Source organism: Vipera berus (genome assembly GCF_964194415.1).
Source record: "Vipera berus genome assembly, chromosome: 9".
Classification (NCBI taxonomy): Eukaryota; Metazoa; Chordata; class Lepidosauria; order Squamata; family Viperidae; genus Vipera; species Vipera berus.
This window is the reverse complement of record NC_138212.1, coordinates 14519978-14664156: the sequence shown is the minus strand read 5'-3', so window position 1 is coordinate 14664156 and position 144179 is coordinate 14519978. Positions and strand designations below refer to the sequence as shown.

General features: G+C 42.1%; 4 protein-coding genes and 1 pseudogene across 22 annotated transcripts; 3 read left to right on the top strand and 2 right to left on the bottom strand.

The window, feature by feature from the left end:
* Positions 1-979: 979 nt before the first annotated feature.
* On the top strand, positions 980-24415 carry SELENON (selenoprotein N). The gene is made up of 12 exons (XM_081334644.1): positions 980-1490; positions 7541-7658; positions 11940-12070; positions 12733-12945; positions 13927-14051; positions 16508-16645; positions 17441-17522; positions 17823-18005; positions 20096-20201; positions 21198-21310; positions 22994-23092; positions 24182-24415. The coding sequence occupies exons 1-12, from the start codon at positions 1287-1289 to the stop codon at positions 24344-24346; spliced, it is 1677 nt and encodes a 558-aa protein (XP_081190770.1). The 5' UTR covers positions 980-1286; the 3' UTR covers positions 24347-24415.
* A 10591-nt stretch (positions 24416-35006) lies between these two features.
* MTFR1L (mitochondrial fission regulator 1 like) lies at positions 35007-62410 on the top strand. Of its 8 annotated transcripts, XM_081334998.1 has the most exons (10): positions 35029-35205; positions 36250-36335; positions 37958-38072; positions 38679-38779; positions 42165-42269; positions 45652-45761; positions 46661-46872; positions 55114-55426; positions 57511-57595; positions 61145-62409. In XM_081334998.1, exons 4-10 carry the CDS (start codon positions 38765-38767, stop codon positions 61181-61183), a joined length of 879 nt encoding a protein of 292 aa, XP_081191124.1. In that variant the 5' UTR covers positions 35029-35205; positions 36250-36335; positions 37958-38072; positions 38679-38764; the 3' UTR covers positions 61184-62409. The 8 variants fall into 8 exon arrangements, with proteins under 8 accessions (XP_081191130.1, XP_081191123.1, XP_081191129.1 ...); XM_081335004.1 differs by lacking the exon at positions 36250-36335 and having other exon boundaries at positions 35007-35205; positions 45713-45761; XM_081334997.1 differs by lacking the exon at positions 36250-36335 and having other exon boundaries at positions 35007-35205.
* LOC308672245 (membrane progestin receptor alpha-like) lies at positions 57992-103557 on the bottom strand. 8 transcript variants are annotated; one of them, XM_081334982.1, is made up of 4 exons: positions 103194-103359; positions 71103-71221; positions 65667-65790; positions 57992-60613 (listed from the first exon to the last, which is right to left on the bottom strand). In XM_081334982.1, exons 2-4 carry the CDS (start codon positions 71187-71189, stop codon positions 59676-59678), a joined length of 1149 nt encoding a protein of 382 aa, XP_081191108.1. In that variant the 5' UTR covers positions 71190-71221; positions 103194-103359; the 3' UTR covers positions 57992-59675. The 8 variants fall into 8 exon arrangements, with proteins under 8 accessions (XP_081191108.1, XP_081191107.1, XP_081191114.1 ...); XM_081334981.1 differs by lacking the exon at positions 103194-103359 and adding an exon at positions 71760-72682; XM_081334988.1 differs by lacking the exons at positions 57992-60613; positions 65667-65790; positions 71103-71221 and adding an exon at positions 85396-89670 and having other exon boundaries at positions 103194-103557.
* A 6399-nt stretch (positions 103558-109956) lies between these two features.
* STMN1 (stathmin 1) lies at positions 109957-119008 on the bottom strand. 4 transcript variants are annotated; one of them, XM_081335487.1, is made up of 5 exons: positions 118857-119008; positions 116191-116259; positions 115403-115575; positions 114791-114982; positions 109957-111474 (listed from the first exon to the last, which is right to left on the bottom strand). In XM_081335487.1, the coding sequence occupies exons 2-5, from the start codon at positions 116201-116203 to the stop codon at positions 111403-111405; spliced, it is 450 nt and encodes a 149-aa protein (XP_081191613.1). In that variant the 5' UTR covers positions 116204-116259; positions 118857-119008; the 3' UTR covers positions 109957-111402. The 4 variants fall into 4 exon arrangements, with proteins under 4 accessions (XP_081191613.1, XP_081191611.1, XP_081191610.1 ...); XM_081335485.1 differs by lacking the exon at positions 118857-119008 and adding an exon at positions 118601-118773; XM_081335484.1 differs by lacking the exon at positions 118857-119008 and adding an exon at positions 118569-118641.
* Positions 119009-123674: 4666 nt separating this feature from the next.
* Positions 123675-133457, top strand: LOC308672502 (hamartin-like; annotated as a pseudogene). Its single transcript has one exon. The product of its transcript is annotated as a hamartin-like (transcript).
* Positions 133458-144179: the final 10722 nt, after the last annotated feature.

The following is a 144179-nucleotide window of genomic DNA, read 5'->3' as shown; positions in this document are numbered from 1 at the left end:
TAAGGTAAAAAATAACTCTGTAGATATAGATGATATAGACGGTTAGAAAACTAATTATTGCAGGTAATTAGATAATAAGTAACGAATAAAGGACTGAAATGTCCTAAGCTGGAAATTAGAATAATGAGATCCTCTGAGGGTTTGTTTTTTTTTTTTGCTGTTTGGTTCTTTAGATTTTGTTTCTGGTTATTTTGTTTTCTTATTTCTGAATGTCATTTCATTTATTTATTTTTAATGTTATCGTTACACAATTATACATTGCCTCTCCATTGATACTTGATCTTGATACATCGTATTGTTTGGTACACTGTACTGTTGCAAAACTGTATTGTTTATATCTTCTTTTTTTCATAAACCTCTAAGCCCAGTCATAAAGCATAAAAAGGAAAGATAAAACAAAATGTTACAGGAACAAGACAATTCTTTGTGGCAGCCCTTTCAATGCCCATTTCTTTTCTCTAGAGTTGCCCAGACTCCCTTTCAGCCACCAAAGCGTCCAAGGTGACTTTAGGCTGGTCTCCACTTTGACCCAACCTACACCACAGGGTTGTTGTTGGGAAAGTTATGGCAGCAGATCTGGAGCTAATTAATTACAGGTAGTCCTCAACTTACAACAGTTTGTTTAGTGACAGCTTGAACTCACAACAAAACAGGGCCATTTTCACACAACCACTGGAGCATCCCCATGGCCAGGTGATCAAAATTCAGACGCTTGACAAGCGATTCATATTGATGATGGTTGCAGTGTCCCGGGGGTCGTCTTTTGCGACCTTCTGACAAGCAAAGTCAATGGGAAAGCCAGAGTCACTTAACATCCACGTAACTTAACAATTACAATGATTCACTGAACAACTGGCAAGAAAGGTCGCAAAATGGGGCTAAGCCCAACAAACGTTTCAGTGCATAACAGAAATTTGGGGCTCAGTTGGTGGTCGAGGGTTATTTGTACCTCAGAAAAAGGAGCGAAGAGGAGAGGACAGGAAGTCCCTGGCCAACTCCGAGCCGGCCTAGCGGGCCTCGAGGGGCGGACGTGGGGAGAGGAGGAGGGAGGAAGACCACGCAGGCCGCCCGGACCAGCGCACGAGAGGCGCCGCGCCGCGCCGCCCAAGGGTCCGCCAGGCCGAAGCGGAGCCGCCTGCCGACTGAGGCGGCCCCGAGACGCCGCCGCCGCCGCTGCCACTTCACAGATCCGCGAAAGAAGCGCGAGGCCGCCGCCGCCGCCTCTCTGCACCCGGAGCGAGGCGGGACCGAGAGCCGGCGCCTCGTCAGCCCGGCCAGCGGCGGCCATGGCCCGCGGCGGTGAAGAAGAGGGCCGCCCGCCCGAACAGGCCGCCTCGCCTCCGGAGGCCTCCCAGGGCGGCGGTTCTGGGCGCCCGCCGCCACCGTCGCCTCCTCCTGCTCGGGTGCCGCGGCTGGGCCTGGGCCTGGCCTTGCTGGCGGCGCTGCTGGCGGTCAAATACTACCGGGACGCGGAGGCCGCCCGGCGGCAGGTAATGGGGGGCGGGGGGGGGGCGGAGGGGGGGTGTCAAAGGATGGGGGAGGCAGTTGTGGGGTCTCGGGGCTTTGAAGGGGATTTAGACTGATAATAGTCATCCTCATAATGATGATTTAAGTACCATGATATGATATGTTTTATATCACATTTCATACTATATTTCACATTATATTATATTGAATGCAATACGATATTCAGTATAATTCTATGTATGTATGTATGTATGTAGTTAATTATGACTTTAACCTGGCTTCAGTAATGTGTAACCAACGTTTTGGGTGCGCAAAAGGCAACCCTGAGCCGTCATGAAATGGCAAAAGGGCCTCAGTCTCTCTCGCACAACCTCCTGTAAGGTTAAAAAATGTCACATGTAAAGTGCATCTGCTAGTTGTTTACCTGATGGTTGAGCATCTTGTATGGATGCATCACTTAGGTAGGGTTATGTGTACCTGTGTCCTGTTGCATTGGAGAAAATCTATTTTGTATTTATGTACATACAATATATATATATATATATATATATATATATATATATATATATATATATATATATATATATATATATATATATATATATATATATATATATATATATATATATATATATATATATATATATATATACACATACACACACACACACATTCTCCCTTTCCCCCCCCCCTCTCTCTCACACACACAAGGCAGTGATTATACCTCATATTTCTGCCTCCTATTTTCCCCACAACCACAGCTCTGTGTGATGGGTTGGGCTGAACCAGAGAGAAAGTCATCCACCCAGGTTTCATACCTAAAGTGGGACTAGAACTCTGTGGTTGTTTGGACTGGATACCCCACTTGATGGCACATATCAATCAATCTCCTCAGGAGTTTGAAAGGTTTTGGGGGGAAAGGGCCCCCCCCCGCCATAAAATTCAGAAGTGTTTTTATTACGGTAGAAATAATTGTACATAATCATGTGGTGTGAATGTTGGTGTTTGGAAGAGTGTTTGTTCTTGGGGTGCTGGAAGTTTTTGAAGGCTTGTTCACGTTTTTATTAAAGGTAAAGGTTCCCCCGCACATGCGTGCTAGTCGTTTCCAACTCTAGGGGCCGGTGCTCATCTCCGTTTCAAAGCCGAAGAGCCAGCGCTTGTCCGAGGACGTCTCCGTGGTCATGTGGCCGGCATGACTAGACGCCAAAGGCGCACGGAACGCTGTTACCTTCCCACCGGAGTGGTCCCTATTTTTCTACTTGCATTTTTACGTGCTTTCGAACTGCTAGGTGGGCAGAAGCTGGGACGAGTAACAGGCGCTCACTCTGCTACGCGGCACTCGGGATTCGACCCGCCAAACTTCCGACCTTCCGATCGACAAGCTCAGCGTCCTAACTCACTGAGCCACCGCGTCCCTATCACGTTTTTATTACTAGGGTAATAAAAGCTGATCTGCCCAGGGTTATGTACATAAGATAGGCAGCCATATAAGGCGATACATTTTGTGTAGAAATGGTTATTACGGGCTCAGCAGCATTAATAGAGTTCTTTTCATTACGTATCTCTGTTCCTGGTGCCATAAAACTGAAGGGGGGTGGGCATTTGAGGACAGACAAAAGAACACATTTCTTCATGCATGCAAGTGATGAAATTCTGTGCAGACCTCAATTACTTTAAAGGAGGTTTCTGAAGAGAGGGGCAGAGGATAAATAACTTTTCAGCACCCCCACTAAACTAATTCCTAAATACAGGTACTCCTCAATTTACGACCACTTTTGGAACTGGAACTTCCAGTGCTGAGCAAGGCAGTTGTTAAGCGAGTCATGAACAATTTTATGACCATTTTTGCCATTGTCATTAAAAGAATCCATGTAGTTAAGAGAATCACGTGGTCTTTAAGCAAATCTAGCTTCCCTCATTGACTTGCTTGTCAAAAGCCAGCTGGGAAGGTCACAGGTGGGAATCACATGACCCCCCCCCAGGATGCCGCAACCATTGTAAATACATGCCGGTTGTTGCCAAGTGTCCGAATTTTGATCATGTGACTGCAAGGATGCTGCATAATGCCAGGACCAGTTGCACGTCACTTTTTTTCAGTGCCATTTTAATTTTGAACGGTTGCTAAACAAATGGTTGTAAATCGAGGATTACCTTTAGATGCAGACAGATGCAGATTGTTAGGACTGGTTAGAAATAATCTTTTGATGTTTTTTTTCCCCCCCAAGTCTGCTTATTGTGCCTGCAGATTCCAGGTTTTGATATCTTGCCAGTTTGCAGGTAGTGAGAATACCCTGGGGAAAAGAAACGTATTTGGGAAATCAGCATCCTGACCTGCAGAACATTATTATACTTGTATGCATTTTAATGGCATTGCTCAGTCAAACGGATAACTGGTTGTACCTCACTGCATTTCAAATAGCCTTGGGCTAGTGCCACTAAAATAATGTCCTGGCCTTAAGTGCTTAGTGATGTCAGAGTTTTGTAACTCCTGAGATTTCATCTCTTCTGATGGGATCCATCCCCAACCTATTTCTACTTTTGAATCAGCCCTGCAAGGCACTTAAGTGCTTTCCTGACCATAATTGACAACAGCAGCAGCTTTCAGGCAGCGTTAGCATCCTTTTAGGCTGGCAGATAGCAGATGGAAAATAAATGCTTTTCAGAGCTGTGGGAACTTTAATGGGGTGGCAAGCAGCATGGAAGCCTGCAGAGAGAAGAAACCACATTGCTCTTGGGAGGTGGGGGTGTTCTGCCTGCACTCCATAACAGATGACAGAGTAAATTTTAAACTCACCCCCCTCCAACCTTACTTGAGATTACTCGTTCATAGACCAATGTTTCTCAACCTTATGGGCTTCAATTCCCAGATTTCCCCAGGATAATTCTGGGAATTGAAGTCCATATGTTTTAAAGGGATGGATTCCAACACCCATGACCTTCCACTAAAGTCCCAAAAACTGTAGAGTTTTTTTACTTCTAATCTAACAGCTTACTCATGTTTCCCATACTCTCTTATATCTCCAAAACACTGCCTGAATTTAGCAGGCTTCTTTTTTTTCCAACCTGGCAGTAATGAGCTGAGTTAGAAGGAATGTGAGCTGTGGATTCAGTCCATTGGGAGCATTTGCCTTAAGTGACTCACAGAAATTAATGCGAACTAGTGGGATAATATGGCTGGGATTTTTTTATATAACAGCTGCTACAACTCAGCCATGAGCCAGAGTATGTTTGGGGGCCAAACATCTTGCTGTATACTATATAGCTTCCTATACTGTATAGAGCAGGCATGTCAAACTCATGACGTCGTATGATGTTTTGTGATTTTTTCCCCCCATTGCCAGCAATGGAGTGGGTGCGGTTTCAGTATGATGCATCCAGCAGTTTGACATGCCTGGTACAGAGGGTTTGCAATTATTTGGGGAGACCAATTATGGGTCAGTGGTTAGAGTACAAGGTTTGCATATAAGTTGTAGGTTTGATTTCAGCCTTACTAAAACAGGCTGGGAAAATCCAGAGAGAGGCGATCTTTTTCATGCTAGGTCTCCGGTCCCTCAAAAGAAATCTATTGGAAGGTATTGTATGGAGATATCTATAGGTACTCCTTGACTTACAATCATTTATTTAGTGACCATCCAAAGTTACAAGGGCACTGGAAAAATGTGCCTTGTGACTGAACATCCCAGCATCCCCACAGTCATTTGATCAAAATTTGGGTGTTTTGGCAACTGGAGTGTATTTACCAGGGCAGCAGCATCCCAGGATTGTGTGATCACCATTTGAGACCTATCTAGTCGGCTTCTGACAGAGTCAATGAGGGAAGCCAGATTCACTTAAGAGCCCCTTGATTGACTTAGCTGCAGGGATTCGCTTAACATCTCTGGCAAAAAGGTTGTAAAATTGAGTGTGACTCACTTAACAACACCTTGTTTAGCATCAGAAATAATGGTCCCAATTGTGGTGATAAGTCAAGGACTACCCATATTCTCATTCTCTTTGCAGTTAATTGCGGAGATTAAAAATTCAAATTGTTTATTTTTATTTATTTGTAAAATAATTTTTAAAATAAAAAATCTTCTCAAAACAGATTATGAAGGAAAATGTGATAGGATCTCTCTCTCTCTGAATATATATCTGTGCATCCATAAAATATGTACGGTATATAGTATAATATATATATTATGGGAGTGTGCATGCCAAAAATGATGCTGCCAAAAATCATTGTTTTACTGCTGAATTTTGGCAGCATGATCTTGCATATTCCACAGAGATGCAGAAATGGCTGAGGCGGGGATCTTTGTGACTCATGGAATTTAAGTTGTCTAGTAGTAAAAGTTTATTGAAGGGGCAATATTGGGATGAGTTAACTGAGTTTTGTTTCTTTTTACAGTACATTTTAAAAATGTTTACTGCTCTTCCATTCTTACATCTATGGCTTCAGTTATATTCCATTGCTGGACAGGGATAATCACTTTCTGAGTTGTTAAAATTACTATTAAAATTAGGCAACTTCAGAGCTCCAGAGCCACTGCTGCTTCTGCACTTGCAGGAAGAGCATTGCTTTAATTTAGAAATATCTTCTGCCATATTTTAGAACCCTGTTCATAATAATTTTTCTGGCCATGTACTTGGTTGATTACATAATCCATGCTACCGGAGCGTGAATGGTTCACTAACCATAATCTCAGGACTTGGAGCTACCTAAAAAACTCAAATTCCTTGTGAACAGCAAACCTTTTGACAAAACAGCGGCTGGGAAAGTTAATGCCTTGTTCGCTTTTCAGTTCAATTCTGAATGCAGTTATGACACAAAGTTCTCTTCAGTTAAGTGCATTTGCTAGGCAAATTTGATAACAACCTAAGCTTTTTATGCTTGCATTTCTAGCAAATAGCAGGCAGGTAATTATCTTTTGATTCCATCATGTAAAGTTGGCTTACCTTCTAAAAAACATCAGCCTATTTCTAATTTGCCTTTGCTCAAGATTAAAACAGGTGCCATGCAATCACAAATCTCCACTTTGGAGAATATGTTCTGAAAAGTTAGTACCAGTATTGCCTTAGAAGAGTGAAAATGAAAGAGGAAATTGGTTCTTCCTTCTTTTCACCTTTTCCTAACATAATTCACTCCTGTGATGTTAGTCTTGCTGGGTGAAGATTTTGTTCTCTGTGCCTGAAGGGAAAAGAATCGCTCTGTAAGGGGGATGGGCGGATTCTAAATTTGATAAATAAAAAATAAAAGGAAGATGATGCATGCATTTTTCACAAGCATAGCTAATACCTTCCTCAAATTGGTGTTCCTTGGGTGTATCAGACCAACACACATAATACTCAAAGATCAAGTCTAACACAACTGGAGGGTTCTTGGTACTATAGAGGAAGGCTGGCGTACAAATAAGGGTATTTAAGTAGATGTCAAATTTAGTTGTGTTGCATCAATGCAATTTTCTTGACAGTATTACAGAAGTGGTTTGGAAGTTCTTTTTCAGTCTAGCTCAGAGGTCCTCAGCCTTGGCAACTTTAAGACTTGTGGACTTCAATTCCCAGAATTCTTCAGCCAGCAAAGGAGTTGAAGTCTACAAGTCTTCAAGTTGCCAAGGTTGAAAACCCCTGGTCAAGCTTACAACTGCAATATGAAGAAGCATACAGGTAGTCCCCAATCTACAAATGGTCCATTAACGACCATTTGAGGTTTTGATGGCCCTGCCTGAGTATTTATGACCCAGTTCTGAAGGTTTGACGGTCACCCAACTTGCAGACAATCTGACTGAACTTTGGTGCTCAGCAACTGAGCTGCTACTCCTGTGTCCCATCATGTGACCATGATTTATGATGATTTTGGGAATTTCTTCAACATTACAATGCCAAATTGGAAAATCTGTTTCCAGCTTTTCTGCATTACATCTATTTTGATGAAATGATCTCTCTGCTCATTTCGTTTGTCTGAAAGAAGAGTTCCTTCAGCTTCTTATCTCTCCAGGTGCATATGTAACTAGCTTGGGTGATGAGACAAATGGCTAATTTGAATTTCTTTATTTTGTGAATGTATGTCTTAAAGGATCCCTTTCCTTCCACTTAGGAAACAGCCCTGAAATCTCTGGGAAATGAGGGTCTTTTTCTCTTCTCTTCCCTGGATACTAACAATGATTTGTACATCAGTCCTGAGGAATTCAAACCCATTGCAGAGAAACTGACTGGTAAGTGTCTTAAGAATTTGAGAGCACAAAACATTTACTAAATATTGGTGCCGTGCAATTACTAAATATTGGTCCTGTGCAAAAATATTTCTACCCTTTTTTCCCTCAGGGCTTAAATGTGTGTCTTGTGTTTCTTTAATTATGTAGTGGCTAAGCAGCCTGTGTGTACGTGGAAATGACTTGTCTTTCATTGTGAAATGATCTTATGTTTTATAATAACTTCCCTGATTTCCTGCGCAGTACTTCCATCAATTCACAAGGAGTGACCCCAGGGTGGAATTTCTTCCACAGATTTTGTTTGTTTAGCACTGGTGCCATTGTCACGAGTAAGGAGAGAACCCTCCCTTAAAAATTCAGATTTTTGGGAAGATGGGGTGAGTGCCTTCTCAAAATGGCTTCCATGAGGGAATTGCCATAATAATCCCCAAATCCATATTAGTCCAAGTATGCTTTTTGCTACTTTTTTTTTCTTTTCATTTCATTTCTTAGCAATTAGCTACACCAAAATGGGAAGATTTTGTTTTGTTCTTCCTTGATTACAAGCTTTGGAATGAAGTGTTCTCAGGTGTGTGGATGCTGTTTATAGGTATTTAGGTGGTGTAAGCAGCCTAATGCAAGGGATTGATGGCTACATGAAACCTCCTTTAATAGCTATGCTGTAACACTTCTCTTTTCTTCTGCAACAGCCACAACAGTACAGTTGGATTAGATATCAGGAGCTGCAAGGGGGACCATAAAAAGTTCATGATTTTTTTCCCCAGGGACTGTAGAAAAATGCATCCTAAATTTTGGATATATGAATGGTCTGCCTTTTGGTGGCTTTGATGGAAGACACCTCTTGTAAATCCATCATGCATACATGCCAGTCCTTTTGTAATACCAGTTTATACAGTGAGTGTGTGTGTGGGGGGGTGCGTGAGAGAGGTGCCCGCAGCTTTTTTCGCAGCTCAGTTTGATTTTCAAAGGGTTAGGGCGATGAGCTCTGTATCTTTGAAAGGGATATGTGTCAGATGCTGTTCTCGTTAAGGACAATTTTTTTTTGTAAAGGTGCTGTTCCCATTGTTGAACTTACAAAGTTGTACGTGCTGGTTTTTGGCTAGGGCTTAAAAAAGATTAAAAGGCAGGAAATGTGGCTCTGCTGTCATGTGGCCAGTGAGCGGTCCCTGGTGAGGTGTCAATGGGCTACTTTGAACTCAAAAATCTCTGCATGCAGCAAGATAATGTCAAGATTTCTGTCTACTGGTTACTTGGGATTGTCTTGATGACATGTTTACCTGGAAAATGGATCTGTTTGCTTTTACAGTTATTCCTCAGCTTACAACCACAATTGAGAGCAGAATTTCAGTTGCTAAACAAGGCAGTTGTTAAGTGAGTCGCACCCAGTTTTATCACCTATTTGCTGGTTAAATGAACCAATGCAGTCGTTAAGCGAGTCACATAGTTGTTAAGCCAATCCGGCTTCCCATTGCCTTTACTTTTGGGAAACCAGCGCGGGAAATCACAAAGGATCACATGGCCATTTGCCAAGTGCCTGAATTTTGATCTCGTGACCACGGGGACACTGTGGCAGTTGTAAGTGTAAGGACCAAGTCGTAAGTCACTTTTTCAGTGCAGTTGTAACTTCAAACTGTCGCTTAATGGATGGTTGTAAATCGAGGACTACCTGTGCAGGAAGGAAGAATTAATCTGGCCCACGCTTGTCCTTTGCATATCTGTAAGGAGATCAAGCTAATTGGGAAACTAAAAAGGTTCTGTCAACTTTTCAGCTATTTTCTTCTTAGAAACTTTGTACTGTTGAACCACAGCAAGGATAAAAGCCTCGGTGACTCTCCTGGCATAGTGGTCACCAGCTTCTCTGCCTTGAGGGTCAAAACCTTTCCAGTTCTTCCTGGTCATTGAATACCCTCCTTCTCATTTTAGCTGGATTCAGACACCATGCTCAGCGATGACTTGTTTTTAATCATAACTTGCTGAGCAAACTACAGTGGCTTGTTTTACATATATTGTAAGCCATACATCAGGAATGTCCTGCCGAAGACCTTACCTTCCTCCTTCTCCCAAACCTTTGGGTGTGACCTCCAGAAGTTTCTATAGAGATTGCCTAAGAAAGCTAATTTACTGGTACTTCATTAATTGATTTCATTTTAATTTTACATTCAGACAATTTAATTGGAGGGCTAATTTTTGTGCCCGCCTTGCCTTCTTTGCATAGTTTGGGGAGAAGGGTCTCCACTGAACCACTCAGGGACCACGTAGAGGTCTCTGTCCAAAAATGCTTGTGCAACCTTGCAGGTAAATCTGATTCCTTCCATCACAACTGTGGCACTAAGCCAAACCCAGACAAATTACCTTATGGTTTCTGAATCTGATCCGTGTTGTATTTTTTCCCCAACCCAAAGTATATTTGGCAGCAGGCTGCTATCTTCTCTCATCCCAAAGTAATTAACCATCTTCCAGCTTGATGTGTAATAAAGGTTGAAGGAGCTCACTTAAGCAGGAATCGGAGAAGAGACAGGAGGAAATCCACAGGCCTTTTGCATAAGCTTATTTGTGGGAACAGTAATAATTTTGCAAGCCCTATTAAGCCCCCCCCCGCGTCAATTATTGATGGTCTGTTGCTGCCACCTGGTGCATGGAGGTAGAACTGTTGAGCTCTGGCTCTTTTTTGGTACCCAATTCGAGAGTTCGTTGTAGTTGTCCAGTGCACAATTTCCCACCTGCACAACTGTATGTTGCATTGTCTGCTTCTGGTTGGTCTGTCATGGCCAGGTAAATATAGTTGATTTAGATTGCAAATTGAGAAAGAGCAGTCATAGTAATTTGGAGCAAGCTTTTTTTTTGCTGGTGGTCTCCATTCTTTGCAATCCACACCTGCCAAATTGAGATTAAGGTTTTGTTGGCTTTTTGAGTACCTGCTTACCTGCTTATTTTCCTTGTTTTTATTTCAGTAGTTGATGTTAATACCTGTAGCTTTTATTTTAGCTTTATATTTTTATTGCAATCCGTCATGGGAATTTTGGTAGTGACTAGTAGAACAAGCTAAATGAGTCAGTATGTTCATGAGGACAGTTAGTGCAATTTTTAAATGCTGGGCAACTTAAAAAACATGGAACAAAGTTTCTCAGTATTGGCACCAGCTACTTGGTAAAGCCTACAAAGAGCAGATAGAGGGAATCGAATCAATGATCACATAATCTTTTGCACGCAACCCATCAGATGCTATCTGATTTTTATATAAATTTCAGCCATTCTAATTTGGACAATAACTGCTATTCCTGATTCTCTGTGACAGTTGCACTGTAGTCTAGCAGTAGCTATTGTACATAATAATAATAATAATAATAATAATAATAATAATAATAATAATAATAATAATAATAATAATAATAATAATAATAATAATATAAAGTTGGAAGGGACCTTGGAGGTCATCTAGTCCAACCCCCTGCTCAGGCAGGAAACCCTATACCATTTCAGGCAAATGGCTCTCCAGTCTCTTCTTAAAAACCTCCAGTGTTGGAGCATTCACCACCTCTGGAGGCAGGTTGTTCCACTGGTTAATTGTTCTAACTGTCAGGAAGTTTCTCCTTAGTTCTAGGTTGCTTCTCTCCTTGACTAGTTTCCATCCGTTGCTTCTTGTCCTGCTTTCAGGTGCTTTGGAGAATAGCTTGACTCCCTCTTCTTTGTGGCAGCCCCTGAGATATTGGAACACTGCTATCATGTCACCCCTCACCCTTCTCTTCATTAAACTACACATACCCAATTCCAGCAACCGTTCCCTATATGTTTTAGCCTCCAGCCCCCTAATCATCTTAGTTGAACATGATACGTTTATTTTACTAAAGTAATAACTCAATAGGAGAGGAGGAATGAGAATAAGGGCGCAAATCTTTTAGGACTGTAGTATTTTGGGGTGACATTTTAGGAATGAAATTGCTGAAAACCTAAATGATGTGATGGCAAAATTTCAGACATATTAAAACTACTATGTGGTTTTGTTTGGTGGCGTTCAATTTCTTAAAAAAGCAATTATTTTTCTACTGATAAATGTTACTTAACCACTTAGATCAGACTATAGAAGACACCATTGGGTCTGTAAAGGATATAATATATCTCATAGTGAAACATGACATCAATATTATCTTCATTCCTACTGAGACATGTTTTCTTCTCTGCATCACCTTTCGTGCCAACTTCTTCTGATTGATAGGCTTTCTTGTGTTCTCAGTTTCATATTTTTTGCCTATTAAAATGAGTTTTTGTTACTACCCTTCCATTCAGGGATGGTTCCTGTGTCTGGGACTGAGGAGGAAGAAGTGATGGATCCCAATGGGGAGACACTCTCTATCCTTGCAAAATTCCAGCCTCTGTTGATGGAAACCATGACAAAGAGCAAAGATGGCTTCCTTGGTGTAAGTAGCACATTTTTAAAAAAATATTGCAGTTGGGGGGCCAGTTTCAGTCAGCAGTTCTGTGAATCCAGTCATTCGATCAATTGGTCTTTATTCTGGTCCAGGGCAGTTATTAAAAAAGAAGCGTAAACATAAAAAGATGTATAACAGGTATAAAAAAGTGGAAGTTTAAAAGTACACAGGGGATATACAATATTTGTAAATTTAAAACTAAGAATACATAAGCAACATAGAGGTGGGCCTCAACTTATGACCGTTCATTTAATGACTGTTCAAAGTTACAAGGGTGTTGAAAAAAGTGACATGAGCGGTTCTTGCGTTTACGAAAATCATAGCATCCTCTCAATCACAGGATCAAAATTTGGGCCCTGGAGTCACTGGCATGGATTTACAATGGTTGCAATGTCCTAGAGTCGGGAGATTGCCATTTGCAACTTCCCCAGCTGGCTTCTGGCAAGCAAAGTCATTTCACTTAAAAACAGCAACAATCTCTTTAACAACCCTGGGGTGGGGGGAAGGGTCCTAGAACCAGGCACAATTCACTTAACAGCTGTGTGGGTTAACAATGAAAATTCTGGTCCCAATTATGGTTGTAGGTTGAGGAGTTCTTGCAGTCTCTAAAAACCAGGTTTGCTTATTAATAGGCCTGCTTGTTTCTTCAGATTTCCCATGTGGCCTTTACTGGGCTCCGCAACTGGACAGCTCCTGCTTCACCCCTCAATATGATGTTTGCTCAACAATTCAAGGCCTTTCTTCCCCCAAAGAATAAGTTGGAACTTGGTGACCCGTGGTGGATCATTCCCAGCGAACTAAACATCTTTACCGGATATCTTCCCAATAATCGTTTCTACCCTCCGGCTCCCAAGGGCAAGGAGGCGAGTGTAGTGCTTCCTAATGAGGAAGAGAAAATAATCTTTGCGCTTATTGAGTGGGGCTATCTTGAATTTGATACAGTGGTGAGGTTGTTGGTTCTTATGAAAAGGGGAATTCTACACCTTTAATTTTGTTTATTGGGAAGTGGAGTTAAATGCCTATAGTTTCTGAACTCTGTGTATATATTGGCATAATCTCAGCCTTAGAAGTTCAGGTCCTTTGGATTTCAACTCCCAGAATTCCCCAGCCAGCATGCTGGGCAATAGAAAATAGAAAGAAAGCATGCTGGCTGGCTGGCTGGCTAATTCTGGGATTTTGAAGTACGCAGGCCTTAAAGTTGCAGCGATTGAAAAACACTGGGGTATAAGATGATTCATTAAGTCCAGTCCCTGCAAAACTGACTTTTGAGAGGAAGGCTTTGGAAAGAGGGGGGAGGGGGGGAAGAGAAAGCAATGATATTTTAGTGCAGTACTTTCTGAATCACAGAAAGAAATATTGTGGATCGATAGAGCACAAAGTAGAAATGCAGTGCAAATGGGCAGATCAATTTCCATTCCTTGGCAGCTGCCCATTGGAATATTGGATCAGGTGTATTAAAGACCAAAAACGCTGTGATTACTATAACAAATATTCAGTAATAACAGGAGCTATAAATTATTGAACGGAGTAAAGAAACGGGAGGGAGAGCAAGGAACGAAGACACCTATTGTTGAGCAGTATTTCAGAAAGACATTTTTTCCCTCCGGTGAGCAGAGGCACCTGGGCGTGTTTCCTGTCATAGAGAGACAATGTGAGGGGAGATTTAATAGCTCTTTTCAAGAACCTGACAGGCAACCTACACCAAGGATTTCACGATGGTTATTTCAGAATGCCGACAGACAGTAGAGGTGCTTTCCAGTCCTGAGATTCTGTAATTCTTGGTTTATCCTTTCAGGGGCTATTATTCATTTTCAGGTCATTCCGCCCTGTATCTTTTCCTTTAGGTCATCATTCACAAGCTCTTGAGCATGTTCCACCCACGGCCATTTGTGAAAACTCGTTTTGCTCCTCAGGGAGCAGTGGCCTGCATTCAAGCTGTAGCAGAGTTCTACTACAGAATAGCCTTCAGGTAAAGTAAAGGTAAAAGTAAAGATTTCCCCTGTCTAGTCATGTCCGACTTTAGGGGGTGGGGCTCATCTCCGTTTCTTAGCTGAAGGTGCCAGCGTTGTCCGAAGAGAGTTCCGTGGTCATGCAGCCAGCATGACTACACACCAAGGTGCACAGAACTCTGTTACCTTCCCACCAAAGTGGTACCTATTAATCTACTCACATTTGCATGCTTTTGAAGTGCTAGGTGGGCAGAGCTGGAGCAAGGAACGGGAGCTCACCCCATCCCACGGCACTTGGGTCTTGAACCTGGGCTGTCAGCTTTCCAGCTGATAAGCTTAGCCTTTTTAACTGTTGAGCCACCGCACCCACCTTCCTCTGATACAGTCCCCCAAGAGGTTGCATTCAGTGTGGGGTGTAGGAGGATAGGTGTGCAATTATGTATGGGTAGTTCTGAGCAAGAAGCATGTTGGGAGCAACCGCAGGTGGGATTATTTCATCTTGTTGCTTAGAAGTATCTGAAGGAGAGACTGAGGGATGCACATTATGTACGTGACTCCATGGCCTTGATTCATGAACTGGCCCCTTTACAAAGTTGTGGCCAAGCTGAATTGTTGGCCATCCACGTTCTCTAGAATGCTTTTCCTGTCAAGCTGAGAATTGATGACCTTGCGGGGATTTAAAAGGGCCTTACAACATATTTCAATTGTTTTTCATTATATGTATGTTTTTAAAAGTTTGTGATCTGATGTTTATGTTTTATATAAATTACTGTGAGGCTTCAGTATTGAAAGAGTTAATTATAAATAATTAATTAGAAAGAAAGAAAGAAAGGCCCGGTTGATTAACTTTTAATTCAAAGTTAAATTTAGCTTTCTTTGTCCTGGAACAGATTGAATTGTTGGGATGTGATATTCCTCCCCCGGTGCCATTTAAAGACCATGAATTTAAAGGCCTTCTGTTTGCTGGGTTGTCAGATTGAGAATAATTGTCCTTGCTCACCGGTTCCTCAAAAACTCTATAAACTCCACGTAGGAATAGTCATGCACTCGCTTTGCTTGATTGGACTGTTGTGTTACTTATTGGTGCAGACAAGCAGTTCCCATGTGGTAGGGAAGGAATATTTCATGTCCCAGTGAAATTGATCACCTGATGATTACCTTCTCAGCTGAGCATCTAGCTAGCCAACCTGCTTTGCATGTAAATTGACTCTGATTCATTCCTTGGCATCTCCAAAAGGTCTGTCAAAAATTCCAGCCAGATACTCAGGAGAGTGCCAGTCATTGTACAGCCAACAGTACTGAATTAACCAACCAATCAGTCTCCCACTTCCTAGAAAACGAGAACCATCATTCCTTCTTTGAGATCTTCCTGACAGTTACTTCCTGACAGTTAGAACAATTAACCAGTGGAACAACCTGCCTCCAGAGGCTGTGAATACTCCAACACTAGAAGTGTTTTTAAGAAGAGACTGGACAGCCATTTGTCTGAAATGGTATAGGGTTTCCTGCCTGAGCAGGCGTTGGACTAGATGACCTCCAAGGTCCCTTCCAACATCATCATTATTATCTAGTATAGCTAAGCAAGAGGAGCTTGAAATGTATAACTCTGTCATTTTTGCAAATGTGCGTATGTGACTGGCTGTGTTACACATTCCTCAGGAAGTTCTGTGATCTGAATGGATTTGCACTTACAAATCTTTTTCCACAGTGGATCAAGCTAAGTGACTGATGAGAAAAAGACAGTACAGTTTATTAACTCAGAATGTGCCCAATGGAGGGCTAATGTTTCCTCAGTGAAAACAGAGAACTCTGCAAAATAGTTAATACACTGTTAAAAACAGAAAGAAAACTCAGAGTAACAATTCTGTGCTTTATATGAAAAATTTTTCATTCAATTTTGGGTCCCCCCAGATGCTAGCAACTCGTGCATATTAAAATAATAAAACACAATTGTTTTTAAATACACATAGAGTAGGAGCTTTAAAAATACCCACTAACAGGCAAAATCTTGTTTTATGTTTTGAAGGCGAGAAGAGCCATCAATATTGTATGTATAAGAGGCAGAATATTGCACCTTCTCAATTATTCATCGTTAATGACAGTGCTGGGAATTTACCATAGAGGCAAACTGGAAGTTTGCGCAGCTGTCTAAGCCCAAATGTGGCACAGTCCATACAGCATAAACAGCTAGTTTGGGATCACTGGAAAAATCTGTCTGATCTATGTAGAACTCAACCATAGCTTCTCATTCAGGCCAACATAGATACACATCTCAATAAATGCATCCTGTAAAGAACTTCCACTGTTCAGCCATTTCATTCTTGCTCATTTACAACAATCCAGAATTCTTCTGGCCTGCTATGTTGTGTGAATGCAGTCATCTTAATTTGGTGGGGATGAGGGAGGATAAATTTTGTGAAAATAAACTGCTTGCCTTCATTAGCACACAGTGGCTGATTGCTCCTTTTGATTCCAGAATCCATGCAGAGTTCCAACTGAATGAGCCTCCAGATTTCCCATTCTGGTTTTCTCCTGCCCAATTCACGGGCTACATCGTCCTCTCAAAGGATTCTTCCCATGTTCGAGAGTTCAAACTGCTTGTCCCTAATAACAGGTAAGCTTCTCCAGTTTCTAGTACTACAAGCAAGTGTGAAATTTAAAGCAGGCACACTCAATGCATCACATTCACATTTCACATTCTTCTACCTGAAGACAGTTTGCAATAAACGTTTGGGTGTAATTCATTTTCAGATGGAGAAACAGGTCTGCTTTAATTTTAGTTCTTAGCAAGCTTAAAGGCAAAAGATGATCATTTACCAACTGAATCAGGAGGCTCTGATCTTCTTTGGATAGAGTTCATTGCCTTGACCAACATATAGTTTATGTCATACTGGTTTCTTTAAAAAGACACAGTGACTGAACGTATATCATGTGCTAAGCCAAAATCAGATAAACCAGATGGTAGCTTGTGGCATGATTTCAGCTACTCAGTCAGGCAACGGAGTGGTCTTATCAGGTTTTAGAGCAGAGTTTCTTGACAATTTTAAGATGTGTGGACTTCAACTCCCAGAATTCCCATGCTGACCAGGGAATTCTGGGAGATAAGTTCATCTTAAAATTGCTGAGGTAGAGCATGTGCTTTGGTACTGACATTTTACCAAACGAAGATGAAGCTTGGAGAGGGATATGATTCTGGAATGTCCACGTGGCCTTTCAAGCAAATTGCAATGATTTATTTAACAAGAACTTGTCTTTCTGTCAACGTATTCCATATACTTATAAATACTGTGTTTGGTCATTGCCCTCTTCTCTTTCTCATGGGTGCCCTGCTTCATATGAATGAAAGTTTCTGGCCTTGTTGACTACAGCTTTCCCACTTCTAACGATGGTGATTTTTTCCCCCCATCAGGTCTCTTAATGTAGATATGGAATGGTTATACGGTGCCTTAGAGAGCAGCAACATGGAGGTGGATATAGGATACTTACCTCAGGTCTGTAGCAAGTGTCGACTAATCCTCTGTGTACACGCATAGAGTTCCTTGTTCTTTTTTCAATTAACAGTGAGAACATTCAGTCTTTTCCAATCTAGTCTTGACCATCTTTCCAGAAAATGCTGGTAAGAAATTGGAGAGTCCTTCTCCAGCTATTCCATAGCGATTGCATTTACTGTTACGTTCAGCGTAGCTATTAAAACAACCCCTGTTCTGGGCGTGTGAAATAGATTACATCATCAGGCAATCAAATAACATTTTGGTATCCCCAAAAGGTCTCATGTCCCTGTTGTTTCACAGATGGAGCTGGAGTCTCTGGGGCCATCTACTCCTTCAGTGATTCATGATGAAAATGGGAATGTGATTGATAGCAGAGAAGGAGAACCAATTCAGTTTATTTTTGAAGAGATTTCCTGGCAGAGAGAAATAAGCTGGGAAGAAGCGTCTGGGAAATTGGAAGTGGTCATGTATCCATTTAAGAAAGTATGTAAAGAACCTGACACCCTCTCAAATGTGGTTAAATAATTATGCCCGTGCTCCAGGGAATTGAATTAGCCGAAACTCAGATACGTGAAATAAATACACAGTACATTTCTGATACATGCTTGGAAGTACTGGTTGAGGTCACAGTGGAATCTGGATCTCTTAGTACAACTGGTGTTTTAATGGCTATATCTTCTCTCCCTTCCCTTATCCTTGAGGCCATTGTGAAAGAGGCAAATGATAGGAATGTTTGTAGGAGGTTCTTATCAGCAGAGAACACAAAGGCTGTGTGTAACTCATGAACTTGAAATAAAGAGTGAATTTATAACTCAAAGTATGAAAAGTTACACAGTACTTGTCACAGAGCTCTCCCTCCATTGAGGTAGGAAAAAAAATCCAGGGGAAAATGAAATTAAAATAAAAGCTGGGGGAACTTGAACAACCGAGTCATTTTAAGACATTTGTGCATGGTTGACTCTTTAAGTAACACAAGTACTTTCGGCTCAAGGGTTGCATCAGGCTTTGTGCCCTATTGATGGAGCAGTTCAAAAGTGGGTAGGGCAGGATTTGATTTTGGGGTGTGATTGGGATTTATAGGGGGTGAAAGGGCACTGTAAGTCTCTGTGAGGCTGAGGTACCTATAACCCACACCCCAACCCCCAAACACCCAAAAAAGGCTGCCAGTTTTGGCCTCACCCACTCAAAAGGACTCCTGAGGTTTGCAAAGAAAACAGCCCACAGGTCACGGGTTTTGGGTTGTTGTTGTTTTTTTGCATGTTTGTCTTAAGAAGACCAGATTACTTTTAAGAAGGCTTACATAGCAGGATTGGCCAACTTACAGGCTTGTGCGTAAGTAATGCCAGTTCTCTGATTAACTTGAAATATGTGACTTCTTGTTGAATGAATTGCGAGAATATTGCATATGAGCAGTTACGTAAATAGCAGCTTACCCTGCCTTATCTGCATTAGTTATTTCCTGAACAGGAAACCACCTGAAAATATCATAGTTGTAAATTAAGACGGGAAGTTGGAAAAGAGCCCAGAAAAGGACATTGAGAAAAACCACTGATGTGCTGCTGCTGAGAAAACACCGTGAATATTGCTAGAAAATGGGTGCGATTCAGAGGCATTCTTACCTTTAAATAACAGAGCAAGTGAAACCTGCACAGCCTGGGGGGGGGGCTTTCTCTTGTCTTTGGCTTTGGGAGGGGGCCTCCTCCCTGAAGATGCTGTTTTCATTGTTCAAAGGAAGCTCCCTCTGAAATGCAAATGAAGCTTCAAAGCAACAAGCTTTGAAGAAGTGGTTTTACTCTTGGCTCTGGAAGAGGAGGAAGACTTCACAAAAACGTTGAGCCTTAGAACGCTTGCTCCGAAACTGTTCATATGACTGAGCTGATTTGACTTACCTAATATACTGCTCAAAAAAATAAAGGGAACACTTAAACAACACAATGTACTGTATTTAATAGTAGGATGTCTTATCTTGTGTTCCCTTTATTTTTGTGAGCAGTATATATTCAGTAGTCTGGGAGCACCTACTGCAGTATGTGAGGAAACCTCTTTTTCTCCACTGTTGTGCATTTTTGACAGTTGCCGTGTCCTGGACTCACATGATTGCCATTTGCGATTTTCCCAGATGGCTTCTGACAAGCATAGTCAATGGAGAAAGGCAGATTCTCTTGACATCTGCAGCGATTCGCTTAACATCATAGCAAAAAATGCTTGTCAAATCAGGCATGACTCACAACAACCACTTGGCTTAGCAATGGAGATGGTGGTCCCAATTATGGTCATAAGTCAAGGACTACCTGCACAGTATAGACCAGGGGTCTTCAAACGTGGCCCTTTTATGACTTGTGGACTTCAACTCCCAGAATTCCTGGGAGTTGTAGTCCACAAGTCATAAAAGGGCCAAGTTTGAAGACCCCTGGTATATAGGGCACTGTGGCCAATCAGGAACATTTTATGTGTCTCCATTTTGAATATACTATTCTATACTATGCTATTTTAGCATTTTAGCCTTCGTAACAATAAATACATGAGCCAGACATCCCAAATGAAGGGTACATTCAGCTCATTTTGTTTTTCAGGTTTCCTACTTTCCCTTTACCCAGGCTTTTGAGAAAGCCAAGTCTGAGGGTAAACTTGTTCATTCCATACTCTTGTGGGGAGCCTTAGATGATCAGTCATGCTGAGGTAAGGGCTGAATTTGACATTGGGGTGTTTTTTAGAAGGAGTTTGTCAGGAAGTCTTAAGTTGTTTTTTTTTCTAAGCAGAAGATAAAAATGCTAGGGTGATTATTGAGAATATTATTAATAGTATTTGAGGTAAACATAACATACTTGTTGTTTTGATACCCTGATTTTTAACTCAATAGCTCATGAAACCCTAATTTGGCAAAGCCTCTATGAAGGTGCTTCATTAGTTAAGGATCTTGTGCTAGGTTGATTTTATATAAAAATCCCAATAAGGTATGTATGAGTACAGGCCAGTGTTTCTTGGCCCTGGCAGCTTGATGATGTGTGGCCGCCAGAATTCTTGGGAGTTGAAATCCGCACATCTCCAAGCTACCAAAATTGAGAAATAATGATCTAGGCTTTAGTCTAGAGCAAAAGGAAGCCATGCTCTGAAGAACTTAAAAAGAAAATTGAGAGCAGGCAGGAACATAAAAGTTGCAAACAGAGATAGGAAGAGGAAACGCAAGGATAGAAGGGCACACATTCAAGCAATTATAAAACAAATGACGGTACAGTACAGTAGGATGTTTTAATTCAGTTTGCATATTAATCTCTCATTGTTTCTAATGCCTCCTTTCTGCTTCTCCTGGAAGTCACTGGCATAACTGCACGCCAAGCCCTGCAGAAAGACTTTACTCCAAACTGCCCTACTAAGCCAATTCAGAGTGACTTGCATTAAGGCAAACTGAGCTCCATCTCCCTACCGGGCATATCAAGAACCTGGGCTAGGGGACCCTTCTGATGGTGCCCACCCACTCCTATATTCTTAAGACTCTTCAATGCCCAACTCAGTGTTTGCAGCAGAACCAACATAACAGATATTCAAGGCGATGAAAGTCATGATCGAGATATGAATATTACCACTTTACCTAAAGATTCAGAAATCTGCTCCTAAGTGATGATATGTTTCATCCAAAGATTTCCCTAACCTTGCTTGTTCCTCCTCTCTGAGCAGGTTCAGGGCGAACTCTTCGGGAAACAGTCCTGGAAAGTTCGCCCATCCTTGCATTCCTGAATGAGAGCTTCATCAGTACCTGGTCATTGGTGAAGGAATTGGAAGATTTACAGGTAAGCTGCTGCTGAAATTCAAGAGGAGGACAAGGTGGAATGGGTAGCTTGAGAAGACAGGGAAGAGATGAACTTTGTTCTGTTGGTAGTAGTAGTAGTTTATTGATTGGTCTTGCAACCTTGCCAATCCTCGCTCTGTTAGATCATGTTCTGTTTACGCCTCTATTATGGTAGCCAGTTCTTCTTTGGATGGATCTGGGAAGTTTGCGAGCAAGATGTAAAAGCAGAAGTACCATCCTTCTTTGTTTCTCAGCACATTGCCTCTAGTCCTTAAGGATTTCATAACCCTTATGACTAGTAAGCTGACCTTCCATTGCAGCAAACCTGGAATGGGATCCCTAAGCCCCAGGATTTTTGTCCTCTTTGCTTAGTGAACTTGTAACTGCTATAATCTATTAAGCTCCTGATGCCTGTTAACATGAATATATGTTAAGTTAAAGCATCCTTGCTGAATAAAAACAACGAAACATCAATGATAAAGATATAATTCATGAATAGTAATTAAATTACTGATTAAAAGTGAAAGATAAATAACTATAATCAGCAATCCAGAATCAAACATATATATTCCCGTCTCAGTTCATCAAGTGTCCTCCAGAAGGACTCAGCTTTCCACTTCCTAAATGAGATCAGAGAAGTATAATATCCATGGGAAGGTTGTTCACAAAAATGACTACTAATATTGAGAAGTGCCTCTGAGCCTCAGCCCCCCTCACTTTACAGAAGTGTATTATTACCGATGGCTTCTCTCAAGACAAGTTGGCTGGGTCAATAAGTGCCAACTCATAGAGGGTTTTATATATCAAAAATTGCACCTTGAGTTGCATCCATACTTATCAGAAGCCAATGGAGGACCCATATAGTGTATTCCTGATGCCATACGCCACTGCATTCTGCACTAATTGAAACTTCCAGATGGACTGCACATTATAGTCATCCAATCAAGTGGTGAAAAGCATGACTTATACTGGCACAGTTCTCCTCCTTCAGGTATGGCCACAACTAGCACACCAGTTAAAGCTAGCCATAGCCTCCATCTTCTTCACCAGCAGTAGCCAGAAGGACTTCCATGTTGAGAACCTTCAACATTCTTCTTCCTTGTCAAGAGACACATTGGAATTGGATTCTTCACTAGCATCATTTGTAGATATCAGTGGGTGTTCCCCTAACACCTAACTGAAGAATTTGTCTTTGCTTATGACTAAAATCTAAATAAAGTTATATATGATACATACATGTTATTTTTAGTATTGGTTATGCCAAGTCTTCTATATGGGCAGGACTTTACAAATGAATTTGTTTTATCTTTCAAAAACAAATCCTTCTGTCCTTCTGCTGTTGCTCATTCCCTTCTCAACTCCTCACAACAAAGCTTATGAAACAGTGGTCATGCAGATGTTGGTGAATCACAGTTTCCAGGCTCCCTCTTTCTGGGTGAAGCAAACTAGAAGAGTTGAACAACATCTGGAAGACAATCCAGTACACCAGAATAAAACAAGAAGCAAACAATTAGGAAAGTCTATATCAACAGTAATACTAAATACTGTAATAATCTTTCATGGTTTTTAGATCTTGATGCAAGCATAGATTTTGATCTCATTTTAAGATTTGTTTCTGTTTGAACCAAACAAAGAGCATCTTACTAACACAAGAAATGTTAAAACGCAAATGTCTCTTTCACAGAGTAAACAGGACGAGATCACCAGCAAACTTGCAGACCTACATCTTGAAAAGTATAACTTCCCTGTGGAGATTATGATCTGCCTGCCCAATGGCACTGTGGTAAGATTCGCACTCTCTTGGATCTTTTCAATCACCTCTTGTTTATCTTGTAATTTTCTAAACCGTGGAATCTTTTGGAATTATTTTGACTTGCCTGCAATAAGAACTGAACATCTCGTGGACAATTCTGTACCACAGAGCTAAAATTAAACATTTGGAGCAATGCAGTGTTCTCGCAGCACTAAGAGAACAGAAAAATATTCTCTTAATGATTGTTCTTTCTGTTCCAAAGACTCAGAAATCGGCATTTGCCCAGCACCTGTAGGATGCTAAAAGTTACTTGCTTGAAAATGGCTACATCTTGGGCAGAGCCATGACACACACATACTCAGAACCACTTAAGCATTGGGATGGATTAAGGGGGAAGAAATTAGCTGAAATACTTCCCAAGCTTCAACTTGAAGCAGGGGGAGGATTTATCACAAATATTCACCGAAACACTAAAAGTTAAATATGAATGACTATATTTACTGTTATGATTCCAGGTATTAATAGGGCGGTGGCTCAGTGGGTTAGGATGCTGAGCTTGTTGATAGGTCGGCAGTTTGGCGGGTCGAATCCTGAGTGCCGCGTAGCAGAGTGAGCACCTGTTACTCGTCCCAGCTTCTGCCAACCTAGCAGTTCGAAAGCACATAAAAATGCAAGTAGAAAAATAGGAACCACTATGGTGGGAAGGTAACAGCATTCTGTGCGCCTTTGGCGTCTAGTCATGCCGGCCACATGACCACGGAGACGTCCTCAGACAAGCGCTGGCTCTTCGGCTTTGAAACGGAGACGAGCACCGGCCCCTAGAGTCGGAAACGACTAGCATGCATGTGCGGGGGAACCTTTACCTTTACCTTTATTAATAGGAACAAAAAGAGATGCACGGGAGATTTCAGTCTATGCGTGTATATGCCAATAGTATCTATAAATACATCTATGCACCAGGACGTCTATGGGAGAATCCTCCTTTTTTTGATCAAAAGACAACCAGGCAAGGTTGCCCTGGGACTCCCTCCACCTTCACTGGCTGCTGGGGAAAACGAGAAGCGTCCTCTGGAGTTTGGAACCCTGCTCACTTTTTTTTCGCTTTGTTTTGTTTTGCAGGTTCACCACATCAACGCCAACTATTTCCTGGATATTACTTCTATGAAGCCTGAAGAAGTTGAGAGCAGCATCTTTGGCTTCTCCTCTAGTTTTGAAGACCCTTCAACAGCAACCTACCTCCAGTTCTTGAAGGAAGGACTTCAGAAAGCCAAACCACACCTGTAGCCCTGAGACCAAGAAGCAAAGGAGTGCCCTCCTCTTGATCAAACGTTACGGTGAAAGCTCCTGCCTCTCTCGTCTCTTGGGAGCTCAGGCCTAACACAGTATTGAAAAACAAAATGTTGCATGTAAATGAAAAATCCCCTTAACCTGTAAGTGTTCCTTGGAAATACGAAGGTCTGATATCCGAAATTGCCTGAGTAATGTGAAGGAAGCCGCCCAGATGTCTTTCGTAGTGGTAAATTGTGGGATTATTCTAAAACTTAGTGGTAAATTGTGGGATTATTCTACAGGAAGTGGTACTTAGGAGACAGTGCAGTGCAAAGCATGGAGATTGAATAGGAGGCTGCAGTGAAATACCAGCAAGTTGGATTTCTGATTCCTGTGGCGCAGTTCTGTTAAAACTTGTTGAGTTGATTCCTTAGTGAGATACCATCATTTCTGCATCAAACCAGTCCCCTTCAGGATCCTGAATTTATAGTACTTAAACACTTTAGAACTCTTAAGTTGCAAATGGTGTCAGAGTATCTCAAGGAGTCATATATAAACACCAGGCAGGATCTGTCTATGTGTGTCTCTTGTTGATGCTTGCAGGATCCCTTTCTTTGATGCTGTTATGTGGATCATTCCCTTAATCCAGAGTTTCCCAATTTGTTACCCTCCAAGCTGCTGCAAGTAGAGTTCCTAGAACACCAAGACAATATCCTCTTGGCTGGGAATTCTGTGAGTTGTAGTCTCATCCACAAACCACCAAAGCGATCGCCCTCAGGCCACCAAAGCGCCTCCACTCCCTTGGACTATTCCTCTAGAACCAGATTTAATCCCAAATCTTCCATTTATTAACCCCTTAACCTTTACCACCACCAAGAATATCTTACACTGCTTAAAGCACACAAGAGTATGTGAAGCGCGGTCCCAGGAATCATGTGCTGTCCTACATCAAGCATTTGGAAGTGCTTACTAATGTTTTTTGTCACAAAGTCCCAGGCACAGAAATTTAACACTGCTGCAATTGTTGATACCCTCTCAGTTGTGAGATGGTCTTCAAAACGGGGTCTCATAGCCTGTGGTTTCCTCCCCCCCTCCTCTATTTCGTGTTCTGCACATTAATTTCTCATGTTTCTAATTTCTTGACTGGGGGAAAAGACATGCGAATTCAGTTGAGAACAGGAGCATTCCGAGATAAGCAATATATCCTGTAACCCAGGGGTGTCAAACTGCCGGCCCGTGGGCCGGAGCGTCACGGAGAAACTGCACCCATCCCATTGCCAGCAATGGGAAAAAGTTCCGATATGTCACGCGACGTCACGTGACGTCGCGAGTTTGACATGTCTGCTGTAACCCAAAAGAAATATGTTCATTCTCTCCTGATCCCATGATTGATGATGATGTTATCTATTCAGTGGTATCTGACTCTGGACAATTCTGTGGGCCAGGTCTCTCCACATCATCAGGTCTCAAGGAGTGTAGGTTGTTCTATGTTCTGGCTGGTATCAGCTTTGATGGTGTCTAGCCACCATATTCTTTGGAAGCCTGGTTTTCTCTTACAGGTAACTCTTGCAAGCACAATTGCTTTCTTCAGTGAATTCCCCTTTGCCTTGTTCACAGAATTTTATACTAGTACCCCAAACGACGTCTCTTCTTTTGATATATTTTTTTTCAATGTTTTTTTCTAGGATTTATTTGAGCGGCAGGTTGGGGATTTTGTTACCAGAAAAGAAAATCTACAGAATGGGGGTCTCCAACCTTGGCAACTTTTAAGACTTATGGACTTCAACTCCTAGAATTCCTCAGCCAGCTTTGCTGGCTGAGGAATTCTAGGAGTTGAAGTCCACAAGTCTTAAGGTTGCCAAAGTTGAGGACCCCTGCTATAGAAGATACATAGCTTGTAGAAAATATTTTGGGAATGAAGTAATATTTATACCCTTATTGGGTTTGTTTTTAAATAATGCAAAAGTGAGCCAGTATTTTTTTATAAACAAATGTGTTCTGACTTACGCACGCTGGGTGGTCAAGCCACCATCTGGATTGAAATCAACACACTATTAAAAGACAGTTTTTTTTCCCTTTTGATTAAAGTTACAAAAGGACTTATCAGTATTAAGCCTACCACATCACATATGCTCTGAAGTCGCTTACAGAGTCTTTAATATAGAAGCAGCATATCAGCAAGTAGGTGGTGTCTAAGGATAGCCTGTTTACAAGCAGCAACAGCAGCAACCTTTGCATGCTTTTATTTTTGTTTTAGAAGCCTACTTAAATGATTTAAATGTTGCATAATCTAGGTCTCTGTATTCATATGGCAGTCTGCTATTATTCATCTCTTGATGGTTCTTAATCTACACTCTCCTGAATTTTTTAATCCATTTGGAACATTTCTATATATCCCTAATTCTTTTCTTGGGATATTCTGTGATCATCATAATTCTTTCTACCTAGTTCTGCGTTGCCATCCTTTGTCTCTGGGTTTCTTATGTCTCTTGATGACATTAATAGAGAGATGGTCTGTGTGTTTACACTTATCTGCAGTGGAAAGCTGTAATGTTTGGCAAAACATTCTCTTGTGAGATGGAATCCAACAGGTGAATGGCATCTTGGATGGAACTATCACAGGGGTGTCAAACTCGCAACGACACGTGACGTGTCCCGACACGTATCACAACTTTTTCCCCATTGCCGGCAATGGGGTGAGTGTGGTTTCAGCATGACGCATCCTGAACACCCCTGAGCCATCATAATGGTTGCATTCCTGTGTCACACCAATTCAAAAGCAAGCAAATGTCCTTGAATGGGTTCACACATTGCCGAAATGGGGGTTTGCTTCATAAGCAAGCTCAACTGATGGTTTGCAAACCATGATTTATACATGTAGCCTATACTGGCTTGTTCAGCAAACCATAGAACAACAATGGGTGAACCCAGCCTTTGTGGCCAAGCATTTTTTGTGAACCCATGTGTTAAAGTGAAGCTCAGATTTCTAATAATTGGCATTTAAGCTACTACAGCTGTTACTAACAATAGCTATTGTCGCTTTCATGTGTTTAGTAACCTTTTAAAAATGTATGCTATTATGTTCCGTGACAGAGAAATCCCACAGGTGCATCAGTATTATACTTAATTTGTACTAATTTGCCTATGTTAGTGTAATGTGGAGCTTTATTAAGCCAGTTTTTCTTTGCAAAGATAAAGGCATTACTACTGCAAATTAGAGGGAGCCTTAGTTTAGAAGACAGGGCTACTGTCATGTTTTAATGTAAAAGAAACAAAAGAAACACTCTAAATCCAAAGAGGGTAGCTTTTTTCTTTTTTCCTGGACCAGGTTCACATCTGGTCTTTGAATGGAATATTGGGAGCTGCAGTCCTAAAAGGAATGTGGAACTAGGATGAAAACCACATTTAAATGTAATTACCATTAAATATAGGTGCTTGGGGAAAGCCATATTAATTACATTTAATTTAAAAGAGCTTAGGGAATCATGTATTAAGAATTTCCCTCTTTTGTCGCATAAAAATTGCCATTTAGTAATAATGTTTGAACATCTCCGCGGAAGGCGGCACAGGCGAGGCGGCGTCAGCCAGAGGCGGCGTCAGTTTGTGAATCTCTTCTGTAAACAAGCATTCTTGAAACGTAAGCTGTTTTAGACGCCTTCAGAAAGAATGCCAAATGCTTGTGCTGATTGCCAAGCACTCAAATTGTCTTTCCAAGACTTTATGCTTTATCCAGAGATAAGGCAATGGAACCCAGCAGACATTTAGTAAGGGACTCATATGGCTTTACTCCAGGAAGTTCTGCTTCTTTTGTGCAGTGATCATCCCACCCAAATATTTGAAAAACAACTTCCCAGATTCTTTCTCTTGCTTGAATGTGTGAAACTGGCTTATATTAAGAGACAGTGGGTCCTCTCTCTCCAGTCCCGTGAATAAAAGTCAGGGGTTTCAATTCAGTTCCCTGCATCTCCAGATAAGACTGGAATAGCTGCTGCCTGGAATACTGGGCACCATTGACTGCTGTCAGTTGTTGCATTTATCCAAAGTTAACCGAATCTTGGATGCTTCCTGATTTGTAGAACACATGCACAGTAAGCCACAAACAAGCCAAGCACACTTCTTCCTAATGGGTAGTGGGAATTCTACTAGTAACAGACTAAAGCGGGCCAATGATTTGATGCTGTAAAAGGAAGTTTTCTGCATTTCTGTGTATGCAGACCAGCATTAATGCTCCAAAGTCTTGAGTTATTCTCTTGCTTTTCTACACTAGATTCACAATACATAGATATTTCTGACTAAATCTGGGATTTGGGGACCTCAGAGCAAATGGACGTTTACTTCTGTTGGATGTTGACGAGGATTGCGTAAGCTTTAGAGCAAGGGTGTCCAACTTTGGCAAGTCTTAAGACCTGTGGACTTCAACTCTCAGAATTTGCCAGGCATCCACGCTGGGTTAGGAATTCTGGGAGTTGAAGTCCACAAGTCTTAAAGTGGACACCCGTTTCAGAGGTACGTACTGTTCTGAACCAGCCCTCTTCTCGCACCCCTAATCAAAAGAAGAGTCTGGAAAGCGTCCAAGGCTAAAAGGCTTCTGCCAAGATTTAATTACGCAGTTAACAAAAACACAAGAGCTTGTCTTCTCAAGCGGAAAAGGTTGCTTTCAGCAACCAGCCCCTCCCCAAACACTTCTTTTATAGAGAGCTCAGGGCGTGGTCTCCCTGTGCCTCCTCCCGAGGAGTCCCATAGTCTTTCTTTGTTTGTCCCTGCTCGTCTGCCTCCTGCGTCGGGCGTCCTTGAACAGGGCCAGCTGTGGGTCATCATCCTCCGCACTCCCGGGCTCACACAGCTGAGAAGAGGTCCCCGGCTGAGGGCTCTGCAAAGCCTCCAAATCATCATCATCAGCCGGTTCGTTTCCCTCCTCCCCCACATCTGAGTCCTCCGATACATCGGAGCCGGCTGTCGGACCCACAGGCTGGCCCTGAGTCACAACACGTACCTACTACTAGAAGGTGTTTCTCACCCTGCTGCAAAAAGAATAGAGAGACTCGGTCTCATGTCTGAATGCCCTTTTTGTCACATCATGTACACCTTTGCACTCACAAAGGCCATGTAAGTTTTCATATTCTTGGAAGCTTCTGTGCATTTCCTGTCTCACCTTCTGACTTTTTACCCTACAAATTTGATCCTGATTTGCTGTAGCTTGTGCAGGCAAAAGGAAAATGAGCGAATGAAAACAGATAATGGATGTTCTTGGAAAAGAACCTTTTTCTGTGGAAAGTTATTTAAGGCTGCCAACTTGTATCTGAACTAAGAATAAGTTCCACTGAGCTCAGTGGGATTTATTTTGGAATCACTGTGGAAAGAAAACACTAGTGGGCACTTCTTGGGGTAACCATTTCATTTATTCTATTTTTGGTCCCTGGATTTCTTAACCAAAAAAGAAAAAAAAGCTAAGCCTTTTCTATTTATCTTGTCACTATAAATAGAATTTTATAGGTATTTTGATAACTAGAGAGAGAAGAAAATGAATAAGTTGGTTTCTCTCCTTGCTCATCTGTTCTTTGTGAAGGTCTGATCTTAAATCAAGGATGGGTCAGGCTTGATTTCTGACAGTTGATTGCAGGAGAAAAAAAATCTTTATCATTCTTCTCTTCATTTTTTTAACTATTCTTTTAAAGATTTTTATTTTCTTTTTGCTAAGTGTTTCCTTTTTTTAAGGTGGTTTATTGTGAAATACAAAGTTATTTGCATTCCCTCTGTTAACAGCCTTTCCCAACTAAATGTCTTTCTGGGGTTTTGGTGATCATGAGTTACACAGGTAGTTCTCAACTTACAACCACAACTGAGACCGGAATTTCTGTTGCTAAGCAAGGCAGTTATTAAGTGAGTTGTGCCCAATTTTATGACCTCTTTGCCATGGTGGTGAAGTGATTCACTGCAGTTGTTAAATGAAACAATGCAGTCATTGAGCGAATCTAGCTTCTCCCATTGACTTTGCTTGTCAGAAGCTGGCTGGTAAGGTTGCAAATGGGAATCCCAAGACTCCAGGAAGCTACAATTGTCATAAATACACACCAGTTCCTAGCGCCCACATTTTGATCACATAACTGTGGGAAAGCTGCTGTGGTTGTACAAGTTGTAACTCACTTTTTTTCAGTTCTATTGTAACTTTGAACATTCACCAAACAAGCAGTTGTAAATTGAGGACTACCTGTAGTCCATATCTTCAAGAATGGTTAGTTTGAGGCTGTATAACACTGAGAATATTTTGAATCTAATCAGTGTTGCTATTCATAAAATTATATTAGAATAACTGTGCTGGACAGATTTTTAATAACGGTTATCAGAGGTCTATAAAACAAATTGAGGCCAATCTTTTCAGAGACTCTGCCAATATTCAAACACTATTTTTAGTTAGAAAGTTTTGGCTTCAAAGCATTGAATATTTTACACATCTCTATTTGTTATCGAATACTGAAGAAATATTAAGGGAAAAATCAGGAAATGTCAATTAGGTGATGGTCAATGTATTTTTGAACAGCTGTATATTTTTTAAAAATTTAACTTGCTCATAATTCATATAGGAACCATGGCCTTTGGATTTTTTCTAATCCCAAGAATGTTCCATTCAATTTGAAACTGAACTGATATATTTAACTATATCATAATTTCAGACCTCAGTTATTAAATTTGCAAGTTCACTGATTCATTTATAACAGTATTATCCAGTTGAAGCAGTGTTATAGTAAAGCATCATGGATTTATTCTTGTATAAAATATTGGCAACATGGCTGTTTGTTAGCAGCAACGATCACTCTTTTGCAATAATAAAAACTGGGAAAATCAAACAAATGTGTTTTTGTATTTGATGCCAGGGCAATACAATGTATATTTGAAAAGTAAAAAAGAAATAGCCAATCTGTAAGTGAGTACTGAAATAGGCAGTATTTCTTCTACCAGCTGGTAAGAAGATAACTAATTTAAAAAACATCTTTCTGATATAAATAGAGGCTGCTGACATTTCTTTTGTAGTAATTAATTGCAGAGTTGGCCTTTTAAACCAATACATCAAAACAGGTTTTCAAACTTTTTCAGGCCACAGAACCTGTCCTTTAAAAAAGAAATTTCCCTCAACCCTTTAGCAAAGTTCTAGTAAAAGTGTTTATTTCTCCCCTTAGTCTTTCACAGAACCCCATCAAGTTCTAGGAAATATGATTTGAAAAACCTGCATTAAAACATGAAATGGTTAGCTGGGATCTTAAGAGATTTTGTAGCCTCAACTTGGCCTGGGTCTGTGCATGTGTGAACTAAGCTTATGAACATTCCCAAACTGGAGCAATAATAGCTAACATCTGTTTTTTGGCTCTATAACATAATCCTGTTCATATTTAGTCAGCAATTAGTCTTATGTAGTTTATTGGATCAGATAAGATAACCTTTATTGTCATTTTTTTTACTGTGGGCACAATGCACACATCAAAAATGAAATTTAGTTGCCCGCTCTCAAAGTGAACGCTTACATGACGCACACCTAAACATCCTATATACAACGTATGTATAGACCCATACCCCTACATATACATAAATACTAAACACTGTCCATCTTGAATATATAATGGAGGAAGCTTGAGAGTTCACAAGTTTAATACTGTACGGAGTGAAACTGTGGCTGAAAATGGATCAAAGATATCATCAACATTTTGCAGCATACACATTATTTTTTAATTCCATTTATATCCCGCCCTTCTCCGAAGACTCAGGGCGGCTTACAAGCTTAGCAGTAGCCTTCATTCTATGTATATGCCTGCTTATTAGGGCTTTCACACACACACCCCAAGCGGCATTATTACAAAGTCAGCTTAATTGCCCCCAACAATCTGGGTCCTCATTTTACCTACCTCGGAAGGATGGAGCCTTGGTGGCACAGTGGGCTAATGCCTCCTTAAGTAACACCAGCTGCCTGCAATTAGTGCAGGTTCGCATCCCACCAGGCTCAAGGTTGACTCAGCCTTCCATCCTTCCGAGGTAGGTAAAATGAGGACTCAGATTGTTGGGGGCAATAAGCTGACTTTGTAATAATGCTGCTTGGGGGGGGGGCAAAAGCCCTAATAAGCAGGCATATACATAGAATGAAGGCTATTGCTAAGCACATTGATTTGTGCTTAAATTGTAAGCCGCCCTGAGTCTTCGGAGAAGGGCGGGATATAAATGGGATTAAAATTAAAAAAAAAATGGAAGGCTGAGTCAACCTTGAGCCTGGTGGGATGCGAACCTGCACTAATTGCAGGCACCTGGTGTTACTTAAGGAGGCATTAGCCCACTGCTCCACCAAGGCTCTTTTTTATCCTAGGTCTCATAATATCAATTCAGTTTTGAAATTCAAAGTGATTTGCAGCACTGAAAGTAACTAAGCAATTAAGGAGATTTTTTGAGAAACAGCCTAAGGTAGTACTATAACTTCTGGGTGGGGCAAGTTGAAGAGTAGTTGTTAACTTCCTCAGGCAACTCTTTCCTGAACAGCAACTTTTCAGGAATATTCGTCCGATTTGAGACATGAACCTGCACTAATTGCAGGCACCTGGTGTTACTTAAGGAGGCATTAGCCCACTGCTCCACCAAGGCTCTTTTTTATCCTAGGTCTCATAATATCAATTCAGTTTTGAAATTCAAAGTGATTTGCAGCACTGAAAGTAACTAAGCAATTAAGGAGATTTTTTGAGAAACAGCCTAAGGTAGTACTATAACTTCTGGGTGGGGCAAGTTGAAGAGTAGTTGTTAACTTCCTCAGGCAACTCTTTCCTGAACAGCAACTTTTCAGGAATATTCGTCCGATTTGAGACATCCCACTTGTAGGCATCCATTATAAATCGCGATGATGAAAAATCCAATTCTGGCCCTTCATATTTGTGTCCAGATGTTGGATGTCAGTATACAAGTCACAGGATCAACATTTTTTACATTCTGGGGAAACTTGTGTACCATCATTCGTGGGGATGATTAGGAGGGGGAGGGGGCACCTCTGATTTAGAATAACGCAGGAACATCTTGTTTCTCATATAAGCTACGCTGCACTTCCAAGTTTCCCTAAGTATTAACTTCTTTGAAATCAGTATTCTGGAGGAAGCATTCATGCTTTCCTCTTTTTTTAGGTGCCTGGATTGAATTCAAACATGCCAAGTCATATTTTAGGTTGGTTTGTGAACCATAGTTTGTGACTCTAAACCGGATTGGGCCAACCCGCTGAAACACTATGTGGTTTCGTGCAACATGCTGAACCAAGCAACACCCTCCCCACCCCCAAAATCCCAGGCAAGTAGAAATATCCAAGTTTGTATAATGCCAGAAAAACTTGATAAGCAAAGTACATACTTGAGTTTACATGTGATAACAGTGGCAAGAATATTTGCACAATACTGGAAGAACGAAGAAACACCACCAGAAGAAGAAATCATTAAAAATACTAGACTGTGCGGAAATGGACAGTTACTTTAAGGTTGAAAGAAAATGGAAGAAACAGAATATTTTCAAACTTGGGACCTAATAATAATAATAATAAAGTTGGAAGGGACCTTGGAGGTCATCTAGTCCAACCCCCTGCTCAGACAGGAAACCCTCTACCATTTCAGACAAACGGCTGTGCAGTCTCTTCTTAAAGACTTCCAGTGTTGGAGCATTCCCAGCTTCTGGAGGCAGGTTGTTCCACTGATTGTTCCACCTATTTTATAAATGGCTAGACTAGAGAAAAGATTTAGGGATTAGGAATGCAATTTGTATTAGTGAATAAGATACTCAGACAACACGTTTTGTTGAATGATTACTACTGAACTCTGTTAAAAAGAAAATAATAAAACTTTTTTTTTAATTCCATTTATATCCCGCCCTTCTCCGGACTCAGGGCGGCTTACCAGCTTAGCAGTAGCCTTCATTCTATGTATATGCCTGCTTATTAGGGCTTTCACACACACCCTAAGCGGCATTATTACAAAGTCAGCTTAATTGCCAACAATCTGGGTCCTCATTTTACCTACCATATATATATATATATATATATATATATATATATATATATATATATATATATATATATATATATATATATATATATATATATATATATATATATATATATATATATATATATATATATATATATATATATATATATATATATATATATATATATATATATATATATATATATATATATATATATATATATATATATATATGTAGATCTAGAGTCTCGGGTTTCTTCCCGCGTTCCTTTCATCTTCAGAAAGTTGTGGCGACGTTCTGAAGATGAAAGGAACGCGGGAAGAAACCCGAGACTCTAGATCTACACATACAGACACCCGCGAGAATCTACGAAAACATATATATATATATATATATATATAAAAGAAATATCCAAGTTTGGCACATTGAGTTACCTGATCCCGTTGGATGCGTTCAGCAAGCCCTGATAATCGCTGCTTATTCCAAAAACCGTGTTTGATTTTATTTTGTTTTATTTTATTTTAAAAAAAAACATGCTTTCAGGGATTTATTATCCCAACCCGCGTTGCCTCGAGCATCCACGCGCCCCCGGGGGATGCCTTCTGACGTCACCCAGGGGGCGGGGCGGGAATGGTGGGCGGGGCGGGAATGGTGGGCATCACGGGCGACCTTCCTTGCGCATGCGCTAGGAGGGGAGCGGGGCGACGTTGGGGGGGCCGCGCTTGCCGAGCGGAAGGGCAACGCGGGAGAGTCGGGCAGCGGCCTTCGCGCTCGGGGGCGCGGGTCGTCGACAGCGCTTTCCGCGTCCGGGTCGTCTTCGCTGAGCGGCGGGGGACTCGGCTCGGCCTGACGGGACCATCGCCTCCACGGACGCGGCGCTGGTGGGGACCCAGAACCGTGTCAGGGGAACGTGTGAAAGGGGGAGGGGCGGCTTGTGGGCAGTGGGGGGGGGAAACTAAGGGGACTTTCTTACTCCCCCTTACTTTATCAGCCTCGTAGGCCCAAACCTTCCTACTAAGTACGAAATCAGAAGAAAGGACTCCTGAGCTGGTGCAGAGTGCTCTCCTGCTTCCCCTCCCCCGCTTCCGGAGGGGATGCCGGCTTCACTCCCCGCAGCAAAATCAACCAGGCTGGGGGGGGGGGGTTGGGGGGGCCCGCCCCTCCCATCTAGCTCCAGCTAGTGAGGATTATAATGTCTGGCCCAGGAATTCTGGGAGTTGAAGTCCACAAGTCATAAAAGGGCCACGTTTGAAGACCCAAGTTTGAAGACCCCCTTGCCGTTAGTCCGGGAAGGCTTATTAATTCCCGTCTGCAGGTTTGCCACAAAGTTCTCCTTTATTGTCATTATTTTTAAAATATTGCCTCTCCTCTCTTCCCTCCAATTCCCCACCCGCCCAAACCCTAAATTAATTAGATGCCTATGAGGGGCAGAGCTTCTTAAATTTAGCATCCCTTTTTTTATTTTAATCGAGGTAGCCCTGGAAGAAACTTTTTACTTTAGCTTTTTATTTGTTAAAAATAATTTTCTCTCCGTTGGCAATCCTATCTCCTATTTTTTTTTAAAAAAAAACGTACTCCCTAATTAAGGACATATAGAATGTGTCCTGCTTCTTGACATTAAAAATCTTTATATGGGTGTTTTTTCTAACTTTTATTCAAGCTTTTAAAGCTCATTACGTTAGGTAGATTATGCTTTGAAGGTATTTAGAATTGAGGCTGTGGTGCAATAATAAGTAATGAGTTTTTCCTCAAAAGCATTTTTCATTTTGCTATCTAGTGAAGTAGTAGTATATAGGAGACCAGAAAAAGGATTGTTCGGTGGGGTATGTCTGGAGTGATGTTTGTAGAAAGTAGAAATTGATATTAAGTTGTTAGCTTTGTAAGGACAAAGCTTTTCTACAGTTCTTCATCTCTCTTTTTGACAGTTTTCCATAGAGCGCAAGCTGCTGACTCCACAATAATTTACTTGGGAGAGCTTCAATAGAGTTAATTCAGTGTTGTCTTTTTCAGAGTAAGTGTACTATGATGATACAGTGTTTCTTTTCCCCTTAGATGGAAACACTGGTGTTTGAACCAGCTTTTTGCTTTTGTTTTCAGAACATTTAAACTTGAGAGAATTGGCTTTTTTCTGGGTTTTTCCCCCCTCACCTGCACACCCTTCCCTTACTACTCTGCACTTGCGCTAGCCATTGTACCCTTCCCAAGCCTCGCCATGACTCTCCCACCGCTCATGGACCCTCCCCATGCGCCCCATGTACCCTTCCTGAATCTCACCGTGCCTCCCTTGCTGGCCTGGGATTCTCTCCCTTATATGAAATAAAAGTAGAGGGCTTTTTATATACAATTAAGTTATATAATCAGAATAGTTATGGTCTGTATAAGGAGAACAGTAACAGTAGTGATGAGGCGTACAGCATAATGCCACCTCCACGAGACCGAAGCATTTAGGCCTCTTTACAGTGGTGGAACTAATTATTTCATTAAATGTCTTCCTTTTTCTTCTTCTTAGCTATGCATTTGTTAATAATGCATTTTGCCCATTCCTGCTGCAGAGAATGTGTCTTTGCATTAAGCGTCATAAATTTTGTCTGTGGATTTTGAAAAAGATTATTTTTTCCCTTGATTTTTAGAGAAGCTGATAGGATATAGTTGGATCAATATTGATTTCTGTAAAAAATGGTATTGTCCATTCCATGCGTCTCCGGAAAGATACTTTGGCCTTATATTAACAGTGCAAGCTGGGCAAAACAAACACCTTTTTCCCCCCAACTAAATCAGCTACTGAGTTGTCTTAAGCATTAGCTTTTAATTTCTGGTGTGTATTGTTGCAGTTGATCTCTTTGATTTTCCTCTTACTCCAAGCTGGGCAAAACAAATGCCAAAGAGCTCCACTTTCAGCATATCTGCATTATGCATGACACATGAACTGAGGATAGATAAGCACTAACTCTATATATGTCTCTGTCGAAATGACTTGTCAAGAAACTTTTGCTATCAGTGAGTTATCCTGGGGTGGCTGACGGTGATACCAGGAATGGCACATTTCAAACTCTGGAACCTAGTTTTGTGTAGATTGGAGAATTGACTCTCTATATTAGGACATATCAGATAATTACTGATTAATTTTTTGTAAAGTTTGCCATGATTAACAGAAACTGTTAATTGCCTCTAAACAGAATAGGAAATCTTATTTAGATGGCTAGCTCAATGTTGTAGTTAAACATGTTTATTTCTTTCAGTTAAACCTTGTGTTTATTTCTGTCTTATTTTGCTTTTTCCCCTTGTCAAGTTTTATAAAAAAATTGCTAACACTTGATATCTGTTTCTTTTTTTTTCATTCTTATGAGCCAAATCAGGGACTGACTGTGTTTTCAAAGCCAAACTAAGTAGTCAACATCTAGTGAAACTTGGTCAGTCTAAAAGTCCATGTCACAAATGGGGTTATCTGTCTTATCTGGTTGGTTTTAGGAACCAGATAATTGCATCACAAAGTCAGGTGGCTAAAGAGGGAAATGAAAGTATAACTTGTTTTTTATAGAACAGAATTAATACTTATGCATTTTATTTTCCACAAACAGCATTTGTTCATTTTCATATTCTTTAAATAAAGTGGTTTATGTTGTTATTCAACAGAATAATCATTATAGGAATAATCACCAATCTGTTCTGTAATACCTTTGGTGCATGGGATCTCACGCCACAGATCTTCCATTATGAGGAAAAGCTGAGCTCTCCTTCAGATTATCCGGTGAGTTCCATATTTAGGGAGGGCAGAGGAACCCCCCCCCCAAAAAAATGAAGTAACTTTATTGCAGTCATTAATTAGCATAAAAGATTAAATATTAATTGTAACTACAAGGTAATATTCTCTTTCACTTCAATTGGTATGTAAGAATGACAGTATATTTTCTCTAGTGAAAGATGACAGGTAAAAGGGGCAAAAGGCATGAAGAAATTGCTAATCTAAGGATTTTACTCTAATTTTTGTCTTTTATTTCAGTAATAAAATAGCTGCCCTCTTTCCGGGCTGAAGAGTGGCATAGCCTTTGTCAACTGAGGGACTTGTCTTACTACTTGAATGTTATCCTAATAGTTATGTAATTGAGCAGTGAATCAAATTATCAAGGGAACGTGTGTAATTGAGAGGCTGCGTAAGAGTCTATGAGGAATTTCTTTTTAAGAGAACAAGAAACTGCCATTTGTGTTTGGCAGACTATCAGCTGTTTCAGCAGCATCACTAAAGGCCTCTCAGGCCTTGCTTATCTTCTTTAAATAATTACCTGAAACAACTGTGAAATCTGCATTCATCCAAGTAAATAATCTGTGTTTGTAACAAGTCAATAATTTTCTTTAGGGATGAAATACTGTCCGGTTTATGTATAATTCTTGGGACTTCAATTTTTTCCCTGTGACTTATCTATACTTCTTGTATGGACAGAGATGGAAGCTGAATCAGTAAGTACCTGATTGTTTATTTTGAGAATACACTGTTACGGATTTCTTATTTATTTTATTTATACTGTTAAAAATGTATAAGCCCATCCACCTTTAGACAACTGTGGGTGGTAAAAAGTAAAAATAAGTACAACATTACAATGAAAAGAACACCCAAACACCGTAAGACAAGCAACTCTTAAAAGACAAATTAGCCTATTCTTCCAGGTATATTGCTTTAGAGAATGTCGTCCTCTAGTGGGTGAAATTTAATCTCCAAATCATTATTTTGAAAATTAAAGATACATGGAACCTTGTTTTGGTGTTCAGTGCATGATTAGCATCATGAAGCTGAGGCCTGAAGCTTCAAGCCTGCCATAGATGATTTTCAGGAACTAGACAAAAATATATTCGCACAAGCAATGGTGGGATTCAAATATGTGAACAACTGGTTCTCTGTGTGGATGCCACTTCCAGAAGTCCATTCTGGGCCTGGGCAACCAAAAATTAAGCTACCGGTTCTGCCGAACTGGTGTGAACCAGCTGAATCCCACCACTACATACAAGTACAAGAGGGCAAAAGTTGTGCAATCTTGCTGCCTCCCCTATTGTCAAGGCAGTCCCGTTTTATAACTTGATTTATTTGATTGATTGATTGATTATATGCCATCAGATCAGTGTAGACTCATAGTGACTACCTCAGTATATTTTCTCCAGGATAATCTGCCCCTATACTGACCCTTTAGGTCTTCCAGTGGCGAGTCCATCACTATGGCATTTGAATTCATCCATTTTGCTGTTGATCATTCCCCTCTTTTCTTCCATCCTTCCCAGCATCATAAACTTCTCCAGAGAGCCAGGTCTTTACATTTTGTCTCCGAAGTATGATAATATGTGCCTGGACATTTGTGTCTCAACTGGGAAATCTTGAGATAATTTTGTTTGATGATCTATTTGCTCTGTGCGCCTGTTTAATCATTGTGCCCTTAGCACGCCAGAGCTGGAGAGACTGAGCAACATTCACAGATGGCTTCTTATGAGGCACCTTGAAGCCTCTCCATCCAAATTTTATTTTGAGTACAGCTACCTCTTTTATTGGGCTAACTGCTCCCATGCCTTGAATGTTTTAGATTCTGCTCCAAATTGTTCTTTATATAAGGATTTCTCGCCTCCTTAAGGCTATTAACTAACTACAGCTAAATTGGAAAAAAACCAAATTAAACTATAGAAGATGCTTTCTGTCAATCCAGAATCTGATTACGTTGGGCAAGGTGGGAACAGTTTGGAACTGAGACAACATGTTCTGCTCTCCAGTCTTCAAATGACTGGACTTCTCCCCTCCTTCTCCTTTATGATCGGGGCAAGGCCAAAGGTCCTTGATCCCAGACAACTACCTAGCAGGTTGAGCCTTTTCTCAACCTGTTGAGATTTAGTATCTTGCCATCAGTGTTGCTGGACAGGAGACTAGGCATCCCGGGTCAAGATCAGAGTGACCTTGAGATAGCCACATGTGTTGTCCTGCCCTTTTCACACAGGTTGGCATTCATACCTATTCTCTCTCTCTCTCTCTCTCTCTCTCTCTCTCTCTCTCTCTCTCTCACACACACACACACACACACACACACACACACACTGCTGCTAAATTGTTCTTGCAGGTCAAACAAGGAAATGTGTTGTTTCTTCCAGCTGACAGAAATGTACACAGAAATCTCTGAAAACAGCTAAATTCTGTGCTCTTGCCATTGACATTTGGAGAGAAATTATTCAGCCCCCGCCATTCCCCATATTCCATCAGTTCAGCTTGTTTATTGCTTTGACCATAGAATATGGCAAAAATGTCCCAAATTCACAGGCCCTCCTCCCACACCACTGAGAATTTTGGCTCACTTCACTTTTATCTTTCAGTGTTTTATGTTTTATAGTGTACATACATATGCTCAATTGAGAAGTTTATTTCTTTTTATTATGCTGGTTTACGACCATAGTAAACTTTAATTATCATCATTCTCAAGTGAGATTTCCAAAACACGATTGTCCCATTATAATAATTACATGAGTTATCTCTAGTTTTTTTTTAATGTATTCTGATTGTACTCTTGTACAGGATCCCCAGTGGCACACCCAGGCCGAGTGTTGAAAAAGATTGCCAAAATGCCAATTACAGAAACTATTAAATTTTCTAAGATGGAGGCAGAGTTCTCTTCTTGAGTCACTTGCCATAATAAATTATTTTTAACATGTTATGACAGCATCCTATCACGTTATAATTGTTTTTTGTTTCGACAATACTTACATTTTCCTGCTTTATCTTAGCAATTTATATCGTCGCAAAGCATTAGGATAAAGAAATATCACTTGTTCCTTTTGTAATTCAAGGGCAGTTATAGAATTGTGGGGAGGCCTTCCAATTTCCACATTGTCTCTATTCCACCATTAATTAGTCTGTTTGCTATATTACAATCTACATACTAATGTTTCTGAAAATGAAATGTGTCTCATTTTTAAAGAAAAGTTCTGCAGCCTTTAAAGGTAAAGTAAAGGTTCCCCCACACATGCGTGCTAGTCGTTTCCAACTCTTTAGAGACCAATAAACAGTTGCAGAATAACTGTTTAAAATGATCAGGCACAAAACGACATGTAGCTAAAGTCCCAGGATGCACTGTCTGTATTTATAAAGCCAGATGTTTACAAATTCCTTAGTATATTATAAAGGTAAATCCCCTTTAAACAGAATTATCCCAGACCAGCAGATACAATTATATTATGGATCAAAATGCATTCCATGATGTTTCTTGATAATAGTAATAAAATTGTCTTTAAAACATTTTTATTTTGAATGGTTTCCTTCATATTTTTCTGACTGAAATAACTCACTTTGTGTTTGTAGAACCAGTAAACTAAAAAGTGGATGACCAACTGACCACCGGCTTTACTGTGTTAAACCTTCAGTTGATTTGATAAATGACAATTGAACTCATCAGGGTTGCAGTGGCTTGCTGCGATCTGCAGACAGAGTCATCACAGTGTTGTTGTGAAAGAATAGACTACTATACAACTTTACAATGGCAAGACAGATTTAGGATGCAAGTTTTGTAGCAGTCGGAAAGTTCATTTTGCACATTGGCCATTAATATCCCAATACATCAATGTATAAGCAGCAGGAAAGACGCTGTAAGCTGTTTGAGCAAACGAGCAATGCAATGAGTCACTCAAGTTCCATTGAGGGGTTTATCCAAACCTGGTTACTTCTTCCATTATTTTGTGGAGATAGTAAAGTTAGCTGCAAGTGCCCAGCAAACCTCTAAATGTATATTTAATGTCTTGCATGAAACTGGGGAGACAGTTTTCACAACTACTACTTATCTACTAATTGAATAATTTCATTTAATATTATATTGGTCCTCAGACAATACCAATTTGGCAGAACAAATCCTATGGTTCATCTCGCAGTTTTGTGAGAAGAATTGGAACAAGCCTTCCTTTAAAACCATGTCCCAGAGCTTCCTTCCAGGTAAAGTTGTGTATTTGTGATTGTGTATCAATCTTCCTGGTCATGGTTGTCCCAAAGTGTTTTTTTTTCAAAAAAGCAACTGGATTTTCTTGGCATTTTCTCTGAAAATATTTTGCTTCTCATCCAAGAAGCTTTCAAAATGGTTTCAAGGAAGAAAACACTAAGAAAGTCCAGTTGCCTTTTTGGAAAAAAAACACCTTTGAGATGTTTTTAATTGATAAAAGGTTGTTTAATATTTACTAATATGTTTGCAAATTTTTGGAAGTCCTAACTCTTGTTTATCATATAACTTTCAGATTCTATAGAAGGCCTTTAGAAGAAATGCAGCTACTTGCCAAAAATCTCTCTTTATTGACTGTAGAACAATGTTTGGTATTTGATGTGACAATATTTGCACAAGGTCATTCACAACCTAATCTTACATGCATTCTGGAGAACCTGGTCCCAGATTAGTACAAATAGGATTGTAAAAATAGGATAGTGTCTTCAGTATCAAATGTATTAGGTAACAACAAACATCAGTTAGGAAATCTTAAAGGGTTACTTTGATGTTAGAATGTAAATTACACAAAACCAGAAGGCACCCCTCCCATCCCAGCATTCTAAACAAAATGATCCATTAGTAATCATCACCAAGGCTTTAATATTGGTGTATATTATTCTATGGAAGGAGGCCAAAACCTGCTTTTGAGATTGTTTCCAATCTCAAAAGAACAGTGCATCTTTTCAGTATGTTTTTTTTACAAATTAGCTGCTATCTGTCACACTTTAGATGGCATCCACTGACCTTCCAAATTAAATGCTGTTTTTAAGCCTGGAATCTTCTGAGATTTTAGTATTCCAAGATTTCAGTATTCTCATATTTCATGAGATCACAGGATTGAGAAAGAAGAAATTGTGTGAGATTTAACAATCTGAATAGATTTCATGTGATCATTAAAACATTTCATGGGAGTAAAGAACAGTGCCTTCCAGGGTTGCCAACCTCTGCTTGTGAAGACAAATATATTTATAGAACATTCACTGTTGTTATCAATCTGTTGTGGTTCCAGGATTCATTTATGTACACAATACTTGCATAAGAGTTGCTTCTCCAGCTGGAATGAAGCTTTCGCAAAAATAATTATCTTACCTCTTTCTTATCATTCGCATCACTGTAGACTTCAGAGGTCATGGGTCACTGTGGGGTGGCTTTTCTAGCTTCTTACAAAATACACATGCTAGGAGGTTTTGTTGAATAGTGTGCAAGCACCTCATGCAAAGATTGAATGCTCTGGGCTCACGTCTATTAATGTCACGATTGTTTCCAACCTCAAAAGAACTAAGTGCATCTTTTCAGCGTGTTTTTGCAAATTAGCAGCCTTCTTTTCCATCAGTCCTTTTTGTTAGTTTATAATATAAAATACAAAAGCCTTGGTGGAGCAGTGGGCTAATGCCTCCTTAAGTAACACCAGCTGCCTGCAATTAGCGCAGGTTCGAGTCCCACCAGGCTCAAGGTTGACTCAGCCTTCCATCCTTCCGAGGTAGGTAAAATGAGGACCCAGATTGTTGGGGGCAATTAAGCTGACTTTGTAAAAATGCCGCTTGGGGTGTGTGTGTGAAAGCCCTAATAAGCAGGCATATACATAGAATGAAGGCTACTGCTAAGCTTGTAAGCTGCCCTGAGTCTTCGGAGAAGGGCGGGATATAAATGGAATTAAAATAAATAAATAAATAATAAATAATAGGAAAAACGAGGGAAAAGGGAAAAGTGTAGAGAGGAAGGGGGGAGGAAGAAAAGGCATTAATTTCCAACTCCCTTTGCTGCAGTAGAATAAGAAGTAGCATCAAACCTCAACTTTTTACTTTTACATAACAGTATGAACTAGCCATTTCTATAACAGATCTATCTAATCAGTAAAACCCAAAATCGAAGTTTCATTTTTCCCCCCACCCCAAGCACAAAGTCTAGAAGTGGTTTCCAAGTTGAAACAAAAGTATTTGTGTTGTTTTCTTTTATCAAAGCAGTCAATGTAGCCATCTCTGCTAACTCCCATCAACTTTTGCAACCATTCCTCCACTCTGGGAGTTAAGGGGTCCCTCCATTTTTGTGCATAAACTAATCTTGCTGGCCATCGACATACATAACATCAAAGTTCCAAATTTTGTTTTCCAAGTCTTTTTCCATTAAACCCAATAACATTTTTCATTTTATCTTTATATTCACTTTGAGAATCTTCTGTATTAGAATATGCATCCTACTCCGATAAATCTTTGTTTTATCCCCTGTCCACCATAAATGATAAAAAGTCCCTTCTTTACATTTGCATTTCCAACGTTCATTTGAAATACCGTTATACATTCTTGATAACTTACTTGGTTATCGATTGTTATTTTACAACAATTTTCTTTTAAATTGCAATTTAATGTACATTTTAAACCTTGCGTCCACATGTTCTCCCATTGTTCAAACTTTACATTGTATCCAAAGTCCCTTGCCCACAGTTCATCACTACCGCACAGTAGGATTTCCAGTTCATTTTTAACAGAGTCAGACCCATAGTTCTTTTTCTCTAATTTAAATCTTTCAGTTGTAAATATATAAACCAGTGGCAGACATGTCCTTCGGAGTCTAGCTCTTCTTTAGACTTGAGGACAGGATGACCAAAATTAAATACCATAAATCCACCAGATTAGCTGCTTTCTCTAAATGACCTTCATTTACTTGCCATCCTACAGAAATTGTCCACACGTGATTTTCTCTTAAGAGCAAAGTCACCGCCATCCTGCTGACAGTTGAAACAGGAGAGCTAGTGCCTTCTCAAGGGAGTTTTGCAAAAGAACAAGGAATTTATTATAGTCACAAAGACAAATAAAGCAAACAGAACAAGCCACCCTCTCCCCCGATCTTCAAGAGTCAGTCAAAATATGATCATTCTCAATCAACGTTGGCCAAGATTTGTGATTACTTAGAAAAAGCAGGCAGTGAGTGACAGTTGAGCGGCGTCAGCGTATATCATCTTATTGCCTGGGTGTGCAAATGTGGTGTGCCCTCTACCGATGTTTTCAGCTACAACTCCTATAAGGTAGCCAGCAAGATCCCCTAGCTTAACAATATCTACCAAAGGCGTGACCAGCTGGAATCCAGGACAAGAGAATGCCTGATTGAGAGGTAAGGATGTCCCTGTTTCAGATTATGCTGCTTTTCTAGATTCACCAGATAATAATAATGTAGGTTTTCTGTACCCTTGTTTAATTTGGCAGACGTAATTTCTAGAATTCTAAGCCAACCTGGGCCCAAAGATGAAGCAGGAATTATTTATAAAGCGAAGACCTTCCAAAGAACAGTGCTAAAAAAATGGTGCTGAGCTAGGTAATGAGGTTGCTGTCTTCTCTCCTCTAGCCACTACCAGACATTTCTGATTTCTATTTCAATGACACCCCCCCTGTTCCCACTCTGGCAGATGTTGCCTGGATCGCCTCCGATGATGAAGAAACATATGCCAGAGTCAGGTAGGTCCCTACGCCTTTTTCTACTCTTTTGAACTTCCCCAGTGCAGGAATTAAGACAGGGTCAGTTTATGTTTCTTCCTAATGTTGTCTTCTTGTCCTAGACTTGTGCTTTTGTAATTGTTGTTGGATAGCTTCTCCTTTGTGGTCTCCTAATTAGACAAGAGAGGATCTTGGGCAGGATCAGGGGTGACTATGTGCTTTCATCATGACTGTCCAGCGGTCCATATTCTGAGGTCAGGAGTTGATTCTGAGTGACTGTGGCTGCCTTGCATATGGATGACCTCTTGGGAGAATCTTCAACAAATGCATCTTATTCCAGAATCGCCCAGCAGCTGCAGAAGCCAGGAAAAGACATTGCTTTAAGGCATTCCCAGCAGGTGCTTTGTGTGCCTCTAAAGCAGTGATGGCAAAAGTTTTGTGCTCAGCACATCAAACGCCCCGAGCCCAGCCAGCGCTCCATGTGATCTGCCACCTACCCCTTATCTTCAGGAGACGTTCTCTTTCTGTTGATAGGCCTTCATTCTCAAAGCAACTTTGGAGAAGGCTCTTTGGCAGCCTTTGCTACCTCTGAAAACTGTGTAAAAGCATGCCCTGTACTCATGCCACTTCCAAAGACCCCAGAGGCTATACAAGAGCACACCTTATTCTCATGTCCTGTCTGCGGCCTCATTCAAGAACGGCGTGTGCTTTTGAGAATAGTTGTTGGGAGCGGGTTAATGCTAGTATGTCACCCATCTCGTGGTGTGTCACCTTTGATACGTGTGTCATAGGTTCACCATCACAGATTTAGAGGTTCTGTGAAGCAAATGCCCTTTGCATTGCACAGCTCTTCAGTTCAGGCTAGCTGTTTTTTGTTGATTAAGGTCAGTTTCACTGAATGTTGGGTTCTTGACTTCTAGGACAGACACACGTCCACTGAAGCACAGATGGAAACCTACTCCATTCTTTGTTATTCAGCGGAATGCTTCGGTCCCAAATTTGAGAAAGCAAGAAGAAAAATTGTTGGCTCTGAAGAAACCATGTTTACCTGCCTTGAGTCGGACCACAGAACTCCAGGAAGAATTGAGTCACCTGCGGAGTCAGATCGCTAAAATTGTTGCTGGAGATTCAGGTAAATGTCCAGCAACTCAGTACTGAAAGCCTCATACTAAGAAATAAAAGCGAGCCAAAACGTCTACACTTTACAGATAGTCCTTGATTTACAACCGCTCATTTGGTGACTTTGAAGTTGCAAAGTCAATGAAAAAGTGACTTATGTCCAGTCCTTGCACTTACGAACATTGCAGCATCCCCAGTCATGTTATTGAAATTCAGGCCTTTGGCAACCTGCATGCTATTTACAACGGATGCACCATCCTGGGGTCATGTGTTTAGTATCTGCGACATTTCCGTGTTCAACAAGCCTGTTTTACCTCTGCATCCTCTTGTAATTTAAGAACCAATTTACTGTCTGTCACTAATTTAGAGATTAAACTCAGTGGGATTAACCTTTTATAATTTATAAACTATTGTAGTGTATTTTAAAGTTGACACTCTTTTAGTTTCTTTCCTCTTTGGAGACGCTGTGATCTGGGCCTGGAATAATTACAGCAGCCTTGTGATTTAAAAATTATCTAGTTGGCTGCTGGTGATGAGAGACCCCGTGCAGGCACGTGAGTGGGTTGGCACAACAGAGACAATGCTGGGTTCCTCTCTTGCCAGTCTGTTTAGTGTCTGTGCCAACTTAGCTGCCTCTGAGGTCAAAATCCATACTGGAGCTATTAAACCCTGTTAGCTAATCATATCACTGCCCTCTTACCTGGGACTTAACTTACAACTTGCTTATCCACTTGAAAGCAGAAAAGGTGAAAGAATGGAGAAACAACTAGTATGTTTAATGCAGCTGTAATGCGGTCACTACAAACAACCTACCAAGCAAGAGGTTTTTTTTTTAAATTTTATTAAGTTTATTGTTTAAAAACATTGGACACAGTACCAGCGGGCTGACAAACCTTCTTGTCTACAATGTTCAAATATATATATATACATGTATATATGTACATCAAAGATACACTTAAATACACTTAAATTACAAATCAGTGAAATAACACAATATTTAAGACAATGAGCTAGTCTGTAAAACCTATTAGAGACCTTTCTTTTTATCCCTCCAAAGATACAATTTGTTCCAAATTCTATAATAATCTGATTGATCTTTATTCTTTAGTTCCAAAGTTAGTTTGTCCATTTCTGCGCAATCCCAAATTTTCCTAATAACCTCTTTTTCTCCTGGGATCTCATTCTTTTTCCATTTTTGCGCAAATGACATTCTAGCTGCTGTGATAATATGGATCGTCAAATATAGCACATCTTTAGGATATTTCTCTTTCGTAATTCCCAACAAGAAAAGTTCTGGACTAAACTCAATATCTTGTTTTAATATTTCTTTCAGCCAAATCCAAATCATTCTCCAAAATTTTTGTGTTTTACTGCAAGACCACCACGTATGGAAGTATGTGCCTATCTCTTCAGAGCACTTCCAACATTTGGGAGATGCTGTTGTATACATTTTTGCTAGACGGGCTGGGGGAAGATGCCATCGATAAAACATTTTAAATAAATTTTCTTTATACGATGAGGCCAGTGTTATCCTTTTATTTCTGTCCCAAATTGTTTGCCAAGTACCTAAGTCAATGTTATGTCCTAAGTTGTTAGCCCAAATCAACATGGGATCCTTCACTTGCTCTTCAAACAGCTTATATCCCAAAAGCAATTTATATAATTTCTTTATCTGTTTGGAGTCTGGGCCCAATAATATTTTATCCAATGCTGTTTCAGAGGTATATATCCCCCATTCTTTTTTATCCTTCCTAAATCTTGATTGGATTTGTAAGTAGGCCCACCAATCGAGTTTTATACCTTGTAATTCTAGTTCATTCCTAAGTTTCAATTCCCCCTCCTCATTCATAATATCCTTGTATGAAATTATGTTACCCAAATCAAATAGATTTGGGTAAACAATCGCTTCAAGGGTGGATAGCCAGACCGGTACTTTAGTGTAATTGTGAGATCTAATTTTTTTCCAGGTATTAAGTAACGCTTGCCTGATCCGATGTTTTTGAAAATGTGAGAAAAGACCTTGTTTCTCCGTCCATAGGAAAGCATGCCAGCCATATTGCAAATCGTGACCCTCTAAAGTTAATAGTCTTCTATTTTTCAAAATTACCCATTCTCTAATCCAACTCAGAGCCGCGGCGTGGTAATATAATTCCCAGTCTGGCAATCCAAAACCCCCATTTTCCTTCGTGTCCTGTAAATATTTCAATTTAATTCTTGGTTTTTTCCCCTGCCAAACAAAATTTAATGATAATTTATTCAAATTTCGAAAAAACTTAGAATTGAGTTGTATTGGGATATTCTGAAACAGAAACAGGATTTTAGGCAGAATATTCATCTTGATGACAGCGATTCTTCCCAATAATGAGAGTTTTAGGTTTCCCCATCTTTCCAGATCACCTTTTATTTGATTCACTACATTATCATAATTATCTTTTTTGAGTGAGGTGCATCTAGCCGTAATATTAATCCCTAGATATTTTATTTTCTTGACTATTTCTATATCCATGATTCCAGCCAAATTTTCTTTTTGTTTATTAGTCATGTTTTTAACAATCATCTTGGTCTTATTTCTGTTTATTTGCAATCCGGCAACCTCACCATATTTAGATAGTTCTTCCAATAGATTTGGTCCCGTCTGACATGGATCCTCCATAATAAAAACCAGATCGTCCGCGAATGCTTGAAGTTTAAAGGTTTCCTTTTTAATGGTTAATCCTTTTATCTTTGGGTCATTTCTTATAATTCTCGTTAATACTTCAAGTGTCAATATAAACAGCAATGGTGATAAGGGGCAGCCTTGCCGTGTTCCCTTTTGAATTTGAAACTTCCTAGATGCATCCCCATTAATAATTATTTTTGCTTCCTGGTTGTCATAAATTGCCCTAATTATATTTATAAATTTTTCACCCATATTCATGAAGCTAAGTTGTTGGTGCAAAAAAGACCATTTAACATTGTCAAATGCCTTTTGGGCGTCTAAAAAAAGTAATGCCATCTGCTGTCCACTATGTAATTCATAATACTCCAACGTATCTAATATTATTCTAATGTTGTGCTTGGTGTGTCTCTTAGCGAGAAAACCATTCTGGTCTACGTGTATGAAATCGTTCAGAAATCGTTTCAATCGTTCCGCTATAATTGATGTAAATATCTTATAGTCCGAATTAAGAAGTGATATGGGTCTATAATTTTGGATTAATGTATGGTCCGTATTATCTTTCGGGATAAGGGCTATGTTTGCCTCAGACCAAGATTTAGGCGTTCTTGCGCCTTCTAATACTGCGTTAAATACCTCCACTAGGGGTTGTGCTAAGATATTTTGTAGTTCTTTATAGATTTCTGACGGAAGACCGTCAGGGCCCGATGCTTTATTGTTCTTTTGTGCATTGATAGCTTTTATCACCTCAGATAGCCGAATTTCCTCGTTTAGCATATTTCTGGTATCTTCTGTGACCTTGGGTAGTTTGGCTTTTTGAAAATATTCCTCCATTTTCTCCACACTTGCCTGGCTATCTTCTTTGTATAAACGCTCATAAAATTCCTGGGCTGTGATTTTTTTCTCCTCTTCCTGGTGGAATATTCTCCCTTCCTCATCTCGTAGTTCGCGAATCCAGTTTTTTTCCTTTTGTTTTTTCAATTTATATGCAAGCCAACGGCCCGGTTTGTTTGCATTTTCAAAAAAGTTTTGTTTCGTGTTTCTCAGTTGTTGTGCTAATTTCTCTTTGTCTAAAATATTAAGCTTGCGTTTAATCAAGTCCATAGATTGTTTGATATTCTCTTTTTGTGGATCTTGTTGGAGTATAACTTCTAAACTCTTATATTCCCCTTCTAATCTTTCCCGTTGTTGTCTTTTCCCCTTGTTCTTGTATACCATATATGCCCTCGCTACCCCTCTCATCATTGCCTTGGCTGTATCCCAATTATTTTGTACTGAGGTGTCTATAGCTTTATTTTCCTTAAAGAAAAAACTTAGTTCTCTCTCCATCTTGGATTTAAATTCGTCTTCTTTTAAAATTGCTCTTTGTAGCGTCCATCTGGATATTTTTTTGGAGCCTTTCCAGCTAAGTTTAATAGGATTGTGATCTGCCCAAGTACCTGTCGCTTTATGCACCTCGTCTATTTCAGAACTAATTTCTTTCGTCATCCATACCATGTCTATTCTAGACCATGAGTTATGTCGATTGGAGTAGTATGTATATTGTCTAGCCTTACGATTTCTTTCCCTCCAGACATCTTGGATATTTAGGTCATTAGCCAAGTTGAGAAAAGATCTCGGTAGAGTTCTTCTTTTCTTTTTCCTAATCGTCTTACCCATATAATCCAAATTTATATCTAGGATAGCATTAAAATCTCCTATTAAGCAGATCTCCTCACAATCAATGCTACATATCTTATTGTGAAGTGTTTTGAAAAACTGTTCTTGGTTATGATTTGGAGCATATATCTCTACCATCATGACCTTCCTATGATTTATTACAACCTCGACTATCAGTATTCTACCCTCTTTATCGTTATAGATTTGTTTTGCTATCAATTTTGGGTTTACATATAATGCCACTCCTCTCTTTTTCTTGTGTCGGTCTAAGGAAACGAATAAATTCCCTATTTTTGGTTGTACTAACAAATATTTTTGTTGTTCCTTTATATGGACTTCTTGAATTGCAACGATATCCAATTGTTGGTGAATAAGCCTATTAAAAAATTTCCGCCTTTTCACTGGCGAATTCAGTCCATTAATATTGACAGACATAATACTACACTCACCTCCCTTCATCTTACTTATTTCTGGTTTTTGTAGATCTCGTGATTCGGGGCTCTCTCTCTTCCTTGTCTCTGGCTCCATGTTTCTCTGTTAACTCTCCAGATTTGTTCCTTCTATCCTCTGTTGCTAAGACCTTCCCATCCATTGCTACTCGTATTGTATCTCTTTCTCTTACCTCCCTTCCATCTTGATCTTCTAAATCTGCTTCCTCTTGGCTATGAAAGTGGAGTTTGTAAAAATCTTCTGCCTTCTCTATCGTGTCCAGTCTATGCCTTCTATCCTGCCACGTGACTAGAATACCCTCTGGAGTTAGCCATCTAAAGTTTACATTTTCCCTAATTAATTTAGATGTTAAGAATTGATAGCCACGTCTCAGATCCCTCATCCTTTTAGGTATCTGTTTAAGGATGGTAATTGGTTGGCCCCGAAATTCTAATGGTTCCTCTCTAGATCTATGCAGAAGCTCATCCCGAATTGATTTTTTAACTAGCCTTACATGTACTTCTTTTGGGAGGTTGTGCCTTCTCGCATAATTAGTTTGAACCCTGTATGTTTCGTCAATTTCCGCCAGCATTTCCTCCTTCCCTACACCGAGTGCCTTTGCCATTAGTTCTGCCATCATAACCAACAAATCTTCCCCTCTTTTTTCTTGAACATTTTGGAAGCGTAGATAATGAGCAGCCTTTTCTGCTTCCAGAAAAATGACTGTTGTCTCTAACTCCTTATTAGCCTGAAGAAGTGTTTCATTTAAATCATCTACTCTCTTTTCCTCTTTTTCCATTCTAGCTTCCATATCTTGAAGTCTTTGTTCATTTTTGACTAATTGTTGTTGAATCCCTTCAAATTTATCATCTATCGCTTGGATTTTCCCCTTTAATTCACCAGTATCGTTTCTTATTTGGCCTATTTCTCTCTTCATCTCCTCATGGTTTTTGGCCATTACCTCGTGTAAGTTTTGCAAAAGGGCATGTAGATCTTTAAAAGAATTTGAGTTAGATCTTTCCCTTTGCAGCATATCCTCTATAGATTTCTGATTGGAGGGACTTGAGGCCATCCCTTGTCCCTGTGTTGCCGCCTTTTTGCCAGCGCTAGGCTTAGTTACTCCCGAAATACTTGTCATGTTTTCCCGGTTGTAACACGCGTTTTATCAGTATGTAATACCCTGAATCTTATATAAACCTTTTAACTCTATGACAAAAAGTATGTATAACAGTTACAACCAGATACTTATTACCAACTAAGCAATTTATATAATAGAATTCTATAATATATATGTCTGGATATATTCAAAGTCACGTTCTTTTTTTCTTTTTTTTCTTTTTTTTTTTTACCCCGTTTCCGGCGCAGAGGTTAACACCTTTTCCGTCTTCCTCTACTGTCAAAGACCAGTAGGTGTCCCACTAAACAGACCTCCAATTACTAAATTGCTATGTCAAATGGCCGCCCGTAACAAGTAGAGTAAAATTTCAAAAGTTTCAAAAGTTCAAAATTTACCAGAATAGACCAGGATAAACCAAGCTGATCGCTTTCCACGCCCGACAATCAAGAGTTCAGTCTCCAAGGCTCCAAGATCAGACTTTGACCTGTTGTATTTTATCTCCAGCTAGAATGCAGTCATATAGTCTTCGAGTTTCCTTTTCTTGCTACTTTTGCCAAACGCCTCCCTCGGGACTTCTATTGCCGCTTATACCCTCTCCGTGAGGCACCCACTTCAAACCAGTACCTCTTTCTCAAGCGCTTCCTATTATTTCCAAATGTAAATATTCGGATATACTCTCCGTCAGCTCCGCTCTACCGTTGTCCCGCTGAGTTCGTGCTAGCTCCGTCCCTCTGTCAGATCTTCATGTCGGCCATTACTGGCCTCCTTCTCCCCGGTTCGCTCGCATCAGACTTTCTCCGGATCTCCAACACGAACCGCCGCTCATGAAGGTTCTCCGGGCTGCCTGCAACTTCGGATGTCCCTACAGGACCTCCTGAAGCTCCGAAAAGCCCCCACAAACACTGGGTGAGAGGTTGTGCGTGAAGAGAACTCCGTTCACACAGCCGCCCGCTCTGACAGCTGGCTCCGCCCCCCCAAGCAAGAGTTTTGAGAGCTTGCTCCTGAATCCCATGTGGCCTGCAAGTGTTGCCTTTCTAGGCTGAAAGGCAGGCTTTTCTGGTTCCAAAAATTATTATAAAATAATTTTCTTGTTCTTGTGTAGAGGCTGTTAAAACAACCTATGAGTAGAAACTGCTTCTGGCATGCAAAGCAGGTAGTCCTAGTTTTTACTTGGGGGAAAAACCTCTTTAGTGTGGTGTTTCGTGTCTCTGCCTACCTGGGGCTGATAACTAGGTTCTTCTGTTGACCTTGTAAGACTGGAACCATAGACTCTGGATTAGGGTTCTTCAGTCTCCACAACCTTTAAGACCCATGAACTTCGACTCCCAGAATACCACACATCTTAAATTTGCTGAGGTTGAGAAACACGCTCTCCATACGATCTCTCACATGACTGTTCGAAGTTATGATGGACTCGAAAAATGGTTTTCTTATAACCCATCCTTAAAGCTAGGATCGCTGCACCATCTCCACGGCTGCATGATCACATTTTGGGCACTTGATAACCAGCTTGCATTTATGACCAATTGCAGTGCTGCATGGTCACGTGATCGCATTGTGTGACATTGCCATTTTCCAGCAAAAAAAAATGCCCACTGGATAAAATAGCTTCACACAATCACATGGTTCGCTTAAACCAGAGGTAGGCAACCTTGGCTCTTTTATGACTCGTGGACTTCAACTCTCAGAATTCCTGAACCAGCCATGCTGAGGGGAAAGGGCGAGGTTTCCAAGCTGAGCCGTGCTGGCTCAGGAATTCTGGGAGTTGAAGTCCACGAGTCATAAAAGAGCCAAGGTTGCCTACCCCGGCTTAAACGATCACAATATCGTTTTAACGATCATCATAAAAACAGGTGTAAAATAAAAGCAGGTCATGTGGTGCCTGGTCCAAAATTGTGGACCGATCTCTGGTCGCAAGTGGAGGAATACTGTAGATATTGAAAGCATTTCTGCTTAAGAGTTGCTCGATATAATAGGAAAGCATGGGGTGGAAAGGGTCTGTAACCCTTCTGTTGCATTATTGGGGGCTGTTGAGGAAAGCGGGAGATATAATGCTGTTGGTGAAGAAATATCAACCAAGGCAAGTGGTTAGCATAGGTTCTGCTGCAAGAGAAGCTATGCAAGGGCTGTGGTGGCGCAGTGGTTAGAATGCAGTATCGCAAGCTAATTCACTGCTGACTGTCAAGAGTTCGATTTTGACCAGCTCAAGCTTGATTCAGCCTCCCATCCTTTTGAGGTCGATTGTTGGGAGGCCATATGCTGACTCTAACCCACTTAGAGAGAGCCATAAAGCACTATGAAGCAGTATGTAAGTCTAAGTGCTATTGCTTTGCAAGAAAAAGGCCCTGATATGGCAGCCAGTTCATGTCTCCTTATATTGTTCTTTTTTTCAGCTTCCTCTTCATTAACACCAGAGTTATTATCTCCAGGAAGTTCAAACGTGTCTTCTCCTTTGCCCTGCTTTGGACCCTCATTCCAGTCTACAACTTCCTTTGTCATTAGTGACATCACAGAAGAGGAGGCTGACTTAGACAGTCCCGAACTTCCATCTGTTTCCATGCTTTGCTCTGCAGCTTCTGAATGTTGCAAAGCCGACCCAAAGGATTCCGACGACGACGACACAGTGTCTCTCTCAAAGGCCAGTAGTTTTGCAGATATGATGGGCATTCTGAAAGACATTCATAGAATGAAACAGAACAAAGACTCGTAAGTCCTTTTCTTTGAATTTGTACCCGTCTAATATTTTGGAGGCATATATTAGTCCAAGCAGTGAATTGCATGTGAAGCACTGTGCCTTAATTTCCAAAACAGCAGCTAATCCAGATCATAGTATGGCTGCATCCACACAGCACCTGAACCTGGCTGTCAGATTAATCCATTTTCTAAGCCTGCACAAATGCATCACATCACACAAGTTAACCAAATGAGTTGCCCAATGTGCTGAACTGCACCAACAGAGTTAAATTAGACCAGCTTAGTATGTACCATAACAGCTTATCAGTTTCACTTTGGCCTAGCATACTGATAAGTAGGCATTAATGTAGTAGCTGGCTGTTAATTTTTCCCTTCCACACAACCGTGATTGTTACGACACCCTTATGCGTGATCCAAGTGAAGGTTAGATTATTTAAGGGCAGACCACTTAATTTTATTTTTTGTTTTTTTAATGAAGGAGTGTGGACCTGTCTTCTGTTGATGATGACATTAGGAAGGAGAGGGACCTACCAGATTAAAAGAAACATTTGGTTGAATATCATAGCTCTTGGGTTTAGAGTGGGTTTCCTTAATCTCAGCTTCTGATCTTTCAAAATGGCCGATAGTCCTTGATTTACAACTGTCCAGTTAGCATCATTTGAAGTTCTGATACATCCCCCAAAGGTACTTACAACCCAATTCCAAAGTTCTGATGCACCACACACACACACACACACACACACACCTGCGATCAGATGCACTTTAAGTGCTGGCCCACATTTACAGCTGTTTGCAGAATCCCACAATCATGTGACCAGATTTTACAACATTTTTGCTGAAAATTGGGTCCATTATGGTGGTAAGTCAAGGACTATCTGTAATGTATGGAGCAAAACAGAACTGAAGGAAGGGTGGAGTTCTTTGGATGCTTTTCCATAATATTAGAGCTTAACATCAATTGTATTTTAAATTCTCCTGGCACCTTTTAATGTGCTCATCCATTGGGATTCTTGTTCTTACCTCAAGTTAATTAAACCGGTAAACAGAATTACCTCAGTATCAGGGGAAAACAGCTTGAAAACTAGAGCTGGAACAGATGTGAGAAACACATTATAAATAAGAGAGCTCACATTTAAATATGCTTAATTCCAAACCCCCATGTCAGTCTTTAAGCAGTGAAATTGATTTCCTGGGAGTTGAAATCCATGGGCTTTAAAGTAATCTGAACAATATGGTTGCTTAATGCAGGTTTCACCGTATTATTTTGTGGTTTTGGATTTTAGGGCAATGTATTTTTTGTAACCCCTTTATGGATTACTGCCTTGTCATGGCGAAGGGGCTTGCGTAACTCAATGAAGTTATGAGCTATGCCATGCAGGGCCACCCAAGACGGACAGGTCATAACAGAGAGTTCTGACAAAATGTGATCCACAGGAGAAGGAAATGGCAACCCACTCCAGTATCTTTGCCATGAAAACCCCATGGACAGTACCAAAAGGCAAAGGCCTGGAGGAACGTTGTCCATGGGGTCGTGATGGGTCGGACACGACTTTGCAACTAACAATTTTTTGTGGCCATTGACCATAAATATTCCATTTTGGGAGCTTAGGGGCTTGCCTCAGTCTGAGTCAGTTAGTTGGGCTTGGTTGGCCAGTCTACACCATTGGCACCTTGCTCTGAACACCACTTTCCAGGAGCCCCTTCCCACATTCATGTTCCACTCCATGGTGGCCCAAGGGCAGCAAAGAGGCAAGGCTTCACCTGGGATGATATGGGAAGAGAAGTCTCTGCTGGACAACGAAAAGAAGGAAAGACTGTTGCAGGCAAGAAAGTAGGGAAGGGAAAGCTGCCTGTGGAATTCTGGGAGCTGAAATCCACAGGTCTTAAAGTTGCCAGTGTTGAGAAACATTTTGTAGATTTTATCACCTTAGCTATGATCTTGGGGGAAAAATAAACCACTCTGGTAATAAAATAGTTTGATGAAAAAGCTGGCAGCTTATTTTAGAATGTTGGTAAATAATTCAGGAACTACTGCAGCTTATGAAAAGTTGCCCATACTCTTATGTAACATCCTTCATCCTCTATCTTGCTTTTAGGAACAGAAGTATACTGAAAGAAGAGGATCCTGCGATTCTTATAGCAGAAGTTTTAAGAAGGAAATTTGCTTTGAAAGATGAAGATGTAAATATGAAAAAGAACTGAGAGTTATATTCATTTCTTATGTTAGTATGCTTCTTAAATTTTTTCTCTACAGTGGTTGCCTTCCTTGAACATTAAATATCCTTTAGGGGTTAGGCTTCCTGTGTGCTTTTGTGCAAAAGGAACACACTAAGTGAGAGAAACTGACATTTTGCTGGGGGTTTTTTCCACACAGCCAAATGATATAACTTTTTTTTAAAGGTAAACCTTTTCCACATTCTGAACTGAAGCAGTGAGTACAGATTCTTTTAAAGTGGGAATTGCCAGTGGCTGACAGTGATGATTTTCATTAAAAAAAAATCTTTTCATAGTCTTGCTACAGATCTGAAGCCTGTGAATACTGTTTTGAGTCCCAAGATTTGTTTTGTAAAGGTAATTTCCGAACAGTTCTTATTTTATGCAGCCTCTCTTCACAACCAACGTTCTTCAAACAACAGATATATAGTTGACTAAAGATGTAACCAAGTGTCTAAATCTAAGCATTGAATCTAAGCATTGAATTTAAAATCTGTTTGCTGCTGATATACTAAAGCTGTGCAGCAGTGCAAATTTGAAAGTACACTCAGAGTCCACCTGTCAACACCTCCTTGAAGCAAATACATCTACGGTGTTGCTGGCGCATGTGTGAAGCCCACCTATGTGCGCTCCGAAGTATCTTTACCCCTTTGAATTCAGGCTGCTACCCAGTCTTGTAATTCAACTCTTGAAAACTAAAATTCCTATCTTTCTGCATGCTTTGCTCTTTGCTTTAAGCTTAGGGTCAAGCAGGTGGAATTAACACAAATGGAAGAATAGCACATGGTCAGGTTTGTAGTGAGAAGGCACCAAATAACCTGTGAATTTGATAAGATACTTTAGCACTGGGGATGGTCAGCACAATTCAAGGATGGCTTGGTCTTTTGTGCAGGCAGAAACCAAGAAGCCTAAAGGAAGCCCTCAGTTGCCCTCCCCACAAGAATTTGCAAAATAACTCCTTGGACTCTTGCAGCATCAGGCCACGGCATTTTTAAAGCAATTTGAAGATCTTTTCTAGTGCTTGTCTGCATGTTTAAAATTATTACCACTAACACTAACCTTTCAGCACCTCCTGGCAATTTGCAAAAGTGTGGAAAAGTTTTTGCAGTATATTTTAAAAGCCTTTTGAGCACTGGCTGATCCTTTGTCAGCAGCAATTGTAGCATGATTGTTTCTGATGCTGCCACTGTTATGTAGGGGAACCATTTTGGTTTAAATCACTAACTTCAACCCTCAGGGAATTTATATCACTTTTTTCCCATGGCGCACAAAACAAGCTTCCACTTTACCCATTCTTTTCCCACTCTTAATATTAATATTCTATCAAGCTATTTAAAGATATTGTAAAGCCAGACGTAGACAACCTGGTACTTTCCAGTCATCTTGGGTTGCAGTTCCCAAAAGCACTTGCCATTAGCCTGAGGTTCAGGCTGATTGGCATTCAAATCCAAAGCCTTTGGAGAGCATCAGGTGTTCATTGGGGCAGAACAACTGTGAGTTCTGTGCAAACTCATTGGTTGGAGTTCTTTGTAAACATACAAACTGGTGTTCTAGTCTTAAACATCGCGTAAAAGGCACAAAGTAGACCCATCTTTGCAGGCTGGATCTTGTGGATGTTGCATGGATCAGGTGCACTAGCTGCGCAACCAGGCAGGTCTGCTATTTTTTTTTAAAGGCACCTTTCCCCCCCCCTCCATTTTGAGGCAGCGAGCACTGGTCAGCAATACCAACTTTTTAACGGTGCTGTGGCTGATGGGTCTAGTTTAAACCCATCTAAGCCAAACTTTAAGCTACCTGAATCGAAAGCTAGTCGACTCTGATCTCCTGGAACAGTTCTAGAGCAGCCTGACGTCTTTCTAGGACACCAGGATTAAGCTTGCATTCCTCCGTTTCTTTTATTAGCTCACACATCGAAGAAAGCAGGTTGAACAAAAGAGGCTAGGTGTGTGACACACAGCCACAGGCAGTATACAAAAAGGGGCCCTTTAAGCCAGGTTTGTTTTGTAAGGAGGCACTGAGCCGGTTTATCTCACAGAGCAATTACGGTTTAGTGTTTAATGACTTTATTGCCTTCTGAATCCTCTGTGAATAGCAAGTCATAACATGACTTTTCACTACGTTCTGCCAGAGGAGAAGGGCTCCTGCCCAGAGACCCGGAGGGGCTACGGTCTCCAGCCCAACCATCTCTAAAGCAACTGTTATTATCGAAGGAGCTTCTTACGGGGGTCCTTTTGCCCCACAGGAGCTCCTTTGGTGAGGACCGCTCGCTTTCCTCGCCACAGCGGTGCGAAATTACTCTGTAGCCCTCTGAGTCCTGCGTGAACAGCCACTGCGTTGAAGCGAGGGAGCTGTTCTCATAGTTAACAGCGTCCGAATACTTTCTACAGAACCCAGATGCGGTTTGGTTGAAATCCCTCAAACGCGCTGCTCCCGGCAGGTTTCCTTCCGGTTCAGGATCCCTATTTTCAGAGTCAGAGTCGTCCACAAAAGTAGCGCCCGCCCAGGAGGAAAAAAGGGGTCTGCGCCGTTTCCCTGCAGTCATTCTTCGGTTCGGGATTATTTTAAAACTTGGGCTTCTCCGAGAGAACAAAGCGGGTCTCTCTTCAATTTGCCAGCCGCCATTTTTCTCCTTCAGAGGGGACACAGGGACCAGCTGCTGCTCGAGGCCCCCCTTTACTCCCAGGTGCTGAATGAGATCTGTAGTTAGAAAGGGCCCCCCATCTGTTAGGGGGTCTTCCTCCCGAGCAACTCGGAGGGTGCCGGGGTGGCTCTGGGCTCGAGCAGGGAGAGAATTGCCAAGGAAAAGACGGGAGGCGTTTGTTGGCTTTGCAGGTTGTGTTCGGCCATCTTGCAGGCCTGATGGCGGAAGGACAGAAGCCAGGGCGGTAGTCCTTTTCCCTCTAAGCGGTTCAGAGTCTTCTAGATAGACAACGCTGTTTGATCCAGAGGTCCCCAACTGTTTGTTTTGGTCCGTGTTCTTTTCCCCTGCCAAAAACAATGGAATCCGAGTCAGCCAGAGGTCAAACACGCAGCCTTTATACAGCTTAGCAGTCCTAGGGAAGTGGCAGGTGCAGCCCTTTTACTTCAGGAGCCAAATACGTGACTGAGGAAAAAAATGCTATAAATCCAAAATCCTATTCTTAGGAGAGGTTCATGCTCCATCTCCCAAGAGTCTGCCTGAATCTAAGAGATCAGATGTTCTCCCTATTAGTCAGATTCCCTGCCCTGGGAGGAGATCCTGTCTCCCTGTTTGATTTACTGTGGCTTTCAGCAGCTTTGCCAAGACGTGGACTTAGGCAGGACCGTTGGTGATCTGAAGCTTGTCTAGGAGGGGAGAATAATTTAATTCAGGAAAAAAGTGTGCCTTAGCCTCCGTGTTTAAAAGAAAAGTTTTGGGGATGTTTGTTGTTGCAAAAACATGTCTGGCTAACCAGCAAAACAGATAATACAAATACTGATCAGGCTCTTGTTCTAACTAGTGCTGTGCCTGAATGATCAACCTGTCTTTCTTAGTAGGTCTCAATTATTCCCTCTCTTGCTCCTCTGTGGAATTGAAAGAAACAACCAACCAAGAACTGTTACCTAAAGAAAAGACTTGAAGAAAAAAAAAACTTCAAAAGTTGCTGCTTTCCTCAATTACCTTTTCCCTAGTTTTTGAAGTGATGAAGAAGTAGTGAAACAGGAGTTGTTACATATCTTTCACACCTTTTAGTAGTATTAATGCAGTGGAGAGACAAAGTTTTTGGGATGACATTGTGAGTTTTGTATGTCTTTGCAGTGAAGAGTGCAATGGAAGTAGCAAATAATAAATCCTCTTATACAAAGCCCTGCAAATGTATGTGCAACTCATTTGAACTTACTACTATGTAGCCTTGAAAATGTGCAGTGACTGTAGCTGCTAAAAATCTGGGATGAAAAAGATGACCACTAGATGGCACTAAAAGGTTTACCTTTATCTTTTTTGCTGCCATCTACTGGTGGGGCTTTTTGCAACCCTAATATCAGCGGCTCCCAACCTTGTCTATACTTGGCACCCCTAGAACAGGGCTTTTCAACCTTTTCACCAACTGTACCACTTTTAGGATATGGCAACATCCGAGTACCACCAGTCGCCTAGCAAGGTGTCAAAAACTTGATGACCAAAAGAAAAAAAAAGAAAAAAAGAAAAAAGTGAAGTACAGGTAGTCCTCGACTTACAACAGTTCGCTTAGTGACTGTTCAAAGTTACAATGGCACTGAAAAAAGTGCCCCCAAGCCACAACCGAGCAAGACACCTGCCTGCCCACCTGACGGCATGCTTCCTACTGTCCGAGGTTTCCATTGTTGTGAGCATTTCTGTTGAGGATTGGCAGCGGGGATGGGATGGGGGGTGTTTGGTTTTTATCCTTCCCGTCGACTGGGTGGTTGCAGCAGGTTTTGGTCACTTAAACATGACCCTGGGACACTGTGACCGTCATAAATATGAATCAGTTGCCAAGCATCTGAATGTAAATCACAAGACCCTGGAGATGCTGCAACATTCCAGCTGATCAGCGCTTCTTCTGGGCTCAGCAGAAGCGCCGGGATCAGCGCCGAGCTCCAGCTGGATCCTGGTGCTTCCATTGAGCCCTGCAGCTGCAGCCGTCTCTCACTCGGGCTTGTGCGGTGCTGCCACTGGTTCAGCTCATTCCCCTCCCCCCGCTACCACTTTTTTAGGATGGTCGCGTACCACCTGCCAGGTGCCAATGTACCACAGGTGGTACCCGTACCACTGGTTGAAAAGCCCTACCCTAGAACACTTCTGATATATTGTCACACCCCTTACAAAAGTTTGAAATAATGGCAACAAATTATGCATAAACATAATTTTGAAAACCCAAGTTTTTACACCTCCTGGAATATCATCTCGCACCCCTGGTTGGGAACCCCTGCCTTATATGGTATTTGGAGAACTAGTTCATAAGCCTCCCCACCTCTCTCCACTTCTCAGAAGCAAACCGCAGCACTTCTCAAGTAATGGGGAGCTAGAGGAGTGGGGTGGTTGGATGCTGTGCAGCTTCTGACTTTGTTCTATTGCCATAGGAAACCATTACATGATAGTAAATGGATATGGTTGAAATTTTCAGGAGTTAAGGCTGGGAATATAATTTCCTGCCAAGACAAAGATTCTGTTTCAATTGCCACCTTTAAACTCCAAAATGTGGCCCCAATGTGTAAACGTGGCCAACAGCTTCCAAGCGTCACCAGAGCTTAGCCTGCATCACCATCCGCCTGGTACTTGAATAACAGACCAAGAATCCTCCATCCCCCCCACACATATAACCGGCAACTTTTCCAAGTTGAGGCACTGCAGACACCTCTGGCAGGGTCTATGACAATTCACCATAGCCAACGTGCCACAGGACAACTCACCACGGGACAAAAGCTACACTAATATCAAAGAAATGGTGGAATAGAATAATTAAAGGATGCAAAAGGAAAGACAGAATAAAATGTGAATAACAAAAATGTAAATATATTTTATTTTAAATAATTAAATTGAATGGTTACATTGTCCTGCGGCGAGTTGTCCCGCAGTGAGTTGGCTGCAGTGAGATGGCTACAGCGAGTTGTCCCATTCTGCGCCTGGCAAGGCAGAGGCCCCAAATGATAGGTCCCCCCCTTGCATTAATGGGGAGATTAAACCTGGGTGGGTGGGAGGACTACATTTCCCAGAGACCCATCACTGCCATTTCTGCCTCATTTTAACAGGAATCCAGACGTTGTCTGCTTTTGGAGCAGCATATAAAGAAATGGAATTTCTACCAGCTTAGATAGCATGTACTCAATCCTATTGAAATTATAATGGAGAGTTTGCATTGTGCTAAGCCACTGTTCACTGTAACCATAGTGGCCTTATGCCAGAATGTGACAGACTACATGATGGCTTAGCACACCATGTACGGTAACTCCACAATGAAGAGGATGGCCATGTTCTCCCAGTCCCCTTTGGGTCTATCGGTGTGTAGCCCTCACTATATTTGTACACAAGCATAAACTGAGATGAGAAATGTTTATTTCAATTAAGTGTTTCACTTCCAAAGTCTGAACAATTTCATACATGTACGGTTTCCTCTTCCCCAGCAAAAAAATAAAACAAATTGTGGGTTTCTTTACTGGAGGATTTTTGGAAAGAGAAATCTGTGTTCTGGGATCCCTCATTTTACCCAACATAGTTACAAACCTACAAGCTGTATTTATATAACACGGTAGACTTGATTTGTCAATTGTGGCTTAGCAAAGAACTTCAGCCATTTGGTCTGCTGATCTTACAGTGCAGTGTGCATAATAAGTCAGCTTGGCAATTACCGTATATACTTGAGTATAAGCCGAATTTTTCAGCCCACTTTTTGGGCTGAAAAATTCCACTTCGGCTTATACTCCAGTCAACAAAAAAACTTACCGAGGACTTGTGCGCGGCCGAGGCTTTGGTGCTTCCGGGATCGCCCGCACCTCTCCCAAGCCACCGCCGTCCGAGACCTGCCGAAGTTTGGGGAGGTTTGGGGAGGTGCGCGCGCACCTCCCCAAACTCCGCGCCTTGCCTGCCTGCTTCTTTCCGCAGCGGAAAGAAGCAGGCAGGCAGGGCGCGGAGGAACGGAGACTTGCCGACGTTTGGGGAGGTTTGGGCGCCTCCCCAAACCTCGGCAGGTCTCCGTTCCTCCGCGCAGACCTGCCGACGTTTGGGGAGGTTTGGGCGCCTCCCCAAACCTCGGCAGGTCTCCGTTCCTCCTGCCGACCTTTGGGGAGGTTTGGGCGCCTCCCCAAACCTCCCCAAACCTCGGCAGGTCTCCGTTCCTCCTGCCGACCTTTGGGGAGGTTTGGGCGCCTCCCCAAACCTCGGCAGGTCTCCGTTCCTCCGCGCAGACCTGCCGACGTTTGGGGAGGTTTGGGCGCCTCCCCAAACCTCCCCAAACCTCGGCAGGTCTCCGTTCCTGTTTGGGGAGGTTTGGGCGCCTCCCCAAACCTCGGCAGGTCTCCGTTCCTCCGCGCAGACCTGCCGACCTTTGGGGAGGTTTGGGCGCCTCCCCAAACGTCCCCAAACCTCGGCAGGTCTCCGTTCCTCCTGCCGACCTTTGGGGAGGTTTGGGCGCCTCCCCAAACCTCCCCAAACCTCGGCAGGTCTCCGTTCTTCCTGCCGACCTTTGGGGAGGTTTGGGCGCCTCCCCAAACCTCCCCAAACGTCGGCAGGTCTGCGCGGAGGAACGGAGACCTGCCGAGGTTTGGGGAGGTTTGGGGAGGCGCCCAAACCTCCCCAAACAGGAACGGAGACCTGCCGAGGTTTGGGGAGGCGCCCAAACCTCCCCAAAGGTCGGCAGGTCTGCGCGGAGGAACGGAGACCTGCCGAGGTTTGGGGAGGCGCCCAAACCTCCCCAAAGGTCGGCAGGAAGAACGGAGACCTGCCGAGGTTTGGGGAGGTTTGGGGAGGCGCCCAAACCTCCCCAAAGGTCGGCAGGAGGAACGGAGACCTGCCGAGGTTTGGGGAGGTTTGGGGAGGCGCCCAAACCTCCCCAAAGGTCGGCAGGTCTGCGCGGAGGAACGGAGACCTGCAGAGGTTTGGGGAGGTTTGGGGAGGCGCCCAAACCTCCCCAAAGGTCGGCAGGAGGAACGGAGACCTGCCGAGGTTTGGGGAGGTTTGGGGAGGCGCCCAAACCTCCCCAAAGGTCGGCAGGAGGAACGGAGACCTGCCGACGTTTGGGGAGGCGCCCAAACCTCCCCAAAGGTCGGCAGGAGGAACGGAGACCTGCCGACGAGCCGCGGCCACACAGGGTATTCCTGTGTATTCAGGCTTGCAAAATGGCGGATCGAGCCTCTGCTGGCGGCAGAGGCTTGCAGAACGGCGGATCGGCTTATACTCGAGTCAATAACTTTTTCCAGTTTTTGGGGGTGAAATTGGGGGTCTCGGCTTATACTCGAGTCGGCTTATACTCAAGTATATACGGTATTTCTCCAAAGACAATTCTCTTCCCATGTCATGAGTATCTTACAATTGTTCCCGCTGGGGGAAAAAAATAGACTGTACCTGCTTTCTGAGCAGTGAAGAAAGTAGAAATAATGGTTTGTTTAGTGCCTGGATGAGGCCCGTTTACTGAAGCAGAACGAGGGTACTGGCCCAGGAGAGTTAAGGCTGACTTAGTGGCAACATTCTAAATGGAACAAAATACAGAATTAAGAGAAACTGTCCTTGTGCATTACTTTTAGCATATTGCATACACTACTTAATCCCAAACCCTACATTAATAGTAATTTACTCATATAAAACCAATTTGAACAACATCTGCAAGCAGAACCTGCAACAAATAATCACAGTATGATTTCCTCTATTGGCAGGAGTGTTCCTAATCAGAAAACCTTCCTGGGGCAATCATATCTTCTTTTTAAAACCGCCATCACCCTATGACTAACCTTCCTCCCAGCATTTTTTTTTTGCAATGTGTGACCAGTAATTAAAATAACCTGATGTTTTTTCATCTACAGGTAGTCCTCATGTTATGACCATAATGGAGCCTGCCCAGCATGGTCATAACTCACGATGGTCGTAAAGTGAGTCAGTTGCGTGACTGATCTAATTTCACTACCTTTTTTGCAGCCTTTGTTAAACAAATCACGGCTGTTAAGCAAACCAGTCGTTTGCTACGAGCATGGTTTTGCTGAAAAGAATTGCCAGTTTTCAGTAAAACTGTCATAAAATGTAGTCATTTGACCATGGGATGTTGCCAAGAGTTGTAAATGCAGTCTGGCTAATGAACCTTTGAAGTGCAGTCATGTGACCACAGCTCCCTTTCCCCCAATCTGGGTCATAAGTATCTCCCAGGTAGGCCCATCACAATTTCAAATGGTTGCTAAGCAACCAATCGGACTACCTGCATGGCACCATAATACTGGTACTTAATACTATGTTAGATGTGACTTCAAGGCATCTTTCCAGAGGTTCTAAGCTGCCATTCTCAGCAAAATTGAACTAAGGTAATATTAATAATATGTCTGATCTAGACTTAATTGTGGACTTTGTAGGTGCTTGCCAACCTGTTCATCTCAGATTTCTTGTTTGCTACAGTATTCCAGGGAAGATACTGGCTAAGCTTGTACATCCTAAATTATGGTTAGCTTAACCAACATTGATGAGATAACCTTTAGTGTCATTTTTTACTATGAGCACACTGGCCTACATTAAAAATGAAATCACAATGATCTGGTTTCATACTCAGTTTATGCTAAATTATACATCATAGTATCAGTCAGGTAAGTTCACCCAATACATTAACCCCCAAGCAAACCATCATGGCTTAGTTTGTATGAACCAGGCTGGGCAGGGGCAGGGGCTGTTCATGTAAATCTAGAAAGCCTCTGATTATTTTTTTATCCAAATTTTTTATAGGGCTAGGGAGTGGGGTGGGAGATACCGGTTGTTTGGCTATGGGGGGTGGCCGATCTACCATGGTTCAGACCAGCCTTGGGTCTGATAGCACGGGGGGAGAACGGGGTGACGTTGTCGCCGGGGCTCATGAGCGGGTCGTGGGATTATCAATTCCCACGACGGGGAATGGCAGCAGGCGGATAGACAGGGGGCCGTATCGCTACCGGGAGGGCCGTCCCCGCTATTTGCAAGTGGTGAGGCGCTCCGACCCTCTGCTTCTTCCCCGAGATCCCGGGAGCAAGGATGTGCAGCCTCCTGAGCTCCGGCTGGTGTACCTGAATGCCAGGTCCGTGGTTAATAAAGCTCCCCTCGTTAGGGATTTAGTTGAGGGTGAGCATGCGGACCTGGCTTGCATCACGGAGACTTGGTTGGGCCCAGAGGGCGGGGTCCCTTTGGTTGACCTCTGCCCACCAGGCTTCCGGGTGCTACACCGGCCACGAGCTCATGGTAGGGGTGGGGGAGTGGCGGTTACCACTAGGGAGACCTTATGTCCGCGGGAGGCCACCGTTTCTCAGATAGTCGGGTGTGAGTCTCTCTTTATGAGATTTGGTCCTGGGGCGCAGCTGGGCTTGCTGCTGGTGTACATTTCGCCCAGTCACACAGCGGCAGCCCTGCCCGAGCTGCTCGATATCCTCTCGGGCTTGGTGGTTGAGTTTCCCAAACTTATAGCTTTGGGAGACTTCAATCTACCATCCCTGGGAGGTTCATCGGAGCTAGCTCGGGAGTTCATGGCTTCCATGGCGGCCATGGACCTGACGCAAGTAATTTCAGAGCCAACTCATGAGGGAGGCCACACCCTTGACCTGATTTTTTTATCTAGACGGTGGTTGGATGATCTAGGTGGGGGCTCTCCATTTATTATGCCCCTGTCATGGACCGATCATCATCTCCTGCGGCTGGTCTTCCGTTTTGCCACCCCCCGCCGTGGGGGCACGGAGCCAATTAGATGGTACCGCCCCAGACGCTTAATGGATCCTGATAGATTCCAAGCGGCGCTGGGGTCCCCACCTGCCTCCACTGCTCACAGCTCGGCGGATGCCTTAGTGGAAGCCTGGGAAAGGGCAGCCACTGAGGCACTTGACCGGGTTGTACCCTTGCGGCCCCTGACCCGGCGCAGATCCCAGCGAGCTCCATGGTTTTCCGCGGAGCTCCGGGAGATGAAGCGTCGGAAACGGGGCCTAGAGAGCTGCTGGAGGTCTAGCCGATCCGAACCCGACCGGTTGCGGTTAAGAACCTACATTAGGTCTTATCTCGCAGCGATGAGGGTGGCGAGGTGCAATTACTTCTCCACCCTCATCGCGTCCGCAGATAATCGCCCGGCCGCCTTGTTTAGGGTGACTCGCTCACTTCTTAATCAGGAGGTGAGGGAGGATCCCTTGCAGGGTCGTGCCGAGGAATTTAGCCAACATCTGTCGGATAAAATCGCTCGGATTCGGACCGGTTTGGACTCCAGCTGGGCAGAGTCAGGCGATCAGGACACGGGCGGTCTTGCCAATGTTACCTGGGAAGAGTTTGATTCTGTGACCCCTGATGAAGTGGACAGGATTATGGGGAGGCTGAGCTCCTCCACATGTTTGTTGGACCCGTGCCCTTCCTGGCTGGTTTATGCAGCTAGGGAGAGGACACGAGGCTGGCTCCAGGCGGTTATATCTGCTTCTTTGAGTGAGGGTTATTTCCCCACCGTCTTGAAGGAGGCGGTGGTGAGACCTCTCCTCAAGAAGCCTGCCTTCGACCCAGCTGTTTTGAACAACTTTCGTCCAGTCTCCAACCTTCGCTTTCTTGCGAAGGTTGTCGAGAGTGTGGTGGCGCATCAGCTCCCTCTGGTCCTGGATGAAGCGGATTATCTGGACCCCTACCAATCGGGTTTCAGGCCCGGGTACAGCACGGAGACGGCATTGGTCGCTCTGGTGAATGATCTCTGGAGGGCTCGGGATAGGGGATATTCCTCTGTCCTAGTCCTATTAGACCTCTCGGCGGCTTTCGATACCATCGACCATGGTATCCTGCTGCGGCGTCTCAGGGGATTGGGAGTGGGAGGCACAGTTCTTCAGTGGTTCTCCTCCTATCTCCTGGGACGCTCGCAGTCGGTGTTGGCAGGGGGGCAGAGATCGGCCCCTAGGTCTCTCGTTTGTGGAGTTCCTCAGGGGTCGGTTCTCTCGCCTCTCCTGTTCAACATCTACATGAAACCGCTGGGTGAGATCATTCGTGGTTTTGGAGTTGGGTATCATCAATATGCTGATGATACCCAACTTTTCTTTTCGACCCCAAACCACCCCAGTGATGCCCTCGCTGTGATGTCCCGTTGCCTGGAGGCGGTTCGGGTCTGGATGGGGAGGAACAGACTTCAACTCAACCCTGACAAGACTGAGTGGCTGTACATTCCGGCATCCCGGGACATTCAAAATGTTCCATCTCTTTCTATGGGGGGTGAGCTCTTACCCCCCGTGGATAGGGCTCGCAACTTGGGAGTCCTCCTAGATTCACGGCTTACCTTGGAAGATCATATAGTGGCCGTGACTAGGGGGGCTTTCGCCCAGGTTCGCCTGGTGCGCCAGTTGCGGCCCTATCTGAACCGGGATGCCCTGTGTACGGTCACTCATGCGCTCGTGACCTCTCGCCTTGACTACTGTAATGCTCTCTACATGGGGCTTCCCTTGAAGACCACTCGGAGGCTCCAACTGGTACAGAATGCGGCCGCGAGAGTTGTCTTGGGAGTTTCCCGGTACTCCCATGTTACACCTTTGCTCCGCGAGCTGCATTGGTTACCAGTTGTCTTTCGGGTGAGGTTCAAGGTTTTGGTTACGATCTTTAAGTCCCTACATGGCATGGGTCCGGGATACCTCAGGGACCACCTGCTGCCGGCATCAACTCCCCTCCGCCCTGTGCGTTCCCACAGAGAGGGCCTCCTCAGGGTGCCGCCAGTCAAGGAATGCCGACTGGTGGCCCCCAGGGGGAGGGCCTTCTCTGTGGGCGCTCCGGCATTATGGAACCAACTGCCGGTAGAGCTCCGGACGGCATCAGACCTCCGAACTTTCCGTCGTGGCCTGAAGACCCACCTATTTGAAATGGCTGGTCTGGCCTGACGGGGGATTATGGGTTTTAATTTGTTGTTTTAGATTTGTATTACTGTTTTAATTGGGCATGGGTTTAATCTTTTTTAATTTTTGTATTGTCTTTTTTATATATGCCCTGTGAACCGCCCTGAGTCCCTACCAAGGAGAAGGGCGGTATACAAATTAAATAAAACTTAAACTTAAACTTAAAGGGCTCCTGTGTCTGAGGGTTTGGAAAGACGATAGGTTTCAGATTACCTGCACAATGAAATATCTCATGTTATATTGCTGTTCAGCTTTAACAATGTATAAAAATAAACTACCTTACAGCACTAGAGCCAGTTTGGTTTAGTGGTTAATGCACAGGCTAAAAATCAGGATGCAGTGAGTTCTAGTCTCACCTTAGGCATTGCAACTGGCTGGATGATTTTGGGCCAATCACCAGGAGATGGTGAGTTCTAGTTCCACCTTAGGCATGAAAGCCATCTGGATGATTTGGGGCCAATCACCATGAGGGCAAGCAATCTAGTCTGCCCTGAGAGATGAAAGCAGGCTGGTTGCCTCTGGCCCAATCCAACACACCTCACTGAGTTATTATGGGGAAAATAGGAAGAGGGAGAAGTGTATATTCACCACCTTGAATTATTTATGGGAAAAAAGGTGGGGTATAAATAAAGAGCCTTGGTGGAGCAGTGGGCTAATGCCTCCTTAAGTAACACCAGCTGCCTGCAATTAGTGCAGGTTCGCATCCCACCAGGCTCATGGTTGACTCAGCCTTCCATCCTTCCGAGGTAGGTAAAATGAGGACCCAGATTGTTGGGGGCAATTAAGCTGACTTTGTAATAATGCCGCTTGGGGGTGGGGGGTGGGAAAGCCCTAATAAGCAGGCATATACATAGAATGAAGGCTACTGCTAAGCTTGTAAGCCGCCCTGAGTCTTCGGAGAAGGGCGGGATATAAATGGAATTAAAATAAAAATTGCCACCACCTTGCGTCTTTTGAGTGCTGAAGGATCCAGCCACACGTCACAAGAGTCCTGCTGCTTCTCAGTAAAGCTTCTGCCTTTCCTCTTCATTTTCTGCCTTCAGATTACATGAAATAAATATCCTTCAGCATGAAAACAGAGAAGATGCAAATTAGGCAATGCTTCAAAACATATCCTAAAGTATCGAAGCTTGGAAGGATGTTATGAGCAAAAAATCAGAGTGCAAATGGAACAAACCCAAGTGACTAAAGTTTGTAGTGCTGAAATGTCCAGGAATATTAACCAATTTGTAATTGCAAATGCCTCGTAGGCTTTGAGTGTTCTCATCTCATATTAAGGCTACCTTTGCACAACTTTGCTACCAAATCATTTGTTCATCAAATTAACTCACCCATTTGCAGATATATCTAACCATAAAGTAATCAAGACTGACTTGATTTGCACACAAAAATTCCATTTAAAAATCCTAATTAAAACTAAAGGCGAGTATGATGTAGCAATACATCTATTATACATGTAACTGATATGATTGAGCCTTGTGAAGCCAGATTAATAATCTATTGTTTTACTTAGATTGCTTTCACATTTTTCCAGATCCAATATATTTGCACTTCAAATTCCCAAAAATTAGGTTAGGCATTACATTAAGTATATTATTACATTATTATGATGGAATGAGGATTTGAACCCATCTCTCTCTGGTCTTAGTCCAACAGTCTACATTCTTCAATCGCCCGATCCTGCTTTAAAATGAGTGCAAGTTATAGGACTTGCAAAATTCTGGAACATTTGCACACATCATTCCTCAACAAGCCCTTGTACTCATTTTGATCTTTTAAAGCACTACTGTACTCTTTCAGCAATTTACAATTGTATATAAGCATCACAAAAACAGAACTAAAAATAAAATACCAGTAACATCCATAGCCAAAGAACAGAATAACTTAATAGACTGAAGCCAACTATCATAGTCCAGTCAGCAGTTGTTCATTGCAGAAGGCTTTATCCTATGGTCTCACCCAGTACTTGGGAGGATGGGGAAAACCAAGAATTCTGGCTGTCAGAAACGGTCCATCAGAGGTGGGAGAGTAAAGGGGCCTATGCTGATGGGGATTTATGTTCCATATACCAATGTTTCTCAACCTTGACAACTTTTAAGATGTGTAGGTTCCCAGAATTCCCCAGTCAAACATACTACAAACAATTTTAATTTCTTCTCAAAATAGGATAGAAAGACTCATGGAAAGGATACTCCAGGCACTCAAACGACTAAAAGGTCAAGACTCCGTGGCACCCTGCTCAATTCCAAATGACAGTACTGACAGGGCCAATCATACTTTACCTGGCAGCAATCTAGCACCTTCTTCGTTTTTCAACGCTCCAAATACTCCACAGCCCCAGAATCTCTTGGTGGTCTCCCACCCAAACACCAACCAGGCCCCAACTGCTCCGCTTTGGACAGCAGCTCAAAACAAGCTTGCTTGCCCGGAAATGGCAAAGATTTCAGCATATTTGAAAGATCAATCCCAACAGAGATACATTGTGGAATGGAGAAGATGGATTGAATATATTCAGAATAAATATGGGACTAAAAAGTATCATTTAGCATTTGAATAAGCAGCGGAGTTTTATGACATATAAGTAGTTAGTAGTTATTTTATTAATATTTTGACTATGGAGAGTTAAAGTGTAATAATAATAATAATAATAATAATAATAATAATAATAATAATAATAATAATAATAATAATAATAATAATAATAATAATAATAATAATAATTTTACTTTGATAGAATTTAATGTTTTATTATTGTTGTTAGCTTATTTTAGATTATGCTTGTTTGTATTATTATACCCTGTATTCAGCTCTGGGAAGTCGGGGAGGGGGGAGGGGAGGGTTGGGGAGAGGGGAGGGGGGGGCTTTCTGTATTCAAAAATGTATTGTAAAACTTTTCAATAAAAAAAACAAGCTTGCTTTCCCCTGTTTATACACACCCCACATCAGGAAAGGAGAGACAGGCCGCCTCCCCGTCCAAAGGGACCCTGCGTGGTTGGGTGGGGAACCCGCGGTCGCGTTCTCAAGACAGCAACTCTCAACTCCACGTGGTCCGAAGTCACCCAGCGCCGCGTGCAAACGCTCTTCACCTTCATGCGTACTCCTACGAGTAGTCCCTTACAGCTCTTATTAACAGCGCTCTGCATTGAAACGAAGGGCTTGCGGGCTTAGCGGCCCCTTACCGGCCTCCTTTTCCTCCAGGTAAGGCAAAACGGACTCGGCTCTCAAGTTCCGGGAACTCTACAAAGAGGCTTCCGGGTTCCAGTTCCGTATTTCCCGCCGTCCTGGCCCCTCCTTCTAGTTATAAACTGCCCAATGGGAGGAGCAGTCGCCGATTCCCCACGCCCCCTTCTTGGCTTTCTCGGGGCGGTTATCAATCAGGGGCGGAGCCGGCCTGGAGAAGAGCCCATCCCGTTCAGTTCCCGTTTGCGCGTGCGCTGCCTTCAAAGCGGGAATCGCTTGCACAGAAGAATAGAATAGAATAGAATAGAATAGAATAGAATAGAATAGAATAGAATAGAATAGAATAGAATAGAATAGAATAGAATAGAATAGAATAGAATTGGAAGGGACCTTGGAGGTCATCTAGTCCAACCCCCTGCTCAGGCAGGAAACCCTATAGCATTTCAGACAAGTGGCTGTCCAGTCTCTTCTTAAAAACTTTCAGTGTTGGAGCATTCACCACTTCTGGAGGCAGGTGGTTCCACTGGTTAATTCAGGGGTCTTCAAACTCAGCCCTTTTATGACTTGTGGACTTCAACTCCCAGAATTCCTCAGCCAGCATGCCTGGCTGAGGAATTCTGGGAGTTGAAGTCCACAAGTCATAAAAGGGCCGAGTTTGAAGACCCCTGGTTCTAACTGTCAGGAAATTTCTTGTTAGCTCTAGGTTGCTTCTCTCCTTGATTAGCTTGCGCTGATGTTCTGTGTCAGCGCCGGATCCTGTGCCAGGGACAGGTCTTGGCAACTGGTTGCTTTGCCCTTGTTGCTCTGCTCTGTTGCAACGGTTAACGGCATCCGATGCAAAAACCCGGCAGAGATGCCCTTGCATGAAATCAAACCAAACCCTCGAAACAATTCCACGCGTTCGTCTAGGAATGGGCTTCCTTCGTGACGGGGATTAGCTGCAGGATGTTCTCCCTGCCAGCACCGTCATTTTCCAGCGATCTCCCAAGTGACTAGCCCGTCCCTGTTCTGCACACAGGGTGCTTGGGTTCACACCAGATGCCGCGCTGCGAATTTTAACTCCGGACTTACAGTAGTTCTGACGCGGGTTGTTTTGAGGTGTTCAGTTCGGCTATGGTTCAGACTCGAGGAAATGAATTGGTTCGGTACCCTGGTTAAGCAAGTTGTATGAACGCATCTGGTATTGGAGTTTCCTCTTTGAGCATTCAAGAGGGTCCCTCACCCTCCTTGCCTTCTTCCTCTGCTTTATCTATTATAACAATAATGACGATGTTGATGATAATGATGATGTTGGAAGGGGCGTTGGAGGTCATCTAGTCCAACCCCTGCTCAGGCAGGAAACCCTGGCTGTCCAGTCTCTTCTTAAAAACTTCCAGTGTTGGAGCATTCACCACTTCTGGAGGCAGGTTGTTCCACTGGTTAATTGTTCTAACTGTCAGGAAGTTTCTCCTTAGTTCTAGGTTGCTTCTCTCCTTGATCAGTTTCCATCCGTTGCTTCTTGTCCTGCCTTCAGGTGCCTTGGAGAATAACTTGACTCCCTCTTCTTTGTGGCAGCCCCTGAGATATTGGAACATGGCTATCCTGTCACCCCTCCTCCTCCTCTTCATTACATACCTAATCTATACCCATGACACTGGATGTAGTCGTGTGTTATTTCTGTTCTCTGCATATTTCATGAAGTGGGCTGGTTTATTTATCCTACTCCACATTTATGCTATGTTGTCTTTGTTTTTGAAATATTTTACTCATTTCTTTTAATTAAATGTATTTTTTAAAATGGCATCAATGTATACACACCCAGCTCTCTCTTCCAGTGCTAAAGCTGCAGTTTTATATGGGTAATCCTTGACTTGCAACTGTTTGTTTACTGACTGAAGTTATAACTGCAGTGAAAAAAGTGACTTATGATTGGTTTTTCACACTTACAACTGTAGTAGTCTCCCTGTGGTCATGTGATCAAAATTCGGGCACTTGGCAACTGGGATGCATTTATGACAGTTGCACGGTCCTGGGCCATGTGATAACCATTTATAACCTTCCCAGCTGACTTCTGACAAGCAAAGTCATTGGGAGAAGCCAGATTTGCTTAATGGCCATATGATTCATTTAACACTGCAGTAATTCACTTAACAACTGTGGCAAAAAGGTCCTAAAATGGGGTGCAACTGACTGAACTACTGCCTTGCTTAGCAACAGAAATTTTCAGCTTAGTTGTGGACATAATTTGAGGATTACTTATAGTTCCAATATTAATGGAGAGGTTAAGTCCAAATAGGACTTCTTCCTAGAAATAGCTGCATAAGTTTGCTATAAACATCCATGGTAGATCTGTCACTTATCTATCATCTTTCATCAATCTGCATCCATCCATCCTACATTTTCTAACATTTTCCTAAGGTCAATCACCTTTGCTTGGGTGTGGATGAAATAAAATAAATAAAAATAAAACAAAAAAAGATGATAAACATCTTTTTCATCCCTAAGATTTATGCAAATTTCCAGCAAAGACTGGGCTGCAGTCAATGACTGTAAAGAATACTACTAATATGAAGGCTGCAATAATTTTGGCCATTACACAATGGCAGCAAACAGAGTTGAAGTGAAGCTATTCAGGGCATCATCCAGATATGGCAGTGTTTCTCAACCTTGGCGACTTGAAACTGTGTAAACTTCAACTCCCAGAATTCCCTAGCTAGCCCATTCTGGGAATTGAAGTCTACACAGCTTCCAATTGCCAAGGTTGAGAAACACTCAGATATGGTAAGCTATCTAAGGGTACTCCTGTGGCCTCATAAGGTTCTGGTAAATAAAGCTGAGTCTGGAGTTGGCTTTGCAGTAGATACAGGTCATTCAAATCGGATTGGAAGAGATAAAGGGGGAGAAGGGAGCCTGGCTGCCATCAAAGGAAATCTTAAAGGTCACATTTGGTCCATGGGTTCCCACTGCTCTGTAAGAAAAACAAAAAATAGGGAAAGAGATGGACGAGGGGTAACATGATAGCAGTCTTCCAATATCTCAGAGGCTGCCACAAAGAAGAGGGAGTCAAGCTATTCTCCAAAGCGCCCAAAGGCAGGAGAGAAGCAACGGGTAGAAACTAATCAAGGAGAGAAGCAACCTAGAACTAAGGAGAAACTTCCTGACAGTTGGAACAATTAACCAGTGGAACAAGCTGCCTCCAGAAGTGGTGAATGCTCCAACACTGGAGGTTTTTAAGAAGAGACTGGACAGCCATTTGTCTGAAATGGTATAGGGTTTCCTGCCTGAGCAGGGGGTTGGACTAGATGACCTCCAAGGTCCCCTCCAACTTTACTACTATGATTATGATCAAAGCAAAGCAGAACTTCAAGACTTCTTTCCTACCCTTTGATTGCTCAGTTTCTTCTATGCAAGTGAGGAATGTGTTGAATTTATGGGGTGTGTCTGTGTGTTTTTGCACTTCTTTCCCAGGAACTACCCAAAGTGCTCTCTCTCTCTCTCTCTCTCTCTCCCCTCCCCCCCTTGAAGGTCTGAACTTAATCAAGATGCATGCAGAAAGGGCAGGTCTTCAATTGCCTGAGTGTGTGGCTACCGTCTTGATGTTCTGGATCCCCTGCAGCAACCTGATGTCTTCATATTTCTGACTCTGCAGGTGCCTGTTTTTGTTCTCCTATCGTTGTGTCTATCAGTTCACGCCCTGGAAAGCCCGAAAAAGGTGTGTGGGATGGAGTGGCCCAAAGCATTCAGAGCTGCTGCCCCACCCTTTGGTGGAATTTTTTTCTGTATTTTTCCTCTCTGCATCCCCACTCAGATTTAAGAACAATTAATCAAAGGAACAGCTGACCTACCAGAATTGTGGTTGCTCCATCCCTGGAGGTTTTTAAGAAAAGATTAGACAACCATCTGTCCAGGATGAAATAATGACTTCTGCCTTGGGCAAGGGGTTGGACTAGATGACCTCCAGGTATCTTCCAGTGCTATGATTCTATGATTCCAAACTCAGTCTTTCTTTTCCTGCATAACAAATTCAGTTCCATTCTGTTCAATTTGGGAGGATTATTCTGCTGGCCGTCTCATCCCCTTTACATAATTTCTTGCATTCAAAAGGATTAAAAGTGTTAGCACTACTGTAGAGAAAATTTAAAATCCATTTTTAGGCATCTCAGAATATATGCCTCCCACAAAGCTAAAATTTGGCTTTACTTCTTTTTTTCTTTTTTTTACTGCCAGCTCTCCAAAGAATCAAAGGATCAATCTTTACAAGATCTCATTGTACACTGTAGGATTTTGCAAAGATCAGGAATATTTGCTACTTTCTTGAGGCTTATAACTTGTCAGGCAGAAAATTTCTTTCCTTGTTTTCTTCTTCACTTTGCCGAAGCTGCTGAGTGAATCTGAGTGATCTAATTGTGTTGGTATTTCACTGAAGTTTAACTACTGTATACAGTTGTTTGCTACAGAGGATACGCAGTGACCTTTCATTAATGCAGATAATTTGGCCTTGAATCCTCTGTGTTCGCTCCCAGGCCAAGATAGATAGAGGTGGCTCACGGACAGAGGGTTTGCTAAGAGGACAGCAGGGCAAAGTAGACCGCAAAAGGAAAGTTGTGGGTGTGCTGATTGAGTTACATGTAAGCAGTGCTTCTTTTGTAAAAGAAAAAGGTGCCGGAACTCACACATGTCATACAACCCGCCTTGCCTACCCTACAAGGTTCCATCCAAAAATGGTGCCGGAACTCCGTTCTGGGCGTTCTATGACAAAAAAAGCCCTGCATGTAAGACAGGCTTCTCAGACTTCAGTTTTGGCCAAAAAAGATTTCTTTTTTTCCAGTTGGGAGAAAGAACAGGCAGTCCTTAACTTACAACCACAACTGAGCCCCAAATTTATGTTGCTAATTGAGAAATCTGTTAAGTGAGTCATAAAATGGGATAAAATTCACTTAACTTAGCAACAGAAATTTGGGGGTCAATTGTGGTCGTAAGTTGAGGACTATCTGTATTAAAGGCAAACTCTTGCCCACAGCCTGACTGGTTTAAGGTTGACTCAGCCTTCCGTCCTTCCGAGGTCAGTAAAATGAGGACCCAGATCGTTGGGGGCACCGTGCAAATAATACTGACATTGTAAACCTCCCAGACAGCAGCTGCAAAGCACTGTGGGGCAGTATATTATCCTTAGGAGCAATTAGTGGTGAAAGACAATAAAACACCCAGACTTTCTGGAATGAGTTAGCAAATCATGTTGTTTGTAAGTCTGTTGATTACACTGAGTGCAATCATTGGGGAAATCACTGGGGAATCAGAAAGAACACAATCAAAAGGTGACTAATTGTAATAGGAATCGGTCCCTCTGCAATTTCCAAACCTCTGGGTGATCTCATGGGCTAAAACACAGCTGGAAAACTTGCAGCCCCATCTGAAATGGTATAGGGTTTCCTGCCTGAGCAGGGGATTGGACTAGATGATCTCCAAGGTCCCTTCCAACTTTCTACTACTACTACTACTACCACCACTATTATTGTTATTGTTATTAAAGTGTAAGTGCTATTGCTATGTAACTATGTGTGAACCAGCTATTCGGAGTAAACTTTCTGGCCACGTTATAGCCTTCCAGGTGGCAGACAGGAGAAGCTCACATAATTTATCTGCACATGAACCCGAAATGCCAGAGGTAAGGGATCACAATAAACCTCTTGTGGCTGGCATGTGGCACAAACCTTTCTGAACAATGGTGTCATATATCCTCCACGAAGGATCCTATTTCCGAAGAAGCAGAGGCGAAACCAAAGAAATGCTTCCCCTTACAAGCCTAATGTGTCAGAAGATGATCAGATAAGAAGGGGGCAAAGAAGGGGAAGAAAGTTATTTGGTTCTCATTTGATTATGAATGATTCTGATTTTGCATTTTTCAACTAATCAGCAGACAAAAATGTAGCTGGCGTTCTACAAGTGTGTTTTTCCAGTCATTAAAAAAAAAGCTTTAAAAATGTCTGGGTGAAAAAAATTCTTCATAGTATATTTTTATGTCTATCAAATTTACAGACAGCTCATCTCACAGAGTAAATTTGACTTTAATGTACAGAATTGCATTGAATTAGAAGGAGACTGGTTTGCCCAGACTACATAGTAAAGAATGACAATCCACAAGGTATGTTATTTTCCTGGAGAAATTGCAGGAAAATAACATATTTTAGTACAAACCTACTGGGGACGGCACAGCTTTTCCAACAGGTCCAGAGAAATCTGTACAAATAATCTTGTTTTTATCTTCCAGATTGTAGGAAGTTTGCTCCCTTCTTCCACTAATTGCAGTGGCTTGACGCCAATGTAGTCCTTTCCCCTCCTGTTTTTTAATTTTAATGGAAGGCATTTTCAAAAGGTCTGCTGGCGTGGTACGAGGAAAATTCACATTCATCTTGGTTCTTGCAAGAAGTCCATTTATTAAATCCCATTATGTGCTCCAGAACATCCCTCTTTGAATTCTCCTGTTACTCTTTAACATGCCCAAATCTCTTTTTCCCCCTTTACATTTACCCAGAAAAAGCATCCATAACTCTGTGACTGCTCAGGTTTTTCCTAGCTTGTAGAACTGTTGTGAAACCAGCTTGTTTTGATTAGATTATGGCTCAATGTACCAGCTGCAAAATGAGTCAACTAAAAAACCAGGAGAAGCATGCTGAATGATGACAACCAGCATCAGGGATGCTAATGTTTACACAGAAACTCCAGAGATACTTACAGCTTTGTAAAACAACTTGTAAACCAGGCCTTCTGTGAAAGAGATGTCAAATTTTAGTGGAAAGCTTCCTTCACCCCTAGGAAGAATGTGGTCTGACCTGATTTTTTTAAAAAAATTATGCATTCATGGTTTGGGATTGTCTATCATATACTTCAGTAAAAATTAAAAGAAACTAATTAAAAAAGTATACGACCAATACAAATAGTCCTTGATTTACAACCATTGGTTAAACAACCAGTCCTCATGCTTATGACTGTGGCATCGTCCCCACACTCCCACAATCAAAATTTGGGCACTGGGCAACCAGCATGTGTTTACAATGCTTGCTGCATCTCTGGGTCATGTGATCATCATTTGCAAACTGCTCAAGTGCCTGGATTTTGATCGTGGGATCGTGGGGATGCTGTGATGGTCATAAGCATGAGGACTAGCTGTATATCAGCTTATCGTTGCCATTGTAACTTCAGATATTTGCTAAATGAAAGGTTAAAAGTCTAGGAATATCTGTAGATCTTTTTGCAGCCTGTGATCCAGTGTCACTCTTGGAAGATCAACAAGAAGCACCCTATTCAAATAAGTCCAAATGAGATTATGCCATGCAATCACTTTTTTCTTCCAAAGGTCTTTGGGCTTAAAATCCCTGGGGTTTCCATCCTTAGAGAAAGAAATGGGCTATTCCACTGATTAATTGTTCTACGGTAACTATTAAGAAATTTCTCCTCAGTTCTCGGGTGGTTCTCTTCTCAATTCATTTCCATCTGTTGCTTCTTGTTCTGCCTTCTGGAGCTTTGGAAACTAGGTTGAACCCCCCGTCTTTTGTGGCAGCCCCTCAAATATTGGAACACTGCTACCATGTCACCCCAGGCCTTCTCTTCATTAGACCAGACATGTTTAATTCTAAGGCAACACAATTTACCTGACTTGAAGTCAACGCCTAATCAGCCCTCCATCCTGGTGATCTCAGAATCTAGTGACATCTATTAATTTTTAGAAAACTCTAATTTCCTTGGAAGTTTGTATACCCATGGGCATGGTGATTTTATTTATTTTGCAACATTGCCAAATAAAACTGTGGCAGAGGCTAATCGAAAACTTCAAAGCAAACAAACTTATCAGAGGACCCTTAGCGTTTTTTCTGGGTTAGAACTCCCAGTTATTCTCTCAGTTCAGTGTGGGTGTGCAAGAGGCACAGGGGGAAGACTTCTGCAGTCCAGTAAGAATGTCAAGAGCATCTCCTTGGCTTCTCAAGCAAGGTTGGCTTCAGTGGAACAAAAACAGCAAGAAAAACGTAGCACGTCCTTTTTTATTAGGAACAGCTCAGTGGGTTAGGACGCTGAGCTTGTCGATCAGAAGGTCGGCAGTTTGGTGGGTCGAATCCCGAGTGCCGCGTAACAGATTGAGCGCCTGTTACTCGTCCCAGCTTCTGCCAACCTAGCAGTTCGAAAGCACGTAAAAATGCAAGTAGAAAAATAGGGACCACTACGGTGGGAAGGTAACAGCCTTCTGTGCGCCTTTGGCGTTTAGTCATGCCGGCCACATGACCATGGAGACGTCCTCGGACAAGCGCTGGCTCTTCGGCTTTGAAACGGAGATGAGCACCGGCCCCTAGAGTTGGAAACAACTAGCACGCATGTGCGGGGGAACCTTTACCTTTACCTTTACAGTTGCAGAATGAAAAATGTCTTTTATTGTTTGTTTTAGGTTGCGTAAAAAAAATAGAAGGAAGTATCTTAGGGTGTGGCTGGTATGTCAAAAGCTATTTCAGAATCAAAAGTGTTTGCATGCTGAGTCACAGGACGGTCTGCAGAGTGCTGGAGAAGGACACAAGGGGTGGGGGGAGACCCTTGGGGAAGTTCTCCTCCAGCGGGGACAGCCACAGAATAAAGTCAGGGATTATTTCCTGTTTATCTGATGCAGCCAACAGGCAGAAATGTTCTGCTCTGTTGTATACAATGAGACGTCTTTCATTCACCGTTGTTTTGAAATCTATCAGCTGGAGCCAAAAACAGAGAACTCTAGGAGAAGGGCTTGTGAGTAGCACCGGGCACCTACCCAACATAAATGAGGTCTGCAGCTCCAGATCTCCCAAAACATCACCTTTTAATCCACTGTGACCCTGGGATCATTGACTAGAGAAAGACCCAGAACTGAAGAGAGAATTTTTGCAGACAAGTTCGCCAAAATTGTCCTGCAATGAGAACATTCTGTTCTTTTTAATTAGGGAATCTCAGATAAGTGGGGTTTATAACCTTAATCATTGCAGAGTACAGCACTTATAGGTGTGCCTACTTATCTAGCACAGAATGTGTGTAAATATTCTAAGTGGGCCATCAAGATCAAGAGCCAGAAGAGAGGCCACTGGGGCTTTCCCAGGGAAACTCAAAACAGTCTGGATTACATTAGGCCCTTCAGCCTTGATCTCAGTCCTTCACCAAATAGTTTTGGGGCTGTTCAGTTTAGGAGCCTGGCAAGGACAGAGGACCTGAGCTAATGACCTCTGGCTCCAGGCAGCCAGTGGCAGCTGGTAAAGCTCATGAGGACATTTTAAAAGCCTCAAAGCATCACTTTGGGAAAATGAAAAGGCCCCTTTCATCTGAATAAGAGCCTTGGCCTCTAGATTTCCAAGACCTGGGCAGTCTTGCTGGAAGTTCTTCTCCGACTTGGCATCCTTCAGATACTGTACTACAGCTCCATCATGCTTAGTCAACGGGGCTGGGGATTATGGGAGTTTAAATCCAAGACTATTGGATGGAGAAGAGGGTTCCCTGAGAGCTACCGGCACAGCAAGGCTGATTTTCCTTGGTAAATCAGCAGGACTGAAGAGCAAAGAACACCGGTCCCATTTCCTAGCACCGTGGTGGCGAACCTATGGCATGCGTGGCACAGGTGGCACACAGAGCCCTCTCTGTGGGCACGCGCACCATCGCCCCAGTCCTAGGCCTTCAGCTGGGTTTTATTTTTCGCTTTAGGCCTCCACTGCCGTGTGCAAAAAAAAAGGTTCAATCAATCAATTTTAACTTCTTGCAAGAAAAAAAAAGATCTTGCAAAGTTGGAATTGATTGAACTTTTTAGTCCCACCCAGTCTGCCGTTACCACCGCAGCCATGCCCACCCGGCACCCGACGATACATAAGTGGGTTTTGGGTTGCAGTTTGGGCACTTGGTCTCTAAAAGTTTCGCCATCACTGCCCTAGGAAATCCAGTTTGGTCTAATAGTTAAGGCACCAGGCTAGAGACCTGGAGATTGTGAGTTCTAGTCCTGCCTTAGGTATGAGAGCCAACTAGGTGACTTTAGGCCAGTTATTCTCTCGGCCTAACTCATCGCTCAGGGTGCTGTTGTTGTGAGGAAAATAGGAGTACTGTATATGTTCGCCACCTTGAGTTACTTGCAAAGTAAAAAAGGCAGGGTAACATAAAAATAAATGTAAAAATATCCACAATTCAAGGAGTTAGAAATCTTTCAATTGCTGCAAGCTCCTGCATGTTCAACCTTGTGTTATTTGCAAGGAAAGGAGATATTTTTCTAGTTCAAGGCAAGTTCTAACTTCCCACTCGGATGAAACTAAGTACAAAAGACCACCAGTGAAGAAGGCAGATTCATTCTCTGTTAGCAGTAGACATATTTTTGCATTAATAAGATTTCCTACTTCCAAACCCGTCCTTGCCAAAAGTGTCTTAAACTGCAGAGTTGGAGAAAAACATCCTGGGTCTTTCTGGGAACTTAATGTTTTCCTACTTCCCTTTTTTTTAAAAAAGAACAATGGAAACCATACATTGCCTGTCTGTCTGCCGTGCATGTGATTATTTACTTTTGTCTATTAAATGATTTGAGGCTTGTTTTCCTCTCTTCCCACATTTGGAATCCTGGAAAACTGAAGGAATGTAGAGGAGGATAAGACAGAAGAAATCAGCGTATTTTAAGATCTTCATCTAGCCGCTTCTCTTAAGGAAGACTAGACGGTGACTTTTGTTTATTTAAACACACATATCATGCAACTTGTGTGTCGACATTTAGAGCAAGCTACAAAGGACACTCAGCAATGTGGTCACATTGCAGCAACATTGTGGAGAGGCCGCCAAATCTGTCGGCCAGTGTTATTTTTCAAATCAGACAATGAAACAACTTTATCTCCAGAACAGAAAGTTTTTTCCCCCTAAACACTGTTATGTTACCTATATTTTGCCTGTCTTCATACACAATCCCCAGAATTCTGTAGTTAACAAACGTGTCCCAATTTCTTTTGGTAAATTGTGTGTTGTTGCATTTTTATGTTAGGTTTTTTTTGTTTTTTGTTTTGGTTCTCTATGTTGCTTTACTACAACTCCCATTATCACAAACTAGCTTGTTGTGACTCAGGTTTAGCCTAGTAAGAGTTCAAAGACCACCAATTGCAAGGGGTTAGGGTTGAAACTGCAGGGTCTAGCTCAGTGATGGTGAACCTTTTAGAGGCCGAGTGCAACCCAAAACCCACTTATGTATCATCGGGTGCCAGGTGGGCATGGCCCATTGGGTGGGTGTGGCTACAGTGGTAACGGCAGACTGGGTGGGCTAAAAAGTTCAATCGATTCCAACTTTGCGAGATCTTTTTTTTTCCCCGCAAGTTGAAATTGATTGATTGAACCTTTTTTTTGCACACGGCAGCAGAGGCCTAAAGCAAAAAGATTTTATACAACCCAGCTGAAGGCCTAGAAATGGGGCAATGGCGCGCATGCCCACAGAGAGGGCTCTGCGTGCCACCTGTGGCACGCGTGCCATAGGTTCGCCACCACGGGTCTAGCTGCTCAGACAGACGGCTCTTGTTCATGATATACAACACCTTCTTTGCTATTACCACCCTCTCTTTTTCTCTACCACATTCTTAATTCAGCTGAAGTTGGAGCAAAATAACTAGAAGGAAGACGCTGAAATGCAACCCCGTCTCCTAAGCTCCCATGTTCACTGTTCACATCCTCTCTAGGAGATGACAAATGCCAGTGCTTAGATCTTTCCTTTCCCTTTCTCCTTTCCTCTCTCTTTCTCTTCCTTTCTCTTTCCCTTTCCCTCTCCTCTCATTTCCTATCCTTTTGGTCTCTTTCAACTCCATCCCTCCCCTCTCCTCTCCCCTGTGGCAAGAACTAATCTTTTTATGTAGCCAAAATGTTTCACTCCCTCATTAAAACAGCCCAGCAAAGACTGGGGGGAAAAATCCGATTCCCCAGAATGCTGTCTGTAGCAGAATGGGACATGGACTTGCAAGTATGCACAGGAGCCCTCCTCACTGCAAGATTTGGCTCCAAAACCCCCTCCCCTCCCCACTGATGAAGGTGGTGTGAAGGATAAAAGAGGCAGAGAAGTTTAGAATATCTGGCTTATAAAATGTTCTCTTTTTTTAATAGAAACAAGTGGAGGCGTCAAGGCCCACTAACATGTACAAAATGCAGGAGAGACCAGAAAACATAAATCAACAGACACATGTATCCAGACTTCCTGTCTACAAAAAAATCTGCAGGGTGACTGAAAACCATCTTTCGGCATCCAGGACAATCGGTAAAAAGATTTCGGCCCAAATGTATAGATCCATAAACATCATCCAGTCCAAAATGTTTTGAGCTAGGCAGCTTTACAATTCTGATAGGGAGGGGAGATTGAGCTGAAGGGTCAAGAGAAGACTTATAGCCTGGGAAAAACTGAAGGGACAGCAAAAGCTTCTGGGCTCCCCCTCCTCCCTGCCATGGGCTCATCCCATTTTCCAACTGATTTTTCCCCAAAGCCTGAATTCATAAGGAGATTGAAACTCACGCGCTTTTCCGTGATCGTGTCACCAGATCTTTGGACTCTGGGAAGAGAAGGCAGCACGAAGCCCCTTATTGCTGAATGTCGAGCGCGCCAAGCTAAACCAATTTTTCAACTGGCTTAATGTATCTCCAACAGAGGTGGCTCATTTTTTGGAAGACAGATAAACCTAAAATGCGGGGGAAGGGGTGGAATCTCATAGGTGGATCAGGCATTTGACAGATGGGTATGACCCAGATAGCTGATTCTTCTCTTTAGGATTTGTAAAAATGAGTTTTTACCTTAAACTTACTTTTAGTCATAGATTATGGGGTTGGGGAGATAAACCCCCCCCCCCCCACACACACACATTCTGGCAATCTGCACTCTCAGTTTTGGACACAAAGCAGGCAAGAAACAAAGCAATGACCACTTCTAAATATCGAACCATATTAGCCTTTTGCAAAGGTCAAACCACATCAAATTATTCCTGTTAGAAAACCCGTGGAGCCTGATGTTGCAAAAGTTGTCAGCACCATGTCTCAGCCTGCACACGTCACTTGGCTAGTATTCCCACATGTTGGACTTCAGCATCAATCATTCCCACGAGTTTGGGGAAGGCTAATATAACTAATTGGCATTTGGATCGCAACCAACCAGAAACAAGGTAAAAGCGAGTTGGGACAAAGCTAAATCCCACTGCATTCAGGGGAAGGCAGCCATGCGCTCCCATGCTTATTTACACAGAAGTAGGCCCCAGAGAATTGAGCACGGCTGAGTCCCTATCAGTATGCGCAGGATTGCAGCTGAAATAAACAGACCATCCATAGTCCCCAAGTATTTCTCGACTGACTCTGTTTAGGGATTTTAATTTCGACTCTCCTGGGAAAAATAGGACATGTGCATCTAGTTCTGATATTCAGAACCAGTTCCTGGCCTTAGGATCCTAAACAGATGCCTCTGGCCCAAGGTCCCATTTATGGATCAGGAAACACTTATAACAATCAAATGGATTACTCAAAGCCCGAAGGCTGCCAGCTCTGATTCAGAAGGATGCAACCTCATTCCTCTTAAGCTGTGAACAGAGTGACACGCGTGTTAAGCTTATTTACTTACTTACCAGTAAGCATGCATTGGAATTTGGAATGGTCCAAAGGATGAGGAAGAACCTATCATCAGAAAGGCATGGTTTTCTTTGGCATATGATACCGTAACAGCCACAAACACAGCTGGGCTTTTAAAAGAAGGTTGAACATATACTCATAGAATAAAATAAAATAAAATGATGCCTAGTATACACAGAGTGCAATCTGGTTGAGAATCGTAGGGATCTCAAAGGTCTTCAAATGCAGGGGCTACAGCTTGTTGGTATCAAAAATGTTTGCCATGGGAGAAGGGCAGGTCTCAACCCTTGGCACTGCCATTTTAAAAGGGCAGATTATAGCTGACAATGAAGCCTAGATACAAATAGATCTTGAGGGTAGTAGATGAGCAGATAATTACATTTGATAGAAGGAACACAGAGATAATTGTGGGGGGAGGGGCTCCGGAGCACTGCTTTAATATCTGTTAGCTCAACCCATTATAGTTGCATGGGCTTCCTTCTGAAAACAGTAGCCATCAAAACCCATCTCTTCCCCCTTCTCAAACCTCACTTTGACTTGCAGAGGTGCAGCATTGACCCAGGTTCTCCTCTCCAAACAAGCTTACCACAGCACTAAAAATATCACGAGTAATATCACCCCACACACAAAGTTTTGGATAGACAGATGCTCTTCTGAAGGCACATCCACATGGCAGGTTTCCCAGGGCCTGGCTCATGGTAGGCAAGCGGAAGTACTAGATGCTTTCCCAAAACAAGGAAGGATGCTTTTGTCTGGATATTGCAGAAGGCAATCCGTGAAGGCACCACTGCTGCACGAGTGCCCTAAAGTAGGGCACAGAATTGTGGGGCTAGGACTGCATAGTGCAAAGGTGCTGGACAAAATCAGTGCAAGCCAGAGCAAGAGCTATTTTAATCAAAATATGGAGGCTAGGAAGTCCTCTCCTCCTGGGGAAGTGCTGGTTAAGTGGAATCTCTAATCCTGCTTCCTGAAGCTCTTCCACTACTTAAAAATGGAAGAGACCAAAAGGCATTTGGAAGTATTTAGGAGCTCTCTGTGTGGTTCATGGCCAATAGGGTGGCACCTGTTTTAATGGCAGCAGTGAAAGTAACCATTCTACCATCGTCTCTCAAGCGCTGCTGAAATGAAGGAAGTTTAGAGAACCCCAGGATGAATGTTGGGCTGTTCCATCTAGTTCTGATATTCAGAACCAGTTCCTGGCCTTAGGATCCTAAACAGATGCCTCTGGCCCAAGGTCCCATTTATGGATCAGGAAACACTTATAACAATCAAATGGATTACTCAAAGCCCGAAGGCCGCCAGCTCTGATTCAGAAGGATGCAAGACATAGCTTCTGAGAGTCATACCAACAACGTATTCTCCTTTGAATCAGAGCCAGCAGAGTTACAGTACTATCCCCCAGGAAATAAAACATGAATTTCTTTCCACCAAAGAGTTTGGTCACTTTCTTTCTGATGCAACCTCCAACTTATCATCTCAGTTGCCTGGACAGAGCAACCTGCAAGCAAGGTCTCCAGTGCAGGAGGAGAGGAAGACCCCAGCAAATAGCTACCTATCCTATTTAGCTCCCTAAACGACAGCAGGACTGACATTCCCAGTTGAAACGCAGCAAGTGTACCTAAAGAAGAAGCTATGGGTTAAGTCCCCAGCAGCCAGCATCCCCTTACTCAGTCCCGCTTCGGCCAGACTTTGTGTTTGACTTTGAAAGTCATGTAGAGGGCTGTGAGGCCACAGGAAGCCATCAGCACAAGGCACATGACGGAAAAAAAAGGAGCCAGGTCGCCATGCAGCTTAGAATAAATGGGCCTCCTAGTCCGGTAATCGAGAAGCACTGCCTCTAGCTGGATGAAGGTACAAAGTATGAGGAACATGTGGAAGATCTGGTGGCCTTGTCCAACAAAGTGACACTTCCCGGGAAACCACTTCTCGGGGTAGGGGTAGGCGAAAAAAAAGGCTGCAACCAGGAAGCACAAAATGTGGCACTTATGGTAGGTAGCAGCCAAGTCGCTTTGCCCAGAGATGGTGGAGGTATAGATACGATGGAGCACAGGGCTAATGTCTAAAGCATAGGCTACTGCAGAGGGCATTTCCTGGCAGAGCCTGCCCTGCAGGGGGGAGAGGTTTGGGCATCGGTATTTGGCATAGCAGGAACCAACACAAGACAACCAAGCCAGCCCCACCGCACCTGGAATGTAGAAACTGGAGATCCAAGCGTGCCATTCTGGCTCAATGGCGTAGTAATAATGCACCAAAGCGCTACTGTACTGGTAGGTGGCCACCCCTACGTAATCCAAGAAGAAGAACGTGTAGTGGCAGAACTCAGACTTGGCTTGCAAGAGATGAGCCAAGGTGCTGAAGGTGGAGTAGATGATGGAAGACACGGCCACGATGCAGAAGGGCTGGGCGTGCGGGTCACCCACAAAGTCGACCATCTGGGAGAGTTGCCAGAACCGCCCCAGCAGCATGAAAGCTGCCAGCAGATGCGTCCAGACATTGAGTGCTTCGTTGTGCTGCTGGAAGAGGGAGAGGAAGTAGAAGGTCCAGCTCCGGTGGAGGGGTCGGTAGCCGGCCTGGATGTAGGGCTTCCGGAAAAGCTGGGGCACGTCGGATGCTGCCACTGTGCAGGACGGAGCAGGCAAGGCCTCGGCCAGAATCCGAGGGATTTTGCACAAGTGCTGGAGGTTGATGAAGAGGTGGCTGAGTTTTTCGGATACAATCGTTGCCATGACAGGAAAGTGAGAGACCTTGGAGAGGGTGGGGGGGGGAGAAAAAAGAGAGATTCAGAGGGAGGAAAGCCGGCAGGATTGATCTTGATCAGCATTCTAGGACAACGGAAATCATGGACCGGCAGGCCATTGGGAGGAAGCAGATGTGTGCACCAACACCCACCCACCCCCAACACACAAACACAATTCAACAGGAACTTAGACTGCACCTGCCTGGTGCCTCTTCATCTGGAAATTAGGCTTGGCTGAACACAGCAGACTTGCTCTTAAGTAAACACACCTAGCACTACACTGCTTGGATACAACCAAAACAGTACTGCAAAAAAAAAAAAGGAAAAAAAAGATCAAAGTTCAAGACAGTAAAAGGGGACAATGCTAAATGGTGTGTGGTTTTCGGTTTTACCCCAAACAACCTGGAGCATTTGAAAGCAAGACTTGAAAAGTCAGAAATTCGAGCCTTAGTGGAGCAGCGGACAAGCAGAAAATGTCAGTAGATACAGGTAGTCCTTGATTTATAAGAGTTCATTTAGTGACCATTCCAATTTACAACGGTACTGGAAAAAGTGACATGCCCTTTTTTTTACAGTTATGACCGTTGCAGCATCCCCATGTTCATGTGACCCAAATTCAGATGCTTGGCAACTGGTTCATATTTATGATGGTCGCAGTGTCCCGGGGTTATGCAATCCCCTTTTGCGACCTTCTGACAAGCAAAGTCAATGGGGGAAACCAGATTCACTTAACAGCCAGGTTACTAACTTATCAACTGCTGGGATTTACTTAACGATCGTGCAAGAAAGGTCATAAAATGGGTCAAAATTCACTTAGCAAATGTCTCGCTTAGCAACAGAAATTTTGGGCTCAATTGTGGTCGTAAGTTGAGGATTACCTGTATAACCTAATTGTTCCCAAAGCATTATTACTTTGATTCAGATTTGACAAAACATTCCCATCCAGGCACCTGTCTCATCGATTTTCTTAAAAAAACAAATTACGTAACTCCAGATCAATCTAACCTAGGGGGAGACAACCTTGGCTCTTTTATGACTCGTGGACTTCAACTCCCAGAATTCCTGAGCCACCATGGCTCAGCATGGAAACCTCTCCATTTCTCCTCAGCATGGCTGGCTCAGGAATTCTGGGAGTTGAAGTCCACGAGTCATAAAAGAGCCAAGGTTGCCTACCCCTGATTCTAACCCATACACAGACCCACACACCTAAGTAAGGGATGATTAAATCAGGTCCTCAATTTACAAACCACAATTGAGCCCAAAATTTCTGTTGTTGAGCAAGACATTTGTTAAATGAGTTTTGCCCCATTTTACAACTTTTCTTGCCACACTTGTTAAGTGCACCACTGTGGTTGATAAGATAGTAACCCGGTCGTTAAGTGAATCTGGCTTCCCCATTGACTTGGCTTATCAGCAACGTTCATGAGTATCAACCAGTTATCAAGCACCTGATCACCTGATCATGGGGATGCTACAATGGTCTAACTGTGAAAAATGTCCATAAATGCCCTTTTTAGCGCCGTTCTGAACAAACACTATGTGATCCGTTGTAAGTCAAGGACTACCTGTGCAAAATTATTTACAAGCTTCCTGGATCACAAATGATAAAATACTGCGTAGGATACTGTACAGCACTTCGGAGGAATGAAGATAAATATTTGGATTGCCTAAAAAGGTACAGGAATGAAATCAGGAGCACACATGAAAAAAAACGAAGTGCTCCTAACTTTATGGAGATGGACAAAATTACCGGAGAAATGACAGGGGCTCAGCTCAGGGGCTGCCTTGGTGTAGCCACAGGAGAGAGACAGGGAAGCGATTATCCTTCCTAAAAGACTGCCTGCTGCAGCACATCTGCACCACCTAACAGCTGGGTTTTTCCCTCCCCTCCCCCCTCTAGGCTTGTTTTTCTCTCCTAGCCAGAAGACAAATGTGCAGGGCTGGCTGCGTAAGGGAGGCATCAGCTACAATGCACGTGATTAGTCTTTCACCAGGCAGCAGTGAGACCAGATAAGCTTTTCAGCATCCGGAGCGCGTTGCTGGGTGCCATTTGACAGGCAGAGAATGCAATGTGCCCAGTCTGGGCCACTCAGGAGCAGCATGGCTGGCTAGAAGAATTAGCTCTAGGCTCTTTTCTTTAACTGCTGTTCAGGCAGCCTGCCCAAACCTCCAGTAGATAGAGATTCTCCAGTTTGAACATGATCACCAGACATCATATTTATTCTGGCAGCTTTTTCCTCTTGCACAGCAAAAGAAGTCGTACACAGCATATTGGTTACTTCCTCAAAACTCTTCTTCAGTCAGGTCCCACTTTCTGAACGGAAAGGAGCTATGTCAGGAAAAACTGACGGAGATTTACTCCATGAACAAAATGGGTGACTGTGATGGCATCAGGCAAGTCGGCGATGCTTCTCCCCAATCAAACGTCCTCCAGATGTGCTGGACCCCAACTCCTGCCACGTTAACTATATAGGTGATGGACTTGGCAGTCGGACACATCTGGAAGCACTGGGGGAGGAAAGGCTGGCTGGGCTGACCATATGAAGATCTTGTAAGGAAAGGATAAAAGTAGAGAGGCTGGGTTCACACAGTTTTGTTTGACCTCACTCAGGGTTCTCAAGAGCAGAGGTCCCCAACCTTTTGGGCACCAGGGACCGGTTCTGTGGAGAGAGGTTTTTTCGCAGACTGGGGAGTGCATAGTTTTGTGTGCTGCCTGCACCCCATGGATGGGGCTTTGCTTGTTTGTGCGGATCGGTCGCTGGCATGCCGTGGCCCGGTACCGGTCCAGGGACCGGGGGTTGGGGACCCCTGCTCAAGAGGATCACTTTAGAGTTGAAGCAGAGATACAGGAGTAAAGCTCTTCACAACTGTAATGGCAGCTTCCACATAATGGGAGGTGAGCAGGAATGATCCAATGTCACCATCTCCATCTTTTTTCATTCTCTTCCTCCAGATGCCCTTGATTTTATCTGTTTTATCTGTCAATAAACTAATGGTAATAATACTCATCTGTTCTAAGAACATCAACTTCATCTCCCTTAAGAAAGCATTCCCACCCTCAACCGTCCATAGTTTTGGAGAGGATGATCAAGAGACTTCCCCAGATTATGGTGCTGCCTTCATTAATAATATTCTTGCTAACTACACTTTGGATGGCCAGAAGAGAGGAATGCTTTATTTTGAAGTATCTAGGAGAATCTGCCATATAAGGTGCATAGTAACTGGCATAAAAGGTCCTAAGATTTTCATCTTGATTTATTCCCGTGGAATATGGCTCATTTGTTTTATTAGGTGTGTAGAAAGTACCGTATTAACTTTCTATTTGTTCTATGCAAGCATATCTGTAAGAGGCAAGCAAAGAAAGTCAAGATGACAATCATGACCTTGTCGCTTTTTAATGCCCATTGTGCACAGGGGTAGGGCTTAGATTGCAAGGTGTAAAGAGGGTGGAATATCACCAAGATACAGATATGCAGGAACAGTTTCCTGGCAAAAAGGCCTGAAGCATTTTAAGTCCAGAATGAAATAACATTTTGAAGAAGCTCAGGCAGAGGTCTCCCTAATTCATTGAAGTAAAAGCTCCAGCATAATCAGACTTATAAAGTTCTGTTATTACAGCCAATCTCAATAAAAGTAGTTTTGCTCCTCCTGGGGGGTTGATTTTCTGCTCTGGTCTATTAGCGTAGGGACAGAAGGACACCATCTATAGTTTTTTTTTTAATTTCTTTCTCGCAGATGCCATTGTTTGTAACTGCTTTCCTTCTATAAATAAACTAATAAGAGTAATACTGTACAAATTAGGAAAATGAGCTAGGAACAAGGTAAAGTGAGCTAGTGAAGACCGTGCAGAAAAACAATTAAGTTGATCAAAAGGAGTAGGAAGGATTTGTTTGTTTACATTTTTAAGAACTCATGTGTGAGTTACAGCTTAATGGCAAACAGGTGCCCACAAATGCCTTGACAATTAGGCAAAGGCGGTCTGATATCCAGTACGACATGCATATTTGATTGGGTGGTCTTGTAGCTAACATGGGTTTTCCCTAACGTTATCAGGCTACAAACAGTGTGTAATGTTTTGAAAGGGAGGTTCTAAGAGCTGGGTAAGTATGATAAGGAGGGTGAAAGCCCATGAAGGGGGGAGGGGGGCACCTGGGATAGGGATCTCTCCACCTAACTTGTTGTTGTTGTTGTTGTTAGTTGCGAAGTCGTGTCCGACCCACTGCGACCCTATGGACAACGTTCCTCCAGGCCTTCCTGTCCTCTACCATCTTCTGGAGTCCATTTAAGCTCACGCCTACTGCTTCAGTGACTCCATCCAGCCACCTCATTCTCTGTCGTCCCCTTCTTCTATTGCCCTCAACCTTTCCCAGCATGAGGCTCTTCTCCAGTGACTCCTTCCTTCTCATTAGGTGGCCAAAGTATTTGAGTTTTAGCTTCAGGATCTGGCCTTCTAAAGAGCAGTCAGGGTTGATCTCCTCTAGGACTGACCGGTTTGATCGCCTTGCAGTCCAAGGGACTCGCAGGAGTCTTCTCCAGCACCACAGTTCAAAGGCCTCAATTCTTACACACTAGCAAAATAACTTACACACTAGCAAAAACCCAAACAGCTGCAGAGTCACAACAGAGAGCTTTGGAAGCAAGTTGTGCATTTCTGGATTCCAAGACCTGAAGATTAGTCCCAGGCTTGGTGAAACACAGAAGCCAGCCATGCTGACTGTCTTCACATAGCACACTCAACCTAGGTACAAGTAGTCTTTCACTGATGACAACTGAGTCCAAACTTTCTGTTGCTAAGCAAGACAGTTGTTAAATGAATATTGCCCCGTTTTACAATCTTTCTTGCCATAGTTAAGTGAATCACTGCAGTTTTAAGTTAGTAACGTAGTTGTTAAGTGAACCAGGCTTCCCATGGACTTTGCTTGTTGTTAGAAGGTCGCAAAAGGGGATCACATGACCTGCAACCAGTTGCCAAACATCCACATTTTGATCAAGTGACTATGGGATGCTGCAACGGCCGAAAGAGTGAAAAATGGTCACAAGTCACTTTTGTCAATGCCTTTGTCACTTCAAATGGTTACTAAAGAACGGTTTAAGTCAAAGGCTGCCTATACTTAAGAAACTGTTTTTCAGTTTTACACACAGCATGGAATCTCCAACCAAACAGGCTGGATTCATGGAACACTGCAAATCAATTAAAAAGAAGCCATGATTAAAACTAACCAAGTTTAACATGCTGTGTGAATGCAGGCCAGGTCAAGAGGGTACATGAGCAGAATAACAGAATAGGAAGAGACCTTGGAGGTCTTCTAGCCCAACCCCCTGCTCAAGCAGGAAACCCTACAACATTTCTGACAAATGGTTGTCCAAACTCTTCTTAAAAACCTCCAGTGTTGGAGCGTCCACAATTTCTGGAGGCAAGTCGTTCCACTGATTAATTTTTCTCACTGTCAGGAAATTTCTCAGTTCCGGGTTGCTTCTCTCTTTGATTAGTTTCCATCCATTCCTTCTTGCCCTGCCTTCAGGTGCTTTGGAGAATAGCTTGACTCCCTCTTCTTTGGGGCAGCCCCTGAGATATTGGAAGACTGCTATCATGTCCCCCCTCGTCCTTCTCTTCATTAAACTAGACATAGCCAATTCCAGCAACCGTTCCTTATATGTTTTAGCCTCCAGCCCACTAATCATTTTCCTTGCTGTTCTCTGCACTCTTTTCCAGAGTATCAACATCTTTTTTACATCGTGGTGATCAAAACTGGATGCAGTATTCCAGGTGTGGCCTTACCAAGTGATTATAATGTGGTATTAACACTTTATGTGATCTTGATTCTATCCCTCTCTTCATCACTGGACGGCCAATCGTCACTGAACAATTTTTCAAGATAATTCAAAAAGTGGCAAGCAAAAGACCTATAAAACCTCTTGTTTTATAAAGTGAAGGAAAACCCAACCACAAAATTCATCTGGATGGGCCCAGTTGTATGAATTCCTCTTGTTAAGCGCCAGGAAAATCAAGAGGTCCAGGCAGTTCGAATGGGTGATAAAGATTTATTCCAAGCTTAAGCTCTCTACAAGAATCTGAATTACTAACTGTCCAAGCAAATTGGCGATAAATAAAAGTCACAGGAATTCAAGGTGGGTTGGAACGAGATCTCCTGTGGGTGTGAAGAGACTCAAGACTGATGACGTGTTTGACCCCTCCCTTGGGCTCAGACTGGTCATCTCCTACCTACACCTCTTCTCTAGCCTCCTTCTCAAATCCAGTAGAGTGGAGTGGAGTGGTACTTAGAAAATAGGAAGGGAAAGAATGGTCAATGGCTAACAAAAAGCTCTGAATGCCTGTCATTCATTTTAAAGTGGGTTTTTTTCCCCTTTTTTGTTCTCAAATACTACTCAATAAGGGTTATGTCAGGGGTGTCAAACTCAATTTCATTGGCCGCATCAGCATTGCGGTTGCCCTCAGGGGGCCGGGTGGGTATGGCCAGGGTGGGCGTGGCCTACTGGGTGGGCGTGGCTACAGTGCATATGGCCTACTGAGTGGGCGTGGCCAGCTCTACATCGTTTGCATCAAGGGTGCCTATGGGGGCCTGGGCAGGAGTGGGACAGATCTGAGGGTCTCTGGCAGAAGGAGGGTCTCTGGGCCAGGGCCAAAGTCATGTGGGCTGTTCCCTCACTGTTTCCAGGATGGCTTTGCGGGCCACATGAAACCACTTCGCGGGCCGGATCTGGCCCCTGGGCCTTGTGTTTGACATGTCTGGGTTATGTAAATAGAAATTACACTCAGATTTTATCTCAAAGTGATGGTGCTCAAACCTGATCGCCTTCAGTATAGAATCCACACAGCAAAAGAGTGTTGGATAGAAGTCTATGAGCATACCTGGAATGTCACTCATGAAAAGGTCCTGGAAATATTTTGCATGTTCTCTACTACACAAAAGGTAGTGAGGTCTACTGATTCAGTTTGCAGGTGCTTATTCATATGGCAGGTGAGAATGGAACCTCCATAATCAGAAATAGGATATTTGCACCTTCACACCTGAGTGGATGTGGTTGAACAATCGTGAAATATCCTTTTGGTTTCTATTTGTCCAATCCACACCAGCAAACTTTCTGATGATTTAATAACCAACACCCGGGACAGGATATTTTAAGTGTTTTGAATGTAAAACTAGCTACATGAAAGATCTCCAAAGGAAGTCTTATCGTATTTTTGACAAAAAATAAAATATTTTGCAGATGAAATAATTAAAAAACCCTGGCTTTGATTTTCCTTCAAACAATGCCCCACTCAGCCTTAGTCTTCCTGGAAATGTCGCCCCTGCCTTACAGTTTCAAAGGCAGCTTTTCATCTCCTGCCAGAGATGGCTAATTCTGTGCTCAGGCCAATTCTTCGACTGGCTGAGATCGCTTCATGAAATAACAGAGCGCGTCTTGCAACACTTAAAGGGAAAAACACCCCCAGAGTCTACTCTGAATCCAGCAGGTGCAGCTGAAGGAAATTCACTGTGATTTGGTGAGGCCAGATTAAAATTCACGACCAGGATTGGGATCTTTTGTGGACTAGGGCTGTGCTTTATTTTATTTCGTTTGGTTTTATTGATATTTTATATTTTATTTATATATTTATTTATTTATTTATCAAGTGATTTGGGGATATGTGTGTGTAATACTTTTATTTCATTTCTTTTTTTAAAAATCTGGTTTCCTGGGGGACCCATTGGCTGGATCTGGTGTTACAATGAGATTATTTGAGAGTCAGGAACTGGGTGGGTTTTCTGGGTGGGTTTAAACAGGTCCTAACAAGCCCGTTTTGTTTTGGTTTTGTTCTCAGCAAGAAAACCTATGCAGTGAAAATCTGTGAACGTGCAGCTGAATATTTTCTGCAGAGTTAATGGTGCCTTCTGGTTGTTATAAAAACCAGCTAACCAAGTCCAGTCAATTTTCTGGTTTTGCCCCACAGAGCCCTGGGGTGGAGGTGAAACCTTTTTTTTTTTTAAACGAAGAAAGCGGTCCTGTTCTTTGCTTCACACACTCAGAAAAAGACATGGAATGTAGTTTGCATAATGCCTCGCTCAGATTCTTCAGAAACTCACCTTCCTTCCTTCTTTCCTGTACACTGGAAAAAACTGGTCAAAGCCGATCAGCATCAGTTACGTCCATGCAGGTCAGACTTTAACCAGGTTGAGAGCGACTCAGCAGATACAATTGCACTTCATGCTAGAACTTCATTAGCGCTACCTCCTGTTTTGCCTTCTTGTCTGATCGGACCCGGTTAGCCTGGTTTTCGTAACAATTGGAGGGCACTATTAATAGTGCAACAAATCATCGGCTTCTTGCAGCTTTGTGGGGCCCAAGCAAACCAAGCACCATTGACCGCTTTATGATCCCATTTTCGCACAAAAGTAGAACATCAGGTGGGCAGGCACCTGCTTACGCACGTCCTGTGAACACAACCAGGGTTGACTCAAGAGAGCTGTGGTCCTCATGCATCCAGAGGGTGCCCAGGCAACCAGTGGGGCCTGGTCTCTCCCATCATCTGCTATTTGTTCCTTTCTGCTTGGGATCTTTCTTTATCTGATTTCAATGACTTTGGATGGCATACATCAGAAAACATAAAAACAAGTTAGCAAATAAATATACTTGGCGCCAAGTAAAACTGTTACTATGGATGGTCATACAGCCAGGACACAGGGCCCCAGGCCTGGGCACACAAAGAAGGTTCCATGATGTTGCAAAAGGTCAGCAGGCTAGGGGTCATGCTGATATCTGAAGGGAGAATGTTCCTCAAGGGCAGAACTATGGCAGAGAACTATGGCATCTCTCTTAGTTCCAACCAGCCAACATTCCTTGGCTGTTGGGACCTCCAGCAAGCCCAACCTGTCTGAACAAACTGGATAGGTAGAAATGACAAGATGGCTCTTCAGGTAATCCAACCCCAAGCCACAAAGGGCTCTAATGGTGACAACCTCTTTGTATAAAACCGGGGCCGCAATATCTTTTAGACATGAAAACCCAGAACACAGCAGGGTTGCCTGCTTGCCTGCCTACATTTGTTCAATTAGCAACCTGCTAACAAAACAGCTGTGACAAAAGAAACTAGCTAGAAGAGGTTTGGGGAAAAAAAAGGAGTTGACTCATAATGTCTCATTCATCTATTCTAAACAATGCTGCAAGGAGCTAAAAGATTGACACAATATAGCCAGAAATGTTTGCAGAAGCCTTAATTCGTTCCCATGATCCTAAACGCATTGATTTATTTATTTTAATTTGAACACAGCCTGAGTCTCAAAGACCTTGGGCACTTCCCAAGAAAAAATAACACTACGAGAAAAGAACCAGCGAATATCTTGAAAGCTTATTACTGTAGGTCTGAATTGAAATAATCAGGTAAAATAGTCAAAGCCAGGTTGGCTTAGACCTGCAAGCCCTATGAGGTAGGTGGTGGATGGCAGCTGCTTTGAGGTCAAATCTTACATGTTCTAGACAGAATATTCAAAGACCAAGGATACCCAAGGTTCTGGTAAAGCTCGTCTGGAAAACACCAACCTTGTTATGTAGACCAGTGGTTGTTAATTAACAGCGTGCATCTCACTGAAAGACTCTGAAATAGTATAGGTGAGCCACCAGGTAAAGAACTGAAATCAACTCTTGAAAGCTGCTGTAAAGGATAATATAATAATGGGGTGCTTAAACATGCATGCATGTTTGGAGGAAAATGAACATCTATCTATCTATCTATCTATCTATCTATCTATCTATCTATCTATCTATCATCTATCTATCAACTATCTATCTATCTATCTATCTATCATCATCTATCTATCTATCTATCATCTATCTATCTATCATCTATCTATCTATCATCTATCTATCTATCTATCTATCTATCTATCTATCTATCTATCTATCTATCTATCTATCTATCTATCTATCTTGTATCCCAGCAAAAGCGACTGTAGACAGCTTGCAAACAATGAATAGAATGCAGCATAAAACATTAAAACATTAACTAAAGACCTTCCATTTAAAAAGTCAGTTAAAATAAAGCTAAGCAGGATGGAGAGGGAGGGAGCAAGGTGCACACACAGAGAGCAGCCACGTCCATCTCTGCCACACACTAGTTGGCACAGCCATGTCTCCAAGGCCTTTCAGAAGGCCAAAAGGATGGGAGTGGATCTGACTGGGGCGGGGGGGGGGCAGATGTTCCAGAGAGCAGGAGCCATGGCAGAAAAGGTTATTCTGGACCCCATCAGCTGAAGTTCCTTGGCTGAGCGGGTCTGTAGAAACATGCCTTCTACCTGCATAGGTGGGGCTGGCTAATTTATTTATTTATTTATTTATTTATTTATTTATTTATTTATTTATTTATTTATTTATTTATTTATTTATGGGACTTATATGCCGCCCTATCTCCCAAAAGACTCAGGGCAGCTCGCAACAATAATCCCATGGAGGAACCGGTTTTTCAGATTTCTGCCAAAGTCCAGGTTCTTTGATCAGTGACAGGTGGAAGGCAAGATGAAAGGAGTTGAGAATCAGCAGCACAACCTGTACTAATTTTCCCCCGAAGGTGGGAAAATACCACATTAAATGCAATCATTTTCTTCACCCTCGCACTTGGTTTGAAAGCCTGCCACATTCTGTTCTACACATGGAGAACTCAGCACATAAAGAAAACACACTCCATTCTGTCCTACACCTGGAGAAGTAGCATATTAAGAAGAATATTTCAGTGCTTTGAAAAGTGCAGAGGTTTTTCTAAGATTTTTTTTTAAAAAATTCCATTATGTTAGGTTATATTCTACCCACAAAAGGTCATTCTGTATCACTAAGAATCAGATCAGTTGGGAGACCAATCTTGAGTTTCCTTCCTGAAATTCTTTTGGATTCTCTAATATTTTCTCATCAATGCAGGATAATAATTGGGTTCTGCTCTCGCCTTAGGTGTGAAATCTGCCCGGGGGACTTTGGGTGAGTCATTCTCAGCCCAACCCACCTCACTGGGTTGTTGTTATTGTTGTGGAAAATGGGAAGAGGAAGGACGATTAGGTATGCTCGCTGTTTTGGGTTATTTGTAAAAATAATAATAATAAAGGACTGAAAAATCAAAAATAAATAATAAAATAATATTAAAGCATAATTTTCTTTTGGTTTCTTGCATGACGTACTTTCCCAACGAGGGTCCTTCCCAGATGAGTTGAATTTTGACTCCCATTACTGCCACTCTCAAATTTTGTTTTTGTCTTGGCCAATTTAATGTCTTCCTCTCGTCTTCATCCACCCCTCTCCTAAAGCTCCACTGGGAATTTGGAAAGCTGCAGTCTTAGCTTATCTGCAGAGGTGGTTTAGGTAGAAGATAGATTTAAATCCCAGAAACCGTGGAAAAGTCCCTTTTATAAAAGAAGAACCACTGGCGCAACAATGGCGCGATCCCTTTAACTAAATAAAAGGCAGGCATGCCCAAAACCAAAGTCAGCACATTTGCCCAGTCTCATGCTATATACCAGGGGTAGGCAACCTCGGCTCTTTTATGACTCATGGACTTCAACTCCCAGAATTCCTGAGCCAGCCAAACTGAAGACAAGCTGGCTCAGGAATTCTGGAAGTTGAAGTCCATGAGTCATAAAAGAGCCGAGGTTGCCTACCCCTGCTATATACCATGACATTGAAACAGCTTTCTGGTTTTTGAATAATAATCCTCTATGTCACTTTTAGTATTAGAGAGAAAAAGAGTATTATTATTGTTATTATGACTGATCACCCAGTCAGTCAGATATTTAGACTTACCCTTCCCAAGCACCCGGCAAATGCTGTTCTTTGAAGGTGTTCAAGGTATATTATTATTTATTAGTAGTAGTAATATTAGCAGAAGGTGAAGGAGAAGCATCAGCTACAGCTTTCTTGTTCTCTTTTCATAATCTCAACCGCCACCCAAGTTCATATAGCAACAGGCAGATTTAAGTGCCACTCGATTAAGAAAAACATCACCACTAAGACAGTAGCACCTTTTTCAAAACAGCCAGACTAGCTCTGAAGAACACCACCCAGTTACATAACTCTACATGGTGGAAAGGAGGAGGGTGTGTGTGTGCTTGGATTTTCCTTAGAAGCAATTCAAGAATTTGTGCGCAAACTTAAAAGAACCTTCCTCTTCCCCACTGATTTTAATATACATGCTTTGGGATTCAGGCTGCATTAAAAAGCCACTGAAATTTTCCTAGCTGCAGTTTGTTTTTCTTAGGTCTCTCCAGCTTAACTAGCTTTCTCCAAACCTTCCCAGTATGTGTTGGATTACAGCTCCCAGAATGTCCAGCCGATAAAGGGTGGAATAGTTGTCAACCCACACTTTCCCCCACATCAAAAGGTTACCGAGTGAGGAAGGCAAGAAAAGGATCATTTTTCTTCCCACATTTCCCACAGTTGAGAAGCCCAGACTGCTTCCAGAGACTTCAAAAGCTATTGAGGCGGGCAAGTAAGCGAAGCCCTAAATCACACAACGGCTTAGATAATGTGTGAAGTAGGCTGATGGCTTTAAGCAGTGGTGGTTTTCAGCCAGTTAGTACCAGTTCGGTAAAACCGGTAGCTAATTTTTTGTTACCCAGGCCCAGAATGGACTTCCGGAAGCGGCATCCCCACAGAGAACCAGTTGTTCACATATTTGAATCCCACCACTGGTCTTAAGTCACAGAAAGCCAGGCAGAGCAACCTTCTCCACAAGATGTTCTCAGAATCCAAAGACACCCCAGGCTGGGAGTAACCAAACAGCACCCATCCAGCACCAACTTGTACGGGTCTGAGCAAATCCTCCTCTCTTGGAGAAAAGGTGAAGTTATCAAGAAAGACGCTTAGCTGCCCTCCAGGAATGCTGGACTATAGCTGCCACCAGGGCCCAGGTGGCCCGGAGGGCAAGAGACCTTAAAGTCCAGCACCGTTGGGAGGGCATGAATTTTGACAAGCTTGCAACAGACGGGCGAAAGTTCCAACGCCCCCCAAAGTGGCAAGTAGACAATCTTTCCTATCCAGGGTTATTCCCAAGTAAGTCCTGCTAAGCCCAGCGCCGTACATTTCCCCACTGGACACGAGCTGCAAAGGAAGGGGAAACTGTCCTTTTTTTTTTCTTTTTTTACCTACCTCCTTCGAGAGAAGCTGACCCCTTGGCTTCTCCTGAGGCGCAATTCTAAGCAGAAGTTACTCTCGCCTTGGAGTCCAAAGCAGAAACACCCCACCCCCGCGACACACCCGTCCTCGCCTGGGTTCCCCCCACCCGCTCAACTCCAAGCGGCTTTGCCTTTTTCCGCGCGGACCCGCCCGGCTGGAACCATTCAGAGTTTAGGAAACCACGAGGACGCGCGAAGACCCGAGTGCAAACGCGCGTTTAGGCTCCCGGGCAGGCTCGGAAGATGGGCTTTGCCCAGCGACTCTCTCGCCTCTTCCCCGAAGACAGGGAGGCTTGCAGCGTCCCAGTTTTCCCCTCCTCCAGATGCGCCCCCTCCCCGTTTCCCCCCCCCCCGTCCCCCCTCTCCTCTTTTTACCGACCTCCTCTTGCTCCTTCCCGAGGATGCTGGTCGGAAAGCCCCAAAAAGGCTGCGAAAAGCACAGCAGCAGGGCGGGAGAAGGGCCCCGGTCTCGCAGGGCAAGGCCGCCTCTCTGCGGCAAGAGAGCCGCCTCTCCCCGGGAGACCCGCCTCGCCTGTTTTTGCCTTTTTCCCACGCAGCTGCGCGGGCACGAACCAAACAGAAGCGCCGCCGCCGCCGACTCCGACCGGCCCCGCGCTGCGCCCCCTAGAGGTTGCAGGCCGATGGTTCCCTCCCTCCCCCCCCCCCACTTGCCGGGGGAGGAAGCCGTAGGGAAGAGGCGGCGAGAACGCACCGCCAGCCGCCCCGACCCATGTTCCAGTGCGCGCTGCTTGGCTTATGCCTCCTGGTAAGGGACGCGTGGCTCAGTGGGTTAGGACGCTGAGCTTGTTGATCAGAAGGTCGGCAGTTTGGCGGGCCGCGTAACAGAGTGAGCGCCTGTTACTCGTCCCAGCTTCTGCCAACCTAGCAGTTCGAAAGCACGTAAAAATGCAAGTAGGAAAATAGGGACCACTCCGGTGGGAAGGTAACAGCCTTCCGTGTGCCTTTGGTGTCTAGTCATGCCGGCCACATGACCACGGAGACGTCCTCGGACAAGCGCTGGCTCTTCGGCTTTGAAACGGAGATGAGATGAGCACCGGCCCCTAGAGTCGGAAACGACTAGCACACATGTGCGGGGGAACCTTTACCTTTACCTTTAAGGGGAGCGACGCTAAAGCTGGCCAGCATTTCCCTCTGGGTGCAAATCGTGAACGAGAGAAATCGGGGAACCGGGTCCTTCGTCTATCCACCTGGAATTTCTCTTGGGGTGCAAAAGGTAGAAGGAAGGCCAGTGTTTGTAGTTTGAGATGATGAGAAACTTAGGGACTGCTTGTGTCTGCCCAGATCTTGACAAGAAGGCATACCTGCTTAAGTGAGACAACAGCTGAACCATCAAGTAGGCATCTGCGTGGGGCCTAGGAAGTTGTGGAGCAATCCGTATGGGTAGCGTATGGTTCCTTTGTTATGTGAAGCCACACGATTTGTTTGAAATAAATAATGAACTAACCATTAATTTTGAATGCTGCTTCCAGTTTATTTCAAGTCCAATCAAATCCAACTTCAGTCATTCCCAGCCTGACTCTTACCAGAAGTATTGGCTGATTAGGAGCATTCTGTGTTGTAAGCCAACATACCTGGAGGTAAGCCAGGCTAGGGAACACTGTTCCAAAACATGGCTGGAGATGAGCTGTGCTGATAAAAGCCACTGTGATATCACCAAGTTTCTGTGGATGGTTTGATAAGTGAATGATCTAAGAGACACATGGTCAGAATCCACATCTAAGTTCCTGTCCCTATCAGCATTATTCCAGAAGCTGGCCCCACATGAACCCGGGGTGAAGTAGTGGACTTTGACCATATATACCGTAGACAGGACAGGAATAGCAGCAAAAGTTTCGATGGCAGAATTGGGAGTGCCATGTATCTTTGTCTCCTAAAGTGGCCTGCTGGACTCATCATTGTAGATTCCTGATTCAGCTACTAAGATCCAGTTTCTAGGCCAGTCAGCTTATGTCTAACAGAAAAAAGTATGTTTTACACACAAACTCTCTCTCTCACACTCACACAGACTAGGAGTCAGTATAGGATGTGGAGTCTTTCTTCTTCACTTCCTCTTTTACCATTTCAGATGTCAAGGCTCATGAGTAGTGAGTGGTGTTATATGGGGAAAAACAAACTGCCCATATTACTGAATTCTGGACCAGCTGAAACTTCAAAATGTTCTTCACAACAATCTCATGCAGAATGCAATATAGTAATCCAAATAGGAGGGAACTAAAGCATCAATCGCTATGAGCAAAGTCTTTCAGTCCAGGAGTTGATGTAGTTGTGCAACCTGTGCTAATATCCACCTAGACATGACTACTACCTGCTCTTCAAGGAATCGTGATCCAGAAGGACCACCAAATTATGCACTAGCTCCCACTGGGGAAGCAAACACCTAGACAAAGTTAAACGTTTTAAAATCTCTGGAACTGGATGGGTCTTAAAACCCACAGTCAATCATGCTAGGACTGAATATGCAAACTATCACAGCTCCCTGGGGAACTTTTGACAGCAACATCTATCAAATGAAGAGATGTTCCACTGGATCTCATTAGGATGTTACTAACACTGACTGGAAGTGGGCCCAGAGAAAGGAGAGCCATGTAACACTGTGCCTTTTACTTCCCAAAGCCAGCCCAGAGGGATATCAAGACTGATGACCCTAAAAGCTACTGAGAGATCAAAGCAAGATGAATGCGCTACTCCCAAGATGGGCTGACCAAAGGTCTTTAATTAGTACAATCATTGCCATCTCAGTCTATGGTCAGACCCAAATCCTGACTGGAAGGGGTCTAATCTCCTTCTTCAGGGCCCACCTGGAGCTGCAGGCTTACCACCTTTTCAACAGAAAGGTGGAGACTGGACAACAGTTGTCTAGATCCATTGGGTTCAGTAATGATTTCTTCAGCAGAAGAAAGACAAATGGAACCATTATCTCCTGCAGAGAAACATTCACCATTGCATGGACCCATTCACCTGTTACTTCTTGGGAGACTTTAATCAAGCAGGAACAGGGATCTAAAAGATAGATGGTCAAGCTTATCGTATCAGGGATCCTGTACACTTGATCAGGCCAACAGGTTTAAACTCTTCCCAGATAGCCGGGCAACTCTGGAAGCATGGGACCAGAGAATGCCAAAGCCAGTTAAGAAGTTATATGTCTGACAAAGGACTGTAACATGTTCCAATCCCAAATCACATTGCTCCTGCCCCATGATATGTCACATCTAAAGTACAACCTTCTTTATTAGACCAGCAATTACCAGGTCCAGTTGCTCCTGAACTGCCTCGAAATCCATGAGCAAGGAAGACAAATTAAAGTCCCCCCACAAAGCCTGGAAAACTCCACTGCTAACCCAGCCACAGTCTGAAGCAGCCCTAGTAAAGAGGGAGGTTACTGTGCAGCAGAGAAGCTGGTACACAAGCAACAACCACTTTAGATTCCTACAGTCCTATTTGTCAAGCAAGGCTTCATACCCAGAAGCAGCACCCCTGAAGACCATAAGGGTTTCTCAGATGACTATAGCCATACCTCCACCCTGATCCTGATTGACAACTAATGCCACTCCTGAAACGGGCAAACACATCTCTGAAAGGGACTGGAAGATAACATCAATACCAAGCATCAAGGTTCACCTTCCCCAAGTGAAGTCTTATTCCCTTGCCTTATTCCCCTTGTCCATCATTACAACAGCTTTGTCAGTCCTAGCCTATTCCACACACACAAACAGACCAACCTTATCTCCCTCAACTCTGTTGGTCGCCAAGCCAAAGAACTCCAACACATCACTCAACCTTCTGGTCCTACCATCCAAAAACCTGGCACTGATCTTGGGGGTACTTCTGCATCACAACCAGCCTCCCCTAGGCAAGTCATCAGCTAACCCACCTACATTTTCCTTTAGTGTCATCAACCACAGACCTTTCACACACCTTGCCCCATTCTCACCTAAGTGTGCTTGTGTAGAAGCACCAACCTATAATGGACAGGTAAACCTGGGATACAGTACTGCAGCCACTGTCACAATGAAAAACAATGTCAATTACTTTCTTCTCTCACCTGACATGGTGGGAGGTCTTGGTAGCTTCACTGATGCTGAAAGGAATGCTGGATGGAGCAGGAGATTCACTTTTGCAGGTAAAGTCAAAAGGGCAACAAGGAAACAAAGCGGGACTCAGTAGCTTCAGAATCAAACCCAGAAAAAGGCAATGGCAAACTATAATATTATTGTGAAACAAACGTATAGATTTATAGCATCATCAAGCAGTAGCTATGTGCTTCACTATATATTCATGCTTTTGATATCAAATACATCTGTCTGGTATACAGCAGGTATAGAAAGCAAAAAGACATTGAGACAAAAAATGACATGGAATTGTACAAATAAGGTAGGGACATTCAAGCATTATGAAGACCTAATGGAGCTAACCAAGGTTAAAGGAAGTTAGAATGGCTATAGTGAGTCCATTTAGAATGTAGATTATAGAACAACCTTTGCAGAGAGAGATAAGCAAATTTGCCACAAGCAAATTTGGACAAAACTGGCAGATTTAAAAGCAGGTTCAAATGAAACCACTTAAAAGCTGCAGAAGAGATAAGTATTTACAACACTTCGATCCAATACATCAAGAGGTATTCCAAACAAGGAACAGATCTATATGCCCAAAATACTAGAAAAAATTATGCCAATATATATTTATACCAAAGGGAGATAGAAGGGTATGCAAAAGCTATTAAACCAATGCATTAATTCTTCACAGAAGTAAAGATTTGCTCATTATCTACAAAGATATGGAAGAGTGGATAGATAAGTTTCTAACAGGTTTTAGCTATGAGATTAGATAGCTAAGATACAATAAATATGCAGAGAGAAAATGTTTAGCTTTGCTTGATTGATTATAGGAAGACCCTTAAGTGTATGATACTACAAAAGAATACTGACTATTCTTGAGGAACCTTTGCAATGAAAAAGATGTAATAACTACATTTGGAGAAACAATATTCTAGAATAGGAACATAAATAAGACTTTCCTGTTTAACTTTTATACTGAACCATGCAAACTAAATGACCAGTCTCTATTGTACTGAACAATAATCAGAAAACAGCCAATGCTCATAGTTTATACAGGCCTGCCAGAGGATAATGGGCTACAAAAAATCACCATCCTTTGCAACGTTGAAAGAAGAACAGCAAAATAAACAGGATTAAGATGACTATAGGAATGTCTTGGAAGACTAAAACTATTAGAACACATTGACATTTTTCAATGCAGTCGATAGGTATCTGGTCCAATGGTATCCAACAAACTCATTTTATTTCAGGCAAAATGTGTTTTGGGCTGGTCTTACATGTATTGGAGCTCTGGGAAAAAAAAACTAAAGTCCTGTACTCTAAGAAACACTTCAGAATTCAAATTACTGTACAGTACATAAATTTACTTGGCTGTTCCAAGTGGTATCTCAGGAAATCACTGTAAACTAGAAAGCAAGAGCCTATAAATTAAACATTCTACCTCTCTTCTGAAACAAAAATCCAATTCCCTAATATAAGAACATTTTAATTCAAATTAAGACATATCCAAATACATCAAGAGGTATTCCAAGCTTTCAAAATGAACTTTTCTGATTGATCTTTTTCCAATGTTATTACCAGATGTTTTAAGTCCACAATGTCTAGCAACTGCTGTGGATGGTGGCCAAATTAAGCTAAAGTGTTTTAGAATTTTGGGTAGCAGAATTGGAAAGAAATTGGAATTGGGCAGCAGCTTGGAAAGTCTTATTGCTAAATTGATACTTCCTAAGGCTTGTATCCAAAGTTATACAAGGATTATATTACTGTATGAGTGAGATGTATGGCAGGGCAACTTCACTTTAATATCTTTCCGTTATCTAAGCTTCCTGGTACAATTTAATTAAAACCCAAGATACCACAGCATTTAGACAGAAAGCACCTGAGAATAACTGATGTTTCTCCAATTGGGAAGCCTGGATTAAAAGTGGTAAAATATCTTTCCTACTGACAGGAAACCCCATTCACAACTCTTTAATATGAAAACCAAGACTTTTTACTTGAAGCGATATTGGTGCTTGTTATCATGACAGAATGTATTATTCCCAAGTAACATACCTTCATGCAGCAGATATGCAGAGGGCAAAATATATAGCCATTGTTTTAAAAATATTTATATGCTTTCTGAAATGTTCCCAGTATTCTGACTCCAATGGCTTTGCATTCAACCAAAAAAGTGTTAAATATTAATTCACTTATTTCGCATTGCAGAATGAAACAGTAGAGATTCAAGCTCTAACTTCTGCATTTGTTTGCTTGAAGTTTCAGTCCACCAGAAAGATGCAAAAAAATGGGGGGGTTTCAGTTAAGCACAATATATTTCAAATTAAGTTACAGGTAAGTTTTGGAGACATATTTTTCAGTAACAGAATATATATTAAAGCTTGGAAAAGACAAAGGTACTCTTAAAAGATTTTGCAAGGGCTCCCTTACTGTGGTTAATACATTTTATCTGTTTTTCAATTGAATGTGATATGCTATCCAGGTTCACTTTTATGTGAGATGGGCAGCTGCACAAAAATAATAAAATGGATTTGGACCCATGGTGAAACATGCCTCTCGTTATCTTTGCAAAAATGCACATATGGTTTGCAATTGCCCTTTTCTGACATTTTTAACTTCTCAGTCAGCCTAGCAGCCTAAAATTCTCTTGACAATTTCCCATTCAAGTATTGACAAGGTCCAATTTCAATATGCTTTTTAACCTAGTCAAGGGTCAGGCAAATGTTCCTATCTGCCGAGATCCACACTTACCTGAAGAGTAAGTCTCACTGTAATCAACTGAGTCATTACCAAATAGACATACATACAATTTATACGTCAAAGCATTTCATTTTTAAATTCTTGGTCTTTAGTGCTATACTTATGTTGTTTTAACAAAATTTACCTGACAGCTAGCTATACTACTTCAAATGTGTATTTTTGATAGCATTTTCTGAATCCAACACTTTCAAAAAAATTTCCAAACAGCTTTTACAGTGGCAAAACATTCGCTATCTAAAGATAGCAGAAAAATGCACCAAATTTGATTGAGTCTATTTATTAATAACTAAGTCTAAGATACAGAGATATGGTAATTATAAATTTTATTATTTTGATGAAATGAGCAAGGAGATCAAGCACATATATCTGAACACAGGCATGCACAGAAGCAGTTTCACGTTTAAACTATTAAAAATTACAGCATGAACCAATTGGCACCAATCATATATTTTAATTAAAACATCCAAAGACCTGGGGATAGAATATCAGATAAATATTTCTCATATCAAGGTAAGTTGGCTACAAACACAATTTTAGTTAACCCAATCAATTCTCTTTACTGCAGCTAAAGAACTACTTTTAAAAGATTAAAATTGTTGAAAACCAATTTTAACTGCAGTAATCACTTGCCATACTGGTTTCCTGAAGTTTAAATGTATGCTTTTTATTTCCAACATAATCCAGTATACAACATACCATTCTTGACTATATAGTTACCAATACTATTGCCACATGAGGGCGCTTTTAATTCCCAAATCCATTCTACAACGATACAAGTTAAACAGATACTATGCCAGGCTTTTGTCATCATCCCAAGATACAAACATTTTTGATAGCACATATTCAGTTACTGAGCAAAGCTTAGCCTTACTTTAAAAGTATCTCTAGGATCAAATTGTAAAAGCAGCAGAATGAAATGTTCTGACCTAAGCTTTGAACCTACAAGTGCAATGATTTTTACTGTTTTTACAAGGTAAGTTTCCTTTTAATGTCTTGTTTAAGGAAAACTGTTTTTATTTCTAAACTTAATTTTGAAGATATCCTAAATTTTAAGAGAAACTTCATCCCTTCAAATTCATCTTATGTTAACAAGGAATTATTTGTTGAAAGTACTAGAATAGTCAAGAAGGGAGGTGGTTCTGGGTTGTCTCAATAAATAGCAGCTGACAAGTGCTAAGGTAGAAGACAAAGCTCTTATTGTAAACATAGAACAATAGGCAACTGCACAGAAAACAGTACTGAGGAATATTATGCCACTGTATTTAGGAATAATTTGTAGATATTTTAATATTGCATTCCAATATTCTAGCTATAAATATGCTTGAACTTCTTATGTAGTAATGCTAGTTTCAAAAACAATCACCTGTGATAATAGCATTGTGCAGCTTTATTAAATCACTTGGTTACAGTAATATCTTAAGATTGACAGATTCTGAAGTGTAACAGATTCAGCATGAACATTACACTACATATTCAGTTCACAAAAATGTCAGAGCTGAACACAGCACTAGCCATCAATCCAGGAACAAATGCACTGGAATAGAAGAAATGCAACAAGATAGCTACACTGGAAAGACAACAGTTTAGAAAGAGTGAACATGAAAGGGCTCCCCTCTATTTCCCCAAATCAAGTGTACAGTCAGATCTAACTATACAGCTCTACATCAGTTTCTAGAAACTTAACAAAAAACACTGGCCAATACAGTCTTTGGATATTTAGACAAAGGGGAGAAGTTAGTTTCCAGAACGAAGTCAGTCGCTTTCATTCTCACCAGGTTCTTTGCCTCCTTCTTTGTTCTTTCGTACTTCTTCAATATGCTTATCCTAGTAAAACAAAATTAAGAAAATGAGAAAACATTAAGTTCTTCAGAAATTTTAATTCTACCCAAATTGGGGAGTTTAATTCAAAGTACTTTCCCTTAAACTAACACTGTCCAAATAAATTGGATTACAACTAACCTTTGGCTATGCTATGGGGAATTCAGTGAACAATTTCCTGACAGAAAGTGGAATGTACCAGATTGGTAACATTGGTATCAATGTAGCAAAGGACTGGGGCTTAAATAATCTACCTATAAAGTCTGTACAGATTATATTCTATTTTTTCAGACTGTAGTAGTGATGGGCTCAATAATATAGTTTTCATCCAAGCTGGCTAGCTTTAAGATACATGTATTAAATTACATTATGCAAGCCCCTTCGCCACGACAAGGCAGTAATCCATGAAGGGGTCAGAACTCTCTGCTATGACCTTTCCGTCTTGGGTGGCCCTGCACGGCATAGCTCATAGATTTAAGGAATTAGATCTGATAGACAGAGTGCCTGAAGAACTATGGACAGAGGTTCGCAACATTGTACAACAGGTAGCAACCAAAACCATCCCAAAGAAAAAGAAATGCAAGAAAGCAAAATGGCTGTCTGAGGAAGCTTTGCAAATAGCTGAGGAAAGGAGGGAAGCGAAAGGCAAGGGAGAAAAAGAAAGATATGCCCAATTGAATGCAGAATTCCAGAGAATTGCTAGAAGAGATAAGAATGCCTTCTTAAATGAACAGTGCAAAGAAATAGAAGAAAACAATAGAATAGGGAGGACCAGAGATCTTTTCAAGAAAATTGGAGATGAAGGGAACGTTTCATGCAAAAATGGGCATGATAAAGGACCAAAATGGCAGGGACCTAACAGAGGCAGAAGAGATTAAGAAGAGGCGGCAAAATTACACAGAACTATACAAGAATGAGCTTAATGTCCCTGATAATCACAATGAGGTGGTCACTGACCTCGAGCCAGACATCCTAGAATGTGAAGTGAAGTTGGCCTTAGAAAAACTGAGCAACAACAAAGCTAGTGGAGGTGACAGTATTCCAGCTGAGCTATTCAAAATCTTAAAAGATGATGCAGTAAAAGTGCTACACTCAATTTGCCAGCAAATTTGGGAAACTCAACAGTGGCCACAGGATTGGAAAAGATCAGTTTACATTCCAATTCCAAAGAAAGGCAGTGCCAAAGAATGTTCAAACTACTGCACCATTGCACTCATTTCTCATGCTAGTAAAGTTATGCTTAAAATCCTACAAGCTAGACTCCAGCAGTATGTGGATCGAGAACTACCAGAAGTACAGGCAGGATTTCGAAGAGGCAGAGGAACTAAAGATCAAATTGCCAACATACGCTGGATCATGGAGAAAGCTAGGGAGTTCCAGAAAAACATCTACTTCTGCTTCATTGACTATGCTAAAGCCTTTGATTGTGTGGATCATAACAAACTGTGGCAAGTTCTTAAAGAGATGGGAGTACCAGACCATCTTATTTATCTCTTGAGAAACCTATATGTGGGCCAAGAAGCAACAGTGAGAACTGGACACGGAACCACTGATTGGTTCAAAATTGGGAAAGGAGTCCGGCAAGGCTGTATACTGTCGCCCTGCCTATTTAACTTATATGCAGAGCACATCATGAGAAAGGCAGGGCTAGATGAATCAAAAGTTGGAATTAAGATTGCCGGAAGAAATATCAACAACCTAAGATATGCAGATGATACCACTCTAATGGCAGAAAGTGAAGAAGAACTAAAGAGCCTCTTGTTGCGGGTGAAGAAGGAGAGTGCAAAACTTGGGTTGAAACTTAACATTAAGAAAACCAAGATCATGGCATCCGGCCCTCTCAATTCCTGGCAAATAGATGGGGAAGAAATGAAGGTAGTGACAGATTTTATTTTCCTGGGCTCCAAGATCACTGCAGATGGGGACTGTAGCCAAGAAATTAAAAGACGCTTGCTCCTCGGGAGGAAAGCCATGGCAAATCTAGACAGCACACTAAAAAGCAGAGACATCACCCTGACAACAAAAGTGCGTATAGTCAAGGCTATGGTCTTCCCAGTTGCAATGTATGGCAGTGAAAGCTGGACCATAAAAAAGGCTGAGCGCCAAAGAATTGAGGCCTTTGAACTATGGTGTTGGAGAAGACTCCTGCGAGTCCCTTGGACTGCAAGGCGATCAAACCGGTCAGTCCTAGAGGAGATCAACCCTGACTGCTCTTTAGAAGGCCAGATCCTAAAGCTAAAACTCAAATACTTTGGCCACCTAATGAGAAGGAAGGGCTCACTGGAGAAGAGCCTAATGCTGGGAAAGATTGAGGGCAATAGAAGAAGGGGACGACAGAGAATGAGGTGGCTGGATGGAGTAACTGAAGCAGTAGGCATGAGCTTAAATGGACTGCAGAAGATGGTAGAGGACAGGAAGGCCTGGAGGAACATTGTCCATAGGGTTGCGATGAGTCGGACATGACTTCGCAGCTAACAACAACATTAAATTACATAAATAATCTTTTAATCCTGTGTTTTAAAAGTTAGTTGCAGAGGACTATTAATTCTCGTTGTAAATTATCCTATGTTTAAGGAAAACTACTATCTTAAGATACACTTTTTATGGAGCAGTTTGTATTGTTCAAATCTGTCAAAGCAGTTTAAAGCACAAAATCAAGCGTTACTGTATTGTTTTACAGAATTTCTAGTTTCAAAAGTGTTTTTTTAACTGAGGAAAGACTGAGTTTGATCCTACTACTCTATAAACATTAGATATTTGGACAGTCATGTCTAGATGAGCCTACTGTATTTGAATCTTCTCACTAATTTGAATCTTATCACTAATTTTCCTTTTACGAAATAGCTACATAAAATCTAATTTAACCAAAAGTTCACCTTCTGTTGCTATACCAAATTGCAACAAACTTGTCTGTTACGCTTTTCTATTTTTCTGAAAAGACAGTAATTATTTAACATGAGACCTATTATATTAGATATTGCACTACTTTGCTGTGATTAAACCAGCCTCACGTGGCAGCCAATGGTCATGCCCAATGATTTCGCAAGTTCTAGTCCAAATAGAAATAAGGCCTAGTGAACTAGTCATTTTTCTTCTTGTAAAATGCAGTGTTCTTTGTAGCCTTCGAATTGAACAGCCACTTCTTAAACAGATTATTAGTTTTTATTATTATTAGAGTATATGTATGATTTCTGGATTTAGCCATTGCATGTTTTAAAAAACAAAACTCTTAGGTCAAATCTGAAGAACTATTGTCAGTTATTCTTTGTGTAACTGGCAATATAAGTTCATAGTTTTTTAAATGAAGTTGAACAACACTTACTTTCTCTCTCAAGCGTTCCAGTTTAGCAGCTATTTGTGCTTCTCTGTTCTCTTTGATAGCTTCCATTTTGTGAGTCAACTTTTCCTCTGCCATTTTACTAAAGTTGTTATTTTCTTCAATTGCCTTCTGCAGCACCTCTTTTTCATGCTCTCGCTTTTCAGCTAGTTGCTTCAAAACTTCAGCTTCATGGGACTAGAATATAAATCCATTTTGTATTTAGCTGAGAGTAATCTATATACAATTACAGTTCTTATCTTGGTTAATATTACCGTCATATCATTAATATGATACAATAAATGGTTTGACAGATTAATTTAAATCAAGCAGCACCACCTTCCGCAATCATATTAATTTTATCAAATTCCTGAAATTCTTAAAAATCTTAAGATCCATCTTCAAAATACTTAGTTTTGTTAGAATAACTTGCACCACAATTGCAACTATTAATTCCCATTCAATTAAATAGGAAGTACTGAAACAGCTACAGCATGATGAATTTCTTAATTGCAGTTTACAATACTTCTTTATGGTCAACTATTAGTTGCTAACAGTTTAAACAATCCACTTTTCATTGGCACATAGGCATATGAAAACAGAATAGTATATGTTTACCTTGCGTCTTTCTTCTGCAGCTTCTAATTTCCTCTGAATTTCTTCCAATGAGAGATCTTTTTTCTTTGGAGGAGATAGAGGAAATTCTGGAACAGCTTCTTTTGGAGGAGGACCAAGTATCAGTTCAAATGCCTGACCTGAAGCACGTTTTTCTAGTTCTTTCACCTGAATGTCTAGATGAGATATTGTTGTTTAGTTAATATTCTGAGTCTTGTCAGGCTTTAAAACCTGTTATATTGGCTGATTGTGGCTACCCCATCTGCCCAGGACCTTCACTTTATGGAATCAATAAAATTCCATACTTGTCAAAGAAAAAATTGCTAGATTCCTTACAGAAAACAAAAAGAATTAAAGCTTCCTTTTTAATATTATCTGATAGATATTTACTAGATGTTTATATCTGAGTATTGTATACCTAACAAAGCGATCAACTGCAGTATACAGTCCTACATAAATTTAAAGCAGAACACTGGAACACATTTAAGGATTACATTAACAATTTCAGTCTAATCAATTACAATTGCTTTAGAACTATTACTTTTAACATCAGTTGCTAAATTAACCTCCAGAGGATTAAAAATAACTTTAAATTAGGCATCACTTATGATTTTTTAATTTATGTATTTATACATATCTTCATTATTTGCAAATACAATTTTTCTTTAGAAATAGCTGTAATCTAAGGATGACTCATAATGCCCAATAAAATATAACTTTTTTTCCTAAATGCTGAGAAAGCATTTCTCTTATTCAATTACGATGCATTATAATACGAAGCTAATACTTACCAGAAGAAGCCATGGCTAAACTGACTCAACGACTCAAAAAGGTATTACAGCTACTCCAGTAAATGACCCCTAAGAAAACAGACACATCTTAAATAAATTGAAATATGCAGCACTATTAACATTAAATCTCAGTATTTAAAAATTTAAAATAGTTCTAAATGATAACCATTACTGATAACAGTTATATCTTCTATCAGCATCTAGCCCTTGTTTTACAAATTTAGAAGCTACATGTGAAATAATGCATCTAAAAATGTCAAGCAGTATGGAATGTACTAATCAAACTAGAATTGTCAGCCTTAGGTCATATCTGCTTTGTCCTACTTTTCACCTTAAGACCCATTCAAAATGTAACACATCTATGTGGAACAAAGACAGCGTACCACGTGGTTCTTCTTCCTGAGACACTATCATTACCATATTCTCACCAATGACAGTATGGTTATTTTATTGTTTTAACGTAAAGCACAGCATTTATGTTAAAGATAAACAATTAGCTATGATATCTATTTTTTCACTAAATTCACATGCAAAGGTTAGAGTTAAATATAGTCAGTTTTTTTAAAAAAATGTTTGATTTTTGTCTTAAATTAGAAGCAATTTCTCTATAGCAATAACAAAGAATCCAGCACTGTACCATTCAGTTAGACAATAAAATATCCACACAGGCAGACATACTGGCTTTCTCTTTAAAATATACCTAGATTGCCAGCCAGATAAGTAATCATTGTTCCTGCTTTTTGAAAAAGCTCAAAGCACAAAGCCTCAGTAGGACAATGTTTGTTCTACATTAGCATCAATAAAGCAACCACATTGCTCTTGGCTCTCTTTAACACAAAGGACTTGAGATAAAGCAGGAATTCAGCAAAACACATGAAATAAAAGGACCCCTATGGTTTAAGGCTCCTAAAAAAAGAGCCTTGGTGGAGCAGTGGGCTAATGCCTCCTTAAGTAACACCAGCTGCCTGCAATTAGTGCAGGTTCGCATCCCACCAGGCTCAAGGTTGACTCAGCCTTCCATCCTTCCGAGGTAGGTAAAATGAGGACCCAGATTGTTGTGGGCAATAAGCTGACTTTGTAATAATGCCGCTTGGGTGTGTTTGTGTGTGTGTGTGTGTGTGTGTGTGTGTGTGAAAGCCCTAATAAGCAGGCATATACATAGAATGAAGGCTACTGCTAAGCTTGTAAGCCGCCCTGAGTCTTCGGAGAAGGGCGGGATATAAATGGAATTAAAATAAAATAAATAAAGTGTGCGATGATCCAGTAAGGGGAAAACAGCACTGTTGGGTACTATTCGTTTTTGCAGAAAAAATAAATAAATCAAAACCACGAAGCTGCCCGTTAAAGCCAGATAAACAACGCCCAAGACTGAGGAGGAAGGGTGGAGAAAAGCACCCCACCGTTGCCCCTCAATGGGGCGGGGCCATCGAGAGCCAGCCATCACCATATACTAAAGAGAACAGATTTAAAAAAAAAGCGAGGGGAATGGGAGGAGAAAGGAGGCCCCGCCCTCCCCCACGCGCCGCTCTCGAACGCACCGAATTCAAACCGCCTGAAAGAGTAAGAGCGCGCGCACGCGCACGCGCCAATCCCCTTCGGAAGGGAGGGGGTTTGCAACGGTAACATCCGGGCACCCGCCGCTCGGGCTCCCCCTCCCTGTTTTCCCCGCTCCCCTGGGGAGGCCCCCCCTTTTCGACCCGCCAGAAGAGCTTCGAGCGGGACGAACTCTTTGATTTTGGAACCTTCTGGATCCTCACCCTGCGCGCGGGGGGGGGAACACTCTTTTCAGTTCCCGCATTTCCCCCCCAAATCCACTCTTTTTTCCCTCGCGGAAATTTCAGGCATTTCTCCTCTTCCCCCTCCCCCCCCCGGCTGACCGTGAAGGCGCGCGCCAGGTGGGTGTTGTCTCTGGCGCCCCCTCCCTTCCAAGCCAGTCAGCGCGCGCGGCAAGAAGGCGGCGCCCCCCCCCTCTTTGCCGCCGCCGCCCCTTCCCCTCGGAACAATGGATGAAAGCACGCCACTTCTGTCAAACCGAGGAGGGGCCGGGAGAAAGAGCGAGGGCGCCAACCGGCTGAGGGAGCGGCGCCGGGGCAGCCACCTGTTCCGGGCGGAGCTGGAGGCAAGAAGGCGAAGGAGCCGTAGCCGAGCGTCCGAAGTCTCGCAGCGGCCCTTAAGTCGACGTCGCGTCCCGTTTTTTTCTCCCGTAACCCCCGAGTCTCCGCGAAAGACAAGACGCCGCCGAGGTAGACGGAGCCCGCCCAAGACAAAGCGGCTTTGTGCGGAGACCTCGCCCGAGCCGCCGCCTCCTCCTCCTCCCCGCCCCACCGCTCCTCGCCAAGGCAGACTCGTCCCGCCAGGACCACCCCGCCCGGCCCTACCTCGCTTCCAACCCAGGCTCGCCTCGACCCACCTGCTCCCGTCACCACACGGACTCCGCGCCTAAATGCCCTGCCCGCTCCACAAAAGCGCCAAACAAAGGCACGTGACCCGCCCCCGACACGCCCTCCATTGGTTGAGGCGGGCGGCACGTGCCGCTCGGCGGGAGGAGAAAGGAGGGGGGCGTCCACTACCCTGACCACTTTTTTTTTAAAGAAAAATCTAGGTTTGATGGGAAATGTAGTCCCATGTCCCGTCGTTGGTACCGTAAAGCTCCCCGGGCTTTTTACCTTTTCAATCAAGGGTCTGGTTGCTGTCGTAACGCCCTTCAATCAGGGTTAATGCTCAGCCAAGCATTACGCGTGCGGCCATTGCAATTATTACGTTGGGATGGGTGTGGCCTAGCGGGTTACGGATCACAGCCGTTGGGAAGGCGATTCGGCGAGGGCCGAGCAGGCTCGAGGGCCTTTGGGTGCAGCCCAGACTCCGCTGCTTCTCCCTACCTTCTGCAGGGCATCCGGCGAGAATGCCTCTTTGTTCCGCCCCTCTGCTTCTATCTGGGTCTCGATCAGATTCGTGCATACTTCACAGTAATGGATTGGTAGTCTAAAAAGCTAATACAATCCTGGGTTGTAGAAACAGAGGCACAGAATCAAGTTTACGCGAAGTATGAGTACCGCTTTAATAAAACCCTAATGAGACCACACCTGGAATACAGCAAACAATTTTATTTATTTAGATTTATTTAGATTTATATTTAAATATATATTTTGGTCACCATACCACAAAAAAGATGTCGAGCCCTTGGAAAAAGTTCAGAGAAGAGCAACTAAAATGATCAAAGGCCTGGAGACTAAAACATACGAAGAATGGCTGCAGGAGGTTGGTTTGGCTAGTAGAAAAGAAGAAAGAGGGGTGACGTGATAGCAGTATTGCAGTATTTTGAGAGGTTGCCACAAAGAAGAGAGGGTCAAATTATTCACCAAAGCACCAGAAGGCAGGACAAGAAACAATGCTTTGGAAACTGATCAAAGAGAGAAAACAACCTGGAATTAAGGAGAAAGTTCCTGACAGTGAGGACAACCAGTGGAACAGCTTGCTTTCAGAAATTGTGGACGTTCAATCACTGGAGATGTTTAAGAAGAGACTGGACAATCATTTGTCTGAAATGGTATAGTTTCTCCTGCTTGAGGGTGTGTATGTGGGGGGGGGGGCTGGACTAGAAGACCTCCAAAGTCTTTTTCAGCTCCTATCCTATCCTGAACTGGAGGCTCACCTCCTCCCAGTTTTGTCACTTACATATAGGACCAAAGAGTAGATTTCTTGGGAAATGGGGACCACACCCTCCAGAACCTACTGGCAGATAAATATTGGCTTATTCGTTCAATTTCAGTTTGCACTCTATTGGTTGCAGCCAGTAATATAGGTAGGCTTCAACTTACGGCAGTTCATTTAGTGACCATTCAAAGTTATAATGGTACTGAAAAAAGGGACTTATGACTGTTTTTTACACTTAACAATGGTTGTAGCAATGTTGCAGTCATGTGATCAAAATTCAGACATTTGGCAACTGACTCAAATTTCTGACGGTTGCAGTGTCCTGGGGTCATGTGATCACCTTTTGCAAACTTCTGACAAGCAAAGTCAATGGGGAAGCCGGATTCACTTAACAATGTGTTACTAACTTAACAACGGTAGTTATGTAACTGTGGCAAGAAAAGTCATAAAGTGGGACAAAACTCAAATTATTCACTTAGCAACAAAAATTTTGGGTTCGGTTGTGGTTGTAAGTTGAGGACTACCTGTGTATAGTAAATGATCATCCACAATATAAGAGTGGTTTTTCAGAGTGAGCTAGGTAGCGTATAAATTTAATAATAAAATGAAAACGGAGTTCAAAAGATAAACTCAAAACATGTTAAGTTCCTGCAGGGAAAAAATGAAGTGTAACAAATAAATTACCATATAGTTGCATTCAAACTTCAGAAGCATAGTTTTGTTTAGGTTCTTCAAATGTTCATTGACTACATAGCAGAATTCACCTCTTATATGATTAACTAGGTTTATACTTTAGGCTAAGCTGCAATGCATGAACTCAGTCATTATATGCTTAAACATATTTGGAAAGGAAAATTAAGAACCAAGAATCCGCATACCGGTATATACAAGTCGAATTTGTTAGCAGCTTCAGTGAATGTTAAACACAGTTTTTATATCACATGAGTGAAGCTGAAATGTGAAATCTGTCAGACATTCTGTCTTGGGCATTACATATCGTACAGACTTTAATTGGTTTAATAGCAACAGAAACAAAAAACAGGATTAAAAATATTTTAAGAGATGATTGTGTAATTTTTCCATTTTTTCCATTAGAACTAAATGGAATCACAAAATGTTTGCAGCACAATAAATATATTAAAGATGAGAAAGCCACTTGACTTAAATTTCCCGTTTCATTCAACCTGCAGCATATTTGTTCTATGTTCTGAAATCAAGCATGTTTAGAAATTGTTTTGGTTCATTCTTAGAGCTTTCAAATAGAGAATATCAGAGAATTCAGTTCTGGCACAGTTCTGATGCTAGAGAGATTGCTTTACTGAATGAGTTCTTTAGAAACAACAGCAAAATACATTTGAAAAATGGTTTAATTTTTTCAATAAGACAAGCTTTAAACTGGTTTTTCATCACCCTAGCCATATAGGATAGGAATCACAGGAACTGAAATCCAAGACATCTGGAGGAGATTAGATCAGGGTAAATAGTTCTAGGCATTTTTTTTCCTTCACAAATCACTTTACTCTGCTTTTCATCCCACAATCTTTTTGAACATTTCCCTGATTCATAGAACAACAGAATTGGAAGAGACCCACTGAAGTGATGAGACCCAGATCACAGCATCTTTAACAGCTGGCTGTATAGCCTGTGCACAGACAGATCCAGCTAAAGGTAATTGATCCCATTCAAAACTGCTCTTATTTTTACATTTTTCCTCACCTTCAACTGAAATTTGCTTTCCTATAATTTGCACAGGGGTAAGGATACTTGGGGGAAAATTAGTGTGATTTTTGCACAAAGCTTAATGAAGATCTGAAAACCCTCACCTTTGACATTTTTAGTAACAACTTGAAGGAATCTGAAGATAACACAAATTTGGGTGAAAAATGAAAACCTTCTGTTTTCCCTTGTGTTACTTGTGTGCATGTTTAAATGTGGTTCACTCCAGGGAAGGCTTTTGCCTTGTTGCTTTTCAACAGGTGCTGACAGAACGTTTGTAGATTTGAAATATAGGAAGGAAGTCACACCTTGAGGTACTCTGCAACTTGGCATCCCTTCCATGTGTTCTGATTGAAGTTCCTAAATTGCAGCTAATTGACAGGAAAGTTGTTAGGCTTCATATTTTAACATTTATCAAAATATCGCCACGTGCTTCCAGGAGAAATTGCTGGAAAGATCCTGACAATTGTCAGCATAAATTGTTCACTGCAAGTATAAAGAGAATAAAGTACATGTCAGGCTTCAAAGGGCAAAACATACTGGCTGTCACTACAAAAAGTACAGTTTCAACTCTATTGTGGCACATCCATTAACTATTTTTTTTAGTTTTTCTTTTTTCACCACAGTCACACAAAAGATTTAAACTGAGAATTAGTCCTAAAGATTTCATGCATGTTATTTTAGAATTAAGAGTCTGATTGAATTCATTCCTACAAAAAGTGGTATTGGATACCACTTAAACATGTGCTTAAGCAATTCCATGCACGAAGCTCACCTAAGTCCCATTAAACTCATTGGTTGTTAAGATCAGTTGCATCAGTCTTTCCTTAAAACTTATCCAATCATATGTGAACATTCAAAAGATTCTAACATTGATCATGTATGAAAGTCAATAAATAAAAAGATTACTAATTTTCTTCTAGTACTGAACAGATTTATTAGAAATTTATTAGAAAAAAATAGAAATGCATTAGAATTTATTACTAAAATTAGAAATTCATTAGAACAAAATATTTAGTTTTCTAATCATGTAAACCTATGTATATTTATATATATATTTTCCCCAAAGTTGATTACAATAATCTTAAAACAGGCCCAAAGCAATCCAATATTAGGAAAAAAACATATTTGGAGGTAGGACAGGCCATTATACCAGTGAAATTCTAATAGAGGTAGTTATTGACGGTTGGGACCACAATTCTTTTGCTAAGCAAGCTGATTGTTAAGTAAGTCATGCCCAATTTTACAACTTTTTTTTGCCATGGTTGTTAAGTGAATAGCTGCAATTGTTAAGTGAATCACATGGTCATTAAATGAATTTGGATCCCCATTGACTTTGCTTGTTGGAAGCCAGTTGGGAAGTTTGCAAATACCTCTCCCCCCTCCAGAACAATGCAATTGTTATAAATACATGCTGGTTGCCAAGTGCCCAAATTTGATCATGTGATCATAGGGATGCGGCAGTGGTTGTAAGTGGGAGGACCACTGTTTTTTCAGGGCCATTATAATTTCGAATGGTTGCTAAATGAGTGCGTTCCATCCTTCCGAGGTTGGTAAAATGAGGACCCAGATTGTTGGGGGCAATATGCTAACTGTGTAAACCGCTCAGACGGCTGTAGAGCACTGTGAAGCGGTATATAAATGCTATTGCTATTATAATTCAAGGACTACTTGCAAATAGCACGGCATCATTACAGCTAATATCTCATGCATCTATTTTGTGAGCCAGACTGAATCCACAACTCGTGTATTCCAAGTGTTTGGACGGAAGCAAGTTAATATTGCCAAGCCTATGGCATTTTAAGACAGCTGTAAATAATCTGTAAATTGTTGGCTCTTCAACTTACGTTGCATTGAATGAAAATGACATTATACTTCCTTCTGACACACACATAAACAAAACTCCGAAGGTTGCCTTTTTCTCTGATAATGGTTTATTTATTTTTATCCTATATAAAATTCAGCAAAAAATCTGGATTTCTCATGAACAAATGACCATCAAAGAAAAAAGCACCACTGGCCCATTATACAAGATCATTTTAAAAAAGATTTTCTTTTCTAGCTCATCCATTGAGCTTTATCAAGAAGATTTTTATCTATAACAAAAAACGCACACTAAATATTTTCAACAAACCCATTCTTTTATTAGGGGAGGTTAATATTGTGACAAACCAGGATAAAGCATTCAAAACACATATTACTTTAAAACCGGGGAATTTTTTTCTCTCTTCCCAATTGGATGTCTGTTACCATGGAAACAGCACCCAGCAGCCAAACATTTTTTTTTCAGATGAATACGCTGAAATAGATATTTTTCACAAGCAGCTATTTACAGCCAAACTATGTAGTATTTCTGATATGGTTCAGCTGTTTCACTGTCAATATGACTTCCTATGGCAGAATTCATCATTTTTACTTCTCTGTTACATTTATATTCTGCGTTTCCTCGAGGAGGTCAAAGAAGCTACTATGGGCCCCAAAACAATAATCTTTTTTTATAAATATTTTATTAATTTTCTAGTTTTTGTAGTCATAAGCATTTAACAAACAACGTCTTGTCTGGGTCCATTAGTAATTCAGTAGTACATATTCACTTCCTCAATCTAGATTCAGTGCTACACTATTCAGTGTTTCCTCTCTTCTTCCTGTGATATACATTTTTCCACACTAGGCAAACACAATTCTTATTGCTGTTAATTCCTATACAATTGAACATCAAGATCTTTTATCACATTTTTCTAATATTATACATAATATCAATAGTGTCAGTTTAAAATATCTTTTCTAACCAAAATGTATCTCAATTGCATTTGCACTTAAAATTGATTTGTTCAATCAATATCTTGTTTTTCCCATTTTTTAAAATTTTTTGATTTCCCATCAATGTTCAAAGTGTCTCTATCGCTTATAGTTTTCTCATAATAAAATTATATTTGGGTAATCAAAAGCTTCCCTTATTCAGACCCTCTTAGCATTTTCATATTTCCCTTCTCATATCAAAATATAGTATTCTAGTTGCAGATGCTATCTTTCTAGTTATAATACTTTTATTTCTAACAATTATCTATTCTCTTAGCCATGTTCAAACATCTATTTAGTAATATAATATCCCATCTAATGGGTCAAAATCTCTATTTTCTTCAGTCTTACTCTAGCTTTCTTCCTTTGCCAACTAACTTTCCAAGTCAATGCATTTGAATCATCAAGTAGTTCTTCCTCTATTTTTGTGTATACTGTTTGGAATAAGAAAGACAATTTGATTAAAGTATTTTTGGAAGAATGCTCAGCCCATTTATATTCATTAAACAGCTTCCCTCCTTCTCCAATTTTCCACAGTTCTCCTAACAACTTTACCTTCAGTTCGATCAGCTCTTCTTCCTTATCCTCAAACTTGTTCTGAGGTCTTGACAAGTGGGATATCTTTTTCATTTCTGGTATTATGGCTACGTCTTCCAATTCTTCATTTGACTGAGTCTGTCTGTGGATCCTCCATCTTTGGATCCGCTTCCTCTAATTTTCCTTCTATTTTCTGGGTTACTAGTTCTTTCTTTGTACAAAGAAGGAACCAAAACAAGAGTCTTGTAACCTAGGTTGGGCTAAGAGAAAAAAAAGACTGCCTAAAGTCATTTTGTAGGTGGAAGGGGGACTTAAATTTAGATCAACTCCGTAATCACCATACTGTGTTGCCTGTCCATAAGCATGTTAGCACCTAGCATGAATATTGGGGATCTTCTCCCATGCTGGATTCTCCAGTCCTGGCTGCTTTGGAAGAAAATAATGGCTGTGTTTAGAGACAACCTTGCCTCAGATTGTGGGCCCATGCTGGTGAATTCTTTGGTGTATTACTAGTGGGAAACCAGCTCCCGTCAAAATTTGCATATCCTGACCACTGTTCAAGAGCCACATGACAAGTACCTTCTTGATAAAATCCAATGAATACATGAGCAAACCCACTACCCACCTCACCTCTCTTTCGCTACTTGGCCATATGATTAGATGTCAGCCCTCCTGGAAACATAAGCTCACTCAGGCCCGTTCTCCTTTCCCTCCTCAAGTGTCTCAAGACTGACACCAATGTCGTGGTCCCCACTACAGGGGTGCTAGTGTTAAATCACATTGCTACCCATGATCCCTCAGTCTGGGAAGCAGTACCTTCACAAATTTTGGGGCATCTTCGGCTGCCTTTCATCTTGGTACTTGAAGAACCCAGGCCACGTGGCAGAGATCTATCTGTTTCACTTCCACGCTAGCGTGTATGCCCTCTTTCACTGCCTTTATGGAATGTACCCATGCAATTTTATCTCCTTTTTGTGCTCCCACTACAGTATGAAGGAAAACCTGGAGGCCTTTGAAGAGGTGGTCAGGCTAACGATGGGCCACGGGCATATCCATCCGGAGCTGGTGACCGGTTCCAAGAATCACGAGCTGGCCCCTCTGAGGTGGAAGAGGTTAGAAATGCACGACGTCGTACTTGAATGTGCCAAAATCTCCCTGGATCTAGCAGAAGCCTCCTATGAAGACGTTACTGCCCAGCATCCTTAGAAGCCTGCATGCACCTATAACTTCACCCCACAGACCCTGACACTGGCCCTTATATGATTCCTCACAATAGTTTAGGTGCCGTGATGTCTACCCCTTACTCTGCTTCTTGGCTAGTCCTCTCCCAGATACCTGGGCAGCTACCTCACATCCTGAATCCCCAATCCTCAAGCTTGTCCACTGAGCCTCAGCAGGCACTTTTCTGGAGCCCCTTTGCTGTTTGTGGCATGACCACCCCCCAACTTCTCCTGGCCTTGTTCTGGAGTCTTTGCAGACTTCTTCCCAACCTTATATCATATTTTTCAGCACAGCCGATGATTTGGTTCTGCGTTCAGTTCCTGCGACGACCACTGCATGTTCAAAGAAGGAGGAATAAGCAGATCCCGTGAGGACTTTCCTGTCCCGACAGCAAAATATCATAAAACTTTTGATTCCTAAGGCAGTAAATATTCCTTAACTTTAAGCAGCCTGCCTAACATATTAGGAGATCTGGAGGCCTCTTGTGAAGACAGCAGAGAGAAGATGCCATCTTGAATGAAATCTCTGCGATCCCTGCCACAGAGGCTGATCCTGTAGTGTTTCGGGGAGGATTTGATCCTCCATTCTACCAATCCAGCAAGAATCTCTCCAGCTCTCGGAAGTCGGTTGCTTCAAACGCTGCAGGGCAGCTTTTGAACACGGAGGCCTTGATGTCTTTTCTGGACCAATATGGGCTTGAAGACTTGCGGGATACTCCAAAGCAAGCCTTCACAACCATTGACTGGTCCTGTCGTGATGCTGAGGAGATTCCTGTGGACTCCAAGAAATATGGGCCTCATTGGATCTGGGCATTTTGACCCCCAGTCCTTGCAAAATTCCTGCACACCAGAGGCCTGGCATTGGGATCCAGCAGCTTCTGGGCTACGAGCTTCTGTTTGAGATGGCGTTACCTAAGACTGCCTACCTGTTTGTCAGCTGGAAGCCCAAAGAGTTGTTGAAAAAAAGCAAGGGAGGGCTGGAGGACAATGGCTTTCTTTCTGAAGTCTTAAGACAGGCTTCTTCAACACGGGGCCAATGCTCATAGCAGAGAACTGAACACGTTATCGTTGCCAAGCAGATCCACCGATTGGACTCAGTTTGGAGGTTTTCCTCCTTCTGATGAGATTCACACCCTCCAGAATCAGCTGCACCTAACCAGCTGTTGTTACGAGTCCTTCAAAAGGCAGCAAGACGCTCTCCGGAACAGGCATCTCCTGCGGAAAGTGATCAAAGCTGCTGCCCTGATGGAACACAATGCAGCCATGAATGACCAGCTACGGCTCCAGGAGAAGGACATCCAGACCTTGAAGCTCAGCCTTCAGAAGGAGCAGGCCAAACATTGCGTGTTCCAGGAAGAATATGATGGCATGGTGGCTTAGTTCCATAGCCAGAACTGCCAGCTGCAGCACGAATGGGAGGAGTACTACAACCAGAGTCAGGAGCCGAAGACCAAAGTGGAAGACTGTTGCAATGTAATCCAAGACTTGCGGTCCGAGCTGAAAAAATCCAACAACACGTGCCACACAGAGTTGCTGCTGAGCCAAGTTTCACAAAAGTTTTCTAACAGCAGACGGAGTTCTTGAACAGGCAGCTGCTGGTGCTCCGGGAGGTGATCACATTTCCTTTAACTTGTACTACTTTAAACCTAGCCACCCTGTTACCAACAGAGTAATCTGGGGACAACATATGTGATTGCCTACACCTTATCCAGGATACAGAACTACCCCAACCCGACTTAACTGACCCTTTGCAGAACCCTAACCTTGAGTTCTTCACAGATGGGTCCTCATATGTACATGAAGGAATCAGGGTATCTGGGGCGGCAGTTGTCTCTCTTTACAACAGCATATGGGCTACACCGCTTCCCTCTTCCTATAGCGCTCAGGCGGCTGAACTCAGAGTCCTCTTCCTCGGGTAGGACAGGCTCGGGGGTCAGGGCCACAACACACCCCAAAGAAAGCCATTCATATAGGGGGAAGACCTTGAGCACAACGGCCCATCAAAAACCTACAAATGGATTACAATTGAATACCAGTATGCCCTAGTATGCAGAGACCAGCTAGCATACTGGGTGGAAGCCTTCCTCTGCTACCCTGCCACAGCACTAGAGACAGATAGACATCTCCTTAAGGTTATTGTATCAAGGTTTGGAGTGCCTAGCATTCCACATATGGACTGAGGAAGACACTTTGTGTCCCAGATCCTTACCCACATGTTCCAGGCCCTTGGCATCACCCAGAATCTTCATGTACCCTATTCTCCAAGCTCCTCTGGGGGTACAGAAAGGGCTAACAGGGATCTTCCAGGAAACATACCTACCGTGGCCCCAGGTCCTACCCATCAACCTGTTCTATCTCAGAACTAGGCCCTGATGGGACATGGGCATTTCTCCATTTAAATTACTTTTTGGTTGCCCACCAAACACCCTGAAAGATCTAGACCCACACTCCCTAAGCCTAGAAAAGGGGGATGTGGTTCTTTCTGCTTGCCTCACAGCCCTGCACCAAAGACTCCGCACCCTATGGAGACAGAGTGCCCTAACTCAAATACAGCCATTGGAAGAAGCCCTTCATCCATTTGAACCAGGAGACTGGGTGTGGATAAAGTCATTTACCAGAACCTCACCATTGCAACCTAGGTGGAAGGGGCCTTTCCAGATCCTGTTGACCACACAGCCAGCCATCAAAGCTGCAGAGAAGAACTCCTGGATTCACTGGACCCACGTAAAATCAGCAGTTCTGGACCACAGCATGAGCCCTGCAACAACACCCAAAGTACCACCAGTACAGCTCCAAAGGGATCCTGAGACCAAGGAGTGGACACTAAAGACTCTTTTAGAAACTAAGGAAAATGGAGGGAGGGACTGTGAACAAATAGCAGAGAAATTTATTGCATTATTGTATGCATGATCAGTGTGTCAGGACTTTTAGAACCTAACCTCCTACTAGAAAAGGGGAACATATGGGAATATTTAGCATGGGAAGTACTAAATACGATTAACTTCTGCCTGGCAGGGGGAAGGTCAGGGAACGACATTCTCACAACATGCCTATTAGGTGTGGCATCTGAAGAATTTCCCCATTGAGACTACTTTCTCCACCATTTTTGACTGGAGTGCTAATTCGGACTACAAGGACGAGAGCATGTACACCTTGTGAATAGCTACAGTCACCAGATCAGCCGCATGCTTCTAATTAGCCAGTTGTAAGAGACCCAGGGTTCCTAATTTTCAGGATCTCAGTAATAAGAAACTGATATTAACCATACTGAGATCATCCCCTTCTCCTCTAGCCATGTAAAACTCCCCCAGGACTGGTGGTTCTTATGTGGGTTAAATGCTTATTTCCTAGCAAATTAAACAGGAGGGCCCTTGTACCTTAGGATGGCTGACTATGGTAATGCCTTCACTGCAGAGATGACAAAAGAGAGCTCTCCAAACGTTAATCCCAGATTGTGACTCAATAGACTCTACTGTTAACACAGGCAGAATATGCAGCATTAGTGGTCTCCCTAGTAGGGGTACCAGCTCTTGTGGTACATAATTCCAGGAGCCTGAACAGCCTGGCTTGTTTATTGGCAAAAAGCTTAAATTTGACCTCCCAGGCACTGGATGCCTTATATCAAGAGCTGAAGCAGGTTAGGGAAGCAACACTAGAAAACCGAGCAGCCATTGATTATCTGCTGTTAAGGCATAATCATGGATGTGAAGAATTCAAAGGCCTCTGTTGCTTCAACTGGACTGAAAGCTCTCAGCTCATAGAGAGCAACGTCCAACATTGCCTGAGGGAACTTGCACAAAACATTGGATACGAAAAAAACACCTTTTCTTATCCTGACTTTTTTCATAGTTACCAAACCAGCATTGGCTAAAAATTCTCATTCTAAGAGCAATCAGAGCAGCTGTGGGTGCTGTTCCTCCTCTGCTGCCTCTGCCAGTGTATACCACCATGTCTCGGACGTTAAAAGGCTTGCCTTTCAACCGTCCCAAAGCACGACAGAAAGGGAAAACAGGTTTCGTTAATTATGAGCCAAATTGATAATGAATACCAAATTTATGCTGACAGAAATTGAGTTGTGCAAGGTGCAAAGAAATTCTTTTAGCACCTGCACAAGATGAGGAAGTTTGTTAGAAGATATCATAAACCTCCGGAAGGAAAAGCAACCATTTCCCCTTTAACTAAATAGAAAAGAAAACTCAAGCTGAAAAATACAAGAGCCTCGCACACAAAAAAGAAAAAAAAGGAAGCCCAGTCTGGGGAATAGCCTTGTTGCGATAAGATAAACAGAGAAACCTCAAGAATGCAGCCGGAGACATTTTAAAAAAAAACACTCAATGAGTTAAAAAGTTTTCATCGCACTATTAACCTATTCCTCACAGGAAGACCAAGCTAAAGAGAATCACCCCAACAAAAGCCCCCATCATAATCCCATCAGGTCCTTCTGAATTTCAATAACCCAAAAGGTATCAAACTCATTGTACTCACCCTTCTGGTCAGCTAGCTAGCCCAGAACCCTAACGTAATCTGCATTTGGTCTTTGGCTTCTGAAATAAAGGTTGTATTTTCTGGCAGCTCACTTCCGCATCCATTTTTTCCCCTCAGTGCTGACAATTTTGTCCCAGCTGGAAAACGAACTGGAGAACTTTCTTTCCACAGTCCCTAATTAGACTGCAAGGCACAGAATGTAAGCTCAAGCCTAACAAGCTCAGAAAGTCCTTTGTATTATTAATAACTCCTTCTGATGAGATGGTTAAATGTTTATTTCTGGACCAAGCTTGCCTCATCTCAAAGGGATGAATCTTCTTCACAAGGACTCCCTCATAGGTAGTATGCCTTGTAAGGAAGATGATTTGCAATATTGATCTGTGGTTGTAGGAATTAAGGGTCAATCCTGCTGCTTTAGTTACATGAAAGCTTACTTAGATGTTCATTAGCTTCTGAATAACAATGCTTTTGAGGGGGTCAATCCTACAATTTGTGTGATGTTTTCTATGATGTTGGTAGGGGAGGACTATCAACATCATAGGAAGCCAACAAGGGAGGATTCAACCTTGATGATTTCATAACAGGTGGACTTCAACTCCCAGAATTCTCCAGCCAGGTATGCTGGCTGGGAAATTCTGGAGGTTGAAGTCTACCTGTCTTAAAATTGCCAAGGTTGAGAAACACTGAATGAGAATGTAATGCAGGATACGTGCTTTTTCTCCCTAACGTCTTGTTTGGCTAATATCTAAAGAGGTGTATTCTAAACATGGGTACCAGGGGCTAAGGCCTTACTGAATGATCTTTGGTAGCTAATGGTTACCAGCCGGTTTCAGATCATGTCTTTCAAATGGATCAAAGGGGATGTCTCTATTAGGATCTAAATATTACAGAAAAATAGATGTTTGGAGCAGGAGGCATGCACCTTGTAGTTAACTGTCCTTATGCTAAAAAAGCCAACGAGCTGGCAGGTTTGATTTTGATCTGAGACTTTTTTCCTGAACTATGCAAAATTTAACATCATTCTTTATATAGTACTAATCTTTTTTATATTAGATGCTGCAGCAAAAAAGCAATCCATATTTTCATCTGCAGTAACCTTTTAAGAGGAGTAAAGTATGGAGGCCTGTGTTCTCCTTCATAGACTCTTTGTCAGTGTCGGCAGGGTAGGTCAAAAAGTAAAAATAGTGCCTGTGGCTGCACAATCAAAGCCTTGCTCCTGTTTAACCTGTGTCATGCGCACAGCATAAGTGAAAAAGAATGAGGTTTTGGTTGTGCAGTTGCAGCAACCATCTTGGCTTTTTTGACCCTATCCCCCTCCATGAAACCCCTCTTCTTGGCTTTTGTAATAAATGTAAATTTAATGGTGAATATCACATTTTCCTTGGCTACCGTTGGTAAAAGTGTGTCTCTTTTTCCTCGATACTACTTTGTTCCATGTCTTTGTTATGATTTTATTTATTTTTATTTTCTCAAATCTAGATGGCCATCAACCTCCTAATATGGAGTCTGGGTAGCAAATAGAGTGAAAACTCAAAAGAAACCATTGCTTCTGTTTTCTGTTAAAAACAGACAAACCCAAGATTGTATTACAAGACACAGTAACATGGTTGGATTTGAAAAAGCATTTCCTTATCAAATTCTGCACTACTACTTTAACAATGTATTTAGCACAGAATACAAGCAAAATATTTTAAACAAAGACAAAGTACGTGTGCACAGTCTTGGAAAAAAGGCAATTACATCTCATGCATAGGAACATGAAAAATAAGACAAGTTGTAGTACTTGTAATCCTTTCAGCAAGAGCTAAAACTTTCCATCTCCTTCAAGCATTAATTTCTGGATGCATGAAGTACATTCTACATAGCATTAAATCAATGCAAGGAATTCAGATTAATATAAAACAGACACCTTTCTCCACCATCTAGGTATTTATAAACACTATCAAAGCCTTCAGAACAATCCCTTGAGATTTGGGCTTTGTCAGGCATATGCCATTGGCTGTTACTCAGTTTTTCAGACATACATTTACATTTCCTATAAAGCCTCTTACTCTTTGAACCTAATTTTAACTTCCGTCTTATTTCTGTGGCTGGGGACGTATTTTGTTTTTCACTCATCAAAGGCTGCAACTAAGAGTGAGTGACTTCAACATAACGAGGCAGTTAGAATAGTCTGCCCTTTTACACGTTTAGCAAGCAGACTTTTTTTAGCAGAAATAAAATAGGTGTATTAAAGTTATTTGAGGCTACTGCTGCTGTCCTACTTGCTTTCCACACACAAAAGAAGAAGACGTCAAAGCAGAAAACCATGTTAGCATCTGAGGTTGCTTTATCAACATATTTTGGAAAGGAGTGCAAAGATCTGGGGGGGGGCTGAGGTGACCTGCCACCACCCTAAATTTATAATAAACAATTATTTTTGTCTTTTCCACCAAAAATACTTTATGCATCATGGGTTTCCAGCATACCTTGTACCTTTATTTCCTAACACTAAGTGATAAAGTATTCAGATTTGATTCTGATGTATAAGGATAGCTTTCAACCTCATTGCAGAAGATTGTTCTAAACATTATCAGAACAATGCTTTCCTATTATACAAACCAGAAATATTTTTCTTTTCTTCTCACTGTTTCAAATTGCTTAGCTGATTTTTTTTAGCTGATTTTGCAGTTGGACAAGAGATAACATTCCAAATGAATAGAATTTACTGAATGGCTAGCCAGATCATTATCATAAATTTCATAGCTAGGTTGACTAAACGTGCTTATTTTAATAACGGTATCGAATTTGAATGTTTATTCTTGATTCTGTCAACTGTCTAGACCTAGGGAATATATATTTCTTATACATCATCTCCTTTTTCTCTCTCTCTTCCCTAAATTATACATAAAATATATACAGCAAAACATTTCAGCTTAAAGACATATATTTTGGCATCACTCACAGTTTGAGCCTAGTGATGTATAAAATAGTCAAATGTCTTTTTTGCTGACAAATTGTTACTCAGCAAAGAAAGCCAAGAGATTTTTCACCTGTTACTGTTAAAGAACAATGAGTATGGCTAAAAATAATGGTGAAAAGAAGTGGACTAAAATTATATTGAGATGAAACATGCGCTATGTTGTCCTACCAGATTTTATGGTGAAGTGGAACTTAGAGAGGGCTATAAAGTACTATGAAGCAGTATATAAATCTAAGTGCTATTGCTATCTATCTATCTATCTATCTATCTATCTATCTATCTATCTATCTATCTATCTATCTCCCTCATCTCATCTCATCTCTCAAAACATAATATTGTTCTTCTCAGTACAGGTAATCCTCGACTTACAACAATTCATTTAGTGACAGTTCAAAATTACAACGGCACTGAAAAATGTGAGTTATGACTGTTTTTCAGAGTTACGACCTTTGCAGTATCCACACGATCATGTGTTCAAAATCTGGGTGCTTGGCAATTGGTTCATATTTATGACAGTTGCTGTGTCCCAAGGTCATGTGATCACCTTTTGTGACCTTCGTAGAAGCAAAGTCAATGGGGAAGGCAGATTCACTTAACAGCTGTGATATTAACTTAACAACTGCAGTGATTCACTTAACAAAGGTGGCAAGAAAGGTCATAAAATAGGACAAAACAAATGTCTCAATGACATAAATTTTGGGCTCAATTGTGGTCGTATGTCGAGGACTACCTGTATGTCTTAAATGTGTTACTTTTATAAAAAGCTGGAAAAAACAAAGGTATGATATGGATTTATAGAATTGTATAAGTTCTCTCTATCATATCTCATCTGTATTTCTATCAATGCATGTGACAATGTGACATAATATGTTTCTATAGGTACAAGGCTGTTCAAGAAACAAAGGATTGTTCCAACAGTCTAAACAGGTCTGCTAAACAGGTCAAGTAATCAGGCACAATCAAGAGGCAACCCAGGCGGTGTGTGCACAATATGTTGAAACAAAAACTAATACCCCTATTTTAATCTAGCACTGTGTTTCCAAGCTTTGTAATTTCCATCTAGGCAGATTTCGTCTTCTAAAATTCTTAACAATAGCCATACTGGCTGGGGAGTTGGGCTTTGGGAGTTGGCTTTGAGAGTTATTCCACCCATCTCAAATATGTTAAGGTTGTGAAACCTTGCCTGAAGGCAAAGTTATTCAGTTCAGTCTTATTTAAAATTTAAGAACTGCAAGAGTACGTACACATATATTATACTAAGCCAGAATATGATAAGATTGCTTTCAACTAAGTACAGCTTTCCCCAAATTGGAGACCCTCCAATTGTATGGAATTCCAGCTCCAGAATTCTCCACAATGATCATGCTAGGTAAAGCATCTAGAAGTTTAAAGTCCACATGCCCAATTGGCCCTCAGTTTGGAGAAAACTAACTGCATGTGACTTTCGCTTGTGGATTAGGTAAAAATGACAGGAGTTACTGTGATGTATGAATCTACTGAGGAGGAAGAGGAGGAGGTGGAGGAAACCCTGAAGTTGTCATTCAATTCTTAGAACCAGGATTACAAATGTCAAAGGCATACAATTTTCCCCGGTCATCTTCCATCATGTGGGAAAATACTTTGCACTTTTTAGGTCCATATAAATTGTTCCTAAGTTTCCATCTGTCCATATTAATCAAGATATGCAAAGATTATGCAAATCCATGTTAGGTTTTATCAATGTTTGAAGATGCCCTTGAGTTCTTGGGAAATGACCTATTTATGGACCCTAAGATACACATTGGTCATTTGGCTTGCAAGCTGCAAGTTGCATTAGGAAATCTGATGTCTGACATTGTCCATCTGAGGCAGATTCAGGCCATCTGATCCATCTGTGGGTACATTCTGTCATGGCCATCTTGCAGCCTCCCCCTACAGCTGCTCTCTGTCTCCATGGCAACAAGGGTGAGGGCCTTTCTAATGGGGTTTGTACACAGGCCTCAGACTCTACTAGCCTTTTTTCCCAGATTAGCTTTTGCTGGTTTCTGTCAACAGATGTTAGGAGCCAGGTCACTGAATGTTTAATTTCTATTAAAAAGAGCAAAAGTGTAAACTACGGGATGTTCTACTGTTCTTTGTAATATTTTGCTACCTTGGGCAAAATCAATGTGCTAAACAAACTGCAGATGCAGTTGACTCAAATTAAGTGCTGGCTTCTTCATCCTGCTTCAGTTGTGATACTTTGCTGAGAAACAGAGACTGGATACTTATGACAAAAGGAAAAAGACAGAGGAGTTGTTTGCCAAAAACAAGTTTTTAAAAAATGGTACTATCCCAAAGCAGTAGAGCTGCCTTCCTATTAAATGGTGCAACAGAATATCCTTCAGCTGAATGTAGATGTGAAATAAAACCAGATCTCATGATAAGCTCAAGGACCTTCAACAACCCAACAGTTCAACTCTTGAGCTAAATTATATTCTCTATTCTTTGATCTAGCAATCATCAAATGACATACGGCTTACATATTTGTTTGGAACTACAAATCCCAAATACACAATCTTAGAGTGACAGTAATTAGGACTGGGCTTCTGTCCATCCATCCATCTCTATCTATCTATCTATCTATCTATCTATCTATCTATCTATCTATCTATCTATCTATCTATCTATCTATCTAATTCCTAAACTGCTCATCTCCTTCAGATTGTGATTTCCATTGGTTTATTTGGGTTCAAAAACCCTGTTGATGTTTTTCAGCAATATTTGGAAGCTGCAAGTTCTCCATTAGTGAGTAAGCTACACCTCTGTTAAATACTTTCATCAAGGTGAATCTAAAAGAATTGGAAGCTGGCTATGGCTCAGTTGACCCTGGTGCAATTGGGATAAGTAGATTCAGATGTCAAGGCAAGTTTGAGCCTGTATCATTCTCTGAATTTCTGCAACCTGCCACAGTGAAGACGTTGTCTTTCCTTTTGCCCAAGGGACTACATCAAGTTTATCTTACCAAGACAGATGGCTTTCAGAGATCAAACTAATGGTGTGTATAGTCTCCAGTGGATGACAAAAGGAGCCCCTTTCTAAACTGGGAAGATGGAACTTGCTTGATTTTAATCTTTCAAATGGCAATTGTATAAATTATTTCTGATCCCTCTTTTAATGGACTGACTCCAGCTATTCGCAGAGATGGTTGGTGGTGTGTGAAGACCGTAGAGAAGGCAGCCAGCTGCTCTCTCTGGAATTCATGTCACAGTTCTGTTTAAGATATCAATTAGCAGAGAAATGAAGACATTAAAAGCTCTTTTGTATCATTATACCATTCCCCCTCCAAAGCGACTTTAACTTCAAAGGCTTCAGCAGGATCCCAACATAACTTCCTTTTCCAAGTGAAGATATCAACATGCACATTTCTTTATAAACTAAATCTATGTATATTTAATTATGAACAAACTTTGTTGAATTATAAAAGCACTTACTTCTCAGAGGGGCATCTGTAAGGGACCAGAAATTCAAGATGGCAGTTGTGGTCAACCCTCTACCTTTTTTATGTGGCTCCCACATGTAACAACTAAAAAGAGAGCAAGTCTTTGATTGCAAAGCTATGTAACACCCCCACTGGACACCTGCTTTTGAGTAGACACATAAAGGATTCTTCTGTAGCTTCTCAAATGAATAGCCCTCAAGAAGATTCCTTATGTTGAGGTGGAGACACCACACCCCCTTGCATTTTCAGGAATGTATTGGACCAGCTGTTGGATCTGGTCAAAATTTGCCATGTCCCTTATTTTCAAAGGATGCTATCCTGTTTCAGAATGTCTTATTCTGTGGTTCACAAGCACACTATCACTGAGCTAAATTAGCGCTAAGAAGACCCACTGAAATGAAAATCACAGAACTGGAGGGGATCATTTTGGGTCTCTGGGTCCCATCCTTCTGTTTGATATAGGAGAAATCCTGTATTGCAGATCAAGAACAGTCTAGCTTTCATGTGGATCCATCCAGTGAAGGGACCTTATTCTCTATGCAGCTAATTGGTTCCACTGTTGAACTGTTCTGCTAAGAATTGAATTTTCATTCAGTCAGAATCCATCTTAATGGGGCTGAAATTAATTGTTATACCTAATGGTTTTATCATTTGCTATGGTGTTTTTAATTAGTTGCTTAGTCTGCTTGCTCTGTTTTATTCCCAAAGTGGTAAGTTAAATTTAGGTGTATTATACAATACAGTACATATTTTAGGACTACCATACTGTTACTAATAAAAAAAATAATAATAAAAGTCTGGAACGATACCCCTTATTCAACCATCTGAAGGTTTCTATTTCCAGAAGCATTTTATAGTAGGGAGTCCCAACTATAGGCCTATTTCTCATATTTATTTGGATTATCATATACTAATACATGTGTTTAATTTCTGATGTTCTCCTATTGTTAAGAAAACTGCATTAAATGTTAATAATTTAATTCTATCATTTGGCACGATATAAGACTATTTTTTATTAATAAGGTTGCCATTTGTATGCTTTACATAAATAATGTAAAGTGAAAACTGGATCTAAATCCTGTATGTGAAGAAATTGGTTGAAATAAGGGACAAGTGACACGAGCAGTAAACATGTCCACCGGGTGTTTTGGACTGAATTCTTAATACTAGCAATGTTGGATGGGGCTAACTGAAATTGTTTAAAATGTCAGACTGCTTAACCTTGGCAGGTAAATAAGTAATAGGGTAGGTGGACAGAAAGAGGTGAGATAATTCAAGGAGGGGAGAAACGTAAGGGGCATCTGGCCCAAACAAACTCCAAAATTTGGCAATGAAGCCAGTTAGACCAGGGGTCTTCAAATGTGGCCCTTTTATGACTTGTGGACTTCAACTACCAGAATCCCTCAGCCAGGCACACTGACTGAGGAATTCTGGGAGTTGAAGTCCACAAGTCCTAGAAGGGCCAAGTTTGAAGACCCCCGAGTTAGACTCCTCACTCGTCCTCATCTGATCCTCTAAGAATCCACAAAGCAGTGTTTCTCAAACTTGTGGACTTCAACTCCCAGAATTCTCCACTCAGCATGCTGGGCTGGGGATTTCTAGGAGTTGAAATCCATGTGTCTTAAACTTGCCAAGTTTGAGAAATACTGCTGTAGAGTTTTGCAGAAAATAAATGCCAATGTTAAAGAGGTTCAAGATGTTTTGTTAAAGTTGCTGTCCAAGTACAATGTTGCATTTGATGACTTTATCAGTAGTCTTCAGGTAACACTAAGAAAGCTTAACTAAATATCAATATAAGTAGAAATTAGCCACAAATATGGATCAAGATCCAAAATAACCTGATCATACTCCTACTGAGGAAGGTCAAAAGCAGAAGATGACAACCACAGTGAGGTGACTGAAGCCCTTCCCCTCTGCTGCTTGCATAAATTCTATGCCCCAACCATATGCATATATTTCTTTTCTCTTTTTTATGCTTGAGGCTACAGAATGAAAAGGCAGTCTGCTCAGTGTTCATGGGTTTTAGTAGGTCATCTTTGTATGAGTAATCTGACACACTCACCAGGACCGTTTTGTCATTTGAGACAGCAAAGAAATTGCAGAGGCAAAGAATAAAACAGCTGGAGATGGAAGGATAGATGATTGGATAGATGATAGACAGACAGGTGATAGCAAAAAATAAAACTGGGGAGAAGCAGCAGAAGGGTGGAAGATACTAGTGTCCCTATTGATGAAATGACAGATGGTACTGTTAATGGAACATAAAGATTATACATATAGCCATAGAATACACGCTGAGCATTCCTAATCCATCTTCCAGTTTTGAAGCAGGACTAGGATTCTATGATTCTCTAATTCTTCTCTACTTAGAAATTCTTCCCCACGTGAATGATTTCATATAAGCCAATGCAATCAATGAATATCAGTGCTCCTGCTATTTATATAAATCTAATAAAATCTAAATCTACCGTAATCTAAATCCAGCCATTACCATACCGTGACAGATTAACATACACCAGATAGCTATTTCAATTTATATCATTAATTATAAACCATCAATCAATTATAAGCCATCACGTGATCAAAACTTGGGTGCCATCTGGACTTTTCCAGCTGGCTTTCAACAAAGTCAAGGAAAGTCGGATTTGTTTAATGACCACAAATCACTTAACTGCAGTGATTTGCTTAACAATCATGGCAAAACAGGTCATAAAATCAGGCACATTAAAAAAGGTGCATTCAACCTGCCTGAGCAGGGGGTTGGACTAGAAGACCTCCAAAGTCCCTTCCAATTCTGTTATTTATTTATTTTCCAAACAAAATGCTATGCCATAATGCTGCTTGCTTGGCTTCAGTGCAATGTAATGTGTGGATCCAGCGATTCTAAGTCAAGGCACCTATTTTAACTCTTAAAAATTCTATCCTCTCCTTACTCCTATCCAAAACAGATAAATAAAAATGGAGGAGAGTTCCAACCTTTCAGCACTAGTCAAGGAGTGGAGAAATCGGTACCCCATCAGCAGGCTTCCTCCGTTCCTTGGAGGTTGGATTTTTCAAAGAGGAAAATCTTCCAATTGGAAGAAATTGTCTGTTCCAGATGTTGGGGCTTTTTTCCTTTGGCCTCTGGACAGAGCAAATCCTCTCCGTTGCAGAGGATGCTGCTGCCTTTAAAGACCCAGGAAAACTGGCTCTGAAAGGGAAGATGTTCAGGTCAGGATAATGCCTTTGCTAGCAGCCATCTTTGTCTCCCCCTGAGAAGGACATCTCTTTCAAAGAAACTGTCTATTTTGGATGTCCAAGTACTCTCCTACAGCTGCAAAGCCTTTCCCAGTAAACAACAGAATGCTCTATGAAAATAAACCCTGAAATCCTGTTTGGGAACAATTGCACAGAACAAGAAGAATTAATAAAGCATTGAAAGAGCTTCAGCCTTTGCAGAGACACCTCCAAGGGTAACCACGTCATCTGCTTCTGACGTCCCAATGCCCCTCCCTTCCTTCCTCCATCTTCCTGTTATGTAACCATACTGAATGGCTTCCTCTGAAGCATGTCTCTTAGCACGTGACCGCCCTGAGGCTAGATGGGGCAGGACACAACGGATTCCCTGAACAATTGTGTGGCTGTCAAAACAAATCCCCAGCAGTGCGAAGGCAGATTGGAAATGGAACTTAGCGTCCTCTAGTACAGCTAAAAAAAGAAACGACCAGACTGCCTTTGAGATGCTCCATTGTCGAGACTTGTTTTCAACCAAAATATACTTTTATTTATCTTACCTTTCTACTCTTGCTGAGGATCTGCATCCAGTGATCCATTCGCAACCATTCCTGTTCTGGAGATCTTCCACAAAGGTTCTTCCACAACGTCTCCAACAGCAAACACACTTCAGTCTGAGGAAGAATCATCTCCCTTATCAAATATTTAGGCGGCTGCTTGTTTGTTGTGCAACACAACTGTTGGTTACATTCCTTCATACTGCACAACATTCTAGAACAGGCTGTTAAATGCTCCACAGCCTCTTCACTGGAGGTTTTTAAGATGAGATTGGACAGCCATTTGTCTGAAATGGTGTAGGGACTCCTGCTTCAGCAAGGGGTTGGACTAGAAGACCTCCAAGGTCCCTTCCAACTCTTGTTATTCTCTTTCAAACAACATGCTATGTCAGGGGTGTCAAACTCAATTTCATGGAGGGCCACGTCAGCATTGTGGTTGCCCTCAGGGGGCTGGGTGGGTGTGGCCAGGGTGGGCGTGGCCTACTGGGTGGGCGTGGCTAGAGTGCATATGGCCTGCTGGGTGGGCATGGCCAGCTCTTCATCGTTTGCATCAAGGGTGCCTATGGGGGCCTGGGCAAGAGTGGGACAGATCGGAGGGTCTCTGGCAGAAGGAGGGTCTCTGGGCCAGGGCCAAGGCAGCGGGGGCCGTTCCCTCACTGTTTCCAGGATGGCTTCGCGGGCCGCATGAAACCACTTCGCGGGCCGGATCCAGCCCCCAGGCCTTGTGTTTGACATGTCTGTGCTATGTCATAATGCTGCTTGCTTGGCTTCAGTGTAATGTGATGTGTGAATCCAGCCATTCTAAGTCATAGTTTATAGCTTAGCTTCTTGTATTTACCTAGCAAATTATGGTAAATTCCATTAACCATAGTTAAAACAGGCCAAACGTTAGTCCAGCCAAAGCTGGGCTTTTTGTTCAGCCAGAGCCCATGAAGGCTCTACTGACCACCTAAACAGTTTGAATGGAAGCAGAAAAAGGGAAGGAAGCCATATGCTCTTTGGAGATAACAGCTGGCAGTTGAGTTCTATACAGTACAAGCTTAAATGTCTAAACAATGTACAAAGGAAGCCCATGCAAAATGCCCTTCGGTGGAGATAATCAGCAAAAGCTTCAGATTCATTAGTTTAGATTGTTTTCTTCCAGAAATGAATTTATGCACACTGCTCCTATGGAATTCAGAAACTTTGCCAAATTGTGTATCTTAACACACTGGGGAAGGTGGCCCGCACAGAATCAGTTTTCCAGAATTAAAGCCCCTCCCAGCAAACAGTCTTGGTTATTTTAATTACTTCTGCAATGGAAAACAATTTGCCAGATTTAAGCATCGTGTCAAGCCACAATATAGTTTGGCTTAATGTGCATAAGCCGATCTATCTGGTTTGCAAACCGCTTTATGGCCTAGCCTGGTGTGTGAACACGGTTAGTTACAGTTAACTCAAAATCTCCATTTAACTTATGTGTGGGGATGTTTGAGCCCAGATGAATTGGCGGCCTCAAAAATAACCACTTGATCCAGTTTGATTTATTCTGTTAGAACTGAATAGCCTGCCCAGTGTCTTGTCCCAGGCTCTGGTTGAAACAGTGGGACAGTTTAGCCAAAGCCTTTGAATCAGAGAACAGAGTTTAATTTTTATTTATTTTAAAAATGCGTAAGGTTGAGTCTGGAAGTGTACAGTAAAAGCAATTATATAATACAAATGAACCCCATCCCTCACCCCAATACCAGAAGGAAAATAACCATTAAAAGACAATCAAACACATGGAAGCTGCTACTGCCTCTATCCCAAGCCCCGGAGAGCACCAGGTTTTCAGAGGCCTTTTGAACATGGCTAAAGTAGGGGATAGAGAGGTGTTCCACAGTCAAGGGCTGGGATGGAGAAGACATGCTTCCTAGATTGCATCGAAAGACATTGCTTAATGGATGACCTGGAACATGGCCATCCTGCCCAATTACACAGGCTGGATGCAAGTCACAGAAGCCTGATAGCCCTTCACGGCCCAATGCCACGAAGGGTTTTTAGTGATAACCAGCATTTTGAACTGCATGTTGAGGAATTATATGTACGCTTCAAGGCCTGTGCCTCCTAAGCTAGCCTGCTCTTCTGAACTGTATCAGACCATTCTCTAGAGAGTAGGGGTGTCCAACCTTGGCAACTTTTAAGATTTGTGAACTTCAACTCCCATAATTCTCCACCTAACCATGCTGGCTGGGGAATTCTGGGAGTTGAAGTCCACAAGTCTTAAAGTTGCCTAGGTTGGGCATCCCTGCTCTACAGTATGTCAGTGGCTGGACTGGCTGTGGAAAGACTCAATCTGTTCAGCAAGGGCCAGCCAGGGTTGTATAAGCTCCTTGATCATGGACAACAGAGCAGACTCTGCCTTCCTGCTCCTTTATTGTCCCCAAGGATTGCCCACAGAGCCCCACAGCAATTATTGCTGCTATACTGCAGCCGTCACAGCAGCTGTGATTGCACCCAAACAGATCCTGATGAATTCCCACTGCTGGAAGAAATGCTGTCTCTCTCTCCTTAATGCTTAGAACTCCAACTTTCTTCCCAAGAAGAGTTTGGGGTACAGCCTAAGACCTCCAGGAGTTCTTCTGAGGTGGTGAACTTAGAATAGGTAGCAGTAGCCCTAGGCTAGCCCATGCTGGCTCAGGAATTCTGGGAGTTGAAGTCCATGAGTCATAAAAGAGCCAAGGTTGCCTACCCCTGCGCTAGGCAGACAGTCATTTTGAATTTTGTTTCTTCCATTGTAATATTTTGGAATTAACTGTGTAGCAGCATTCAAATCTTATATTTAAAAAAATAACAGCAGCTTGTTTGAGTGAGCATGAATTTTGTTTCTTCCATTTTAATATTTTGGAATTAACTGTGTAGCAGCAATCAAATCTTATATTTAAAAAAATAAGAGCAGCCTGCTTGGGTGAGCATGATATGAATAAGGTGGGATGTGTAAGGTGTAAAAGTGGAATTGCAGGTGTAAATGTAGATTATACCAAAGAGGCTGAGGATTTACCAAGTATAGGTAGTTCTCGATTTACAATCATTTGTTTAGTGTTTGTTTGAAGTTACAATGGCACTGAAGAAAGTGGCTTGTGACCAGTCCTCACACTTACGACCGTCACATGATCAAAGTTTGGGTGCTTGGCAACCAGCAAGCATTTATGAAAGCTGCAGTGTCTCAGGCTCATGTGATCATCTGCAATCTTCTTGGCTCACTTCTGACAAGCAAAGTCAATGGAGGAAGCAGGATTCACTTAATGACTGTATGATTCATTTAACAACTTAAAAGTTATCTCTGCTCTCTCTATTTTGCTCACCAATTCATGCACACAAAACTACTTCACTGATATGCTTTGAGCTGGTAATCATTTTACTTTATG

What these genes read in the sequence shown, in the direction of transcription:
- MTFR1L (XM_081334999.1), top strand. An exon ending in AATTGTTGCTGGAGATTCAG is followed by an intron (nt 46,873 to 55,113) that starts GTAAATGTCCAG and finishes TCTTTTTTTCAG; the next exon opens with CTTCCTCTTCATTAACACCA. An exon ending in ATGAAACAGAACAAAGACTC is followed by an intron (nt 55,427 to 57,510) that starts GTAAGTCCTTTT and finishes TCTTGCTTTTAG; the next exon opens with GAACAGAAGTATACTGAAAG.
- LOC308672245 (XM_081334982.1), bottom strand. Translation starts at nt 71,189, where the DNA reads ATGAAGAGGAAAGGCAGAAGCTTTACTGAGAAGCAGCAGGACTCTTGT. An exon ending in CAGCACTCAAAAGACGCAAG is followed by an intron (nt 65,791 to 71,102) that starts GTGGTGGCAATT and finishes TGTTCCATTTAG; the next exon opens with AATGTTGCCACTAAGTCAGC. An exon ending in CTTCACTGCTCAGAAAGCAG is followed by an intron (nt 60,614 to 65,666) that starts GTACAGTCTATT and finishes TGTTTTTGGCAG; the next exon opens with GGGAAAAGAACACGGACCAA.
- STMN1 (XM_081335487.1), bottom strand. An exon ending in CTGCAGAAGAAAGACGCAAG is followed by an intron (nt 114,983 to 115,402) that starts GTAAACATATAC and finishes TTTATATTCTAG; the next exon opens with TCCCATGAAGCTGAAGTTTT. An exon ending in TGGAACGCTTGAGAGAGAAA is followed by an intron (nt 111,475 to 114,790) that starts GTAAGTGTTGTT and finishes TTGTTTTACTAG; the next exon opens with GATAAGCATATTGAAGAAGT.